Source organism: Zootoca vivipara, chromosome 6 (genome assembly GCF_963506605.1).
Source record: "Zootoca vivipara chromosome 6, rZooViv1.1, whole genome shotgun sequence".
NCBI classification, from domain to species: domain Eukaryota; kingdom Metazoa; phylum Chordata; class Lepidosauria; order Squamata; family Lacertidae; genus Zootoca; species Zootoca vivipara.
In genome coordinates, this window is record NC_083281.1 from 72,697,168 (window position 1) to 72,841,346 (window position 144,179).

Below are 144,179 nucleotides of genomic sequence, written 5' to 3' on the forward strand. Positions count from 1 at the left end.
GATCCCACCTCTCTTCTTATCTAAATCCTCCTTTTCCACAAACTCTTTGCCTTTTAAGCCCAACCAAAACATAACTTCATTTGCACACTCTTCTTCGGCAACTTATCCCTCTGTCAAGAATTTAGATTGTTAGCTTCTGGGAGGGTTAGCTAATGCCACAGAAGAAAGAACAGTGTTGGAAGATGACCTTAATAGATTGGAGAACTGGACCAAAACTAACCCAATGAATTTCAATAGAGACAAATGTAAGGCTCTGCACTAAGACAGGAAGAACCAGCTGCACAAATATAAAATGGAGGATACCTGGCTTACTAGCAGTACATGTGAAAAGGATCTAGGGGTCTTAGTAGACCACAAGCTTAACATGAGTCAACAAGGTGATGGAGCAGCAGCAACAACAAAATTCTAATGTTCTTCTAGGCTGCATCAACAGAAGCATTGTGTCCTGATCAAGGGAAGTAATAGAACCACTCTATTCTGCCTTGGTCAGACCACATCTGTTGTCCATTTCTGGGCACCACATTTTAAGAAGGGTAGAGATCCAAGCTGGAACGTGTGCAGGGGAGGGTGGCCAAGATAATCAAGAACTGGGAAACCAAGGTTTATGAGGAATGGTTGAGAGAGTTGGGTATGTTTAGCCTGGAAAAGAGGAGACTGAGAGGAGATATGATGGCCATCTTCAAATATCTAAAGCGCTGTCACCTGAAAGATGGAGCAAGCTTGCTTTCACCTGCTCAGGAGGGTAGGATCCAAACCAATGGCATCAAATTACAGAAAAAGAAGATTCTGACTAAACATCAGGAAGAACTGTTTGACAGTGGAATGGTCTCCCCCAGAAGGCAGTGGACTCCCCTTCAATGGAAGTTTTAAAGCAGAGGTTGGATGGACATCTGTCATGGATGATTTAGTTGAGATTCCTACATTGCAGGGGGTTGGACTAGATGGCCCTCGGGGTCCCTTCTAGTTCTACAATTCCATGATTCTATGGTCCTGCCTTACCTGAGGTCAGGTGCTGGGTTCTTAGCTAAGGTGAGAATAGAAGGGAAAGGTATCTGCCCTTCAATCAGTCTTACAGCTTGTACCCTGTGCCTGGCAACACAGGATCTAGTGGACCAGATTATTATGAATCTGATTATTTTATGCTTTGCTGATTGTTTCCTTGGATTTAATATCATTTTAATGATATACGCATCCCACCCTGGGACCACTTAGTGAAGGGCGAGTTTCTAAATCTTATTACTGAATAAAAAATTCCAATGGATGTAGCAAATCTTAGTCTCATCACTTTATTAAGCCAAAGAGCAGTCCCCCCTCCCCCCCAAAAGGTATTAAGGACAGAGGCATCCTGTTTAAAAAGGGCTAATGGGACTGGCCTAGAATTCAATTACTATTTCTCCAATTTTGAGCAGCAGGTTTTCACAGAAAAGTCTATGTTATGCTCCAGCTGTTCCTATATATCAGGAATAATCTTTATTTTCTTATTCCTGATACAATCCAACCAGTACTATTATTTGTGTGGGGTGTGTGGTCTGTTTAAACAAATAAACCAAAGTATTGTTTTGATATGAAACAGATTAATGCAGAAATTGTATGAATTGTTAAGGATATAAGTTTAATGTGCATGCATTGTCTTTAAAATGCTATGCAGAGATTTGCATTAGGCAGGAGGTTTAACTGTAACACACGAGGCAAGAAAGAGGGTGGATATTTCCATTTGGGCAGATTATGTCTCATACTGGAAATCCAGGCTGGGATCTCTAACAGGAAGAGATGAAACCTGAGAACTCGGTGTCCTGGTCATTTCTTGGAGTCAGCATTTCAGCTCAGCACTGTTGGTACAAGCAAGTTGCTTGTATAGGATCTCTCTCTAGGACCAGAGAGAGGATAGTTCTTACACTGTATTAAAAGGCTGGACCACATTGCTAGTTTGTTTAAGAGCAATGTGTTATTTTGTATTTTGCAACATTTATTTTGTAACTAGTTTAAGACCGTTTGCAGTAAAGCTTCGAAACTTTTTCTTGTGGTGGAGACTTTATTCATTTCTACTCTGCATAAGGGCCAGATTAGGACCATTTTCACAATGTCTAACATGAATAAACACATGCAAAATTGGAACAAGCCAAAATTTGTCCATCCTCAGTTTTGGGGATGCATTTGAGCTTCCCATTCTCTCTCTCTCTCTCTCTCTCTCTCTCTCTCTCTCTCTCTTCTCTCTCTCTCTCTCTCTCTCTCTCTCTCTCTCTCTCTCTCTCTCTCTCTCTCTCTCTCTCTCTCTTTCTCTCTCCACACACACACACACACACACACACACACACACACACACACACAGTCTTCTGGCACCTTAAAGATTAACTGTGTCATACACTTTTATGGAGTACAATCCACTTCATCAGATATAGGGCTCAAGAGAACGGTGGTATATGGAAACCTATAACATAATAAATTTCTTAGTCTTTAAGGTGCTACAATGTTTTCTTTTGCCATACATTCATCCATGCCATTAACATCCATCTAGGAGGCTGAAACCCATCTGGAGAGACTTTTCCTACAATGCAAGAGCTGTCTGTGATTTTCCCCCTGTGCAGTCTCTTTCATTTATTTATTAAATTTGTGGCCTGCCTTCCAATCAAATGGTGTTCCAGATGATGAACAACAATGCAAATGCAACAAAATGGACTATAACACCAATGTATAATGTAGGAAAACCGCATCCACTTAAGCACAACAAAAGTAGGGCAAACAAATAAAAATAAACCAGAACATTTCCGGTAAGAAGGGTTGCAGGATTTTAGCAGGAAGCAACGAGACATTCACTGATTAGAAACAGAGAATCGTGAAACTTCTGAAGGTGCAAGCTGCCTATAAGAACATAAGAAGAATCCTGCAGCTGAATCCAGGGCTGGCTCAAGACATTTTGACACCTGAAGCAAACCACAATCTGGTGCCCACTCCCAACCAGGGAAGGAGGGGTGAGTGAAGATCTACATCCAGAACAAGGGGAAGAATATCAACCTTACCCAATGGTTGAAGTGGGAATCAAAGGCCTCCGTGTGGAGGAAAGGGGCCTGCTCTGAATCACACTGGGTAGGTCCACACCCTGGGAGAGCAGTTGCCACTGTAGAGGCAACATGGAGGGAGGGTTGGTTGGTGAGGAAGTGGCAAATCCAGCCTCAAAGGTGCCATAGCCATCGCTTCCACTCCAGCAGTGGCAGCAACAGCAGATGATGCATTCATTGGAGGCCAGATCTGTTGTTTCTGGGATTCTGCTACCAGAGGCAGTTGCCTCAACTTGCCTGATGAGTGGGCCGGCCCTGGCCGAATCAGGCCAGTGGCCCATCTAGTCCAGCATCCTGCTCTGGCAGAGGACCAGCCAGGTGCCCCAGTGGGAAACCCGCAAGCAGGATTCAAGTGCAAAAGTGTTCTACCCTACTGTGGTTTTCAGTGACTGGTATTCAGAAGCATTGCTGCCTCTAACTGTGGCTGCAGACCATAGCCATCCTGGTTAGCATCCCTCAGTAGCCCTCTCCTACATGAATTTGTCTATTTCTCTTTCAAAGCCATTCAAGTTGGTGGCCACCACTGCCTCCTATGGGAGCGAGTCCCATAGTTTATATGATTTGTAAAAGAGTATTTCCTTTTACCTGTCTTGAATTTTCCAACATTCTACTTCATTTGATGTCCGTGAAGTTCTAGTGCTGTCAGAGAAGGAGACAAACTTTCCTCTATCCCCTTTCTCCATGCCTTGCACGGTTTTATAAACTTCTATATATGTCCCCTCTTATTTGTCTGTTTTCTAAACTAAAAAGTTCCAAAAGCTGGAAACTTTCCTCGTATGAGAGTCTCTCCATCACCTTGAACATTTGGGTCTGAAAGAATCACTGGCTGTGCCTGCTAGACAACAGATCACCTTGGCCTTATCCTGTCCAAGCTGGTTTAGCTTCACCTGGCTATCTGCAAAATGGGTATGGCGTCTGGCTATCTTGCAGGGTAAAGACTCCGAGACTAGGCTTGTGAAAGGTTTCAAATAGATACAGCCCAGATCTTATGACTTAGGTGAGTTAAGGTGACCTGGGGATGGCTTGCTATATGGCTCCCTCCACTCTGCTTCCAGTTTTTGCTGTATTTTCAACACCCTTCCCCCCAAAAAGGGGAAAAGAGAGAGATGCTTAGTATTATTTAAGTACATTTCCTTAACGCTTGTGTCAGAACTCGTGAATGTAACACCTTCGTCCTGACTCAAGTACCAGCCTGCCAAAACCTCTGTGGCATGGCCCCCTGGGTTTTGTTTTTTTAAAGGGGGGCATACTGTGCCCCTCTGAAACATGACCCATCCTGAATGCTTTCCTCCTGCTCTATTTTGCCCCTGTCCCTTGCTGCCTCCTCTTCTCTGGGGATCTGAGTGAGAACATTCCTCCCAGTTGCCATGGAAACTCCACTGTTCGGCCCGATCCCAATTTCTCTCTCTCTCTCTCCCACCCCCTTGTGCTCTTAGATGACTGAGCAGAGGACGGCTCTTAACATGCAATGGAAGAGAGGTACATGGCTGGTGGATTTCCTTTCCTAGATACCCTCCATTCTCCCACAGTCCAGTCCGTAGCTTGCCTTCCTAGGGTGTCTCAGCACTCGCCTGCCCCTCCAACATCCTCCACCTGTTTTCCTACAACACATAAGCATCACTCGAGCATAATGGCCTGTCAGCAGGTGGCATGTCTGGGCAGCTGCTGAGAGGCCACTGCTACTGTCTGAAGCTGCTGCCCCAGGTGGCTGTTAGAAGTCTGAATTAAGTGAAGCCTCCTTGTTCAAGAGCAGGATATCTGAGAGGTCTGGCTATTGCAGACAAACAACAGGTGGTGGCTATTTCCCATCATGTGTGGCTTGCAGCTTACCCAGGCACACCTGGCTGGTTGACATAGGCGATGGCTCCTTGGTGCCCTGGGTGCCCAAACATCCACAAAATTCGGCACCCACAAACTTCGGCGCTGGGGGCATGCATGTTGCATGGCACCCATGGCCCCGGGCACCCATGATCATGGGGCTGCCGGCAAACCTGCTGGTTGAGACTAGGGCCAAAGTGCTAGACAAAATGAAACTCTTAGTGTTCCCAGCAAAGCAATGCCTAAACTTTGATAATAATGTTATCTAGATGTGACAAGTTCTATCTCAGCTGGGATATAGGGACATAGGAAGCTGCCGTATCCTGAGTCGGGTCATTGGTCCACCTTGCTCAGTGTTGTCTACTCTGACTGGCAGCTGCTGGAACTCCAGGGTTTCAGGCAGGAATCTCTCCCAGCCCTACTTGGAGATGCCTTTGGGGATTGAAGCTGGGACCTTTTACATGCAAGGCAGATGCTGTGCTAAGGAACTACAGTCCTTCCTTATTTCGACACAGTTGTGAGTGGCTAGTTGATACTAACTCCACAGGAAGTGATGAACTTTGACACTCTGCACATGTTCAATGGCATGCAATTCCATGACACTTTTCAGTGTTGCAGGGCTGAAACCTGGCTTAGCACATCTCACACTGAGCTCTACACTCAGTTGTCCAAGCTCACACTCATTTTTTTTCTTTTTAAAATGACCTCAATGCACATTCAGGCTCATCCTTTGTTGCACAACCCAACGCTTTCCCAGGCAATCAATCGCTCAAGAAGATAGGCGACTGGGTGACAGGCAGATGAGCCAGACGACTTTAACCAAAGGTATTTGCCCACAACTGTAGGCAGTGATACAAAAGTGAGTCATGAGATCTATATTACACAACAAAGTAATTAAATGTTTAGTGCAGTTGATATGAGACATGAGATATCAAATTCATAATACTGCAGGCTTTTGATACATGAGAATCAACTATTTTGCGCATATATATATATATATATATATATATATATATTCAGGATTAGACATTATTGGAAGAAAATGTCCCAGATTTCTCATATGATTACTGCCCTCAGTTCGAGCCACTCTGAAGGCCACCTGTCTCTGCTCCAAGTTTATCCGTATTCACTTCAAGGTTATCAGTCTTCGTGCCAAGGTTATCTGTCTTATTTCCAAGTTTATTTGTCTTCACTCCAAGTTTATCTGTCTTCACTTAAAAGTTATCTGTCTTCTCTCCAAGGTTATCTGTCTTCAAGCTTATCTGTCTTTGCTCCAAGGTTATCTGTCTTCAGAAAGCTGGTTCCACTGGCAGGTCTCAACATGCACCTTCTCAGCAATACTGTCAAAAATGCAGTGGCCTGTGAGCTACCCATGTGCCCAGTGTTAGGCCACTGTTCCACACAGTGATATTCTATTGCAGCCTCCTGGCCAACCTTTGAAAAATATCCATCCAGGCACTGCTGCTCTGCCCTGGCCTGCCCTCTGCAAGCACCACCCAGTGAAGTTAAAGTCCCTCCAGCCCATTGGAGGTGGCCATTGTCACCCCCACCCTCACTTGGTTTCTTTAACACAGGAGTGGGGAACCTATGCCCTGCCACTTGTTGGTCAACTATGGCTCCTATCATCCCTGGCCATTGACCAAGCTTGCTGGGACTGGTGGAAGTTGCAGTTCCCCAACATCTGGAGGGCTGCAGTTTTCAAATCCTGTCTTAACAGGGCATGGATGGGAAGAAACTTGAGAATTCAGAAATGACAAGCATGAGGTCTACCTACCAGCCACCTTCTCTCCATACAGCCTACTTTACAGGGGTGTTGTGAGGATGAAAACCATCTTGAAGGAAGGGTGGGCTAAAAGTATGGTTAGTTTTGGTGTGTTTTTAAAATGCTGTTAAAGTTCTTCTTCTTTTTAACCAAACATAGTGGAGTTGGGGGGCGTGATGGGATGAGATAATGTCAGAAGGATGATAAATGTCAGAAGGAAAGGTCAAAGGAGATTCCTATGTACATGTGCATGTGTGAAGATTTATGAGCCCCGAAGTCCTGTTCTTGAATATAATGAAGCTTAAGGGCTCAGGATCTCCACACTGAGAGTCAACGGGATTTACTTCTGAGTAAATATGCATAGGGTTGTGCTATAAAATGGCACCTCTCCACACAGAAAAGCAGATGATTTTAGAGCAGTCTTGCTCCACTTTTCATGCTTTGTAACAAACTTTGCCGGATTTTTGTCACACAAACTCTCCTTCATTTGCGGTTTTCAAACAGAGGCTGCATGTCAGCAATTCTTTAGCTGTTATTCCTGCATAGCTGGGGTTTGGAGTAGATGACCCTTGGGATCCCTTCTAACTTGACAGTTCTATGATTCTATAGGAGAACCTTTGGTTCTCCAGATGTTGCTCAGCTCCCATCAGTTGACTTCTTTCAACTCAGGGATGAGCAGCCTGATGACCTCCAGAGGTTGCAGGACGACCACAACTCCCAGCTCCCCTGACCATTGGCCATCCTAGTCAGGGCTGATGGGACTTGGGAGTCTCGCAACTTCTGCAGGGCACCAAGTTGCAGAAGGCTGATTAAGCCTTTAATTAACCTCCGTGGCAACACGAAGTGATGCATTATTAGCAACTTTTTCTACACGCAGCCCCAAAAGGGTGATAAACAATCGCACAATGCACGTACCTGTTTTTATATGGGGGGGGGGAGTGTAAGTGAGGTAATAAATTAATTCTGCAATCTCATTTTTGCAATGGCACCAGCCCTGATATGGATGTACATATGGAACAGTGCGCACACCCAAGCAGCTCATCTTCTTATCAACATTTCCCTCCAGAGACAACCATATGGTTGAAATGTGTTTGACAACTTATAGCTTCGTATTAGTCACATCAGGTTGCTTAGCGATACGTTCTGCTTTCAGTCCACACCGTATTTTATTTCTTATTGTGTTGGTTCATTCCAATTTTAAACAATTGGCGTGCAACAATATATTGAATAAAATTTTGCCGTATCTTAGAAATGCAGAGTTGGAAGAAACCCTAAAGGCTCACCTAGTCCACTTGCAATGCAAGAATCGCAGCTAATTTGCAAGACTTTTTGACATACTGTCTCAGTACAGAGTGATTAGGAACTATTCCTTCCGTCTCTCTCAAACACAGAGACACTAAACAAAAATTCGGGGAGCTGTGGTCCAATAACATCTGAGGTGCCGCCAGTTACTCATCCCTGGCCTAAAGAGTGAAACCAATGCCCTGTGAACACAGGTGTATGGACAGGTATAAGAGGACAACAGACCTTGCAGGTTCAGGTGTATTTCAGCTCTGAAAACCAAGACTGGAGACAATAAATAAGAGTGGATTGTTGCCTTTGTGGCCTGCCTCTCGGCTTCCTGCGGGCATCTTTGTGAAGTACAGTAGCAAAGAACTCCTTCTTCATGCAGCACCCAATTAAACTATGGAACTCTCTCCCACAGGGGGCAGTGATGGTCACCAACTTGGATGGCTTTAAAAGTGAATTGGGCCAATTCATGGAGGAGAGGGCTGTCGGGTTATTTTATTTCATCGATTAACAACAGTCAAGAGCAAACCTAACGATAAAGGGGGAGGGGATGTAAAAGTTTAACAATAAAAGTGTATCAGCCTGGAGAGACAAAAGTACAAAGATACAGTGCAGCTGCAAAGGAATGATGAAGCATACAAATTTTCCCATTACTGTACAAATAATAAAGGTAATGGGGACTACCAGCTATGCCTCTTCTGCAGCGGCAGACTTTGGTATTTCCAATTCCAGCAACATCCTGTGCTATGCCAAAATTTGGGACACCACCCCCCATCTTGCCTTCTGTTCTAAGTTGTTGTTGCGGCGCCCCCTGCAGTGCCCTCTCAGCTCAACACCCAGTGTAGAAGAAACAGTTGCGCTCCCCTAAATCTGCCTCTGCTCTTCTGGGGAGCCCACAAGCAGGACCTGAGCACTCTCCCCCTTCTGTGGTTTCTAGCAATTGGCATTCAGGAGCATTCATTGCTTCCAAAAGTGGAGGCAAAGCATAGCTATTCTGGCTTGTAGGCAATGATAGCTTTACCCTCCGTGATTTTGTCTAACCCTCCAAGTTGGTGGCTCTTGCTGCCTCCTGTGGCAGGGAGTTCCACAGTTTAATGACGCGCTGCATGAAGAAGGGCTTCCTTTTATCTGTCCTGAATATTCCAACGTTCAGCTTCATTAGATGTCCACGAGTTTTAGAGTTATGAGGGAGGGAGGAAAACTTTTCTATATGCATGCCATGCATAATTTTAATATGTTTCTGCGATTTCACCTCTTACCCTTTCTCAAAAGAAAAAAGTCCCAAACACTGCAACTTTCCCTCTCAGTGGAGTCGCTCCATAACCTTGGTCATATTGGTGGTTCCTTTTTGGACCTTCTCCATCTCTACAATCTCCTTTTTAAGGTGAGGCGACCAGAACTGTACACAGCATTACTCCAAATGCGCCCGCACGAGAGATTTCACCAACGACCTTATGCTACTGGCAGTTTTATTTTCAACTCCTTTCCTAACGATCCCTAGCGCGGGATTTGCATTTTTCCACAACTTGCCTCCCACTGCATCGACATCGATGTGTCGACATCTTCATCGAGTTATAGCCACTGATCGTATACTGGACTCGGTTTTCCAATAGCCCACCTTGATGTACTCCAAAGAAGCACGCCAAAATTATCAGGTTTGTTTGCAGTGGAGATCAAGCCGGCCAGCTGCCAGCTGCCGTCGGTCCTCCTCGCTCAGAAGCAGTCTACCAGACTTCGTGGAACGCGACCATCCTCCGCCCTGCTGCGCGAAGGCGCCTCCTCTCACGGCTCCCTGAACGATCCCCCACCACCTCACCGGCATCGCTGCTGGAGCAAGGGGGGTTGCGTACTGATAACGGGGTTCAGCCCCCCTATTAGCTCCTGGGGGTGACGTCAGGCGGGGCTGGACCACGCGACGGCGGCGGCGGCGGAGCGAGCGAGAGATATCGGAGAAGGCAACGCGCTGCAGCAGCGGCGGCGGCGGCGGCGGCAGGAGCAGCAGCAGCAGTAGCAGCAGCTGAGCCGAGCTGGCGGACGGGCGGACGGACTCCGGGAGCCCCGCCAGCGCTGCCCGGATGCCGTTGAGCCCGCTGGGGCTGAGCTTGCCCCGCTGAGGACCACGCTGCAGCGATCCGGCCGTCCCCACTGAACCCAGACGACCCCCTCCCCACCTCGACAAGGCTGACCACTTCCTCCCCCCCCTCCCCATCCACCCAAGAAGGACATCGGCGTCCCCCCCATCTTTCCATGGGTCTGGGGGGCTCCCTCGAGGCTCTCTCCCCCCAGCTGGGGGAGGAGTTGGACGGACTGCCCCCCTTGTAGAACCCCCCAAACGACCCTCCCCCTTCAACCTCATCTCTTCCCTCCCCGGAGAAAAAAACAAACCCAAACTAACTTGGGTGCACACTTTTGAGGGGGGAAGGCGCCATGCGGGGTCTGAACTAAGCAACCGGACCCCCCCGTTTAATCCTTAGGGGTTGAAATAGGGGGAACCGCCGACACTCCCCCCCCCGGGAAAAATCACCCCCCTCTCTTTTGGAAACTCTTCCTTTCTCTCTATTGATCACCTCCCTCCTCCTTGATCCAAACCTGAAAACCCTTCCCCTCCCGTCTTATCCAGTAAGCCCCCCCCCAACCAAGCACAGATGGCTGGGGCTGCGAAAATTTGATCCCCCCTTTTTTCTGGGTTCCCAGACGTGACAATGTGGATACATCGGTTTTTAGCTACCAGGTAAGAGATTTCAACGGGGGTGGGGGGTGCTTGGAGAAGGGAAGGTGATATACGGATGTTTGTGACACAAATGCTTTCATCTGGTAAAATCTGGGGCAGGGTGTGTGTGTATGGGGGGGGTGAACTTGGAAATATGGATATAGGTTGTTGGAAGGGCTTCAATATATATCTGCATGTTAAAAAGAGTTATTTGGGTTGGTGGAAGGATGTGGTGGTGACCTTCTGCTTAACTTCTACCCAGCCAAAGGGACGACGAAGCTGGACAGTTAGTCAAAGACTCTTTCCCCCCAGTTATGCCCAGACTTTTCTGCGGGTGTCTTGTGTGTGATTTGGGAGATTGGGATTTGCTTCCCTGGTTCTGGAAGCAGAGGCGCTCCTTGATGGAGAGGGGACCTTTGCCAGCAGCTCATGCCCAGGGACCTTCAGAGCTGGGGAGGTGGGCTAGCTTCCCTGACACAGTTAGAGAGCCCCCAGATCTAGCCAGCTCCGCGGAATCCTACGAGTGAGAAATTTAAGCTGTCTATCTTCCTCCTCCTCCTCTCCTCCACCTTCACTGTGTATATTGGGGTCAAGCACATTGCGCAGTTGGGCAAACATGTGTATTTATGTGGGCTGAGACAGTTCCAAGGCAAGAGTATCCCCCCCCCCCACATCTCAGCTGGGGGAGGCTCCAAGCAGGATCTGAAGCTTTTCGATTGCCTGGTCCATGGGACTGGCTCCCAAGTAAGTGGGCACAGGGTTACAGTTCTCAGGGTCACCTGCTTAGAACAAGCAAAGGAGAAAGAGAGAGAGAGAGAGAGAGATGGGGGGGGGAAGAGACGGGGGGGGGAGGGAGAGAGAGAGAGAACAAACACAAATTTCAGCCAGTTACAGTGTTCAGCTCCCAGAAGACTGCTGAGGAATGGAATATGTGCAGTGAAGTGATGTGGCAATGTGTGTATGTGTCCCTTTGTCCCTGTTCCTCTTGTAGGAACTTGTTATCCATTGGCTAATGGATGTACATGCAGAGACATGCGTGAATTGGAGCCATAAATTGCATGGGTGTTTATGCAACAGCCGCCACGCACACACCGGAACATGTGCCCAAGCACCTCCAATTGACACGGGCATCTTTGTTAGTCTTGGCAAGACTCAGGCGAGAGTTCCTCGGCAAAGAAGTTGCATTTTTCTAACTGGCTGTAGCATCAGCTTGAGATCAGTCGTGTATTATTATTATAGCCTTCAGTTCTCCTGCAATAGATTAAATGACTGTCTTTTGCAAGGACGGGTGTGCAAATTCCACCAAGGAACTGCAATCACACACTCTCAAGTTTGATGGCACAATGTGAAGGTGAAAGTGCTTGCCAATCCTGGGAGCTTCGATGTCTCTGTAGAGTGAAGGGTGTGTGTGGCGAGGAGTTTTTGAAAGCAAAATTGTTCTTCGTGTGTCTGTCCACTGGGATGCAGCAGACTCCTGGATTGGGGAGAAAGAGGGCAAAGGAAGAAGCTTGGTTTTGCACACAGACGTCTACCTGAGAGGGGCTTTTGGGGGGGGATGCTACTCCCATTTATGTGTCGAAGGAGATGGGCACCTCACAATAGGTTTGCGTATTCTTTGAAGCAATTGCTTGGTGTGCTTAGTTCTGCAATCTTGGTGAAAATGTTATTTCTTCGGGCAAAGGGATGCAAAGATTATACTTTCCCCTCTTCAGTAATTTTTAACTCTTTACATTGAACAGTACAAAAGGTATTGTTTGGGTGCTGTTGAATAAGAGTGAGTTTTCATGCTCTGTACCCTGACCAGGGTTGTATAGCTTTCTCATGGTCCTTGATGAGATCAAAAGATGAGCCAGCTACTGATTTGATGGTGAATCAGTACCTATTGTCATTTCCTAGAGAATTACAGAATTGTTCTTGAATCAGGTGGACCGAGACCCTGGCTCATTAGATCTGACACACAGAGCCAATTATATGCTATAACCTTCCTCCACCAGCGAGACTCCTATATTTCTGCTGACTTCTACCATGAGATGGGTCAATTGGTTCAAATTTGCGCCACCTAACATCTCATGTCTTCTCCCTATCTACAATAAACTGGAGAGACTGTTTCATGCCAAGTCAGTTCCTTGGTCCATCTCACTTGGTCCATCACTTTACACTGAGGTCAGCAACTGTCCAAGGCTTTCATCCCCTTAGGAGAAATTGCCAGCGATCAAACCTTGGACCTTCCTGCACCCAACAAGACACGGTCATCCTGGATGTGATGCTTTCTGTTAAGGTTCCTCTGTGGTGCCGTTGTTGAATGGATTTGGTGTAGGCACCCTTGCTTTCTGTTCATGGCACATTTAAATCCGACTGGGTGAAATGGGTTGCCTGGTGAGCAAGGGGTTGATGTGCAGTCTGGGGGTGTCCTCTAATGTAAGAAAGCACCTGTGTGTTATGGAAGGGTGAAAGCAGTGGACTACAGTAGATGACCCTTCACTCTCATCCAGTTCAGCCAGCCACACTGACCTGTGATCATTTTGCCCACATCTGTTGCGCATTCATCCGCAGAGTCTCCAGATAGCGTGGTGAGGGTGGGATCTGTTGCCTATTGCCGTCTTAATTTGCTCCAATAGTCCTTTATCCTGTGGACAACATTTCACAATCTGCTCATGGATTTGTGCAGTGGGCAGGCAAATAAACTCCTACGGACGCAGGAGTTAATTGGGCCCTCAGTTCAAGAGCACTGGTGTGGAAATGTTATATAACACATATTTTGTTGCTGTTGCAAGAAAGGTATAAACTGATATTTGTGTCTATTCCCCCCCTTGCATTCAAAGGGAATGCAAATTGGGGAATGAGCTTTCCCCAAATCTTTTACATTAGGAAAGGTCTGTTTCATCTTCCTGCTTCATGTCTCATTTTTTGAGACATGGACAGCATCAGTGGGCATGTTTAGGACAGCAATCCTTTCTAACAATTATTTGCAAGTGGAGGAAGAAACCACAATTCTTCTTTTCCAAAATAAAGACACCGTCAAACTGTTAAGGCCAGCAAAGTATTTCTACAGCTTCAGGGTGATGAACCCCACACCAGTGCAATGGAAAGCATATGAAAAGCAGTAAATTTTCATGGTCATACAGTGAGGGTAGTGTTACGGGAAAATATGCCCCTATTTTAAAATTTATTCTTGTTTTTGTTGGTCCTAGTGCATTTTAAATCCTCCTGCTCTTCTGCAAATCAGTCAGTTTAAAGCAAATGCCCTTACTGAACTAGGGACACTGTCTGAAGCAGTGTTGTTGCATGTGTGAGATTTGCTTGATCTTTGGTGGAGACAGAGCAGAGCCACTGTGGCAAGTTGCCATCGATAGCCTTCTCCTCTATGAATTTATCCAATACTCTTTTTAAGCCGTCCGAGTTGGTGGTCCTCATCACCTCCTGTGGCAGCGAGCTCCATCAATGAATGGAGAGCATCTGGAAAACTCTCTCCAGTTGAGTTTTCAATGGGAAAAGTGGATCTGAATCAGGTCACCATGGCTAATTGCTGGCCTTTGGACTTTTACAAGGGGTTTTGTGCCAACCACTGAGAGGATTGTGCTCAGAAGAACCTGCCTATGCATGCAGTTTCCTATCTAGGGGGATATTGTAGAGCTGGAAAGGTGCAGAAAAGCGTAACCCAATTGATCAACAGGCTGTGGAGGAAGTGTCATAGCGAGAGCCAGTGTGGTGTAATGTTTCGAGTGTAGGACTAAAACCTGGGAGACCCATGTTGGAGTCCTCAGCCATGAAGCTGAGTGACCTTGAGTTAGTCATTGCCTCTCAGCCTAGCATACCTCACACGGTTGTTGTTGGGATTACATAAAGAACAGGTAGAACCATGTATGCAATCTTGAGTTCATAGGATGAAAAGGTGAGGTATCATTCCTCAATGGCATCTCCAAGTAGAACGAGTACAGCCCACTCCCTGAAACCCTGCAAAGCTGCCGATAGGGTAGGCAATACTGAATTAGATGGACTACTGATCTGACTTCCGGCTTTCCTAAGACACATTAGTTGGAGAAAGACTTTTCGGAGCCTTCGAAAAAGTGTTGCTAGAAATACTCGACATTGGAGAGGAGAGAGACAGACAGACAGAATATTCCCTTATTCCTTCTGGCGCGGAGGCATTTCAGAATTGAGTTTCCCTGGCTTATTACAAGCAATTCCAAGCCCCCCGCACAGCTGGCGCAGAACAAGCCCCCTGATGAAACTTGTTAGGAACAACAGAACACACACAAAACGAAGTACCCAAAATATTATTCATTATTGTAGAGCTAATGGGATGGTAGCTTGGGGCTAGTTTTCTGATCTTGAATGTTTGTTTGGTGCTGTAAAGAATGCGTTATGGAAACAGCAGGAGAGAGAAAGAAAAGGATTTTTATTTTTATTTTAAAAAAGGAAACAACTCTCTCTCTCTCTTTTTAAAAGCCCCCTGATCACTTCCTTGCTTCGCCTCCTCTTTGAGCTACAACCTCAGCCTCTTGTAAGGCAGGTCCAAGCTGCAAATGTAAGCCAGTTTCAGCACCATGAGTTTCCACCAAGGATTTCAACACAAAGCCACTTGTGTGTTCCTGCAGAAGAGATAGAAAAGGGCAATAAAAAATGACCAAGGGGGAGAATTCTGAGATTTGTAGGTTGTGAAGGGTGCTGAGAGGTGTTACGAGGCCCTCATAGGGCTATGATACCCAGAATTCTGTGAGGAGATGGACTGATAGTTGAACCGCTCTGAGAATTGTAATTCTGGCTGGAAGAGGAATGAGAGTCTCCTAATAACTCTCAGCTCCCTTATAAAGCTACAGTTCTGAGGATTTGCTGGGGGACGAATGGACCCAGAAACTGTTTAAAGTGGTCTCACAATGTTTTAAATGCAGGTTGTGAAGGTGGCCCTTGTAGAATCTCACCGGGTAACTGCGGAGTGGGCGGAATTGAATCTAAGAAAGAGTAAAAGTGCCCATGTGTCTTTTATATCACTTGAGGTTTTTTTCCCTTCTTCTTACAATCAAGCAGTATATAAATGTTAACACCTAAATCAATGAAATAAGAAAAATCCAAGAAGTCCATTTTAGGGCAAAACCACAGTATAGTTGTAGTCAAACTTGGATAATGGTCAGGTTCAAGGAAATGCAGGGTAGAGCCCACCTGTTCAAGCAGACTGGGATTCAATACATTCGGAAGAACATTAGGAATAACTTTCTGATGGTAAGAGCTGTTCAACACTGGGACGGACTCCCTTAGAAGGTGGTGAACTCTGTTTCATTGAGGTTTTCAAGCAGAGGTTGGATGGCCCTCTGTTTTAGCTGTGATTCCTGCATTCTGTGGGGGATGACGGGACTAGATGACATTTGGGCTCCCTTACAACTCTACGATTCTATGAATACGTTTCCCAGGCCATTATTTATAAAATATGTATTCAAATGCGAATGTCCATGGCAAATGGGATGGAGCAGACTGATAGATGAGCCCACGCAGGTTGGGAAAAGGAGACTAGTTTGCCAATTTGGGAACTGAAAACCATTCCGATAAGGCTGGCGGAATTTTGCATGGCATGCACTTCTCTAATTGACACACACATTCTACTTGCCACCCTTTCGAGGATCCAATAACAATGGAATAACTTTTCCCTGCTGGAGATCCTGTCTGTTTGAACAGGGAGCCATTCCTCCCTCCCCCAAGCCTCTGAATAATTGCAGCAATAATGTTTGGAATCAGCACAGTGTTCCTTTGTGTTGTGTGTGCACACGCACACACACGCACACACACACAGAGTGAAGTGAGGAATGAGGAGCTGACTCAGTTGCTTAGCAGACAGCATCCCCCTTGCTGTCTTTTATTCAGAAGCGTCGGGGCCTTGGGCTGGAGGAGAAGGAAAAGCTGAAACAGCGACACACACACAGAGAGAGATTCCCCTTTCTTGATCTCCGGAGAAGCGCTGTTTTGGCAGTTTTCGCTTCTATCCTCCAGCGGTCAAGCGGTTGTGCATTATGCATGCAGGAGGTGTGTGTGTGTGTGTGTGTGTGTGTGTGTGTGTGTGTGTGTGTTTAAAACCCTGCTGTCCATCTGATGTGTGCTCTCTCTCTCCCCCCCCTGCTCCCCCACCAAATTGGCATCCAGACCTTGTAACATGTGCTCTCCGTTATAGCCCAACAATTTGGAAACATCCAGTGACGGCCTTTGGGGAAGAACGCGTTCCTTACTCATGCGTGTCAATAACAATTACACCTCTGATAGTTGTGCGTCTGTACACACGGCGACGCTGGCTCCAGTGCCCGTCTGCCCATCTGCTTGGGGGCTGTGGCGAGTCTTATGTAACCACCATCTGATTAAAATAGGTAATTGCTACAGTTTCTCCCAAGGAGGATGGGAGGGGCGGCTGGCGGGGGAACGGGGACGGGGGACATAATCTGCTGCAGAAAAGATTATGGCTGCATCTTCCCTTAGCCAGGAATGACACTACCTCAGCTTAAGAAATGGAGTGTGGGTGAATGAAGCAGAGGAGCCTCGGTGACATGAGAGAATTCCTGGATGGAGATGTGGAGTGGGACATCTGGCTACCACCTGGAAAAAATATATCTTTGTATCTGTTCCTCTTCTCTTCCCCAGTAAAGCCTAGGTTGTGTGACACGAGGGTTTCTTATGTGACGTACCCTTTCAGTTTCCCCAGAGGCTTAGTAAGGGCAGCAGGCCGGGCAGAGTGATACCAATGCAGCTCCACAATATGGTACATAGGTAGCCAATGTAGTGCCCTCCAGATGTTATTTCATAGAAGCATAGCATTGTAGAGTTGTAAGGGACTGCAAGGTTCAGCTAGTCCAACTCCCTGCAATGCAGGAATCAGAGCTAAAGAATTCCTGACAGATTGCCATCCAACCTCTGCTTGAAAAACCCCCTCCAAGGAGGGTTATTTGTTACATCTGTGTTCCACCTTTCCTCCAAGGAGCTCAAGCTGGCATGCACAGTTTGCCTCCCTCTCTAATTTAATCCCTCACAACAATCCTGTGAGGTAGATTAGGCTGTGAGGACCCCAGGTCACCCAGGGAGTTTCATGCCTGAGTGGAGATTTGAACTTGGGTCTCCCAATCCCTAGTGCAATGCTCTAACAGCTGTACCATACTGGCTCTCATTTATTAAATTTCATCATCTCCAGCTAGCATGGTCAATGGTTAGGGAGAATGAGAGCTGCAGTCCAAGCTATCTGGAATGCACATCATTGACTATCCCTTGTACAATACATTCAGCCCTTCATTATTATTTACTGGGGGGAGTGGTGAAGCAGTGGCATGTGATTCTACCCAATTTCTGCTGTCGAAACAGTAGCTGCCATCTTTGTTTCTGCACAACTCGTTTTTTTCCTGCTGATTCCCTGCAGAATATGAGCAGTGGTGCATGTGTTGCTATCTTCCAAGCGTTGGGATGCAGAAAGATTGGCTGCCCCCATGTGGAAATAACTACCTACATAAGAACGTAAGATAAGCCCGCTGGATCAGGCCAGTGGCCTCTCTAGTCCAGTATCCTGTTCTCACAGTGGCTGCTCAGATGCCTGTGGGAAACCAGCAAGCAGGACCCAAGCACAAGAACAGCGCTTTCTCCTCCTGTGGTTTCCAACAGCTGGTGTTCAGTAGCATGACTACCTCTGACTGTGGAGGCAGAGTATAGCTGCCATGGCTACTAGACATTCATAGCCTTCTCCTCCTCCTCCATCAACTTGTCCAATCCTCTTTTAAACCCATCCATGTTGGTGGCCATCACTGCCTCCTGCAGGAGGGACTTCCATCATTCACCTGCTATACCAGCATATGGTGATATTTAGAGGGAAGTCCGTGAATGTGTTTGTTTACTCATACGTTCATTTCTCTCGCTTTCCATCCCATCAGTGCCCCTCAAAGTAGCTAAGAAATCAAATTGGGGGGGAAAGAACTATAAAGAATCAGAAATTCACAGCAAAATGTGTTAACACAGCAGTTAAACAGTACGACAGCCGGCTCTCAAAGGAGGGAGAACACAAATGCAGTTGTCATTCATAAGGAAGGCTTTATGATGAGTGGGTCCTCCTCCCGCCCCCAGTGTTTCTGATAGGCTGCCATGAGTCATACTAGAGTTCTTCTCTCAACCACTAGGGGCTTGGGGTGTGCATCTTTTAAGTCCTACAGATAAGGACCCAGCTCTAGGGGAGGGGGGCAGAATTATAATGAGCTTTGGATTCACTTTATCGGAGTCCAGAGTATGCCAAATCTTATGGAGGCTCCTGAGAACATAAGGGGTAGCTTAGCAACAATGCTGTCTAACACATAGGCAAAATTTTAGGAAGGCATTCTGAAGCCAATAATGCCTGTCAGCAAAGTGCCATCTGAGGGGTGGAACGGGCAAATGGATACATCGGCATAGAGACTTCCGCATTATGGGTGACACAGCTGAGAAGGCCCCGCCACATACAATCGGTGGCTGCAGGATCCATTAGAGACCTGGAGGTTTTTGAGCAGAGACTGGATGGCCATCTGCCAGGGATTCTTTAGCTGTAATTCCTGCATCGCAGGGGGTTGAACTACATGACCCTTGGGATGCCTTCAGACTCTACAATTCTATAAGTATATAGTATAAATGGGGGGAGGAAAATTTAGGGGAATTACCCGGCTAGGTCATACTCAGAGTAGACCCATTGACTTTCAACCATCGGCATTTTAGTAGATTTGTTTTTACATCATTCTAATTTGATCATAGTCTAATTACTTTCTATTATCTTTTCTTTGTATTGAGCTTCCTGCATTTTATCTGTGTTTCAATTTTTTTAAGGCCATCTTGAGTCCCAATCTGGGGAAAAAAGGTAGAATATAAATATATAAATATCATCCCCATTTAGGGCCTTTCTTCATGTGCCCTCTTCATGACATGAGATCAAGCCTTTTCAGTGTTAGAATGTGGAATTGTGGAATGCTTGTGCCTGGTGCAATCATTTCCAGCCCCCTCTACTTTTAGGCACTAGGTAAATATTTTATCTTTACCTAGGCCTTTGGCTTTTAATTTGCTAGGTGGCATTGTAAATTCTTTTGGTGGAGTGGGACCTGTAAGCTCTGCCTTTTTATCTGTATAGCTGTGTTTTGAGATGATCTATTGGGTGTTTTTAATTCAAATATCTGAAGGGCTGTCACATGGAAGATGGAGCGAACTTGAGTTTCATTTGAAACCCAAACCAATGGATTTCAAATGACAAGGGTGGAGATTCCAATGAAACATCAGGAAGCACATCCTCATGATTCTTCTTTGACGATCACTTCGAATCCGAGTAAGATTGTCTTCCATAAACACGGTCCGTAAGTGACTGTGGAGGCCAATTCTGGATCCACACGTCCTTCCACAGTGGGGGCATTGGTTTCCAGGTGGGAGTTGATCATGGTGTGGATTTGCCAAGCCTGCCTTCCTCTTAGCACATTTCTCCCTTGCGCCCTGTGTTCGAGTGTCTTCAAAGCCCATGACATCTTTGGTAAAGGCTGTTCTCCAACTGGAGCGCTCGCAGGCCAGTGTTTCCCAGTTGTCAGTGTTTATGCTACGTTTTTAAAGATTTGCGTCGAGACAGTCTTTAAACCTCTTTTGTTGACCACCAGCATTACGCTGATGATAAGAGCTGTTCAACAGTGGAACAGACGGACAACCCTCGGGGCATGGTTAAGAACCTCCTTCCTTGGAGGTTCTTAAACAAAGATGGTCATGCATTCCTGCATTGCAGGGTGTTGCACTAGATAACCTTCAGTTCTGTGATTCTACGTGGCACATGGATCTGTCTGAGGAAATGAACTTTGAGAGCCACTGCTGGGCTTTTTAAGTACCACTAAGGGGAGCTGGGCACAGAAACTGCCTCCTCCCAAGGTTGAAGGCGACCTCCGAGAGGAGGTAAAACCAGATGGTGGCTTAATCCTCCTTTCACTGACAAACTGTCCTCATCTCATATCTTAAAATTCAGGAATGCCTCTAAACAAGGCCCACAAAGACACGGCCCTCTGTGCTTTTAAAGTGGACTGTTTATTTTCTGTGTAGATCTGCAAGGCACCATAACCTTACAGAGCTCGAGGGAAGGCAGGAAGCTGTAGTTTGTACTGGCCAACATGCAGAGCTTCTTTTTTTTAAAAAAACAAACCTGAAATTGTATGGAAGGCTCATATCGCATTGCCAACTGCATTGTCTTGAGACGGGAGCTGCTGATCAATTCTGAAGAGCAACTCCACCAGGCATTACTGACACAATGCACTTTGCAGGCAGGCATCCAGGACATTTTTTATTGTTGCTGGAAGTGTGTGTGTGCAGGGGGGGGGCTTGGGGGAGGCAATTTCTTAGCATTCCTTCCAGGAGACCATTTCTTACATTTTTGAAAAGGTTTGCCAGGCTCCAGTAAATCCTAGAATCCCTTTTTTCTCCATTCCCAGAATTAAAGAATTTGGGTCCACTTAATTTACCAGGAATGCCCTCTGGACATGCTCAGGCATGCTGTGGGCTTTACAGTAATGTCACTAGCGGTGGAAAAATCTGTCAATTTCAGTTTTTCTTAGTTTCTCATTTTGCCACCGTTGTTCACCACATTTCCACATCGCTTTGTTATTTATTCATCTTTAAAAGCTGCAGGATAATTCATCAGCATTTCATCCATGCATATTTCTCCCATTAAACATAATTGTTTTTGGTATGCTGTTCTGCTTAATATACAGTGGCACCTCGGGTTACAGACGCTTCAGGTTACAGACACTTCGGGTTACAGACTCCGCTAACCCAGAAATAGTACCTCGGGTTAAAAACTTTGCTTCAGGATGAGAACAGAAATCGTGCTCCGGCAGCACGTTGGCAGCAGGAGGCCCCATTAGCTAAAGTGGTGCTTCAGGTTAAGAACAGTTTCAGGTTAAGAACGGACCTCCAGAACAAATTAAGTTCTTAACCCGAGGTACCACTGTACAGTTTTCGTATGTAATCCCCCATAGTAAAATGCATTTTTGTTAGTTTTTTTCACCAAGAATGCATTTTAAGTCACACTAATTCAGGTTTGGGGCTTGGGGGCTTGGAGAACTGCATCACAACATTTGAAGAGGTGAGAATTTTGTAGGATGCCTACATCCTGGTTCAGATATTGTTTCTGGAAGAATGAATTAGGGAGAGACACTTTAAAATGTGGTCTAATTCCCACCCCTGCCCCCATTCACACAAGACTGCAGAATAAGACCTATGTGTCCACTCACAATAGATGTGGGAGGCAAGCAGGGAGAAAGGGCTTTAGGAGCCAAAAGGGGAGGCATAGAAGCATCCCCAGAACTTCTTAAATGACAGGTAATACTCATTAATTTGTGACCTTGCTCTAGTATCAATCTTCCCACTTTATCCAGCAAGCTGAGGTTAATCTCAACTATGGTTTGTTTAAAACTTTAAACCATCACCTATGAAGCCAACTTCTTTCAAGAAACCATTATTTATCTACGGTATTTTTACTGCACTCTTAGCTGAAAAGGACAGACAGAATGGTTTATAGATAGCTGATGAACTGGGGGACCCATGTCCTCATGCTTACCATGACAAAAGGAAAGAGGAGGGAGGGGAGAAAAAACAAGCTCTGATACTTGTTCCTAAAGTTCTTAGGTGGGATGGAAACAGCTCAGGGATAGGAGATTGTCTCTTAGCAGGACCGATGGAGTGGTCCTGCTTCCCTTCTCTTCTCCCTTGTGCTGTAGCCAGATGGGAAGCCTGCTGCCAGGTGACAGTTGATAGAGGGATAAGTTTGATGAGGCTGACTTCTTCTTTTCTGCGTGGTCCTACTGCCCTCCTAATCTTCTGCTGCAGAATGAGAGAAGAACAAGAGGCTTGTTGTTCAGGGCTCAGCCTCTCCACTCTCAACCTCTGGTCTCTCTCTCTCCCTTCCTGCATCAGTGCTTTTTTTCAGCTCCTAAGGCACAGCAAGCAAGACAGTGCAGCCAGTTGCTGCGTCCTAGAAAATGGACTGTCCTTCACTTTCCCCCCTTATCAATTAGCGCTGATTACAACAGATGCATGTATTGGGTTTTTTGCCTGATAACCCAATGGAAGGTTAGCCAGCTCTCTAGCCAATCTAAGAGGTGGATAAGATTCCCCCAGGGGCCCTGAACATGCCATGACAGCAGAATGTCCAGGGGAAAAAGAGATACTCCAGTCCTTAGTAAATGCAGCCATTATTTCTCACCAGTCACCACAACGACCCAAGGGTTTAAAACGGAACGAGTGTTGCTGAGTCTCTCTCTCTCTCTCTCTCTCTCTGGCGTTCCAGGCAATCCCAGCCAGGCTGTAACTGCTGCAACCATTTCTAAGGGCTTTTTATTATAAGCAAATAAAACAACAACAGAGTTTTATGGAATTTAGCCCCAGTCTCTCAGCAATCAGCTGTTGACATCAGCCAAGTGCTTTTAGCAAACGAATCCATTGCTGCCGTGGAAGTGGGATTTAAGGAAGAGAGCAGCTAGAACTTGCTCTCAGGCAATGCTTTATTTCTCTATAAATGGAAACTGAAGAGCATTGGTGTTAACTGAGAAGTTCCACGCTAGAGCACGTATGTTCCAATTGCCCGAGTTTAACCAGGGCAGCCCCTCTTTTATCCTTTGGGGGGAAATGCTTGTTAACGTTCCCTTAGAGTGGTTTCTAGTACCGATGTCCAATCCCAGCTCCCTCCAGAGAACATATAGGGACATCTGAACATCAGAAGAGGTGTATCAAGTCAATGGCCCAGCTAGGCCAGCATCCTGTTCTCACAGGATGCCCAGATGCTCCAATGGGAAATCCTCAAGCAGGACCCGAGTTCAAGAGCACCTGGCACCCCCATGGTTTCTAACCACTAGTGTTCAGAAGCATTGCGTCCTCCAACCATAGAGGAAGAGCAAAGCTTTCTTGTCTAGTATTACCTACCTTTGTCTGTCCTGAATCTTCCACCATTCAGTTTCATTGGAGTTTTCATGTTACAGGAGGAACAAAACTTTATCCACTTTATCCATGCCAGACATCATTTTATAAACTTCTATTACATCACCTCTTGCTAACGTAAGAAGTCCCAAATACTGCCCGAGGGATTGAAGGTTCAGTGAGCAGATGGTAAGAACAGCAGCAGAGGTAGATATAGTCCAAGCAAGTGCTGAGAATCCCATGAGGGTGAGGATAATAGATGGGGCAGAGTCCCGGATAACAAGGACTATGGGAGACAACATTTTCAGGACCATGGACAGGTCATTGCTTGCACCAGCTGAGGGATGCAGTGGTGGCCACCAGCCTAGACAGCTTTAAAAGAGGCATCTGGTTGGTCACTGTGAAAACAGGATGATGGATTCAATGGGCCATTGACCTAATCCAGCAGTCTCATCTTATGTTCTTATGACTTTCTGTAGGCTTCACAATTCCAAGAGTGGAAAAGGAATGATTTGGTACAGTAAAAGCAAGAGAAGGGGTCTGCAGACCCAACAGGATGTGCAAAAGATTTCTTAAACGAAATAAATGCTTTCATTTCATTCTTTTTTTTCTGGGAACACATTAGCTTTAATTTTAATTTCTTTTTTTCTTAAACTGTTAATGAGATGCAAATAATGCCAGCAATTCTGACTCACAAAGCAATTAGATCCCCCCTAAAGTTGTGTGCCCAACAAACCGGTACAATATTTTTGAGTCTTTTGACAAATAGACCAAAAAAGAAAAGAAAAGAAAAAGCCAAGGAAAGATGAAGGAACAGCCATGGTGACTCATGTTCACCTTTTCTCCCGCTGCTGTAACAGAGATCATCCTTGCTTGAAAAACACAGCCTGGAACGAGACAGCTTAGAGGAGATGAATTTCTGAGCTCACTCCTTTGTGTATGAGAGAACAGTGGGGTTTTTTTTTGCAGTGGTGGGGAGACAGTTAAATCGGAGATCCTTGGTTTAAAAGTAAATGTATTGTGGGTACACAAGACTGTCTCTGTACACAAAATTGCCAGTTTGCCCAGGCAGGCACATGCCTTGAGCCTTTGTGTAGAATTGTTGCAGCCTCACAAATCAGTCCTTCCACTGGTAATGGTTTCGGCTGCATTTGGTGACTAGATAATGGATGATTTATGGACAATGACCAATGGTCATGGAAGACAAAAGTTGTAGTCCAACATCATCTGAGGACACCACTTTGGGTATCCTGGTTCTAGAAGGATGAAAAGGCTGTAGTGTAGCACCACCTTGACATCAGCATAAGTGCCAGGGAGAGATTCCACAATGGTGGAGAGGGGCACTGCAAAGAAGGCCCTTTTCCCTAGTTACCCCCTATCATACCTCTAATTGGAGGAGATACAATCAGAGCAGGGTATCCTTCGGAGAAGCAGCAGGAAGTCTCCTCTGTCCATTGTGCTCACACAATCTTTTTAACTAGGGTTGCGGTTCTCCAAGTGTTGTCAGGGATCCTAGCAGTCCCAATCAACATGGACGATAGATAGGGGTGGTGGGACTTCTTATCACCGAAACAGTTGGAAAGCCACAAGTTAGTCACCCCTGATTTAATCACTGAAATAATTCACTACCAACAGTCTGGAAACCATGCCTTTTGAAGAACGGTAAAAGTAGCTGAGTATAGCTAGCCTGGAGAAGAGAAATTACATGAGAGTCATCTTCAAATATTTGAAGGGCTGTCACATGGAAGATGGAGCAAATTTGTTTCTGATGCTCCAGAGGGCAGGCCCTGAACCAATGGATTCCAATGACAAGAAAAAGAGATTCTGACTAAACACTAGGAAGAATTTTCTGATGGTAAGAACTATTCAACAGTGGACTCACTTGGAAGGTAGTGGACTTTCCTTAATTGGATGTTTTTAAACAAAGTTTGGATCGCCATCCATCAGGGATTCTTGAGCTGTGATTCCTCTTAGGTAAAGGTAAGGTAAGGTAAAGGACCTCTGGGTGGTTAAGTCCAGTCAAAGGTGACTATAAGGTACGGCAGTCATTTTGCTTTTCAGGCCAAGGGAGCCAGCGTTTGTCCACAGACAGCTTTCCAGGTCTTGTGGTCAGCATGACTAAACTGCTTCTGGCATAATGGGACACCGTGCCAAATGCCAGAGTGCATGGAAATGCCATTTACCTTCCTGCCACAGTGGTACCTATTTATCTACTTGCACTTGCACTTTTGAACTGCTAGGTTGGCAGAAGCTGGGACCAGGGACCAGGAGCTCACCCTGTCCCACAGATTTGAACCGGTGACCTTCCGATCTGCAAGCCCAAGAGTCTCATGGTTTAGACCACAGCACCACCCGTGTCCTGCCATACAGGGGCTTGGACTAGATGACCCTTGGTATACCTTCCAACTTCTACAATTCTGTGATTCACAATGGCCCCTAGGGTGCCCTGGCATGAAATGTTGGTGACCATATACAGAAGAAGACAGGGCTCATGACATTAAATAGTTTAAAATAGGAACTGCAAGATCTTGGTGCAAGATTGTATGTTCAAGCAGGTTAACAGCAGTTTACAATCCTCTTACAACTAGCAAAACATGTCTTCTTCCTTCTTGATTTCCTCCCTCCTTCCCTCCCTCCCTCCCTACTCACTCACTCTCTCTCTCTCTCTCTCTCTCACACACACACGCACACGCACACGCACACACACACACACACACACTTCCAAGCCTACCAGTTTTCTGCTTCTGGCTCTGAAATTGATTCACTTGTCATGCCTTGGGGGCAGCCTGTAATCCTAGTGACTCACCCACTTGCTCTAGAAAAAGAGAGAGGATAATGGCACCTGCTCAACTTTCATGCATGGTTCAGAAGATTAATTAGCGGATGTGACCCATAGGCAAAGATTGCCACACAACTGCCTTTGTTGAGTGGACAGTATTCTGCAATGTGTTGGGGTTTCTCTTTCTGGATTTCTTTAGCAGAATTCTCTCTACTTTGAGAAAGTCAAGGACTGGAAAATTGACTCTGGGCTGTGGACCTAAATTAGTACTAGTAGGATTTTGCAAAGTCAATCTAAGGCACCCTTTGCCCTGGGTTCCTTGGTGACAGGATGGCATGGCAATGGCAAGATCTGCCAGAGGAGGAAGAACCAGAGGTTTGGGCAAGTGCTGACTTGGGGAGAGAGTCCTGCCATATTTTTGCCAGATGACACCACAGGTTCCAAGAGCAGTTTTGTTCTACTTTTCATAATTTGTATGATTTTTGTTGCACATACTCTTGATGAGGGAGTCTTGGTCTCATGTCTCATTTTCTACAGCTATCCCATTCTTTCAAAACATTTATAGGCTGCCCTTTGGATTTAGAGCCAATGTCAACCATATTTGTTCAATATATTTCTTTAAATAAGTAGAATCATAGAATTATAGAGTTGAAAAGGACCCCACGACTCATCCAGTCCAACCCCCTGCAAAGTAGGGGAATCAGAACTAGAGAAACCTGGACAGATGGTTGTCCGACCTCTGTTTAAAAACCTCTGTTGAAGGAGAGTCCACTACCTCCTGTGGTCATGCTTTCCAAAATTGCTGGAAACCACAGGAGGCGATAGCGCTCTCATGCCTGGGCCTTGATTGAGAGTTTCCCAGAAGAGGCACCTAGCTGACCACTGTGAGAACAGGATAGTGGACAAGATGAGCCATTGCCTTGATCCAGTAGGCCCGTCTTACATTCTTACGTTGTTAATATTTGCACTATTGCTGCTTTCACCTCATCATTTTTCTTCTAGCCAAAATGTGGGAGAAGGTAAAATATAAGAGAATTGATCTGTCCCTCCTACTGTCGAGTTTCTGTCCTAGGGAAAGCAAGCTGCTGTGAACATAAGAACCTAAGGAGAGCTTGCTGGATCAGGCCAATTGTCCATAATACTCCAGCTTCTTGTTCTTACAGTGACCAACCAAATGCTTCCGTGGAAAATTCACAAACGGGACCTGAGCACAAGAGCTCTCCCTCCTCCCGTGGTTCCCAGCAACTGGTATTGAGAAGCATTGCTGCCTCGTGGGTCAAATTGCTTTTGGTATCCGCCTCCCCCCCCCCGCCACTACAAACCTTAAATGCTGATTTGTTTGCTTTTGGTACAGAGAGATAGAGCTTGATGGCTGGGTAGAAAAATTGGGCTGGCTTCTGAATTGATTAGACAGACAATAAACATGTGAGAGAAGGCCGGGGACTTCTCAGGCAGGGCAGAGCAACCTGTCAGAGAACGCTGGCTCATTTTTCATCGTCTGGCTCCAGGGAAATGGCACGTTCCTCAAGCAAGCCATATCTATCAGCGTCAGCCTTGAGAATGCGAAAGCACTAAATCTCACCACATCCCCCCTCCTCTTTTTTGTTCATCAAGAAGTAAGCGGAGGGGGGAATAAAGACCTGCCTAATTAATACTGCATTATTCTGCATTGGACAAGACATTTCAAAGGAGGACAGGAAAGCATTTTCCAAATTGTAGAAATAAATATTGGAGGGAGGGATGCTGATGCATCTCCCAGGAGAATTAAAGAGGCCATGGTTTACAAACTGTGTATCATTTAGCTCAGGCAGGCCTCAGGCTCATGGGATCTGCTCTCACACACCCCTTTGAGATCATGGACACCCACTAGCCAAAGCTGAGTGCAAAATCATGGCAGGGGCAGCGCCAGTCACAAAATGGTGGCCCACAGAATGAGAGTCCATTACATACCGCATTGGTTGTGATCACCTGCAATGTCAGATTTACATTACAGTTACAGCATTCAAAAGCAATGAAACAGCATGCTGCCCCGGGCACTCTTAACAAGGGATGGGGGAGAAATTTGATCCATCTTGCATTTAAAGGCAAGCCTACCCAATTCTTGCTTTCTGAAACAATATGCCCACCAAAACATAGCCACTCTTTGGAATTCACACTTCTTTGAACTATGCAGAGCAAGTAATGTGTACAAAATGTGTATAATTGGGATATAGTGTCTCTAATATGCATATCTTAGAGAAAATAACATAGAAATGTGCATTATGTTTGGCCAAATTGCTTTGCAAAAATGTGCATATTTTGCAAAATTGCACAATAACGTGCACTCATAGTCACAAAGTCCCATTTTTTTCAGCATGGATTGGGCAAGTAAGTTTGCATTGGAATGTAGTTTTGTTGTTGTTGCTGCTGCTGCTGTTAAAGACTCAGAAGTCTGAGACACTTGCTGATCTATCGCAGTTCGCCTAGAGATCCACCGGTAGCTCCTGGTCTACTTTCCGCTCAGCTCTGCTTTCAGGAACCCATTTCCTTTGCTTGCCAAGTGAATAGATCCCTGCCATGTTTTCCGGGTGCACTCTCAGTGACTCTATCACCCACAATTTATTTGCTTGCTCCCCCTCTACAAAAAATAAAATAAAAAAATCTTAAAGCAGCCAGGAGAATATCGAGACATCAAAAAATCTACCCCTGCAAAAAAACAATTTCATGATAACAGCAATCATATAACAGCAAGCGATAGCAAGTGCAAAATCGATAGAGAAATAAATCTGTACCAGCAATAGCATACAACAAGCAACCCATAAAGCATATCAATAATGTTACGCGCACCACAAATACTGAGTTGTGAGAGTTATGGAATGCCAGTGCATACCTTGGGTTTGAAGGTCAATGGAGACTATGAGCATGAGAACAGTGGACTTAGCATCACCACTCACAGAACCATAGACTTGTAAAGTTGGAAAGAACCCAAAGTGTTGTCTAGTCCAACCCCCTTCAATGCAGGAATCACAACCAAAGAATTCCTGACAGATGGCCATCCAACCTCTGTTTGAAAGCCTCCAATGAAGGAGAGGCCACCAAATTCCAATAGAGTCCATTCCATTGTTGAACAGCTCCTACCATCAGAAAGTTCTTCCTAAAGTTTAGTCGGACTTTCCTTTTTTGCAGTTTGAATCCATTGGTTTGGGTCCTGCCCTCTGGAGCAGCAGAAAACAAGTTCACTCCATCTTCCAGATCACATCTGGGAAGGCTATTGTGGGATAGGAGAAGGAGGTGCTGCATTGCAACATTTGTTTGAGTGGGGACCAGACAGGGTGGTGGGTGAAGCAGCTGTGAGGTGTTGCTGAATGGAGCTTGTGTGCAGTCAGGGAGCTGCCCCAATGCAGTGCTAAGCTAGATTGTTGTCCTTGGATGGGGTGGAGGGAGCTGTCCAGTGGCTGGTGCTGAAGTCAGATTCAACTGCCACACAGAATGGAGGAAAGGTCTCATCTTGGCAAAGGCAGAAAAATGCCTTGGACCATGGCTGGGTTCCAACAGGGCTAGCTAGATACTTCTGGGCAGCTTACATTGGGTCATGGAGGAAGCAGTCCTTCCCCTTTTTTGGTTCCCAGTACCTGGCAATCATATGCATCCTGCTCTTGTACATGGAAGTTCTACTCCTATCACTGTTAGTAAGAACACAAGAAGAGCCCTGCTGGATCTGACAGATGGCTGTCAAGCCTCTGCTTAAAGACCTCCAAAGAAGGAGACTCCACCACACTCCTTGGCAGCAAATTCCACTGTCAAACAGCTCTTACTGTCAGGAAGTTCTTCCTAATGTTTAGGTGGAATCTTCTTTCTTGTAGTTTGAATCCATTGCTCCGTGTCCGCTTCTCTGTAGCAGCAGAAAACAACCTTTCTCCCTCCTGTATATGACATCCTTTTATATATTTGAACATGGCTATCATATCACCCCTTAACCTTCTCTTCTCCAGGCTAAACATACCCAGCTCCCTAAGCTGTTCCTCATAAGGCATTGTTTCCAGGTCTTTGACCATTTTGGTTGCCCTCCTCTGGACACGTTCCAGCTTATCAGTATCCTTCTTGAACTGTGGTGCCCAGAACTGGACACAGTACTCCACGTGAGGTCTGACCAGAGCAGAATACAGTGGTACTATTACTGCCCTTGATCTAGATGCTATACTCCTATTGGATCTGACCAACAGATGAGAAGCCCAGCATCTTGTTGATCACATTGGCCTATCAGAAGCCAATGGGAAGCCCATAAGCAGAGCCTTGAGGGAATAGCCCTCTTCTATACCCAGAACAAGGCTGGTTCTGAGCATGTGATGGGTCTATACAGTATATCTCTCTACTAACCACACACGTTTGGGGAAAGAGGAAATGGCTTTCCGAAGCAAACCTGAGGTTTCCATTCCAGCTTGAAATAATGCACTGTGGCAATGAATTAATTTTGGCATCCAATGTGAAGGCTGGAACTCTGCGGCTGTCAAAGCTGCTGTTGGTCAGTAATCTGTAATTAACACCCCTGTCACTTGGGAAAGAAAATGCCTCGGAGTTAGGTCAGCCAGATCAATATAGCAATGAACTTGAGTGGCGAGGCTGCTTAAGGAACCTGATTCAAGAGCGAGGGAGGGAGAGAGAGAACAAGTCTCAGAGGGCCATTGAGATCATGCTTGAATACCAGCCAATTGAAATGCTCCCTTGATGAGGAGGTTGGCACTCTCCTGTGGTTGGCTCCTACACTGCATTGGTAACAGCTGGAGTCGTGGAGAATGTGGGCAGGAAGATGCCACAAAAGAAGTGTCAGAGCACAGGGCAGAACCCAGCTCCATTCCTCCTGCTCATCAGTAGGCATTATGAACTAGCAAAAGTAGAACAATAGCAATAATAAAGGGCAGCTCTCTTCCCCCAAAGAGCTTACAATCAAAATTTTGGAAGGGGGTATTAAATCACCACCACCACCACCATCATTTTGTTATAATTAGCTTTTGCATCCCATCATCTCCCACAAAGTCACAGGGTGGGTAATGCAAAGGCCACATTCACTCCATACATTTAAAGCACCAAGCTGCAACTTTAAATAGCCATGGCTTGCCTCAAATAATTCTGGGAGCTTCAGTTTTTTAAGGGTGCTGAGAGTTGTTAGGAGGCGCCATCAAAGAACTACAATTCTCAGATTTCCCTGGGAAGGAAGGCTTAACTGTTGAACCACTCTGGGAATTGTAGTTCTGGGAGGGGGACTAGCGGAGCTCCTAGCAACTCTCATTGCACCTTAAAAAAAACAACACAGTTCCCAGGATTCTTTGGGGGAAGTCATGTCCATTTACAATGGAGTGATACTGCTTTAAAAGTGTGGCTCTGATCAGGCCTGTGTCACTCAACTATGATCATTGACCCAGAAGGGAAGGTGGTCATTGGGTTGAAAGAGGTCTCCCTACGCTGCAATGAGCCCATTTGTTGGTTATACATTCATTCCTTGCTTTATTACCCACAGTTCCAAAAGAGCTGGGCCACACACAGAGACTCACTACCCTTCTGCCTGGGTGATCAGCATCTTGATCATAGAACCATGGAATTGTATAGTTGGGAGGGACCCAAAGCTCATCTAGTTCAACCTCCTGCTCAGTAGAACCAACCTTTGCAGCTGGAGTCGGTCAGATCCCTGCCCTCTCAATCGAGATGGGAGTGGGGCCAGAGAAGGCCACATCCAGAGCAGCTCACAGGTAGGTGGTCTCTCTCCTCATCTTGTGAAACTGATCTAAGGGAAGTGACTTCCACCCATGGGCAAGCAAGCTTCTGCTGCCCATCCCCAAGCAAAAGATTGAGCCAATGCCAGTTTGCAAACCCAAGCTTAATTGCAGACTCCTGCCAAGGAAAGTTCATGCTGCCAGCTGAATTGGGGTTTCGTGTAGTCGAGATAAAACAGAAGCTCCTTACAGAGATGGCAGAACAAGACCAGCCACTCCCAAATCCTTGAAATGCAAAAGAGATGTATCAGGATTTTGAGGTAAAGGCCACAATTGGTGAGAACTGTCTACAGGGTTGGTATCAGGAATGAAAGAACCTCTCAATTTGCAGGGATTTGCAGGGATTCGGACAGGGGACTTTCCAAGCCTAAGATTTGAACCTGGGACCTTCAGCATGCAAAACAGATGTTTTACACCTGGACTGCAACACTTCCCTTACACTGCATGGGCCAGATATGGGTGATTCATGCTATTTCTCCCCTGCATCTTTTATTTCTCTCCTAAAATTCAGTGTACTTTGCCCACATTTGGGGCAATTTCAGTTCTAATCTATGTCTTCCTCCCCTCTAAAATAAGCACTGAAATTAGCTCTTGCAGCTGGGCTTTGCAGTCCACGATGTGTGATTACCTGCATGTTCTGAGAGTCCTCCAAGGTCCTACCTTTTTAATGCCTTGTCTCTTGTTTTGTGATGATTAGAAGCCATGTTTGTTTGGTTTTTTTAAAAATTTATAATAAAACCTCTTTAGATTCCATCTCTTCCTCTTTAAAAGCAAAGTGATTATGTAAGACTGGTAAGGCAGCTAAGGGTGAGTGAGAAGCTTTCTGCAGCCTCTTTCGGAAAGTGGCTCTTTTGTCTGGGACTTCCCCCATTGCACTTGAGCCCTCCAAGGCAGATGATCCAAGGGCAGGGAGATCAGAGATGGAGAGCCATCTACTTAAGACTCCTCCAGGAGCCCTTGTGAGGACATAGATGAAAAATTCTGCCTGACTTTTGATGCACTGGGTGTAATGGCCTTGTTAAAATGGCCTTGTTTTAACATGTCCAGTAAAACTAAGCAGGCAAATCTGCATATCTCAGATCACTGAGACAAAGGGATGTATGAGTTCAGAGTTGTACGAACAAGAGTGGGGAGCTTAAGCAATTATCCCCATCTGAAATGTTCCCAGGGTTTGTGTACAAAGGAGAATTTTGATGATAGTTTTTTTGGGGGAGGTTGTTCTTTAGGCTCTAGCTATACATTTCTAAAACATACAGGGTGAGATGCAACTAAGTTCTTGTGTGCGTGGAGCTCATGGTGGTCCCATGTGCTTCTCTACCCCCATTTTATCCTCCTAACAACCCAGTGAGGTAGGTTAGTCTGAGAGGCAGTGACTGGTCACCCAAAGGGCTTTGTGGCCAAGTTGGAGGATTTGAACCCTGGTCTCATAGGTCCTAGTAGTCCAGCACTCTAACCAATACACCACACTGGCTCCAAGCAGAAATACACTGATGTATTAATGTCCTTTGAAGTCCACTAAGTCCTAAACCCATTGAGATTTATGGACACAAGTTAGTTGTACCCACTAATTTCAGTAGGTCTGCTCTAAGTAGGACTAACATTGGATACAACACTTTGTTTATAATTTTTGTTGATTGTTTAAAGGCATTTCATTTACAGTACCATCATAATTAAGAACATTGCTAACAAAAAAATCACATAAGGAGAGCTACAAGTAAATAGCATTATGAAGGTGGTGGACTCTCGTTCATTCCAGGTTTTTAAAGAGAGGTTTGATGCTGATCTGTCAAGGATTCTTTAGATGTGATTCCTGCATTGCAGGGAGGTTGGGCTAGATGGCCCTTGAAGTCCCTATGGGTCTATAAAATAACAGGAATCCTGTAATAACAAGGACTAATCTTATAGGTCAGGGAAAGCCCAGGCAAAAAGAGATGTCTTTGCAAGACCTCTGAAGCAAGTGATGCTTGCAGAAAATGCTCATTTTAGGGTCATTGCCCAGCGATCTTCCATAGAGTGTTGTGCCAAGAGTAAAATCTCACTGCATGATCTGATTTCATGACTTAATCCACCACAGATGCCTGGCTACAGAAATAATAGGGCTATGACTTGATAGAGATGAAATAATTTAGATAGGCCTTTAAAAAAAAATAAAGAGGGGGAAAAATGATAACTACATTTAAAGCAGTATATCTTACAATTTTAAACAGTCAAGAATCATGGAAGCTGCAGTTTGTTAAGGGTGCCAGGGGTTGCTAAGAGAGACCCCCTATTTCTCCTCACAGAGCCACAATTCCCAGAGTTCCCAGGGAAAAGGGATTGATTGCTAAACCACACTGGGAATTGTAGTTCTGTGAGGGGACTAGGTGGTTCTCCTAACAGCCACTGGCATCCTTAACAAAGCACAGGTCTCATGATTCTTTGGAGAAAGCCACGGCTATTTAAAAGAGGCAGTATGCTGTTTTAAATGTATAGTGCGGATGGGACCATAGAGAGTTAACTTTTTGAGGCTATAGAGGCCTCTGCTTCTGGACAAGCCACCCAGGCCACTCAAACCCTTACAAGGTATCCCTAAAAGGCAACTGTTATGGACAGCATGGGGACAGTGATTTGCCATGGGCAGTCCTCAGGAAATAAACATGTCCTCGTAAATCGGGACAGCAAGAGCGCATGCCAGAGGGATTCGGAAATATATTACTGCGCCAAACCGCACAACAAGGGGAGGGTATGCCACTCTCCCTCTTGTGTAACTGCTGCCAGTTTGGCATGTGTTGTGTATACCAGGGATGGAGAGAGAGAGGAGGTGGGGGCCGGGGAGGAGCAGAGCTAATTCAATCCAGGAGGCAGGTGCGGATTTCGGCGGACACAAAACCCCTTTGTTTAAGCCAAAGTCTCAACGATGGGAGAAGGGGGAGGTTGCCATCAGTGTGATGAAAAACCCAATGGCCTGGTCCACACTGCAATAAATGCAAGCAGTGTTTGGGTGGATGTTTCCAGATGCTGGTCTTATTTCTATGCCCAGGTGGTGGGAGAAATTGTGGCAAACCTAGGTGCCCTGTGCTACATCCCAGAGTGTCACACGTGGAAACAGAGACATGCTTGTGACATGCCATACCAAGGAATCAGTGAATGAGTTTTATCCCTTGCTTTGTGCACAATGCATTCTTTTCTACGGCCATACTCTTCCATTTCTGGGTTAAAAACCAGGAAGGTGTTTTCTCCTTTGGATTAATATAAAAAGGTAAAGGGTAAAGGGGCCCCTGATCATCAGGTCCATTCGTGTCCGACTCTGGGGTTGCGGCGCTCATCTTGCTCTTTGGCCAAGGGAGCCGGCGTTTGTCCGCAGACAGCTTCCGGGTCATGTGGCCAGCATGACAAAGCTGCTTCTGGTGAATCAGAGCAGCACATGGAAACGCCGTTTACCTTCCCGCTGTAGCGGTCCCTATTTATCTACTTGCACTTTGATGTGCTTTTGAACTGCTAGGTTGGCAGGAGCAGGGACCGAGCAACGGGAGCTCACCCCATTGCAGGGATTCGAACCGCCGACCTTCTGATCAGCAAGCCTTAGACTCTGTGGTTTAACCCACAGCGCCACCTGGGTCCCTGGATATATATATGGAGAATGTTGTTTAGTAGCACAAATCCCTAAAGGCTCTACTCAGAAGTAATTCCTACTGAATTCAAATTTCTCCCACAGCTTGGGGAAACCATTATTAATGAAGAAAATAATTGCATTTGAAAAATTATGAAAGGAAAGCAGGGTTTGAGCACAAGGGCCCTCTCCGCTCCTGCGGAGTCCAGCAGCTGGCATTCAGAAGCATTGCTGCCCCTGAGTATGGAGGCAGAGCATAGCCATCATGGCATGTAGGCACTGATAGCCTCCTCCTCCTCCATGAATTTGCTGCATCCTCTTATAAAGCCATCCAGGTTGTTTGGCTACCACGGCCTCCTGTGGGAGCGAGTTCCATAGTTTAAGTCCTGTGTGAATGAGTGCTTTCCTTTATCTGTCTTGAATCTTCCAACGTTGCAGAGGCAATTGGATGAACAAAAAATTACGCATTGATTAAAAGGACAGCTGCCCAACCAGTATTAGCACCTCTCACTCAGACTGCACCGAACTAACCTCCCAGGCACCAGCCACGTGGCCAGTATCCTCTGGCTACAGGTTCTCTATGAGTTTGTCTTAAAGCAACAGCCACATCGACAACACATCTTCTGAATATCAGTTCCTGGAAGCCACAAGAGGGCGGGGGCTCTTGTGCTTGAATCCTGCTTGCTTGTTTCCTATGGGCATCTGGGTGGCTGCTGAGAGAAGAGAAAGCTTAGCCAGATGAGCCAACTGGGATGACCCAGCTGGCTATTCTGATGCAGGAATCACAGCTAAATTAAAGGACTCTTGTTAAGAACATTTGGCTGTGATTCCTGCATTCCAGAGGTTAGATTAGATGACCCTTTGGGTCCTTTACAACTCTACCCTTTAAAAAAAATGTATTGAAAAATGAAAAATTACAAAATTACAAGTGCACGGAGTATGATAAGAGACAAGAAAGAAGAAGTAGTACCCATGTAGTAAAACAGAACAACAAAAAGATACATTGCAAAAAAGGGGGGAAACATGTTATTGTAGTTAACCAGCCCCTATGCTAATATGATATTTTTTTAACGAACTCTATCATTTTATGATTTCTGTGTGTCTGTTTTGAGCAGGACTAACATTAGATGCAACCTATAGAAGGGAGGGGGCAGGAAAATGGAAAGGAACATTTTGGGGCCAGAACCACTGCAAACAACTAATAGGATTTGCCGGTTGCCAGTTCTAGATGCTCGTTGTTATTTCTTGAAGGAAGGCATCTCCCTCCCTTCCTCTCCCAGATATCCGTTCAGTGTTCCCAGCTCAGCGGGGGACTGTCGCCAAATTGCTCTCCCCTGCCTCTCTTGCTGCAAGGAAAGAAATAAAAGAGGCGATGAGGCGGCGAAAGCAGAGCTCTAAAGCCGGTCTGTTCCTACTCGGCGATTTCCAGGGGATGCAACTGTCAGGCTATTGATGATTGTGGGGGAGATGGGCCGAACAGCAAGGGTCCTCTGATAGCGTGGTGTAGACAATCCTCTGCCGCAGCGGCAGATCAGAACAGCTGCCAAATAATAGCAGTCGGATCAGCCTGCGGGAGCGGGGAGGCAACAACCCTCCTGGCTTTGTGTATTTCAGGCTGTGGCCTTCTATAAGCTCCCTAGCGTTCCTGCATGGCACATTTTCCTAGTCTGATTGTGAAGGTGGCTTTGGTAAACCTGAGGCCTGCTGGGTTAGGCTAGCAAGTTAATGTCTTCTCCGGTGGGTATGAAGCACTTGCCTTTATTTCCCAGATGTTGCCACCTCCCTCTAATGCTGGCACAGCACGGCTCAAGCCAGGGAGGGAGAGCCTTTTTCTCAGCCTCAGAGCCACATTCCCTTCTGGGTGACCTTCTGGGGGCCGCTTGCAAGTGATGGGCAAACAAAACAATTACAAATAAGAAAAATTTGTGGAGATAATTTAAGACTTTCAAAAAGTTAAAGTGGACTAAAAGCATATGTGCATCAACTTTCTAAATTTCTGGGTAAAAGGTAAAGGGGGTCCTGACCATCAGGTCCAGTCGTGTCCGACTCTGGGGTTGCGGCGCTCATCTCGCTCTATAGGCCGAGGGAGCCAGCGTTTGTCCGTAGACAGCTTCCGGGTCATGTGGCCAGCATGACAAAGCTGCTTCTGGCGAACCAGAGCAGCGCACGGAAACACCGTTTACCTTCCCGCCAGAGCGGTCCCTATTTATCTACTTGCACTTTGATGTGCTTTCGAACTGCTAGGTGGGCAGGAGCTGGGACCGAGCAACGGGAGCTCACCCCATTGCAGGGATTTGAACCGCCGACCTTCTGATCAGCAAGCCCTAGACTCTGTGGTTTAACCCACAGCGCCACTGGGTGTACCTAAACAAACATGTTTTTAGCAGGTGCCAGAAACAGTACAGTGAAGGAGCCTGCTTGATATCAATCAGTTGGGAGTTCCAAAGTGTAGCTGCTGCCACACTAAAAGACTGAGTTCTTACAAATGTGGAATAGAGTGCCTTTTAGAAACCACATCAGAAATGCTTTGTCAGGTCCCAGTAAGCTCACAGTCCTCTTAATATCCCATCCTTAACCTGAGACCAGGTGGCTACTGGCTCTGCACGCTCCCTCTCCTCACCTTGACTCCCCTCACCTGAAAATGAAGTGAAGGCCAGCTCTCTCCCTCTCTCCCCACTTTCAGCGGCACTGGAGATGAAGCTATTTCACCGTCTGTTAACTCCCCACATTCAAACCTATCAACTGCAGGCCAGTGAGCCTTGCAGATTAAATGGAAGGTAGGAGGAGGGAGAAAGGAAAATGATGGGAAAAGAAAATAGAAGAGTTCCTTAATGACTTTTCTTTAATAATTTCCCCCCTGGCAAAATTTATATGAGACGCTTCTGATGCTGTCGTCGTAAACAGGTCGGCAGCCTTGCACATCGATCCACAAAACTTAATTGCCTACACGGGTTTCTGCTAACCCACTGACCCACTTATCCCCGTGGGGAGGCTTTTTGGTGACATATTGGGTACCCCACATTCATTCTGTTGTCTCACAGCCAGGATTTGAGTGGTCTGTTCAGTTGAATTGCATTTGCTTTTTTTTTATGCCACTATGTGGAACAATCTAAGGTGGGCTTATGGCAAAAGGCCTACCCAAGATTCTGTTTTGAGGGAGTTTCATGGTTAAGGAGAGATCTGAACCTATCTCTCCCCAGCTACACACCAAAACGTGACCCACTGAATCATAGTGAGTCTGTCACATTTTTGTGCATCACCTGATCCCCATCCATCACATTTCACCAAGTGTTCAGAAGCTTTGCCTATAGTCAGAAAGTGAGGAGAGCCCTGGTGTGTCAGGCCAAAGGCCTATCTAGACCAGCACCCTGTTCTCACAGTGGCCAACCAGATGCCCCACAAGCAGAACCTGAACGCTCTCCCCTCCTGTGGTTTCCAGCAACTGGTATTCAGAAGCATCGCTGCCCCAAGACAGTGGGGAGAGAACTGACTAGTACCCATGGAAAGCCTGACCTTCCATTCTCAGTAGACTTTGTTCCTGATTATACTTTTATAACAAACCTAATAAACATTCATAACCATGTACATGTCTAGCTGGCTGTCCCCTGACTATCTTCTCCACTGCCTGTGGGTGGTCATTTGGAGACCCTTGCCCTCCACTACTTACAGGTTGTGCAATGGGGGCTAGCCTCTTTGTGAAAACCTGAATTACGGATCAACTCTAAAATTTGGGGAAAGCGCAATGGGACTTGCTCCTTTGTTCTCCTCACCTGATCAGAGGTCAGGGACTGGCCAGAGGAGGGATGGTGGAGACTTCCTCCTCATCCTGACCCCTCCAGGGAGGAGGAAGAGGAAGACAGTATAGATCAGGGGTCAGCAAATTTTCCAGCACCTTGTGTGGGGGGGGCAGACTATATTTTGAAAAAAAATATAAATGAATGAATTCCCAAACCTCACAAATAACACAGAGATGCATTTTAAATAACAGGACACATTCTATTCATGCAAAAATATGCTGATTCCTAGACCGTCCGCGGGCCGGATTTAGAAGGCGATTGGACCGGATGTGGGCCCTGGGCCTTAGTTTGCCTACCCATGGTATAGATTTACAACAGGGGTTTGAGGGAGGTCACAGTTCAGAGACAAATGAAGGGGAAAGTTGGGAACTAATGGGAGAGGAGAAGGCAGGACCAGAATGGCAGCTGACTGATGTCCCCCCTCCCAGAACCTGGTGAGCCTTAAAAGTAGGAGAGCAAAGAGATAAAAGTCAGAGGGCACATAGCAGCACCCATAGAAGTGACGAGTGAGGAAGTGGGAGAGACGAGCCGGGTGGGGATTCACTCAGGACAACACCATTATCCAAGAGGCCAGGTTCTATAGCCTCTCTCTGCCTGGGAAAACAGCTAGGAGCTGCTGGCAAGCATCTTGACATCAGAACACTATGACATTGGTCTCAGTAGTGAAATGTAATAAAATACATGATAATGCCCATGCTTTTAATTTCATTTGAGTGAGGTCCAGAAAGGTGGCATAAACCTTTTTCACTCAGGGATCCCGTCCCCCCCGTCCCCCGGAATTCCTCCCCAACATTTGAAATGGTTTTGGCCATTTCCTTCTGCTTTGTTTTACCTTCAGATGAAGAAGGAATGGGGGGGCGGGGGAGTGCACCACCTCCGGCACCATCGGGGAGGGGGGATGCACACCACGCCCCTGCACGCCACGCCCCTGGGATGCGCGCCAGTCACGCCCCCTCCTGCTCTCTGCCCCCATGCAGCTTCACCACTGGCTACCCCTGCCTCTGTATATACTTGATCCTATGCTCAGATCCAACTTTTGCATTTGCATCTGCATTCCTACGAATGTCTGTGTTCAGATTTAAGGCAGATTGCAGGATCCCCAGTATGACCTGCCCCCCTGCTGTCCTCATTTCCACCCTGCTGCTCACCATATGCACTCTGTCTTCTTGATTACATCATCTTCTCCCTGACCCAGCTGAACAGAATTTTTCAGCTGAGTTTATTGTTCCTGTTTTGTTTTTCTAGTCCAATTAATCCTGCACCCTCCCCAAACCACAGCATCCGAAGATGCATATACAAGTGGGAACCTTCAACACAGTTTTGTAGTTTACAAGGATTCTCTTCAGGGATCCAGCCAGCCATGCCCTATGTCATTCCACATTTAGTCAGCATTCCATCCCCAGTGAGCATGCTCAGTCTTCATTGGGTTGCTTTGTGGAAGGTTAACCTCTTTCAGTTACCCACCTCTAAACATACTGTATTTTTAGTTCCGCAAACCTTCGACATTCAGCATGCTTCTTTGGAGTATATAAGGATAAGCCGTTGGAAACTGAGTTTACTGTTTAATAGAAGCAAAGAGTGATAGAATTGTAGCGTCAGAAGGGACCTCAAGGGTCATCTAGTCCAACCACCTGCAATGTAGGAATCACAGCTCAAAAATCCCTGACAGATGGCCATCTGATCTCTGCTGAAAACATCCAGTGACGGAGAGTCCGCCACCTTCCATGGGAGTGTGCTCCGCTGTTGAACAGTTCTCACCATCAGAAAGGTCTTCCTAAAGTTTAGTTGGAATCCCCCTTCTTGTCATTTGAACCCATTGACTTGACTCCTATCCTCTGGAGCAGCAGAGCGGGCTGTGAACACACATGGTCCCATAGAGATGATTCAGCTAAGGTAGCCCTCATCTTTGCCCCATGCAGAATTTGGAATCAGAAAGGCTGATTGCAGCTTGCACTTCCACGAACCTTTTCTCGGCGGGGGCTGTGTACTTGCAAGGACAACCACATGGTGGAATTTAGCTCCCTGCCTGTGGGTGTGAGCCAGATCCACCTTGATGCCCGTAGATCTGCCTAGACTGACTGACAAACACACTGCTTCCTTGCTGTGTGTTTGGCAGCGAAGCTGGCGCCTGGACTGACTGAAATGAAATGGAACACTTCCCAGTCTTTCTGGGTTCGTGGGCTTTTGCAGTGTTTGAAGTGCGTTGCTGAGTGAATTAAAATCCAGGCATGTCACCAGAATGGCAGCCTTTCTGGAAGGAATTTGGGGGGGGGGGAGAGAAAGCTGTTCTCCCTGGCTCAGCCAAGGCAGTATCCAGCCTCTTTGACCCTCTGCCCTGGGTCAGCAAAGCATAAATCTCAGCAACTAGAGAAACCCTGAGAGCACAAGATTCAGGGGACACTGTGCTGATCTCCCCTGCATTCTTTAAAACCTTGTGGTTTTGGCAGCCTTCCTTCAGGATGTTGAGGTCCATAAGCTCTCAGGGCTGGAGTGCTGGGGTCAGCACCAGGGAACAGCAGACGCTTCAGTCTACTATGCCTGGGTGCCCAGCTACTGCACAGCAAAATTGCACTGTTAGAACTGTGTGCCTGGCTGTTTTAATAAGGACAGTGTCAATCAATGTTTCACACAGACAAAGCCTTTGTTGAGAACATTAAAAAATAATAATGTTCAGCTGAAGCCAGAGAGGGCATCTTTTGCCCCTCCACAGAGGCACACAGTGGAAGACTGTGGAACAGTTTGCAATGGCGGTGTAAGAAATAGTTTGCATGTAGAAGGTCTAGATGCCATAAGGAAGTAAGAGGAGCCTGCTGGATCAGGCCAATGACCCACCTAGTCTAGCATTCTGATCTTACAGTGCAAGCAGAATTTGAGCTCAAGAAGAATCTCTCCCCACTGTGGTCTCCAACTGGCATTGCTGCCTCCATGGAGGGACCACATAGTCATCATGGCTGGTAGCCATTGATAGTCTTATCCTCCATGAATTTTTCCAATCTCTTTCAAAGCCTTCCAAGTTGGAGGCTCCTGTAGCAGTGAGTTCCACTGTCTAACTATGCACTGCAGGAATCTTCCAACATCCAGCTTCATTGGATGTCCCCTTGTTCTACTGTTAGGAGAGAGGGAGGAAAGCTTTTCTCTATCCACTTTCTCTATGCCATCCTATCCTATTGCCTCTTACTTTCCTTTTCTCTAAAGTCCCTAATGCCACAACCTTTCTTCATAGGGCAGTTGCTCCATCTCCTTGATAATTTTGTTGGCCCTTTTTGGAACCTACCTGAAACATCTCCAGGTGGGACTAGGAAGTCCTCCTCTCTGACTCTTAGGGGCATGCTGCCAGGTAGTGTTGGCCAGGAGTAGCTGATGTGTTCCCTTCCAGATGTTACTGGGCCACAACTCCTACTGGCCCCAGCCAGCATGACCAATGGTCAAACACAATGAGAGCTGTAGTTCAACTACATCTGGATGGCAACGCTTTGCCAACGACAAGCAGCCAGGATGTCATCATGCCAAATGAAGCGTGGCCACATCAGCAGCCAAAATCTCACCATTCACCACAGCCAATAGCATGAAGGGCAGAGAAGGACTATCAGGGCAAGGCCAATAAAGACCCAGGAGGAAGGAAAATGAGCCTAAATGTTGGCAAGAAGCAAAATACTGTCCATAAGCTGCTAACTTTTTCTTTTTGAGGGAGGGGGAAAATCTCTATAGGTTTTCTTTGATGTGGACAAATCTGAGCACAAAATGAAATAAATTGTTTTGGTTCAGGCAAACCTTTTGATGACCCTCCAAAGCCACTCTTGAAGAGGAAAAAAATGACTTAATGGCAGGGAGATCCATTACTGACACAACAGCTCCACTCAAAGAAAGGCGAAACAGAGAGAACAGTTGAGTCTTTTAAAAATGGGAGGTGGGGGTGCCTCTCCCTGTTGGCTCTCCTTTGGGGGGCAGGAATCCTCCCTCTTCTAAAAGGAGGGACCATGTTCATTTTCAAACGAGAGAAATACAAAAAACTCTAAGTAAAGCTAACCTCACAATAAGCCTGCCTGAATCCTGCTGATTACAGCAATTGCCAGAAAGCTCTTTTGCCCGAATAAGTTTGCCTGATTGCCCGTCCTAATTTGTTACATGGAAAATACCTATTTTCTTGTTTAGCAGCCAAGGGTGAAAATCTTTTTTCTCTCTCCATCGTACAAGATGCTAAAATGCTTATGCGCAGAAGAGAGGAGGGCTGAGTTCTTTTAGCATGGCTTAACTTTTTTTTAATTCTTTCTTTTTTCTTTCCTTTTAAATAAATATTCCTTTATATTCAGTTAGGCTGTTTGTCTAATTCAGTGTAATGTTACGTAGGGGAAGAATATCAAGTCTGTGGTTAGATGGCAAGCTGGGGTTGGGGGAGAGAAGATGCAAGCAAGACTATGCAGGTTCTCAGGACCTGATCAGGATTGACAAAACGGGCCCTGCACCAAATCAGAGGTTCCTTGGAGACATGTCTCTGTGCAGCAATATTGCAGACAACAATGTGTATGTCAGAAACCCAGATTGAAAAATGTGTGTGCATTTTCCTACAGTCTTCTTATTCTTCTTTTTTTAATTTAAAGTAATATAAACTGAAGTGGAAATGGGGTATGCTGAAAGACTGGGAAGGGGGGAAATGAGTAAAAAATATCATCTGGAATTCAGCATGTAACACAGTTCAGCTTCGATTTTTCCTTTTTAAGTTTCTAGTCCTTATGACTTGGTTGCAGCAATTATTGCCCCCTACTGGGGACTTGGAATGGGTGGGGACTGGATGGGTTATAGCAGGCAGAACTCACTGTGAAGGTAGACTTGCCTCTTTTGGCCTCGCCTTATTTCCTAGGTTTGAGTAAGGATGAAATGAAGCAAGGGAGATAAATGCTCACTTAACAGAAGAAAGCATCAGCAATAAAGAAAGAAAAGCATTTGGCTGAGGAGGATTTTTAAAAATTGCTGTTCCTATTCATTGTTTTATGTGCCTTGTGCCTTTCAAACTGCTGACTGTATATTGCGGGGGATGGACCTGCAACCTCCATATGTTGTTGGACTGCAACTCCCAGCATCCCTAGCTGGAAAACTGAGTCCACTCTTTGTATATATGAGACCCTGGGGGCATAGGGTATAGCTCCCTGGAGATGTGAACCCAGCATGCGGCAGCTGTGAAAAGGGCCAATTCCATGCTAGGGATCATTAGAAAAGAAACTGAAAACAAGTCTGCCAATATCATAATAGCATTAAACTAGTCTATGGTGCAGCCACATTTGGAATACTGTGCGCAGTTCTTGTTGCCTTGCTTCAAAAAAGAAAAGAAAAGAAAAAAGGATGTGGTAGAGTTGGAAAAGGTTCAGAAAAGGTATAACCCAAAATGATCAAGCGGATGGAAGAAATCCCCTATGGGGAAAAGTTGCAGCTTTCAGGACATTTTAGTTTAGAAAAAAAAAAGTCGAGAAAGAGGTGACATGACAGGGGTTTGTAAAATGATGCCTGGGGTGGAGAAAATAGGTAGTGAAAAACTTCTCTCTCTCTCTTATCACACTAGAACTAAGGGTTATACAATGAAGCTGAACGTTTGGAGATTAAGGACAGGTTAAATCAGAGTCTAGGGCTTGCTGATCAGAAGGTCGGCGGTTCGAATCCCTGTGACGGGGTGAGCTCCTGTTGCTCGGTCCCAGCTCCTGCCCACCTAGCAGTTTGAAAGCACATAAAAAAAATGCAAGTAGATAAATAGGGACCGCTCCGGCGGGAAGGTAAACAGCGTTTCCGTGCGCTGCTCTGGTTCGCCAGAAGCAGCTTTGTCATGCTGGCCACATGACCCGGAAACTGTCTGCGGACAAACGCCGGCTCCCTCGGCCTATAGAGCGAGATGAGCGAGATGGGCCCCTTTACCTTTACCTTTTAAAAGAAAGTATAGAATCATAGAACTGTAGTGACGGTCATCTCGTTCAACCTCCTGCAATGCAGGAATCTCCACTAAAGCATCCATGACAGATGGCCATTCAACTTCTGCTTAAAAACATCCCATGAAGGAGAATCCACCCCCAAGGGAGAACATGCCACTGCTAAACAGCTCTTAGCATCAGAAAGTTCCTCCTGATGTTTAGTGTTTCTTGTAATTTGAAACCACTGGTTTGGGCCCTACCATCCATAGCAGGAGAAAACAAGTTTCCTCCCATGTGACAGCCATTCAGGTATTTGAAGATGGCCATCTTGATCACCCTCCTCTGCACACGTTCCAGCTGGTCAACATCCTTCTTAAATTATGGCACCCAGAATTGGACACAAGATACTGGACTAGATGGGCTGTTGACCTGATCCATCATGCTTTTCTTAGGTTCTTCTGGATGGGCCTTGCAAGGGTTTACTTGCAACTCTCACAAATGGTAGATCCTTTCCAGTTTGAGGAGAAGCACGCCCTTCCATCCTTACTCCAGACTATCACCCATGATAATGCATGGCCAGTGGCCAGCTTATTATAGCCTTTCCAGCTTGCCCAAAGCAATTCTACTGACATGAAGTAGAAATGAGTTTCCTCCTTCAAGACACCATATCAAGGTTGCTCACTCATCTCCATTAACATCACAGTTCATGATCCTCCTGTGCAGAATCAGGCAGGGGAGAATGAATCTCAAGGATGTAGCTAGCCAAGCAAATTGCCCAAACCGTTCCTATTTCCTGGTAAGGTGGAATTTGGGTTGGGAAGGATTGAAGACCCCACAGTTATCTGTTGCAGAGGATCTCATGTGACACACAAACCTCTCTCTCTCTCATGAACACACGAGAGAGAGAAAGATGGTGTGTGTTGACAGGATGTCTTCCTGAATAAAATAGCTATGTGTGGGAGTTTTCTGGTTGTCTAGGCAACACACCTCTAAACTATTTGGAGACAGTGATAGGCAATCTTGAGTTCCCAATGAGCTGATTTCTCCAGCCACCTGGAGGAAAGGATGGCCTTTCCCCTTGACTGAGATGGCCACAGATGTCCAACAGACCCTCACGTACAGAGTGTGAACCTTAGTTCATGCACTTATAAGGGAAGAATCAGAACAAGGCAGTAGCTGCCGAAATTTTCCTCACTCATATTTCTCCTTGGAATTTGTTTTTGAAAATGGGTGCATTTGGCACTTTCTGATGCCCTCAAAGAAACATAGAATCGTAGAATTGTAGGCTTGGAAGGAGCCCCAAAGGATCATCTAGTCCAGGCATCCCCAAACTTTGGCCCTCCAGATGTTTTGGACTACAATTCCCATCATCCCTGACCACTGGTCCTGTTAGCTAGGGTTCATGGGAGTTGTAGGCCAAGACATCTGGAGGGCCACAGTTTGGGGATGCCTGATCTAGTCAACCCTCTGCAAGGCAGGAATCACAACTGAGAGTGGCCATCCAAACTCTCAGTGGCCTCTTTCAGCATCAATCGGTGAATGCCCTTGTTTTTAATGTTTGATGTTGTCACTTTTTAAAATTAATATTCTGTTGGGAGCTGCCCAGAGTGGCTGGAGAAACCCAGCCAGATGGGCAGGCTATAAATTATTTATTATTATTATTATTATTATTATTATTATTATTATTATTATTATTAAACAAGCAAACCACAGCAAAAAAATAACAAATCATGTGTTGTTGTTGTTGTTTTATTTAAAAAAGGTCATATTTTGCCTTTGAATTAGGGATGGGGAATAACTTTGATTCAGTTCACCTTTAAAGGTAAACCTACCTAATTTACACTAAACTAACACAGTGCATGAACTGAAATGCAGATATCTTTAAAAAATTCACATTTCTCTGAATTTTTCAATGTAGTTCTCCAGTCAAGTAATGGGTACAGAAATGCACATACAGTACTAGGGTAAAGTTTGCTTAAAAAATGCATCTGTTGGGGGGAAATGACATACCAAAGAGCAGCATAGAAGAAGTTGCTTTGCAAAAAGATTTTGCATACTGTGTTAGGCAAAATGGCCTACAAGATTGTATATAGGAGGGGAAACCTAGACTAAACATAGTTATTATGAATTTCATTTACAAGCATGCATTTTAATGCGAAATGTGCATTTTTATAGGCATTTTGGTCCATTGTTTGAGCTGAAAGCTGTATTTCAAAATTTGGAAGAGTGCAATAAATAGAAGGGATCTCTGCATTCCGATATGTGTATTAGTCCAGGAGGTGTGATTGGGGTTGTTCCATGTAAAACTGTGGACCCAATGAAGTCTTAGAGCCTCCCCAGCTACCCTATAAACCCAGACCAAAATGTAAGTTGCTGCTCAGTTGTAAAAAGAATTGCTTACGTAGTGTGGACAGGATACAGACTGCCCCGTCTGCAGACACAAAGGTTAAAACAACATGAGGGAACAGAATGAAGTTATATACTTGGGGCTGTGGTGATTGTGAGCCTGGAGATGGATGCCCTGTCAGGCAACCCTGTGCCCTGGCTGTCTTCCTCTCCTGCAAGGAGAAATTTCAAATCACATCAACAGTGTTAGCCGGGGCTCAAGTCTGAGTCTGGCGGGCCATTATAAATGACAGCAAGGCTGGACATTTTTATTAAGGAAGAGCCTTGCTTTAATGCTTTCTCTGGAAACTTGCACTCTTGACTTACCCGCAGCAATGCCTGGGAGTTTCCTGGCTGATCTGCAGCAGAAGAGAATGATCCCCTCTTTTGTCTTTCAATTACTGTTTCCCAGACACCAGAAAAGGGGTGGCAAAGGCAGTGGGGAGACTCATTGGTGTGTGGGAGTTCAAAGCACCCCTGACACCCCAATCAATGCCATTTAACCAGATGAACCATCTCCACCTCTAAAAAAAGAAGCATTCTTCCTAGAACACCTAAGGACAGTAGCTGCAATACTGCCTGTTGGCTATCATCAGTGGTGGTGCTGAAGAGCCAATAGCTCCCTCCTCTGAGAGCGTGCCAGAATTTCTGGCTTGAGATTGTTACCACCTTGAAGTGCTCCCCGCAATCACTGAACCAAATAGGGTTCAGTTGCAAATGTTGGGTGGGTGCCCCAGCAAAGTGCTCTTTTTGAGGCAAAATGATAGAAGTTAATAAAACTATGCAAGGCATAGGGAAAGTGGATAGAGGAAAGTTTCTCTTCCCCCCCCCCACAGCCACTATAACTCATTTCCAACAGCTGGTATTCAGAAACATCGCTGCCTGTAACTCTGAATAAAGAACATAACCGCTGTAACTAGAAGCCATTGATAGACTTCTCCTCCATGAATTTCTCCAAGCCTCTTTTAAAGGCAAGCAAGTTGGTGGCCATCACTGCCTCCTGGGGGAGGGAGTTCCCTAGCTTAACTATGTGTCATGTGAAGAAATACTTTCTTTTTATCTGTCCTGTCAGGGACTGGGCGGAGGAGGAATGGTGGAGACCACCTCCCCAGCTTGAACCTTCCTGAGAAGAAGGAGACAGTTCAGAATGACAAGAGGGTTTGAGGGAAGTTACAGCTCAGAGGCAGTCAAGGGGGAAAACTGGGAAATAATCGGAGAGGAGGGAGAGGAGGATGAAGCACCAGAGGAGAGACAGCTGATGGACTCAGTGTCTTTAGAAAGCATCCCAGACCCCCCTCCTCTCCCAGAACACGGTGGGCCTTGAAAGTAGGAGAGCAAAGAGCTCAAAGGCAAAAAGCCCTTTCCAGCACTGGTAGTGATGACTCATGAAGAAATGGGAGAGATGGAGGTGGTGGGGTTTCACCGGGAGCAACACCATTACTCCAAGAAGCTGCATTTCTAAGCCTCTCTCTGTGAATATTGAATAAAAAGCACTGGAAGAACTTTCCTTGTCTTATCCATTCCTAGCAGCCTACTGTGAAGGGTTGGGTCCTCTGACGCCTGCCATGTCTTGAATCTCCCAACATTAAGTTGCACAGAATGTCCATGAGTTCCAATGTTACGACCGAGGGAGAAAATAGGAAAAATATTTCTCTATCCATTTTCTCGATGCCATGCATCATTTTTAAACCTCTTATCATGTCACCTCTTACCCGCCTTTTCTCTAAACTAAAAAGTCCTGAATGCTGCAACTTTTCCGCATAGGAGATTCACTCCACCCCCCTGATGATTTTGGGTTGCTTTTTTCTGAACCTTTCCCAACTCTATAATATCCTCTCTTTTTTTAAGGTAAGGCAACAAGAACTGCACACAAATGTGCACCATAAAATTGTATGATACTGGCAGTTTTAGGTTCAATCCCTTTCCTAAAGACCCTTAGCATGAGAATCACAGCTGGGGGAAGTGCAGTTGTGCTCAAATCCTGCATCTGGGCTTCCCATTGGGGCATCTGGTTGGCCACTGGGAGAATAGGATGCTGAAGTGGATGTGTTGCTTCTTCTCATGTTCATCCTTCTGCAGAGAGACTAGCTGGATCTTGTTGACCTCTCACTGCCCAGCAGATGTGGCCAAGACTGGCCAAGTTTCCACAATAGGATTTTGCAGTCTCACAGAGCTATGTCAGGCCCTTGAGGTCCCAGAGCCATTCCGAATAGTTTGCGTGATCATGCCAGATCGGATTGTGCATCATGCCCAGTCAGCAAGACATAATGCAGCCATTCTCTCCCTTCTCTCTTCCATCTCTATTTCATTTCATTAAAAAAGTAAGTTTTATAGCCTATTGGATGTGCTGGATGGAAGGAAAAATACAAGGGCTTATCTCAGGGCTGCTAAATTGCAATCCCGGGCAGTGAGTCAACCTGGTTATTGCTGAGAGGAACAATGGAAAGGATTGATGGCTATTAGATGCAAATCGAACCTCTGCATTGAAGGGCAGTATATCTCTGAGCAGTAAATGCTGTGGGCCCACAAAGAAAGGCTAGTTGTGGGTAGCGATGGCAAAGTGACTTTCCCTGCCTTCCCTTCCCATAGTCCAGTGTTTTTTCAGAAGAAGAGAAGAGCCCTTGCTGGATCAGGCCAAAGGGGGGCCATCTAGTACAGCATCCTGTTCTCACAGTGGCCAACCAGATGCTTGTGGGAAGTCTGCAAGCAGGGCCTGAGGACAAAGAGCACTATCCCCTCCTGTGGGGTAATGGGAAGCCGGGTTAGATTCACCGATATTCAGATTTTGCCCGAATATCTAATTCTGAATGTGACATTTGAAAAAGTGCAAAATGTTTGTGTATGTCATCCATCAATGCTACTGCATGCCAACTGTCAAATAGCCAATATGGAATTCATTAGGGGCTACCACCCCTTTTCATAGTGCTTACCAACTTCACCTACCTGCCACCAACTCACCAACCCCCTTGCCAACCCCCACCTCTCTCTTTACACCCAAATCTCAAATCCCCTCATAACTCCTTCAGGCACTCCCCCATATCCAATCACAGCTACTCTGTGAACCTCCATCCGTGCTCTAATCAAATTTCTGCTTGTTGTTTAAAACCCAATTTTATATCCTGACTTCTCCATTGCTTCCCCACCATACCTTGGCCATGCAACTCCCAAGACTGTGATGAGGCAGCCTTACATTTATATATAGAGAGAGAGGGGGGGGGGAGAAATGTCATCTGTTCAATATTGTTGGACATCAACTAGATATATTTTGGAAAAATATTTTGGCAAATGTGGGTAGGGAGGTATTTGAGGAGGCGTTTGAGGAGGCGTTCCAGCTCTGGAAACAAAAGTGCTCATTAACCCAAAATGTTGAGCCAATTTGCACATTTGGGATAACAGTATGGTCTAGTCCTGCTTGGACTCCACTTTTGCTGACTCAACCATGCAAAATGCCACATTTAAAGGGCAACCTGTGTTGAAGTCTAACAAATCTTCACCATCCAAAGGTTTGAGTGCCAGGCTAGCCCACTCTTTGATTTGTTAGCCGCTCATGTGAGATAAGGTTTCAGAGACAAGCAGAACTGCCGGATCCATGAGCAACAGTCTGGAGAGTTTTAGTGCGTCATCCTGCCACACTCCCCTTGAATGAACTCTGTTGACTTTACTGTTTGTTTGCTTGCTTCTTTCTAACACAGCTCTGTGTCTATCTGCAGGTCAGGTTATCCTGTACGAAGCCATGCTTGGATTTTAATAGCCATGTTCCGACTTGCCATGGATTTCACCTCTTGCGAATCTTTGGGCCACGGTCATAGGCCCTTGCAAAGACCGGGTCACCGTGACCGACATGGATTCTGGCATAGTCCTTTGTGGAGTCTTAGATCCGGGCAGCAGGCTAGGAGTTATGGGCTTCCGGGGAACCATGCTTTCCCATACTTGGAACGGTATAACGGACAGCTGGCCAGTACGTATCATTCCAAACGTCTACACAAAGCCACAGACCTCCTCTGGGAAAATGAGCACCCCGAGCACTTTGCGCCCCCCAGATCAGACCCTTCCCTGGCAGATGGGAGTACAGCATACCAGACTTACTTGAGGAGGAGGAAACGATACCTCCGGGCGATTGGCAAGCCCACTCCGGAGACCGAGGTGATTGTCTGGGGGTCCACAAGCCCTTTGGAAACCCTGGAGAGCTTCTCGGGAATTTATGGCAGTGCCACTACCATCTCTGTTTTGCGACACAAGACCACCACCATCTCCACCACCACCACCACCACGATCACCACCACAACTGCAGCTTCCACGACGGTTCAGCCAGAAGGACCTGGCCCTGGGATTGGCACACCCAAGAACAACCCCGGTGTGGTTAGCACAATGGGACCACCTGCCACTTCTGATGGGAACAGAAAAGAGGTTGGTGCCCCTCCACCCAAGATACCAGGAGACACGTCAGGTATATTTATAGATTGTTTTTAGACCTGTGTGGATTTGCTTGCCTGTGTGCAAATGTTGCGTTTCATTTCCAGTTGTTGACCCAAGCAGGAAAACAAACAAACAAACACACGGGGTGTCTATTGTGTTTGTATGAAGGGGCATACTGTGTAACAGAAATGCTACGCACACGCACCACTAATTCATAAAACAACATATCAGAGTGGTTCACAACAGTTTTATATAAGACCATGCAATAAAAGCCATATAAAAAAAAGTTAAAATCTGGAATTAGGAAACTACAGTGGTACCTCGCAAGACGAATGCCCTGCAAGATGAATTTTTCGCAAGATGAATGCGTCTTGCGATCTGATGGTGACTCGCAAGACGAATTCGTTTTGCGAAAAATTCGTCTTGCGAATCACGGTTTCCCATAGGAATGCACTGAAGTTTAATTAATGCGTTCCTATGGGCAAAAAAAAGAAATTTCAATGCATTCCTATGGGAAACTGTGATTCGCAAGACAAATTTTCCGCAAAACGAATTGACTCACAGAACGAATTAAATTAGTCTTGCAAGGCATCACTGTATTGTCGAAAGCTGTACAGTGGCACCTCGGGTTAAGAACTTAATTCGTTCTGGAGGTCCATTCTTAACCTGAAACTGTTCTTAACCTGAGGTACCACTTTAGCTAATGGGGCCTCCTGCTGCCGCCGCACGATTTCTGTTCTCATCCTGAATCAAAGTTCTTAACCCAAGCTACTACTTCCGGGTTAGTGGAGTCTGTAACCTGAAGCGTCTGTAACCTGAAGCATCTGTAACCCGAGGTACCACTGTATCAATTACCTATATACAGCCTGATAGAATAGAAAAGTTTTCAGCAAGTATTTTAAAGTTGGCACAGAAGGAGCTTTCTGAATCTTTTGTTCACACAGCATTACACCATACTGGGCCAATGACACTAAAGGCTTGATTTCTTGTTATTAGTATTGAGACCGAAATGGGACAGAATTAACTGCTTAGCCTTAGCCCATCTTGTGTAGCCCAACTGATCCTCATCACCCCTCTGCCATTTTGTAACCCATTATAGAAAACCCACAGTGTGGTTTCCTTAATGCCAAAATAATTTTCTTGAACATAGTTGCATGCTGGTAAATTACTTAGGACTGTCCTATAATTAGGCAGTTGCCTCAGATGGCAGATACGGGGTAGGCAGGGGGCAATGGCGGAGAGATGGTAGAAGAAAGGTGCCTATGTGCCGGTTGACCAACCCCTGCTCCCTCTAAACTTCCTTGTTGACTTCCAGTGTGGTGGAGGATACCATCATGTTGGCAGTGTTGAAGGAAGATTCAGCTCCCAGTCTGGTAAGCTGTTGCACCTGAGGTGAAGTTGGCACTCTCTAGCCTTTTGTTTCAAGCAGCAAAAAGACTTTCCCCTGAGCCCTCTAATGACCCGGACATAAGAACATAATAAGAGCCTGCTGGATCAGGACAATGGCCCATCTAGTACACAGTGGCCACTCAGATACCTATGATGGGAAGCCTGCAAGCAGGATTCAAGCATAAGATCACTCTCCCCATCCTGTGGCTTCCAGAAACTGGTACAGTGGTACCTCGAGTTGTGGACCCGATCCGTTCCGGGGTGCCGTTTGCACCCTGAAAAGTCTGCAACCTGAGTGGCGCTTCCACGCACGCGCAAAAGTGTGATAGAGCACTTCTGCGCATGTGCAAAGCACGCAGAACGCTTCTGCGCATGCGCGCACAGCAGAACCCAGAAGTAAACACTTCCGGGTCCGCCACATTCACAACCTGGAAAAACGCAACCTGCAGTGGATGCAACCCGAGGTATGACTGTATTCAGAAGCATTATTGCCTCTGACGGTGGAGGCAGAGCATAGCCATCAAGGTTAGTAGCCACTGATAGTGCTCTCCTCCATGAATTTGTCTAATCTAATACCAAATTGGTAGCCACTACTGCGTCCTGTGGCAGCAAGTTCCATAGTTTAACTTTGTGTTGTGTGAAGAAAAGTTTATGCAGCTTGGGACCCTCGTACCTACGGGACCGCCTCTCCTGGTATGCCCCGTGGAGGACCTTAAGGTCCACAAACAACAATATTCTGGAGATCCCGAGCCATAAGGTGGCTAGATTGGCCTCAACTAGGGCCAGGGCCTTTTCAGTATTGGCCCCAACTTGGTGCAACACTTTTTCACAGGAGACCAGGGCCCTGCGGAATATGTCATCTTTCCGCAGGGCCTGCAAGACAGAGCTGTTCCGCCTGGCCTTTGGGTTGGATTCAGTCTGACTCCTGTGTTTTCCTCCCTCATGGTTTGGATTTATGGACTACTTAAAATGAGGCTGCATTTTAAATTTTAAATTTTAATATTGTATTTTAATCTGTATTTTAATTAATTATTTTCTTTTCTTTTATGTCTTATTTTAATTTTATTGGTGTTAGCTGCCCTCAGCCCAGCTTTGACTTAGGGGGGATAAATAAATTTATTATTATTATTGTTATTGTTTTATTATTATTATTATTATTATTATTATTATTATTATTATATCTGCCTTGGCTGTTTCAACATTTAGTTTCACTGGATGTCCACGAGTTCTGATGTCTTATGAGAGAAGGGGGGGGAAAGACCCACCCCTTTCTCTTTCCACTTTTCCCATGCCATGCATGCCTGCTTTTATAAACTTCTATCCTGGACCCCTTTTTGGGAGTAGTTTTCTAGTAAAGAAACCGACGAACTAAAGGATTACAGTTGAAAACGGAATGAAATGAGTTTCAAGGAAAATGTTCAGCCACTGAGCAAACTGGAACTCCCTCCTTCCCTCCCTCTGATCCTTCATTTTTATGTGTGGTACTCACTGGGGGTTTAAAGGGGGTTTGTCCGTAAGCTCAGTAAATCCACACGTGGGAGCCCTGTAATCGAATCTAAGCGCCATGCTCATTCCTCATAGTGCAACACACCGATTCCATTCGCTCAGCAGCTGAAAGTGGACTTTCCATTTATTGCAAATTATGTTTGCTATTATGGAAGTTTAGACCGGAAGGCCCTTTGCCACACATGAAGTAAATTAAATCGCAGAGAATGTTGGTTGTGACTCGTAGAGCCCAGAAAGATGCTTCTCTTTAATAAAAGGGAAGGAGAGGAATTGTTGGATTTTACAGTATAATCTATACCCAGATTAATTTCTCTAATGGACCCATCTTCTAGGGAGAAATAGATATTAACTTATTCCTTTCCCTGAATACTGAACAAGGCATTAAAAGGAGTGTTTGGTGGGCTGCTGAAACGAAAAGGAAAAGCAGCAGTCTTGCATCTGCTCTTTAGCCATGCAGCAACCTCCAGATTTAAACTACAATTCCCATCAGGCCTAGCCAGCGTAAATTAAGGGTCAGAGACAATGGGAGCTGTACACCACAATATCAGAAGGTTGCTGTGTTGACTACTTGTAGTGTGGCACTATCAACCTGGAGTGCTATGTCCAGTTCTGGGCACCACAGTCTAAAGGATATTGGGATAGCTCAGTCGGTAGAGCATGAGACTTAATCTCACGGTCGAGGGTTCGAGCCCCACCTTGGGCAAAGAATCCTGCATTGCAAGGCCTAGATGACTCACGTGGTCCCTTCCAGCTCTACAATTCTATGATTCTATGACAAGCTGGAAGGTGTTCAGAGGAGGGCGACCGGGTTGATCAAGAACTGCTATGAAGAACGGCTGAGGGAGTTGGGTATGCTCAGCGTGGAGGAGAGAAGACTGAGAGGTGATGTGATAGCCATCTTCAAATTCTCAAAGGGCTGTCTGTCACAGCCTGTCCCAGATAAGGAAGGCACACGCTTGTTAGTTACCTCTTTATTGGCAAGAGAAACACTGACAGAAGCTTCCTCCATGCTCCGGATAGGCATGCACACATGCACGCATGCTTCTAGGTAGCTGTCCACAAATCTGGGCTCTATGGAGCAATTGCAGCAACAGGGAAACCCTTCCTCTTTGCCAGCTTATATACATTTCCCTGACAGGTTGCCCACCCACAAGCTGCGACTTCTCTATGGAAGGTAGCACTACCCACTTCAAGCCTCTCCTGGTTTTAGGAGACGCAGGGCAGGGGAAGGTGGGGAGTCTACTGACCCGTCTGTAGGCTAAACAGCCTCTTCTTCTGCCACATCTGCCACACCTTCCTCTCTCTTGGTCTGCCCTGACTCTCCCTCCCCTGACTCCTGCCTTGCAGGCAACGTCACATGCCATAAATCACTGCTCCCCACTTCGGGATCACTCTGCTGGTCCTCTGCCTGCACCACACACCTTTCAGAGCCTGCCTCTCCCTGACACCATTACCTGGTAGATGGGGCAAGTTTATTTCCTGCTGCTCTGGAGGGTAAGATCCAAACCAATGAATTCAAATGACAGGGAAAGAGATTCTGACTAAACATGAGGAAGAACTTTCTGATGGTGAGAGCCATTTGACAGTGGAACAGACTCCTTCAGGAAGTGGTCGCTTCTTCCTCACTGGAGGTTTGCAAACACTGGAGGTGTCAGGGCTTCTTTAGCTGTGATTCATGCATTGCTTGGGGTCAGACTAGATGGCCCTTGGGGGTATCTTCCAGTACCACAATTCTGTGATTCCGCCACTTTAATATTCTAAATGCATGATGGCACAACATGGTTAAGGATGCATCTGAAATTTATCCAAATTTATTTCTAGACTCGGGAACTCTACATAAATTACACATACACAAAGTACATAATTTAGCTTGCCGTGTCTCCTGATAGCAGCCTTGTGGCTCCAAGGTGAATAATGTCTTGTTCCAGCTTGAGGCAGGCAGGAGGAGGTAGCAATCAATCTTTGGGATTTTATCCACCGGTTGGTTTTCATTTCTGAATTGCTTCCTATGTGATTTAACAACAAAAACAGCAGAAATAAAAACCTACACGAAAGAACTCCACACATAAAAGCAATTAAAACAATTTCACATGTGGAAAAGCAATTCCATGGATGAAAACAATTTCAAATTTCATACAGATGGGTTATATATATATATATATATATATATATATATATATATATATATATAATCTCCAAATACCTCTCTACTTGAGAGCCTGGTTGAAAAACAAACACTTTCAATCAGCACTGGAAAAACTACAAAGCCTGTCTGGTGGGGGGGGGGGGAAGAGAGAGAGAGAGAGAGAGAGTTTCTGTGGCTAGGTGCTGCTACACATAATGCTTGATTCCAATATTATATGGATGGACTTCTAATGAGATAGTATCTGTGCAGTGTTTGCTTGGGTATTTAAGGAGAGTGGAGAACCAGGGTGTTGCAGATGGAATATAACCTGGGAGACCTGGGTTCAAATCCCAGCTCAGCTGTGAAGATAACCCAGTAACATAGCTGTCAACCCTCCCTTTTTTTTTTTGCGGGAAACTCCCTTATTCCAAGCCACAGCTGTCAGCCTTCCCATTTTTATTTTTTATTTGCTGGAAATTCCTTTATTCCAGCACCGTTTCCCGCTGCTATCCTGGATTGTTAGATTTACCGTAGACTGTCCCCGGGACAGGTGGGGCTGCTGCTGATCCCATATTTTCAAATCCGAAAGTTGACAGCTATGCCCAGTAATCTTGAGCCAGCCAGTCACCACTTCTCAGCCTAAATGTTCCCCACCTATTCATTTAACCTTCACAACAACCCTGCGAGGCAGGTTAGGCCGAGAGGCAGTAACTGGCCCACTGGTGGAGGAAGAGGAGTGCGGGGGGAGTGCCACGCCCCTGGCAGTGCGATCCCAGTGGGATGCCATCGCAACTGCCCCCCCCACCCACGAAGGGCGCCATGCCCCCACAGGAAGCATGCCAGGAAGCATGCCCCCAGGACATGTGCCAGCCTTGCCCCCGCCTGCTCTCCGCCCTCTGGTGCCGGAGCATGAAGCTCCACCACTGGACAGGCCCAAGGTCACTCAGTGAGCTTCATGGCCAAGTGTAAAATTGAACCTGGGTCTCTTGGGTCCTAGTTCAGTACTCTAACCCAGTGTTTCTCAACCTTTTTTGGGCCACGGCACACTTTTCTATGAAAAAAAATCCCGCGGCACACCAACTCTGTGCCGCCCTATATTTAGTTTAGTTTGGAGGGGAGACGTACCGGTAAAGCATGCCGCTGAAGAACTGCTGCGCGGTAGCCAGGCGGACCCACCAGGCGCAGAGCCTGCAGAGCGAGCGGGGACAGACCCCAGGCGGGCAGACACGGGCGCGCAGCTGCCGCCGCCTCCCTCCCAGCCGCCCCAGGCAGCCGCCGCCGCTCTGGCCCGGCGAAGAGAAGCCCTGCGCAGCCTTCCCCGCCTGCCTCCTCCTCCCCAGGAGGGCAATTTGCATTGTCACGTGCCTGGCGGCCGCTAATAAACAACACTGACCCGCCGGAAAGGAAGCCGGCCGGGTCACGACGCGGGCGCTCGCCTCGCGTCGTGACCCGGCCGGCTTCCTTTCCGGCGGGTCAGCGACGTGACAGTGCAAATCGCCCTTCTCGTCGCGGCACACCAGCCAGTGTTTCGCGGCACAGTAGTGTGCCGCGGAACACCGGTTGAGAAACGCTGCTCTAACCACTACATATCTCTCTCTCCCTCTCTCTCTCCCCCCTCTCTCTCATCCTGTCTGAAAACTCACATGCATTTTGCACATGCATTTTGCCTGATGTTTGCATTTTGCCCAATACAATCAATTCCTGCACACTTATATTCTGTAATATACACCATTTCTATGCGCACAACAGATGGTGATCTACACTTTTTGGGGGGAGGAGGACTGTGCAGAAGCGGGAGCTAACTCCTAGCCCTAACTCTGGCCTTTGGCTCCTGAGATGTGTGTTTCGAGGACCCGCCCTGTCTTTGTGAATGTAATATGCTTCAATTGTTTTTAATTCTCAGTTTTAAATTGTTGTATCCCACCCTGCGACTTGCTGGAGACCAGTGGGTAATAATAATTGCAGATATGAAAAGTGTGACTTTTGAAGGGTGCTGTGCATAGTTAAACTGTGGAACTCACTGCTGTAGGAGGTTCATTTGTTGTTGTTGTTCATGTGGTGGGTTAGAAAATGCAAATTAGGTAGCTTTGCATTAAATTATGAACTAATTTCTACCTCATTCACTACCTGGACCTTACAGGACAATCAGCTTACTTAGAGTGGTTTGCTACAAAAAGGCAGGGGGTGGCAGACTGGGAGGCCCCCGCCTCTTATGCTATTCGTAGCTGAAACCTGGAGATTGGGTGAGGAGGGAGGGAGGGAACGGGTGCCCATTCACCCTTCCAACAGACATCTTGCTACCAATTCCGATCACTTACTGATTCAGTCGTTGCTTCTGCCCCGACACCCTCCGGGAGGTTCCTCCATTTCCGAGGATGTGAAGCAGGCTTTCTGGAGCTCCGTTGCTATTGGCAACAGAGTTCAACATGTGTTTGAAGTGGAGCAAGTTCCGCCCCCACACGCTGTGATACTGAGAGAGCATCACTCTGTTGTGGGGAACGAACAGGAAAGGGCATGTATTTCAGGATCTTCCCCTGGAGGGAGAGTGTTGCTAGGCATTATCCCTGACTTTGAGAAAATTGCAAGGTTTTTTCCCTCTCCCTCTTTTCTTTTCTTTTTAAAAACCCAATAACAACTTTCTTTTTATAAAACTTTACGAGAGTTCCTCTTGATCAATAATACATGATGTATATAATCTTGGCTTCAGTACACAATGTTACATCTTGTTAGACATTATATCGTGTTACAGCGCACTTGTGTGCCATAAAAGAAGGTTGCTGCCTCATAGAAGCACACAATTGGGCACTCTTGGAAACCCAAAGCAATAATGTAGAGAGGAAGCTTTCCACTGTGCCCCTGGCTGAATCAGTGTTCTGGGCAAACTTCCTTACACTCAGCCTCTGTTGTGGGCAGTAAATTGTGAGACTAGGGTGTCGGTCTGCAATCTGGGAGACCAGAGTTCAAATCTCCCGACTTGGCAATGAAGCTCACTGAGTGACCTGGATTCACAGTTGCTGCGTCTCAGCATAACCTACCTCACAGGGTTGTTGTGAGGGATTGAATGGAGAGGGAGGAGAACCGTACATGCAACCTTGAACTCACTGGAGAAAAAAGCTGGTCTATAAATGCCATATGTAAATAAAATAATAAAATTGTGTCTTCTTCAACTGGTAGGGTGGGCTCATCCCTTAGATAAGGCTGCCTCTCGTCTCTGCATGAGTTGCTGGTTTAGAAGAGAATGCTGGTCAAGATGGGCCACTGACCTGATCCAGCAGGGTTCTTATGCATCTGTAAAATGTGTGCAATTTAAATGCATCTTCTTTCGTTGCCATTTCATTTTTAACGCACAAAATTTGGAAATAAGCCTACAATAAAATGCAAGTGAGATGGAATGGAAATAAGCTGATCCATACATTTTTAGTGGTGGGGATGGGATGGACAGTGTACAGGATGCTCAAGCCAGAATGAAGTTGCACCCTTTGGTACTTTTTGCTCAGTGCTGAGGGGTGGGTGGAATTCCTCTGAATTGAAAATGCTGGCAAAGCGGTCCCCAGCGACGCTCAAAAACTGACTTTTAAGGGCTTTAAAAACCCTTCCTCAAAGAAGATGAGGTGAGCTCGAAGTCTTCCTCATACCTTCTCTTTTGCAAGTGGAAGAAACAGCTTGGGGAATGCATGTGAATTCATCAGGAATAAGATGGGAGGCATGAGGGTTAGGGCAACCCCTCAGTTTGTTTTGACCCTTAGCCTCTCCATTTGGCCACAGGGGATAATGCTAGTAACTCACCACGGGCCACAATAGCTATGTTCTACCTTAGGCATATGGGACCCAGGTGGCGCTGTGGGTTAAACCGCAGAGCCTAGGGCTTGCTGATCAGAAGGCCGGGGGTTCGAATCCCTGCGACAGGGTGAGCTCCCGTTGCTCAGTCCCAGCTCCTGCCCACCTAGCAGTTTGAAAGCACGTCAAAGTGCAAGTAGATAATAGGTACTGCTCCAAGCGGGAAGGTAAACGGCATTTTCATGTGCTACTCTGGTTTCCAGAGTCGGTCATGACTGGACCTAAGGGTCCCTTTTCCTTTTTACCTTAGGCATAGGCAAACTCGGCCCTCCAGTTGTTTTAGGTCTACAGCTCCCATCATCCCTAACCACTGGTCCTGTTAGCTAGGGATGATGGGAGTTGTAGTCCAAAAACAGCTGGAGGGCCAAGTATCTGAATGCCAGTTTGCTGGGAGAGAGACACAGTTGCACTTGGCTCCTGTCCTGCTTGGACATCCTGTGAGAATAGGATGCTGGGCTAGAAGAACATTTGGACTGAACCAGCTACAGGATCTTCCTATGTTCTTAGGTTCACAGTATAGTCCATTCTACAACCCAATTCTACTCTTTTTGTTGACCAGGCTTTTACGTATTCTTCTTCTTATTATTTATATCCTGCCTTTCCCTCTGACAGGAACCCAAGGTGGCTTACAGATAAACCAGGTGCATGGGGGGGGGGAACCATCCTTAAAAACAATTAAACATTAATAGAATTAAAGATCTAATAGAATTAAACACACATTAAATTTAATAGAATTAAACACACACACATACATTAAAAACATCATAGCCCCAGCACTTTCCTTGAAAACAGTGATTTCTAAAAAACCTATTGGAACAAGAAAATCTTCACCTACCGGCAGGAGAACGAGGAGGGAGCCAGTCTATTTTCTCGTGGAAGGGAGTTCCAAAGTCTGGAGCCAGACACCAAGCAGGCATTCTCTTGCATCTCCACCAAGCATGCCTTTGAAGGTGGGGGGACTGGGAGAAGGGCCTCCTCTCAAGAACCCAGAGCCTGGGCACGTTCTTATGAGGGGAAACGGTCTTTCAGATAGCCTGGGTCTACATTGTACAGATATTTGCTTCTGAGGTCTATGAAAACAGTTGATGCCATAAAGCTACAGCCCTGACGTTAGTCACTCCCTTGGTTGACTATATCAAGTAAAACTGCTTCCATGCAAGTTCCCATGACTCTAAAGGTGGAGCTGCCATAGCACTGCCCCATATTTAGACAGAGTTTAAGTGAGGGCTTAAACTGGGGTGACATATGGTGGGAATGCATGTGAGCCCCACATCCTGCAATCATTTCTATGCATGCTGTTCGGGGGGCCCCGGTTCTGTTGGAGCTGGAGTGGAGGGTGGACATGTGGGGAGTAAATCTCGCATGCTCCCTTCTCCACAGGCAAAGCCCCTCACATATTTACTTCTTTTAAAGGGCTATGCAAATGGAGCCCAAGATGTGATGTGTAACCTACCATGTCACTGCCTGTGGTTGGCAATATTCATTTTTGAGCTATGAACAATGAGTCATGGGGTTCTCTTGTCTGCCTAAGGCCCGGGTGCTTTCTTTGCTTGCAAACTGGTGCAGCCCATGGATTGTGGGGGGTGAATTAAGGTGGCACTTAGGACCCCCCCCAGCCACATGTAAGTTGGGTGTCCAGCCTAATCCTGGTGTGGGACTGCAAATGTTGCACATCCTTAAAAGCTTTCCCTTTTTGCCTCCTGTGAAATATTGGCTGGTATGGACTGTAACTTGGGTCACCCAAAGATTTCTTCTGTTCTCCAGCTGGGAAACACAAGCATCATTCTCCGCCCCCCCCCCGCCCCCATTAGCCCTTTCAAAGGCCTGGAAATGCTGTTTCTCTAAGCTTCCCTGCAAACAAAATGATGCGCTCAGCATCTCCAGATCCCCCCTCCCCCTGCTTCTGCTGGTGTTTTCTAAGCAGATACCTCAGGTTGCTGCTAATTGATGTTTTACCCAAGGGTTAAGGTTGGACAAAGGAAAATCCTGCCGTTCCATACCGACATCTGACAGGTCTGAGTCACTGGGGGCGGGGGCACGGCAATGCTCGAACCATCATCGACTGACCGCCGCTAATTGCAGTGGCATGCAGATTGGCCCTGAGCAGACTCCTTTCCCGCTTGATGACATCAGAAGGAGATGATCAGAGCTAATTTGCCAGATTGCAGATAGGGAAGAGTAATGCTGAATTGCTCAGATTCTCGTTCCTCTCCTGCACTGTGTAAGTCATCCCTGGCTCTATTGTTATGAGAGAGGGAGAAAACAAACTTTTCCCTATCCATGCATCATTTTATAAACTTCAATTGTGTTGCCTCTTACTCACCTTTTCTCTAAACTAATAAGTCCCAAAGAACTGCAACCTTTCCTTACCCAGGAGTCTCTCCATCCCCTTGATCATTTTGGTTGCTCTTTCCTGAACCTTTTCCAACTCTACAATAGCCTTTTCGAGGCCAGAGCTCTACCTGGTATTCCAGGTGAGATTGCATCATGGATCATTTTAATGGCATGGTGATATCAGCAGTCTTATTCCTTTCCTAGTGCTCCCTTGCATGGAATTTGCTGTTTTCACAGTTGCTGCACACTTAGTTGACATCTTCATCAGGTGATCTGCTGCAACCGCAAGGTCTCATTCCAGCTCATTCATTGCCAGCTCAGACCTCATAAGCAAATATCTGAAACTAAGTAAATTCCTTCAGTAGCACCTTAAAGACCAACTAAGTTTATATTTTGGTATGAGCTTTCGTGTGCATGCACACTTCTTCAGAAGTGTGCATGCACACGAAAGCTCATACCAAAATATAAACTTAGTTGGTCTTTAAGGAGCTACTGAAGGAATTTTCTTATTTTGCTTCGACTCAGACCAACACGGCTACCTACCTGTATCTGAAACTAAGGTTTTTCATGGCATTATATTCGCCACAAGGGGCAGATGTTCACAGATTCCCAGCAGTTATTGATTTTCAGCATGTGGGCACTAGGCCAGTATCAGTTGGCCAGTATTGATCAGTGTCATTGTTTATGGTCAGGGGGAAATAACAATACATGAATGCGCTTAAGATCTCAAGAAAGTATACATCCCCTTTCTTCAGAGGAGTGGGCTACGTAGGGTTTAATGCATACTTTCCCCACAACAGTCCTGTGAAGTAGGTAGGGGTGGGTGAAAATAACCTGTCCGAAATCAGCCAGTTAGTTTCATGGCTGAGCTGAGAGATGGTCATCTCCAGGTACAGAACTGTTCTATTTTCAAGCAGTGTTGGTGATCCTATTGTATGGACAACTAAGAGTGTTCTTGTTTTCAAATGGACAGGAGGTAGCGAAGACCACCAGCTTGGGTGTACAAAAGAGGATTGGACAAATTCATGGAGGAATGGGCTATTGATGGCTGCTAGTCAAGGCAGCTGTGCTCTGTCTCCACAGTTGAAGGCAGCAATACCTCTGAATATCAGTTACTGGAAGCTACAGGAGGGGATAGTTGCTCTTGCAGTTTTTCCAGAAGAGTCAGCTGGTTGGCCACTGGGAGAACAGGATGCTGTACTAGATGGGTCTTTTCTCATGTTCTTATGCATGCCTTTTGATCTTCACAGTAATCCATAGTTTTCTCCCTACATGCCATTGGATAAAACCTACAATAGCAGAACTGGATGAAGGCTGGTTTTGTGCATTGTCACTTTGCCTAGACACTGCTCCCAAGGACGCCTCTCCTGCCTCTTTCGTCCTTGTCAAGACTGAACCTTTGGTGCATTCAGCTGCTGACATTCACAAAATTCCAACCGAGAGCTGGCTGATGACATTGGTGCCACTACGGCACCAGAGATGGAGTGGGGAGTGTGGCACATCTAATTAAAATCAAAGTCAAAGGAAACCTGTTAAAGGGAAAATTTCAGGTGCCAGGGAAGGACAAAGACCTTTCCTTTTGATCCTTTATCTGAAACACTTCCTTTAAACTCTATAAAGCACATTTGGATTCTGAAACTAATCGGCAGTCAGTGGCAGGGGTGCCAATTTGAATAAAATATTGGGGTAGCCCAGGTAAGCCCCACCCTGCATAATCAATCACATGATGCAGTGCACACACACACCATGTTAATGGCAATGCCCATCAACTTTGGGGCAGCCTGGCCCCCTCAAATATTATTTTGGGGGGAAGTCCCCTTGGCCCCTAAGGGTTGGCTCCTGTGGTCAGTGCAGTTGGGCCAGGATCAGTGTTCTTTGCTCGAACCATCTTGCCTTGGTGAGCAACCTAGCAGCTGAATTCAGCACCAGCTGAAGTTTCCAAACTGTCTTCAGAGACAGCCACACATAGAACACATTGCAGTAATTAACCTAGAGAAGGCATCCCCAGACTTCGGCCTTCCAGATGTTTTGGACTACAATTCCCATCTTCCCCAACCACTGGTCCTGTTAGCTAAGGATCATGGGAGTTGTAGGCCAATACATCCGGAGGGCTGCAGTTTGGGGATGCCTGACCTAGAGGTTACCAGAGCCTTGACAGCAGATGTTAGGCCACCCCTGTCCAGATAGGGGGGCAGCTGGGCTGCCAGCCAAATGGAAAGAACTCCACACCCTTGAGGCCAGCTGAGCCTCAGGTGACAGTCATGGATCCCCAAGTTGTCTACCAACTCCTTCAGAGGGAATATAACCCCATCAAGATCAGCCCACCTCCCATCCATCTGGCCTAAGGAACCACCCACTAATAGTCCCTCTGTCATATTTGGGTTGAGCTTCAGTTGATTGGCTCTCATCCAGTCCATTGAAATGGTCCAGTGCCACACCTGCCACACCTGCAGATGTAAAGAAGAAGCAGAGCTGTGTGTCATCAGCATATTTCTGACAATATACCCCACAACTCAGCAGTTTCATGTATATGCTAAGCAGCATGGGGGATAAAATTGAACCATGAGGAACCCCGCATTGAAGGCTCCATGGGGTGGAATGATGCTCCCCAAACATCACCTTCTGAAAACAACCATCCAAGTAGGACCGGAGCCACAGCAAGGCAGTGTTACCCACCTGCAACTCCAGGTTGCAGCCACTCCAGAAAGATGCCATGGTCAACTGGGATCAAAAGCCACTGAGCATCACACAAAAGTGCTGATTAACTTTCATGAGGACTTGTTTTTTTAATAATAATAATAATAATAATAATAATAATAATAATAATAGATAAAATTGCAAACTGATATGGAAATGTGAAGAGCTGATGATTGGAAAAAAAATATGAATCTGAAATGGACAGATCCTCCCTTCCCTAGTTGTTCCTGATGCAGCCCCCCCCCCCAAAAAAAAGTGAGTAATTTTGACTCTGGTCTAAGAACAGACAATGGCAAGGGAGGTTGAGTCTGAAGGTTACCTACCCAGTTAAACAGACCATCTTTATGGTCCCAGTATTTCCATGGATAATCCCATCTAGAGATGTGAGCAAAATCTGAATTGTTTTGGGTACCTGCAAAATGTTACATATTTTGCCATTTCAGGTCCTCAACAAAGCGAATGCACTTAGAGCAAAATTCCATGAGCATTTGCAGGATTATGATGCCCTGGACCATATTATGTAATGTTATTTTTAACCCCCCTTTTAGGCAATAATAAATCTTTCTATGTTAGCTTCACTTTTCACAAGTAATCTCCATTCTGCATACACATATATCACTTGTGTACAATAAGTCCGGAACTTAGGTGCATTTAACTTATGCGCATTCAGCTTTATAAGCATGACTTAAAAAAAAAAGGAGTGGGAAAGGGGTGGGGTTTCAAGAAAAATGGCTGGCATTTCCATCCACCACTGAACCCAATGAGTTTTGACTTTACATGATTTTGGCTTTAGGTGCAATCCACGGAATGCAATCCACAGTGGTGGCACCCGCCCCGTGGAATGCCCTCCCAACAGATGTCAAAGAGGAAAACAACTACCAGACTTTTAGAAGACATCTGAAGGCAGCCCTGTTCAGGGAGGCTTTTAATGTTTAATAGATTATTGTGTTTTATTTTTCTGTTGGAAGCCGCCCAGAGTGGCTGGGGAAACCCAGCCAGATGGGCGGGGTATAAATAAATTATTATTATTATTATTATTATTATTATTATTATTATTATTATTATTATTATGCAACCCCCATATCAGTTGTGGACCTACTGTACAGTGGTACCTCGGTTTATGAACACAATTGGTTCCGGAAGTCTGTTCATAAACTGAAGCATTCATAAACTGAAGCGAACTTTCCCATTGAAAGTAATGGAAAGTGGATTAATCTGTTCCAGACGGGTCCGTGGAGTACTTAAACTGAAGCGTTCATAAACTGAAGCATGGGTGTAATTGGTTCTGGAAGTCTGTTCATAAACTGAAGCGTTCATAAACTGAAGCGAACTTTCCCATTGAAAGTAATGGAAAATGAATTAATCCGATCCAGATGGGTCCGCGGCGTTCATAAACCGAAAATTCATAAACCGAGGTGTTCATAAACCGAGGTTCCACTGTATATTAAAATGATGTAAAATTACATAAATCAAAAGATGTCATCGGTTATGTGGCCCGAATTCATGGTGCAAGATGTAGATGAAAGTTTCTGCGAACACTTACGAAATCCTACAAAAAAAGCATCAAATCACAAAAGACAAGGTGCTGCAAAGCAGAGTGTGCTCAATAATTTGCAAAACAAACAAACAAACAAACAAAAACAACAAAGAGAGATGACACCCATTATACCACTGGTCCTGCAATTTCTGAAGGCCGTTTAGCCGGCTTCACATTAAGTTGATCTGAAGTTGCTGGGCAAATCTCAGACTGCTGATCTCGAGGCTCTAAGTGTGAGGTGACAGCTGTGCGCATCCCGCAAGATGCTCTCATTTGGTGCAGGAGGCTTTGCGATCCACGTGGAGACACCAGATGCTCGGAAATGGAGACTTGTCAGTCCCTCTTAATCTGGTCGGCTGAATAGTACGATTTGTTGTGTCCGCCTTGTTTAATTTAAAGAGAACTGTGCTTATTTAGGACATGTCTTTTTGCTGTTTTGAAATGGGTGGAGGGGAAAATGCATCCCAAAGAGCCAAATGCAACCCTCCAACCTGCTCTCCTTGGCCTCTGGGATTCTCTCTAAGGCTACACCTTTTGCCCCAGGCCATACCCATCATGCCTTGCATTGCCCCCCCCCCCCGCAAGTGCTTTTTCCTGGCTGGAAAGTGTCCCTTGAAAATAGAAGGGTGCGTGGGTGGGTGGGTGGGTGTGTAAATCTCTGGCCTCCAGTAGCTGAAATCTGGCTTGCTGTGTAACAGCAAAAGTTGCATCAATTGCTCTGCCTACTTTGGACTCTGGGTCCTCTCTCTTTGTTGCCTATGGCCCCACCTACTATTGGCCTTTGGCCCCTAGAAGCTTGCTTGTGAAGCTGAAGAAAGCTGCTTCACCTCTCTATTAGGATATTGCTCTTTTAACATGTGCAATGATGGAATGATTCTTTATTTTTTTTCTTATTTTAACGTCTCAAAGATAAAAGGGTTTTCTGAGCAGTATGGCGTAGTAGAACATTACAGGATGGGAGACACCTGGCTTGAGAGCAATACATGTGAAAAGGATCTAGGAGTCTTGGTAGATCACAAACTTGACATGAGTCAACAGTGTGATGCAGCAGCTAAAAAAGCCAATGCAATTCTGGGCTGCATCAATAGGAGTATAGCATCTAGATCAAGGGAAGTAATAGTACCACTGTATTCTGCCCTGGTCAGACTTCACCTGGAGTACTGTGTCCAGTTCTGGGCACCACAGTTCAAGGAGGATACTGACAAGCTGGAATATGTCCAGAAGAGGGCAACCAAAATGGTCAAAGGCCTGGAAACAATGCCTTATGAGGAACGGCTTAGGGAGCTGGGTATGTTTAGCCTGGAGAAGAGAAGGTTAAAGGGTGATATGATAGCCATGTTCAAATATATAAAAGGATGTCATATAGAGGAGGGAGAAAGATTGTTTTCTGCTGCTCCAGAGAAGCGGACACGGAGCAATGGATTCAAACTACAAGAAAGAAGATTCCACCTAAACATTAGGAAGAACTTCCTGACAGTAAGAGCTGTTCGACAGTGGAATTTGCTGCCAAGGAGTGTGGTGGAGTCTCCTTCTTTGGAGGTCTTTAAGCAGAGGCTTGTCAGCCAACTCTCATTCTTTGATTGAGTACGTTTCTTTGGGGAAATGGTGGGTGGATTTAGCTTTGGGCTGTTATAGGTGTGCTGGTAACTGGGAAGAGTAGGGCAGCTTCCCCCAACCTCGTACTCCCCAGAGCTTCCATCAGGCTCAGACAACATGGCCAAGGGATATGGATTGTGGGAGTTGAAGTCCAACAACATACAGATAGCACCAGGTTAGGAAATTCTGCAGCAGGGTGTCTGAGAAAGGCACCGATACCAGAGGAGGGGTAGTCAAGAAATTGAGCATCCTTATTCAATTTCTGCAAGGTTAACTGGGGCAAGAGGCAAAGCTCACATGGAATGGAGGAACATCTCCATTTCTGTTTGCACAATCTGCCAGCCTGGACCTGCCAGGAGTCAACACTTTGCCTCAGGGAGAGGGTAGGAATTTGATGCCTTTTGTACTCAAAGCCAAGTCACACTTCCTGAAACAAAATGAGAACTGAAACACCGCCATCCTTCAAAATCTGCACATATCTGAATTTTCCAATGCAGTTATTCAACCGAAGAAGGCTTTTAAAGATGCAGCTGTATTAGGGGGATATGTGCATAAAAAATCAATCTATTAGTGAAAACAACATACAAAAATGTGTTATATAATGATGACATTTACTGCAGAAATGTATAGATCAGTCAAACTCCACAGAAAAAAGGTTTATTAGGAGCAATTTGACACTGAATAATTTTAACAAGGGTTGTTTAAAAAGAAATTTGTAACTTGTTGAAGAAATGCAGATGGATTTCATGGTTAAGCATGAGATGAGATGTTGATCCAGCAAGCTCCACCCCGCCTGCCTCTTAATTTGATGAGTGGGGCAGGCACAAGGCTTAGTGTGGCCATTGAGAGGTATCTCTGTTCTGGGCAAGCAAACAGGCACTTCCACCAATGAGGGCATGTGTGAGGTTTGCTCTTGTTGGCACTGTTTGTCTCTGTGTCCTTGTCAATGGAAGTGCCAGCTCAGCATCAAACTTACTTTCAAGCCACTCTCACAAGTTTCCTGCTGTGGCATCAGACTGGCCACAAGATGCTGGACTAGATGCCCCCCCCCCACTTTGGCCTGACCCAGCAGGCTCTTTTATATTCTTTTTTTAAAAATACTTTTTATTCATTTTTTCCACAAATCTTTATATACACAACAACAACAATGCAAATGACTAAAATACAATTAAAACAAACAATAAAATCACAAGACAAAAACGAAGAAAAAATTATTTTATCCTTACTAATTTTTTTATTTTCCATCTTAGGGGGGCTTCCCTTGGTCCCTCCTTTTGAGCTTCCTTTTCTATTACCTCTTTAGCAGGCTCACCTTGTAAATATGTCACAACCTAATTTTAAATTCAATTTTCAACATGAAGTAACTCTAGAACAAACCGAAAACTTCCTTCTACTTCTCTCGGCTATCTTCTATATTATAATGTTTTATTCAGATCACTTTTAAATTTCTGCCCATCTTTTTCCATCTTTTCCTCCTCTTGATCATGGAGTCTCCCAGTCATCTTGGCGAGTTCCATATATTCCATTGTCTTCATCGCTCTTTTATATTCTTCTGCTCTTGTGCTCAGGTCCTGCTTTTGAACTTGGGGAATCTGGTTGGCCACCGTGAGAACAGAATGCTGGTCTAGGTGGGCACCCTTTGGCCTCACCCAGCTGCAGGACCAATCTTAGGGGAATACAGGCAGACTTTGGCAGTGGAAGCTAGAGGTGAACACATGTTTCTATCACCTTCCCTTTCCTGGACTAATGGTGCTGATGGACAGCAGTCCATGGCGACTAATTGGAGAGGGTTGGCAGGTGCCGGTTTGTACATTTCATTTCTCAAAAAAACCAAAACAAACCCCCAAGATCAGGTGCACAGCTTGCCTCCCCTGTCATGTTGTGACCACCTGGTGTGCTAATGGCATCATCCGCAAGATCATTCAGGTATATAACTTTATTCAGTTGTGTGTGTTTGTGTGTGTGCACAGTGTGTGAGGGAACTAATGAACATTCCCCTGTGTTGTCAGAGAAGAAGGATGTTCTGTGGTTTTTGGAACCTATTTGTGGATTTTTTTTTGCAAAACCTGGGCTGCATCCAGCAAATGATCTGCTCAAGATCTGCGGCCTTGGAATGGTGGAGAGAGGGGAGGGCAGAATCAGGTCAGGAGTGATCTCTTGGTGTCCTGGTATGATTATTGCTATTAATAAGAGCAGCAGGGAGTCATCTGTTTCTCGCACACACCCGTTGGGCAAAGGGGAAAATAATGGTCAGGCCTGTGAAGACCGTCTGCCTGGGCTGATTAGACTTGGTAGAAGCCAGCACAGGTGTTGCTGCTAATTGACATAATCAGTCCTGAAATGTGCTGAAATCAGGTGCTGGCTAGAGGAGAGAGGAACAGAAGTGAAGGTGGGATCACATAAAGTACCGTCCCTTGAGAGGAAACCTTAGCCAAGGAAAGGAGAACAGATTTTGTCAGGCTCCAAGTCCCATCAGGCAGCATGGCCAGTAGTTAGCAATGGTTGTTGTTGTTGTTGTTGTATATTAAATTTATGGTGAGTGTTGTGGTTCAGGAATATCTGGATGGTTGAAGAGTTTCCCACCCCAGCTCTAGATAATGGACTCCCGAGTAGGGTTGCCAGACTCAATAGAGGACAGGATTTCTGTGCCTTTAATTGCCCTGCTCTCTTTTGAGTCTGGAAACCTTGAAGAGAAACCAGCAGACCCTTAGCTTGGAAATTAAACAAAGGGTCTTTTGAGTCTGGCAACCCTACTCCCAAGTCCCATCGGTCCCAGCCAGCATAGCCATGGCTCAGTGACGATTGGGAGTTGGAATCAAATATCTGGATGCAACAAAACAAAACAAAAACAAAAACAGATTACCAGGTAGAATAATGCTATGTGAAATGCCCTGAGACCTCTGGGTATAGGGTGGTATATAAATAATAATAATAATAATAATAATAATAATAATAATAATAATAATAATAATAATAATAGAAATGTAGAGTTGGAATCCCTGACAGATAGCCATACAACCTCTGTTTAAAAACCACCAGTGAAGGAGAGAACACCAAGGGGGTCCATTCCACTGTCAAACAGTGAGTTTTCTGAGTTTCCCATCAGAAAACTCTTCCTAATATTTAGCCGGAATTTCCTTTGCACAGTCAGGCGGAGTCCCCCAAAGCCCCCAGGCAGCCCCCTAGTGGAATGATGACACATGACCATGTTCTTATGGGATTAAAATTGGCCACAACTTTATTAAGAATTCGGATGTAGGGAGACCTTGGCTCAGGCATTGGGCGTATAGCCTTCCCAGCCCCCAGCCAGGGATCTGGGTAATTTCAGGGTTATCCAGCATGTGTGGGGGTTGGGCAGACAAGTCTCTCTGGAGAGGGAGGGCAATGACAGCCTATTGCGTATGGTCGATGCCTCGCCCTTAGCCTCATTGACAGGAACCCTGTTATCGCTGCTGCAATGGGGGTGGGGGGTCACTGACCCATGCCCCCCTATTTATGTAGATGGATTCTGCCCAAGGCCTGCATCTGCCAAAGTTGTGACGAATTGCTACGGGAAAGGCGAAACCTGCCAATGCAGGGGAAATTCTTTTCCGGCCCTTCAACAGCAGCCTTGTCGTAGCAGCGCCTGCGTGCGTGTATGCCTGTGGAAGAAAATAACCTGTAATGCAATCATTATTATTTGGGGGGGGGGAGTGGAGGGTGGGAAAGCTTCTGGAGCCGTTGACTGCTTCCCAGGAATGACTCTGCTTCAGCCGTGTTCAAGGTAAGGTTACCTCCTCCTACCTGGCCAATCCCCCCGGCAACGCTGGGTTGGACAGGTAACTGCATGGGCGGAGACCACCAGTATCCAGCCCGGGAAGGCAGTGACAGCCTCAGAACTTCCAGTGCTGCCCCAGGGATCCCAGGGGGCTGCTCACGACTGCGCAAAATGTGCCTCCCCTTTTATGCGGGGAACGGTCATTCTTGTAATTTGAATCCATTGGTTCAAGGCTTCTCCTCTGGAGGAGCAGAATGCAAGCTGGTCAGTTTCATTGCTTAAAGCTGACTGCTGAAGACACCCAGGACTGTTGAGCAGGAGTCCCCAGACGAACTTTTGGGTTGGAGAACTGTATAAACAATTCAGAGAAACGTGAATTTTGAAGGAGAGCTGTGCTTTGGTTCATTTAGTTTTTGAAGTGTGCCTTAGATACGTTTTCAGTAAATTGCAACCTGTACAAATTTATCCTCCACCTCTAGGCTGAGTGTGTTGGAGTTTGGTGTGTGTGTGGTAGCGGAGTGCTTTTTGAAAAAATGTAGAAACACAAGGTTTACTGCTCCTCACAGGCAGAGCGCCATTTTGAGTACAATCGTATGTTTAGCCACCACAGAGTCTTGAAGTTAAGAAAAAAGGGTCTGAAGAACAGGCAAGAAATAGTAAAGCCTGAGGTGGTGATGGGGGCAGCTGTAAGCATTGCAGGTTTACTCCAAATGGAATCTGCCTCCCCAAGGCTTAAATCTATGGGGGGTGTTGACACATGGCTTTTGGAAGTCACCTCTGTGGCACTCCCTTAAACTGTTGCATGTATCAAAAGTGACAAGCGGAAGCTTGTTCGTTTGCTCTCGCCCATCAATACTCAAGCAGCAGAAAAGAAGAAGAAGAAGAAAGAGGAGAGGAAGACAAACTCCTTTTTCCATGCCAGTTAGAAAAGCCTATTGATTCTTCTCGTTTTAAGAGGCTGCATTCTGCACTGATTGAAACCTCCATCAGAGGCTTAAGATAGCTCTTTTCATGCTTGAGTTAGCTGTAAAAGAGCGGGTCTTTTATTGACTGGTCAACTGACTCATTTTCCCCTTGATTTACCTCCAGGTAGGGACTTTTTCTCCCGAGGATCTATATGTCGAGGTCTTTGCCGCATGACAGGGCGCCCAGTGGGGCTTGACCATGTCAGTTGAGAGGAGGGGGCATTGCATTGCTTCATGACCCCCCCCCATCCTCAAGTTGTGGGAAATTGGGCAGAGGGAGCCTTGACAGGGTCACCTTGCTATGGGGAAAGGAAAGCGCTGGAAAGGCACCTGCTTATTTGCAAACTAGCAAATTTCACCGGCATGCTCGCACCTCTGAAGAGAAAAGTCAATTCCTCTTTTGCAAGAGCAGCTTCACCCACTCTTGAGCTGAAATGCTGATTTATGTTAATAGACCCCATGAGTGTGCATGTGAAATTAAGAGTTTTTGCTCCAACCTGCATCACTTTACAAGTGATTTAATCTAACCATTTATTTCTGCATTGCAGTGTGGTAGGTTAGATGGTCTTTTGGGTCCCATCCAATGCTTACAATTCTTTGATCTGCTACCTGTTAACAACTCAATATGGATAAAAGAAGTTCTTCGTGCAACAATATAGTTAAAATATGGGACTCGCGGCCACAGGAAGCAGGGGTGGCCACCAGTTTGGATGGCTCAGACAAATTCATGGGGGGAGAGGGCTACTGATGGCTGCTTTCATGATGGCTGTGCTCTGGCTCCACAGTTGGACGCAGTGATGCCTCTCTATGCCAGCTGATGGAATCCACTGGAGGGGAGAGGGCTCTTGTGCTCAGGTCCTGCTTGCTGGTTTCTCACAGGCATTGTGAGAACAGGATGCTGGACTAGATGAATCAAGAGTCCAACTCTTCATCCTTTCATTTGAACCACAAGCACTGGAATATTTTTCATTACTTTTTTAATATATAAAAAAGACTTCATTAAGTAGTCAAAATAATTCACAACAAAACAAAAAACAGAGCCAGGCGGTGACTTGCTGTTATAGAGCAATAATACATGGTTGGCTATGGCATCAGAATATGAAGAGGTCTAATCTAAAGTGGCCCAGGTGGCACTGTGGTTAAACCACTGAGCCTATGGCTTGCTGATCAGAAGGTCGGCGGTTCGAATCCCTGTGACGGGGTGAGCTCCCATTGCTTGGTCCCAGCTCCTGCCAACCTAGCAGTTCGAAAGCACGTCAAAGTGCAAGTAGATAAATAGGAACCGCTACAGCGGGAAGGTAAACGGCATTTCCATGTGCTGCTCTGGTTTGCCAGAAGCGGCTTTGTCATGCTGGCCACATGACCTGGAAGCTATACGCCGGCTCCCTCGGCCAATAATGTGAGATGAGCGTGCAACCCCAGAGTCGGTCACGACCTGACCTAATGGTCAGGGGTCCCCTTACCCCTTACCCCTTACCCCTTAATCTAAAGTCAGACAAGAAAGTAGAATTATTGTTTGCACAGGAACAGTGAGGGCTATTAATAGTGGATATCAGTGCCAAATAAAGTCGAATATTAATATACACCCATCACAACGCCCACTGTGTGATGGTGTAGTCCATTGGCTTGGCTGTGAGTCATGAAACATGCATCAAATGAATCAACTTTTCTGAAATTGCAATATGCAGGACTTTCTGAAACCAAATGAGAATGGAAAAGTCTGACATATTTCTCCATCCTGGGGCGATGCTCAACCTAGCCATATCCAACAAATATACAACGAGGACTGGACTCTTAATTTATTTTTAGATGAAAGATGGGGCACATTCTTTGCATGCAGAAGACATCTGGTATCTCCAGGTAGGACTGGGGAATGACCTCTCTAGCTGAAAAGCTGGAGAGCTCCTGGCTGTCTGGGTAGAGAATACTAACAGTCTGACTCTGTGTAAGGCAGCTTCCTCATGCTCCTATGTAACATGCAAGTTCAGCATTGAAGGGAATGGTTGTCCAGCACCACCTTATGTGACCAAGGAACTTCTAACGGAGGTTCTCTATAAGATAGCTTGAAAATGACTTGTCTAAAGCAAGTAAAATGTAGGAAAAGAGCCTGGGTGAAGAAGGAAGAGAGGCCTGGAGAGACCCTGTCGAACACACAATAAATTTGTTCAAACATTGCAAAGCTCCGAGGTCCCTGAAGCACCTGCTCTTTCAATTGCAACCTTTCTGATTATTTTGACATCTTCTGTTAGAGTCAATTACACTCTTCTGGAGGCAGTTGGAGACCTGGACTCTGCTCTGGCGGAGATGAACTTTTACTCTCTCATTCGGAGCTTGGTTAATATGTTTTGGGCATCCAATAAGGGGAAAGGAGAATAGGAAGGAGGGAGTTTGGGCAGGAAGACGGGAAGCGTCCATAAAGATGCACCATTAATCTCCCCAGGTGCATAGTTTGCAAGGGCTGATAGCTGCCTCTGGAACCCAAATAATCTTAGGTTTATTCAACCTCACATTGAATAGCGAGATTTGTTAAGCTCCCTTCCCATCTCCTGCTAAAGGAATTTGATTTCGCACTTCTGCAGAAATGTGAGGATGGATGTCTTTCAGTTTACGCCTTGTTTCAGACAGTACAAATTAGGAACGTTTGCTTTTAAATGCAAAATGAATCAAATCTCTTCTGCATCCCTAACTGGTGAGCAGTGGAACTTTTTAAGAGAGGTTCTGCTCCATGTAAAACTTCAGGATGAAAGGTTTGGAGCGTGCATCATTTTATTGTGGGGAAAAGACCAAAATACAGTTTTCCTAACCCAACACTTTTGCAAGAGAGGCCCTTGAGGGAACAGAAGTTTTCTTTGTTTTTAATTAGGAAATTCTGCTTCCTGCAGTTGCAACATCAGATTTTATGGCCACAGCTCAGCGAAAAACTCAGTCCCAAATCAATTTTCATCAGAAATTAATCATGCCAGTGGTGATCATGCCCCTCTCCCCTCCGATATCCATGCAGGCTTCAAAGTCAATGCAGCTGAGATGCCCTGAAGGGTAGGAAACGGAGCTATGCTTAAAGATTCTCAGGGTTTTGATTTTCAGGTGGAAATTAACTATTTCACTGATCTGGATATCTTTCCTGGAAAAAACAACAGCACTAGATGGTGTGAATATTTGCTTTTATTTCAACCTATTCGATTATCCCTGACCCACACCCAACCATTCCAGATTCAGACCAGCCTTTTGGGGGTGTTATCGAAAACTGGCAATTCCACATGGGATGCAGATTTCAAAGGGGTTTAAAGAAATCCATGGAGGATCAGCATACCAATGGCTGCTAACTATAACTCTGGATACTTGCTGCTGAGGATCGTAAGTGGTGAGTCTGCTGTTGCCCTCATGCTCTGCTTGGGGGCTTCCCAGAGGCATCCGGTCGGTCACTGTGAGTTAGTAAAGGTTCAAAAAAAGAGCAGCCAATATGCTCAAGAGGATGGAGTGATTTCCTTGTGAGGAACAGTTGCAGCATTTTAGTTTAGAGAAAAGACAAGCAATAGCTGATGTGATAGAAGTTGACAAAATGAGGCATGGCATGGAGAAAGTGGATAAAGAAAAGCTTTTCTCCCTCTACTCTTGGACATCCAACGAAGCTGAATGTTGTGTGATTCAGAACACATAAAAGAAAGTCCTTCTTCACACAGCACATTGTTAAACTACTCCATCCCACGAGAGGCAGTGATGGCCACCAATGTTGATGGCTTTGAAAGAGGATCACACAGATTCATGGATGATAACAGTGGCTACTGGCCATGATGGCTATGCTCTGTCTCCATGGTTAGAGGCAGTAATGCTTCTCAATACCAGTCGCTGGAAACCACAGGAGAAGTGAGTTGCTCTTTTGCTTGCTGGTTTTCTACAAACATTTGGTTGGCCACTGTGAGAACCAGATTGTGGACTAGATGGGCCATCATTGCTCTGATCCAGCAGGGCTCTCCTTATGTTCCTATTAGCATATACAAATCTTTATCAACAAGTGTGGATTATATTGGTTTTCGTAAAAATGTGGTCCAAATATGGACCAAATCCCCCTCTTTCTCTCTGTTTCCTGCATGTTGATCGGTAAGGAAGATGGAGCAAGCTTGTTTTCTGCAGCCCCAGAGGGTAGGATCTAAACCAGGGTTTCTCAAACTCAGGTCTCCAGCTGTTTTTGGACTACAGTTCCCATTGTCCATGACCACTGGTCCTGCTAACTAGGGATGATGGGAGTTGTAGTCCAAAAAAATAGCTGGAGACCCAAGTTTGGGAAACCCTGATAGAAATCAATGTATTCAGTTGACAAGAAAGATGTTCTGGCTAAACCAGGCATCCCCAAACTTCGGCCCTCCAGATGTTTTGGACTACAATTCCCATCTTCCCCGACCACTGGTCCTGTTAGCTGGGGATCATGGGAATTGTAGGCCAAAACATCTGGAGGGCCGCAGTTTGGGGATGCCTGGGCTAAACATTAAGAAGAACTTTCGGATAGAAAGAAAAGTTCAGCACTGGAACAGACTCACTCAGAAGGTGCTGGATTCTCTTTGATTGGAGGTTTTTCAACAGAGTTTGGATGGCTCTCACTTCTGGATTTTGTAGCTGTGATTCCTGCATTGCAGGGGATTGGACGAAATGGTCCGTGGGGCCCCTTCCAACTCTACAATTCTATGATTCTATAATAATGCATCTCCCATCCCATTCCCTTCATAAATAACTCTCACTTTCTTTCTTATAAACTGGTGCTGTAAATATGTCATGATATAGCATAAACCACTGGAGACTGTTTCCAGTTTCTTTCTTTTTTTTAAGTACAATTGCTCACTGTTGCATGGGAAGTCTTTAACCCTTGAATGAATCTTTTAGCCCCCACATCCTGCCATCACCCTAGAAAATTGCATGAGCTCCATCAGGTTTGACAGGTAGATGGAGAGTGTTTCTCTTCTCCCTCTGTGATTATCAGGGCAATGTTGACAGCACTTCCTCTAATCCAAGTCTGTGTGAACCTCAGTTTAGCAGTTTCATCCTTGTGGTGTACCGGTGATGATACAGTTTGGTCTGTGTAATTTCCTGAGGCAATTGGCTGCCTGGGTAATTAACATGCAATTAAGCACTCTCTCCCATTACTAAGCCCCTCAGAATTAGTTACTTAATTATCCCTCTTTCCACCAGCTCACACCATTAACCTCAATTGTCCAAACCAGTAATGGGTGACTTCTGTATTCTTGGAGGATGTTCCATTCTCCATTCCATCATCTGTGGGCCTTTGGGATATTGCCAGGGTGGGATTATGGGGCATGGGCCAGGAATAATTTTCTAAGTGTTTCTGGGAAAGGGTTTGGGGAAAGTTGAATTGGGAGGGTTATCTGGGTTACTGAACAGGGTACTAATTTGGAAGCTTAAATTAATTTAAAACAGCTTTATCTGGGGATGATTTGGGAGTAATGGGATTAAATTAATTTGGACCAGGTTCTGTTGGGGAAATTAATTGGAGCTAAATGGTTTGAATAGGATTGATTTAGGGTGATCCTGGATGGGGAGCAAATAACGACAAGTTTATCTGGCATAATTTGTATGGGGAATTATCTGGCATTCATTCTATAACATTTATTTTTGCAAGTTCTACACATAGTGGACCTACATTAGTCATGCCTGTGAATTTCAATGGGTCTATTCTGAGTAGGAGCAGAATTACCAATTCAAGTCTTAACTGGACAGGCCCATGGCCTAAATCTTTTAAATACCTAGCAACACCACTAGCTGTGAGCCAAGTGATCTGTTTTGTTGTGTAGTTACAAGGGCCTGCCCTGTTCTGCTCCCATGGTGGATGTTAGTTGGTTCAGTACCAAAGAGAGCTCCAAGTCAGTAACTTGCTCCCAACAAGGGTTGGAGGTGATTTGGAGAGTTTCTGCAGAAATGCCAACATCATGTCATAAACCTGTTGTTTGAAGCCAATGAAGTTTTACTCACAGAAGTCCAACTGAAATGAAATTCTTTTTAGTTAGTCATGTTGATTGATTTCAGTGAACCTACTCTAAGTAAGAGTAGTGTTGGATACAACTCCAGATGACTCCATCCAGGTTCCCACTGCCTTATGGATGTTGCAACATTCCTTAATGCTGATAAGAAGTCAATTAACTTCCTCTTCCTCCTCCCCTGTCAAGGGGATGAAGTGGCTCCCCTATGAAGAAAGGTTGCATCATTTGGGATTTTTAATTTAGAGAGATGACATTTAAGAGATGACATGAAAGAAGGTAGAGCCCACAGCACAGCTGTCGGTGGAGCATGAGACTCTTAATCTTAAGTTCATGGGTTTGAATCCCACATTAGGCAAAAAAAGAGCCCTGCATTTTAGGGGGTTGGACTAAATGACCCTCATGGTCTCTTCTGATTCTACGATAGTTCTGAGTTTATAAAATAATGCATGGCATGGAGAAAGTGGATAGAATAAAGTGTTTTCCCCCTTTCTCATAACTCATTGACATGCAATAAAACTGAATTCAGGACACACAAAATGAATTACTTCTTGACTCAGTACATAAAAGGAAGTACTTCTAAACACATAGTTTAATCATGGTACTCACTCCCACAGGAAGCAGTGATGGCCACCAACCCAGATATTTTTTCAAAGCAGATTGGACAAATTCATGGAGGACTCAACTATTGATGACTACTAGCCATGACGGCTGTGCTCTGCCTCGATTGTCAAAGGCAATAATGCTTCTGAATCCCAGTCACTGGAAACCACAGGAGGGGAGATGATGGTTCTTGGCTTCAGTTCCTATTTGTGGGTTTCCCATTGAGGCATCTGTTTAGCTACTGTGATAATAGAATGCTGGAGTAGATGGGCTGTTGGCCTGATTCAGCAGACTCTTCTTAAAATAAAAATTTATAAATTCCAGGATTTGTTGCTTCTGCTAGCAACTCAGAGTGGAAGCTAAAACTCTTTGGCTGAGTAAATATGGTTTAATCCTATCTGAAGGCCCATGCAGTATATGTCTCTGATTGCCTCTGCAATAATGCTTGCTGATGTATCAAACTTTAGCTTGTAGATGTCTCAACTCAAGAGGGCGACATATGGAAGAATGTAATGCCATTTCCAACTCAGTGCTTGAAGCTTTGCCTTGTTGAATCTCATTCTGACAGATTTTGATTCAGGAAAAAAAAGATTAAAGAAACAGAGCTGAGCTTTTAAGGACAGAAACTCCCTTGTGGCATGAAGTTATGAAGGTGTATTCTAAAGCAGCTTTTCTCAATCTGGTGCCATCCAAATGCTTTGGACGACTGCTTCCAGCAGTACCAGCAGATATTGCCAATGGTCAGGGATAATGGGATTTGTCATTCATAAAATCCAGAGGGCACAGAGTTGGGGGAGGCTGCAGGAAAGATACATTCCATTAGATAAGATAATAGTGGGTGCATTTCCAAGTGGACATCTTTTACAGGCAGTGGTGGGAATTCCAATTGTGGTTATGGTGGAGATACAATAAAGTCCACAGCTGCTACACCATCACTACACTCTAAAAAAAATGTAGACTCCCCCCCCCCCGAACTCTAGAAGAGAAAGCAATTTATTACCAAGTCAATTCTGAGTGAGCGGTGTCCAGTAGTTGGTAATAAAAAGAATGTATAAATTTGTCTTTGTTTTTAAAATGCATTTGTACACCAGGGGTTGGGGGTGAGATTTTTTTTGGAGGAATTTAGTCCTTGTGACTTCTGATACAAACTAATCCAATCTACACTTCCTGGAACAATTACCAAGCCCATTCTGAGTGAGGGATGTTCCGTCACTCCTCATAAAAATTCTGCATACCGTTTTCTTTCTTTTTCATTTTCGTTAAAAAATATATATTTGTACATAGAGCTTTGTGAGGAATTCAACCATTGTTCATTCTGCTGCAGGCTGATCTGATCTACACTTGTTGGGAAAGCCAGTTCTTACCCCCCCAACCCCCCCAGTTTTCATGTGTCCCAAATATTTTGATAAGGGGAGGGAGGGAGGGAAATTAGAATGTGTTTTAAAATGTGTATTTAAATTCAGGTCAGCTTGCAACTGAACTTTGCAATTTAAATCCACATTTGTTTTTTTTTTTTTTAAAGTGCCGATGAATGGAAAAATGAGATGAAATGGTCATAAGATGCATGCTCGCAAAAGATACATTAAGTAGAAAGAATATGATTTGTCTATCCCTGTTTCATACCGGTGGAGAGAGTAATTCATTTAGTTTATAGGGAAGACAGAGGTGACCATCTTCAGACTGGACTACATGACCCTTGGGATCCCTTCCAACTCTACAATTCTATGATTCCATTAATGCAGACCTACCAATTTGCACTTTCTGGACAGAGTAAAACACAGCTGTCTTTCCAAGTGTGTCCTCCTCCAAAATGCATATGTTACAGGAAAGTGTCATGTGTACACAGGCCTAGAGAGGGTGTCGGGCATCCCTTCTAAAACCAGTGCCCGCTCTATCACCCTAGTTATTGCCCATGCTGATGAGAGCTGTAGTCCAAAATGCCCATGATGGCTGCAAATGATGGGAGTCATAGTCCAAAACATCTGAAAGGCACTAGCTTTGGGGCTATTCAGATGGTCATTAGCTGAAGGGAGGAAAAAACACACACCTTGTAGTAAGGTTTTTTTCCCCTCCCTTCAGCTAATGACCGTCTGAATAGCCCCAACTCAAGAAGGCTATTTTTCATCTGGACTTCACATCATGATTTTTAGTAGGGATGTTTTTTTTCTGGAACTCCAAAAGTGTCAGAGGACTTGAAATTACCATTTGTTCCTAGAGGCAGGGAGCCTCCTCATTCTTAGTGGATTCGCCAGGGGGAAAAAAACAAAATCCCTGCCTTGGCTGAGATACTAAATTGTGAGTTTGATGGTCCTTTTTAAGAGGGGAAAGAAATGCCTTGTAAAAGTTGCTCCGAAGTCTCCATTACTTTTATCACCCTTGTCAATTTGATGCAGGAATCCTTTTTTTTGGGGGGGGGGGGAGGCTGAAGCAGGACAGAGTTTATAACTTTTGTAGCAGTAGGAAAAAATAAAAGATGTACGATTCACTCAATGTAGAGTCATAGAATTGCAGAGTTAGATGTGACCCCCAAGGATCTTCAAGTCCAACCCATGATTACTTGTGAAACTCCCTGTATCTATTGAATGTGTGGGTGTGGGTGTTTTGTTTTGTTTTGCCTCCGGCAAGTGGTAGGTCAGGGAATAAAGTGGAAGGTGGTGGTTGTAAGAAGGGTGATTCCAACTCAGCGTTAGGAAGATCTTTCTGATGGTAAGAGCTGCTCAACAGTGGAATGGACTCCCTCTAAAGGTGGTGGATGCTAATTTGTTGGAGGTTTTTCAGCAGAGGTTGGGTGGCCATCTGCCAGGGATTCTGTAGCTCTGATTCCTGCATTGCAGGGAATTGGACTAGATGACGCCTGGGGGTACTTCCAAGTCCACATTTCTATGATTCAATGATGATGTTTAAAACATCAGGATGGTGGGGGGGAGAACCCTGCTCTTGAACTCAGGTCCTGCTGAGTGTTTCCCAGAAGTATCTGTTTGGACACTGTGAAAAGAGGATGTTGGACTAGATAGGCCATTGGCCTGACCCAGCAGGCTCTTATTATGGCCTTACGGTCTTCTGTTAGCCTTTTTTCTTCTTCTTCTTCTTCAAAATGCAAAATGGGAAAATTAGACATTTCCCTATAGACTTCAGGTTATTCACACCATTTTATATGTTGTTGTGCAACCCTAACCCTGCCATTTTTCTGTTCATTTGTATACCTGCAGGTCCTGCTATCTGCCCACTCACTATGCTATGTGAAAATTCCCTTATCCAAACATAAATAATTTTACCCAAACTATACGCACCACAGATTCAGTTATTTGAACAGCCAATGTTTGTCCTCTTCTTTACTTCCTTACTTATGTGTGCTTTGCTGGTTGGTGGCAGCCATTCATGGGAGGGAGTGGGGAGAGAGATTGGAGAAATCCAAGAAGAGGAGAGATGGGACAAATCAGTTTTACTTTTGTCTCACTTTTTCTGGTTGGCTGCAGTCATTTCAGGTAGAAACCACTGTTGGGGGAAAGAAAGATTTTTTTTAAAAAAAATAATGGATTAGAAATGTTGCCATAGAAATCAATGGAAATCATTGACTCTTCCTGTGAATGCTTGCCTAATGAACCATTTCCAGGGAACACATTTTGTTTGGTAAGTAAGCCCTGCATGTATTCAATGAAGGGAAACCAAATGCCCACAAATGGGTCTATTTTTTTTTTACATTGTCCATGATCACCTGTCACTTGTGGGAGATGATCTCCAGCAAGGCTATATGTCAAATTTTAACCTACTGATGATTCAGATATGTAGATGTGAAATTCTTCCAAAATCTTGCTGTTGCCAACTGGGCCACAATAAGAAGATGGATAAGTTCCTTGTTCTTTGAAATCTCATTTGGACCATCAAACAGATTCAATAGTACCAAGCATGAGGAACAAAAGGATGAACTTTCTGACAGTTAGAGGTTATTTGACAGTGGAACAGACGCCCTTGGGTTCTCCTTTGTTGGAGGTTTTTAAGTAGAGGATCGATTGCCATATATCAGGGACTATTTAGCTGTGATTCCCGCACTGCAGGACTATGTGGCCATTGGGGTTCCTTCTAACTTTGCAATTCTATGATTCTTATAAGCTAGCGGTTACACAATTTAAGAGATTCCTATGAATACTCTCTCCCAAAAGCGCTGGACCCCTAGAAAATCCCACCCCATGTGTTGATATGTGCCCAGCTGATGGCACCCCCTCAAACACATGGGAGAATTGCCACGCTTTGAGGGCACACTCCAGTCAGATCAAAGCATTTGAGGAGGGCACAGAGGAAGGGCATAGTCTTGGGAGGCAGGGTGTGCCTGTAGAGGTTTCCGAGGGCCAAATGAAAATGCCTGGAGGGCCACACTACGCCCCTGGGTCTGACCCCTGTGCTACAGTGATCAGGCTGTTAAGTAGTGAAGCTCAGGGGACATTGGCAGGATGTGTTATTATGGTGCCAGGGTCATAACTGAGAGTGACAGTAAATCATTAGAGTTTGACTAATACTGCTCCACAGTGGACATGGAGACCATTTAATGCTGCTGGCTTAGACCATAATAGATTGATGCCTGGCTCTGCCTCCATCGCTCTGAAGACCTCTGGACAGCGAATCCCATAACTGCTTGGGATATTGGGGTGTGCGTGTGGATTTCCAATGGAAGCATCACCCAGAAAATAGATAAGTGTAAGAAGAGATAAGGGGATTTGTGGTGCCCTGGTGAGAGAACCAAGCTAAATGCCCAGTAAAGCTATCTCTTCACCCGGGACGATTTCCGGTTTGAATGTTCTCCCAGTAAAAGAGAAATTTGATAGCGACTGCTGAAGAGGGAGAGAGGAATAGGAGAGGAATAGGAGCCTCACGTGAAGCACCAGTTTTGAGGGGCAGGCAGAGGGCAAGGCCACCCTGGGTGGAAAGAAAGGGGGAGTGGAGCCGAGCATACAAAAAACTCTTGATTTTTTAAAATAAAAAATGCTTTGTGCATCTGCATCTAATCCTGCCCCTTTATAAAAGTTATGTATAGGTGTGTATTTTTCTTTTGGTAAATCTACAATACAATACAATAAGAATTAAGGGTTTTTTCCAGGATGGTGGAGGGTGTGTGTGCTGTGTCCCGTTGGTGTAGTGGTGATGGCACTCACTCCGTGGGGCAGAGAGGAATGCCAAAAACAGAAGGTCAAGGAGGGTCAGTGGAGGGGAGAGTGACAAATGTTCCTATTTTCCCTCTTAGGAATATTGGAGGCTATGCAATTGCTGCTCTTGGAGGGGAATGGGCATATCCCAGGCATAGGCAAACTCAGCCCTCCAGATGTTTTGGGACTACAACTCCCATCATCCCTGACCAATGCTCCTGTTAGCTAGGGATAATGGGAGTTGTAGTCCCAAAACATCTGGAGGGCCGAGTTTGCCTATGCCTGGGATACCCTAAGAGTTCTCAGCACCCTTAACTAACTACAGCTCCCAAAATTCTTTGGGGGAAGCCATGTAGTTTAAAGTGGTATCGTAGCACTTTAAAATGCATGGTGTGAAAATAGCCTAAGAAAAGGAGTAGATTAGAACTTTCCTCCCTGAATTCTTCATGATAATGATGAGTCTGATCTCAGTGGAACCCAGAGTAGTCCCCAACATACCGTAATACAATGAAACTCAACATTTTTAAAACAAAAACAAAACACACACACGCCTGGTTGAAGATAGATGTTCTTAACTGCTGTCTAAAGACCATCAAGGTGGCTGGTTCAGTCACACTTCCCAAGGGAGGGAGTTTCCCAGCTGAACATCCACTGAGACATTCCTATCTCGGGCATTAGAAGAGAAGATGATGAACTATCGCTGGTGGGGAAATCACAAGCAAGGCTTCCCACACTGATCATTAAGGTTAGTAGGTATTCTTCACTTTTACTGCCTCTCTCTCTGATTCAGAACTGTGATGTCTCACCTGGAGTTGGAAGCCATCCATCCATCACCCAATAGGCTGAATTGCTACAACAACTTGTGTGGTGTTGTTTCATTTTATTGGAAATTCACAATAACCTATTTCTGGGTTCAGAACACTGACCTAAGAGTATGAAGAAGCAATATTTTTCACTCCCATAAATGAAGATCATGGGGGTACCTTCAGCCTCTACTCTTTTAGAGCTTGGAGCAACAACAGGAAGGGCTGTTACTGAGTGATAGAGCCCATGCTTTGCATGCAGACGGTATCATGTTCTACTCCTAACATCTCCAAGCAGGGGCCAGGAAAAGGCAGCTAGTTGGAATACTGGAGAGCTGCTGCCTGTCAGTGTAGACATCACTGAGCTAGATGACTTGGTGCAAAGTAGCCTCCTGTGTCTTGTTAGGAGCACCCATAGCTCAGTAGTGGAGTATCTGCCTTGCATACAGAAGATCCCAGGTTCCGTTACTCAGCCTGGACAGCTCAGTTGGTTAGAGTGTGATGCTGATAATGCCATGGCCACAGGTTTGATCCTTGTATGGGGTTGGACTAGATAATGGGTAGGCAAACTAAGGCTCAGGGGCTGGATCCGGCCCAATCGCTTTCTAATTCCGGCCTGCGGACGGTCCAGGAATCAGTGTGTTTTTACATGAGTAGAAAGCGTCCTTTTATTTAAAATGCATCTCTGGGTTATTTGTGGGGCATAGGAATTCATTCCCCCCCCCAAATATAGTCTGAGGGACAGTGGACCGCCTAACTGCTGAAAAAGGTGCTGATCTCTGGACTAGATGATCCTCAGGATCCCTCCAAACTCTACAATTATATGATTCTATGTCTCCAGGTAGGGCTGAGAAGGTCTCTTGTCCAAAAGCCAGAAGAGCCACTGCAAGTCAGTGTGGATGATATAGTGCAGAAAAAAGAGCTAAAAGCACCAATGATTTGACTAAGGGCTTATCTACAGGTAGGTAGCCGTGTTGGTCTGGGTCGAAGTAAAATAAAAAAAAATCCTTCAGTAGCACCTTAAAGACCAACTACCCTTTGCCCCACTCTTCCCAGACACAAATCTGTGCTTAAAAGCTCAGTGTCCATGGATTGCTGTTTGCTCCAGTTGAGCTTTAAAGAGTGTCTTTTTTGCAGGGAAAGCTCTGGAGCAAAAAATAAATAAAAAGGTGTGCGGGGGTGTGTGTGCTCAAGACATGGAGCTTTAAAGCACGGACCATGCCTAGCAAGAGCAGAGGGAAGGTAAGTGTGGATAAGTCCTCAGTGTAATGCAAATCACAAACTCATTACACCAACCAATAGTGTTAATAGGATGGAACTTCCTAAGAGGCGGAAACAGCAGACTAATAAGCTGCCTGCACTGGGTGGCAGTAGCTCTCCTAGGCTCTACAGATGAGTCTTTCCCAGCCCTACCTGGAGATGCCAGGGGTAAATACATTCTTAAGTAGTCCCTGTCTAACCCAGTGTGGACAGCACCTAACTGAACAAGGCATCAACATCCTGTAAATGTAGCAGTTCTTCAAAAGCTAAACTAGAGGCTTAGTGTGGGCAGCAGGTCATTCAATTGCAGCACCTCATTGACCTAATACAGCGCAGTCACTGGATAGTGCTGGTGGGAGAGGTAGAAGTCAGGGGTGTGTGATGGAAACACAAGCAGGGGTGTTTGTTTTCCATAACTGCTTCTGATTACCGGTAGGAGGAGTCAGATTGAGAGTTCAGCAGAAAGTTTGGCCCAGTGCTTGGGGGGTCATGGTGTAGAATTGGGTGGGTACAAATTGAATGCCTTCAAAAGAGGATTGGACAAATTCATGGAGGAGAATTCTATTGATGGCTACTGGCCATGATGGCTATACTCTGCCTCCGTGGTAGGATACAGGAATGCTTCTGAATTTCAGTTGCTGGAAACCACAGGAGGGGAGAGTGCCCTTGTACACAGCGTCCTGTTTGTGGGTTTCCTACAACTAGGCTTGCCATACAGCCTGGTTTTGACATGTCCTGGTTTTCGGTTGTAAAAACGGCGTCAGGGGGGAATTTGCCAAATCCGCAAAATGTCAGGGAAAACCCGGATGTATGGAGATACAATGGAAAAAGCAGAGAAAACAGCTCCAAAAGTTTGACATCACTATTGGGGGTGGGGATAGGTTTTGCGGGGAGCTCCACCTTCTTGGTATCTTTCTAAAAAAACAGCTCAACACCTTTGCGGGTGTCAGGAATTTTACTTTTGCTTTTTGAAATATGGCAACCCTACCTACAGTGATCTGGTTGGCTGCTGTGAGAACAGGATACTGGACTAAATGGGCCACTGACCTGATCCAGCAGACCTCTTCTTATGTTCTTAATAGAGGTGGTGGTGGTGGGAGGTCCCTGGAACTCCAAGGCAGGCAAATTGATGCTGCAGTTACGCTCGCAGCTCTCAAAGTGACGAGTAATGTCTCAAGGTAAATCTTGTTAACACTCAGAGCTTCTGAAACACCTTTTTTGCTTTTTATGCAGCCCTTCGCGGTACATACCAGCCTCAAAGCTGTGTCAAATCTCCTGGTTTAATTTACTCCCAGGAGTGCAAGAGCGGAAGAGCCTCATCTGTAAACAGAGAAACACCTCCAAGCTAAGTTAGGGTCCAGCTGCTAGCCGACTGGGGTTTTAATGCAGCCTGGCAGCGGGAGGAGAGTGGTTATCTCAGTGGTTCATTAAAGTCTCCAAGGACTGAGGAAAGTTTGAGGAAATTGCTAGGTTGCTTTGAGAGCTGGAAGGAAAATGGACACCCGTTTGGAAGCTGAAAGGCAATATCTTCCCCACTGTGACTCTTTCAAGTTCCTGGGCAGCAGTTCCCAGGGGGAAGGTCTTTTGGTGGAACAGCCGTATCTCATTAAAGGGAGAGCATTGAAACAACCATTATCCCAGCAGCCGAAGTCATGGCCATGAAAGAACATAAGGAGAGCCTGCTGGATCAGGCCAATGACCCATTTAGTTCAGCATCCAGTTCTCACAGTGGCCAACCAGATGCCTCTGTGGGTTAACCTAGAAGCAGGATTCGAGCATAAGAGCCCTCTCCCCCTCCTGCTCTTTCCAGCAACTGGTATTCAGAAGCGTTACTGCCTCCAAGCACAGAGGCCCAGCAAAGCCATTCAGGACACCCAAGCCAACCCTCATGGCAAAATGGCCATTTCCATGTCTCCCAGAACTGCACGCCTTCTCTGAAAAGACACCCATTTGCATTCTCTAGAGCTGCCTTATGGTTTCTTCTAGGAAATGGTTTGCAAACACATCACCTCCCCTTCCCCCCGCCACCCCTGTTCTTTCTCTTACTTGTTTTAAGGCCATATTATGAGGGCAAACCACAAACCCAACTCCCAATTTAGTATCTGATACAGAGGGGCCAAGGCATTTTAGTTGGGCTGCAGTTTGACTCCTTCAGTAGTTCTGGAAGGGAGAAGAGGGTAATGCCAGGCTACTATCCCTTTTAAATGGGACCCAGGTGGCGCTGTGGGTTAAACCACTGAGCCTAGGGCTTGCTGATCAGAAGGTCGGCGGTTCGAATCCCTTTGACGGGGTGAGCTCCCGTTGCTCGGTCCCAGCTCCTGCCAACCTAGCAGTTCGAAAGCACGTCAAAGTGCAAGTATATAAATAGGAACCGCTACAGCGGGAAGGTAAACAGCATTTCTGTGTGCTGCTCCGGTTCACCAGAAGCGGCTTTGTCATGCTGGCCACATGACCTGGAAGCTATACGCCGGCTCCCTTAGCCAATAATGCGAGATGAGCGCGCAACCCCAGAGTCGGTCACGACTGGACCTAATGGTCAGGGGTCCCTTTACCTTTACCTTATCCCTTTTAAAGGCATTCAGGGGAGAATGAGTGACACCAGCCAGAATTCCACTGCTGTGAATATGTCACTGAGGCCATCAACGCAACTGGTGGCTTAGGAGGAGAAGGCAGTAATGCTTCTGAATCCCAATTACTGGAGGCGAGCATAGCTGCCAAGTTTTCCCTTTTCTCGCGAGGAAGCCTATTCAGCATAAGGGAAAATCCCTTAAAAAAAGGGATAACTTGGCAGCTATGGAGGCGAGAGTGCTCTTGTATTCGGGTCTTGCTTGTGGGCTTCCCAGAAGAGGCATCTGGTTGGCCACAGGACGCTAGACTAAATAATCATTCAGCCTGACTCAGCAGGGCTTTTCCTTAGTGTGAGCAGCCCCTCACTGCCATTATAAGCCCTTTCTCCAAAACTGAACCCTTAGGAATACTAGAAGAGCTTTGCTGGATCTGGCCAAAGGCTTATCTAGCATAGCTGCCAAGTTATCCCTTTTTTTAAGGGATTTTCCCTTATGCTGAATAGGCTTCCTCGCGAGAAAAGGGAAAACTTGGCAGCTATGTTATCTAGCCCAGCATCCTGTTCTCACAGTGGCCAACCAGATGCCTATTGCAGGAGAGTAAATACTACTGGTAAGGTGTTCATGCTTGTTGTCCTTACATTTGGACAGGAGTGGGAGCCCTGTGGTCCTCCACATGTTGGACTACCAGATGTTTTTGGACTACATTTCCCATCATTCCCTGACCAGTCACCATGCTGGCAAGAGCTGATGGGAGTTGGGAGTCCCTGTGCCCTGCAGTAGCGCAAAACCACATCTTTGATTTCTGCTTTGTGCTTTTAAAACCACGTGAGAAAACTGAGCAAGGAGGGTGCAATTTGCAGTGGAGAGACCCTTCTCCTGTCTGCCATCACCCCTTCTGCAAATACCACCCCGCCGACCTTCTGGAAAAAAAAAGTTTTCCACCCAGAAGGGATTTGCAATGGAAATATAAGTCTGGAGGGAGTTGCGGAGGATAGAGTTAAACACTCTCCTTTTGCTCAAAACTCCAATCTTGCAAATCGTTCCCTCCTGGCTGGGGCTGGCATAGGCAGCCGCCAGACTTTAAAGGCATGAGGCTGAGATGGAACGTGTCATTCGTCCCTCAGCTTTGGAAACAAATAGGGGATTTTATGGACAGTTGCTGATCTGGCTGGCTGAGCCTGGCATTATGTTCAATTAAAGTGATAAAAAGGCAAAGTGTGCTGCTGTAAAAAAAATTAATGTATGTATGTATGTATGTGCTTCCAGAAGGGAGAGGAAGAGAGGAGAGGCTATCAAAATGTTCATGAGAGACCAACAATTATATTTGATAGTGGGACTCCAGTCAATTTGGCACATCTTGTCATTCAGTCCTAGCAACCTGCTCCCAACAGTGGGCAGCAGATGTGTCGAAGAAGCTCACAAGTAGAATATGAAGACGGAAGTCATCACCTTTGCTTGCCCACAGCATCTGGTATACTGCTCCTGTTTATGGAAGCGCTGTTGTTGTTGTTGTTGTTGTTGTTGTTGAGTTCTATCCAACCAAGTTCAAATCGGAGCAGAAGAATTGAAATTAATGGGCATGTTCATAGAATCATAGAATGACAGAACGTTAGTGAATGTTACTGCGCATGTTAGTGAAATCCATTCATTTAAATGATTCTGCTCTGAGTAGAATTTTGTATTAGTGCTAGTTAGATAGTTGCTTTATATAGGGCAACCTCTAGGCCATGGATGCCCAACAGCGATTGCTGTGAAAGGAAAGAAAAGCAGTGAACGGCTCTGTCCCCTTATGCTCTCTCCGTATTTCAGTGTTGCGTCAAATGGGCGTATTCCCCCCCCCCAATTTGTGGTGGTGAGTTCTGTTACTGCAGTTGTTTACGGTAGCTCCCCCCATACCTGCCAAGTTCCGGCCTGAGAAATACGGGACTGGACCGGAAGTAGCAGACCGGAAGTAGCGCTGCCACTATTTTGGAACTGGGTGGAGCATGCTCAGAAGCGACTTTTGATGGTGCTCTGCCCTGTTCCAAAATGGCCACCGCACCAGAAGTCACGCTGCAGCCATTTTGGAACTGGGCAAAGCAGCATCGAAAGTCGCTTCTGAGCATGCTCCGCCCAGTTCCAAAATGGCCACAGCGCCAGAATAAACTGGGGGGGGGGGAATCCATTTTTTCAGCTGGGAACAGCTGGGAAAACGGGGGTTTCCCGGGGAATACAGGAGACTTGGCAGCTATGAGCTCCCCCTATATATAGGCTTTCTCCTCCCCTAAAAAAAGCTCAGCAACAGTGTTTTTTATACTGTGAGTAGAGAGCAGTCTCTTGGGAGTTGGATGTGCCTGCTGTAGGTGATTTACAACTAATTTTTTAAAGAACTTTAAAAAAGGAACTATCAATAAATCATCATAACAATATAAAAATTGTGGTAACTGGGTGGGCTCAGGGAGCGGTGTCATGACTAAGAGCATAACCCATAAGAGCATAAGAAGAACCTTCTGGATTAAGCCAGTAGCCCATCTAGTCTAGCATCCTGTTCTCACAGTGGCCACTCTATTTTGGCTTCCAGATATTGGTATTCAGAAGCATTACTGTTTCTGCTTTTGAGCTATCCAGTTTGCATCGAAAGCCAATTTTATCAACTTTGCGCTTTCCAAAACAGCATGAGAACTGAGAATACAGCCATCCTCCCAAACCTGCATGTATCTTAATTTTGCCATGCCGTGTTCCAACCAAATAATGTGTGGAACAATGTCTGGAACAGTGCATACCGGTGTATTAGGGGAAAGCATGCATACCAAAGGAGATAACTGTGAAAAACAACTTTTAAAATGCACTATATCACTTGCAAATATCTGCCTGTTCGTCAAAACAAAATCCAGATAAAAAAATAAATAACTCTGTTCATTAGGAGAAATTTGCACTGAAAAGCCAATGAATGTTCAGGAGGAATTTTTTTTAAAAAAAGAAATTTCACAAATGGCTGCAGAAATATGAAGAAGTAAATTTAAGGTTGTAGAAGTGGAAAACTGAGAGAACTGAAATGTTCCCTAATATGGATCGGAGGTCCAAATCCAGAACTTTTTGCTGAAAATACTGAGTTTTGTGCTGAAAAGACCCAGCAACCCCCTTGAAAATCCTTCTTCTTTTTTTCCCTTCAAATTGTTATTATTCCCCCCCCCCCCCGATAGCTAGGGAGCTCTGATGGCCTTGGCAAATTCTCTGGTGGTCAGTGGTTCCGCTCTCATAGCCCCTGTCTGTAATTACCTTCTCTGGATCCCCATTCCTAGCCATGTTATGTTTTGTACGTGTCTGAGTCGCCTGTTATTCCTCCAGACTACCCAACCTAACAAAACAACTTGAAGGAGAGCAAGAAAATAAAGAGTCCGTTGCAGCTATCATTACCCAAACAGCTTGGCAGCAGTCATCCCAGTGACTCACGCTAACAAAGGTGACCTTGGCTTTTATTATATGAGATTGCCAGCATCCACATCTCTGAGCCTTTGATTGATACTTGCGATGTGTCTTGGCAGAAGGGACTATGGTGCTTCCTAAGAGGCATCTCTGCTTGCTGGCATTTGCAGGGTTCTCAGCTACTACTACCAACATCACCCACTTGCCTAGGTGGTGTAGCTATTAGTCATTGCCAGGGCTGCTGGGAACTTATTATTAGGTATCAGAATAATAGTTGGAAGGGACCACAAGGGGTATCTAGTCCACCCCCTGCAATGCAAGAATCTTTTGCCCAGCGTGGGGCTCGAACTCACAACTCTGAGATTATGTGTCTTGTGCTCAACTGACTGAGCTATCTGGGCAACTCTATGGTTCTCCCTCTTCCTCTTGTTACAATTTATCATGCACCCTTCACCCTAAGATCCCAGGGCAGGTCACAGCCCGTTTAGAAAATGGTTATTAGAGAAAGTCATTAGACCAATTCAAGGGCGTAAAGGCTATCAGTGGCTACTAGTCATGGTGATGATACTTTGGCTGGAGGCTGTATACTTCTGATAATCAGTTGCTGGAAACCACAGGAAGGGAGAGTGCTCTTGCGCTCGGGTCCTGATTCTGGGCTTCTCGCAATTAATCACTGCTGCTGACCCTTCCTTTCTTCTGCACCTGTGTAACAGGACAGGGAGCTTTCAGTTACAACCGAAAGGAAATTTTCGGCAGTTGCAAACAACACTTCCTTTCTTCACTGACTTTTTCCCAGCACACATTGCAAGGGAAAAGAAAGGTGGTATACTGAGACTGACATCACTCACCAGGTGCACAGCCTGGGAGCCATTCTGGACTGGTCCATAGAGGCGCAGGTCAATTCTGTGTCCAGGGCAGCTGTTTATCAGCTCCATCTGGTACGCAGGCTGAGACCCTACCTGCCTGCAGACTGTCTCGCCAGAGTGGTGCATGCTCTAGTTATCTCTCGCTTGGACTACTGCAATGCGCTCTATGTGGGGCTACCTTTGAAGGTGACCCGGAAACTACAACTAATCCAGAATGTGGCAGCTAGACTGGTGACTGGGAGCAGCCGCCGAGACCACATAACACCGGTCTTGAAAGATCTACATTGGCTCCCAGTACGTTTCCGAGCACAATTCAAAGTGTTGGTGTTGACCTTTAAAGCCCTAAATGGCCTCGGTCCAGTATACCTGAAGGAGTGTCTCCACCCCCATCGTTCTGCCAGGACACTGAGGTCCAGCGCTGAGGGCCTTTTGGCGGTTCCCTTGTTGCGAGAAGCCAAGTTGCAGGGAACCAGGCAGAGGGCCTTCTCGGTGGTGGCGCCCGCCCTATGGAACGCCCTCCCATCAGATGTCAAAGAGAAAAACAGCTACCAGATTTTTAGAAGACATCTGAAGGCAGCCCTGTTTAGAGAGGCTTTTAATGTTTAATAGATTGTTTTATTTCATTTTTCTGTTGGAAGCCTATCTGGGTATAATAAAAATTATTATTATTATTATTATTATTATTATTATTATTATTATTATTATGTCATAATGCGGCAAATCCAGCTGACTATACAGTGTTGTGATGGCCAAGTGGGTTGAATTATCAATGTGACTAATAGAAGAAGCAGCCATAAAAGCTGTGCACAACAGGCAGTGCATCATTCTCATAATCTGAAGGTCCCGAGTTTGAGCTTAAGAGAAGGCAGCTTGCAGCTGTCTTATTTTTGAGTGTTGTAGTGGATTGGGCTCACTGGTTGACCTTGGGAGCCACTCACTGTCTCTCAGCCTAACCTACCTTTACAGTGTTGTTGTGGGAATTAAATGAGGGATGAGGAGAACCATGGACGTCACCTTGAGCTCCTTGGAGAAATGGGTTGGCATATAAATGCAGTAAATAAATAAAATAAGTATCCTCTGAAAAAATAATGGCAGTGAAGAGGAACAGATTTTTGAGGGGTGGGTAACAATTTGATCCAAATGAAATGGCTAGCTTCTACCTGAAAGCCTAAGCAGTAGAAGATTGGGCAATGCTCTAGTGCTCTCTGGGACTGAGATTGCTCCAATTGTCTGTGTTAAGCTGATCATATAGTATTGCTGATGGCCCAGAGAGGAGTTAATCAACATGAATGACTGTTGCCGATGGTGGCCCACTGCGGCAAGGCAAAGAAAGACACAAGTGGCAAAATAGCTGCTGTTATGACACTTCTCTGCATGAATGGCACAGGAAATATCCTCGGATGTTAAGGCATGTCACAACAGCCATCAGCTGCAGAGGGTGACTGGTTTGCAGCTGCGAAGTGTGATGATACCTTCTTCCTCTGAGCTCACCGTCTCTTGGATTTCTCCGTCTTATGAAATGTGGGGGAATCAAGTCTGGGACGCACTGCCAAAGGGTTCCCCCTTCCTTCCTTCCTTCCTTCCTTCCTTCCTTCCTTCCTTCCTTCCTTCCTTCCTTCCTTCCTTCCTTCCTTCCTTCCTTCCTTCCCCCCCCCCTCTCTCTCCCCCCCCCCTCTTTCTTTCTTTCTTTCTTTCTTTCTTTCTTTCTTTCTTTCTGGTCTTTTCTTCTTTTTGACTTTCTTCTTTTTTCAACTAAGCTGCTGTTTTATCTTAGAATATTATAAAAAATACTTTGTAATGGGTTTGTATTTTTCTATAGCTATGAATTAATATCAATAAATAGGTTTTTTTAAAAATGTATGAGTTAGACCAAACTGCAAGAGGCAGTGGAAGATAGGAGTGCCTGGCGTGCTCTGGTCCATGGGATCACGAAGAGTCGGACACGACTAAATGACAACAACATGGGACTCTCTGTCTATACTCATCTATGAAGAATCCCTCTTGGAACAATTTGTAGAGGACAAGGTCTAGGCCCCCATAGAGAGCACACCTACAACTCCCAGGTCCCAGCAAGGCTGGATGCATGGTTTGAATTCACAGGGTCCATTACAAACAGAAGCACAGATGCTGTATTTATGCCACAAAGCAGCACTTGGGGGCTCAGGATCAAACTAAAACTAGAATTAAGTCTTCTTTGCTTTTCCTTCGACTGGCAGGCTAAGACTCTCCTTTTCAGACATGCCTTTGGAAACCAAGGTGCAGATGATGCTGATCGCTGGGTTGCTATCATTGCAAACTGGATTTTAAACAGCTGTTTCTAATACTTAAACTATGTGTGTGTGTGTGTGTGTGTGTGTGTGTGTGTGTGTGTGTGTGTGTGTGTATAATTTTGCATTTTATAATGATGTTTTGAAATAGAATCATAGACCTGCAGAGTTCAAATGGACCCCCAAGTGCCATCCAGTCCAACCCACAGCATTGCAGGAATCACAGCTCAAGACAGATGGCCATCAAACCCCTGTTTAAATACCTCTCATGAAGGAGAGCCCAGCACCCTCCAAGGTCATCTGCTCCATTGTCGAACAGCTCTTAATGCCAGAAAATTATTTTTAATGCTTAGCTGTGATTTCATTTCTTTTGATTCCATTGGTTCAGACCCTGCACTCTGCAGCAGCAGCAGAAAAGAAGCTTTCTCCATCTTCCATGACACGGCCTTTTAGATATCTGAAGATATCACCTACCAGTCTTCATTTCTCCAAGCTAAACATACCCAGCTCCCTTGGCCATTCCTCATTAGCAGAAGGAAATAAATGGTGGAAGCCCATCTTCGGAGAAAGGCAGGACAAGAATGTTAGATAAATAAATAAAATTATACTTCAATGATGTAGATTGAATTGTTTTAACCCATCCTGGCACGTTAGGATGAAGGGTAGAGAACAAATTAGAATAATAATTTTAAAAAATATATCATTATAAAATAAAACAAAAGACAAAAACCAACTCTCTCACCTCTAAAATGCCCTATTTTCATGAGGACAGGCAGGCTGATGTCACCACAATGGACCAGCTTCCACTGTTGATGGCCCAAGAAGAAGCTTGGACATCCCATCCCACTCGGGTCTAGGTGCTTGTAGAGGGGAGGGCTGGGTCACTCACTGCATATCCAAGATTTCTTTTGCTTCCAGTATACATCTCCATTCTTCCTTTATTTTTATTTCCCCTACAGGTCTGGCCGTCCATCAGATTATCACCATCACCGTCTCCCTCATCATGGTCATTGCTGCTCTGATAACGACGCTCGTCTTAAAAAATTGGTAAGGACCTTCCACCACATGAGTTTGGCCTGTATGTGGGTTGAAAGGAGGGAACTGTGTAGCAGCTGAGGATACTGGGCTACTAAGGCTATTGGCGAGTCAGTCGCAACCTGGACCTTAGCCAGTGGTGTGGAAAGCAAGCCCAGTGAATAAAATTCGATGAGACTTGGACTGTTTAATTTGAAGAAGACTAAGAAGGCTTTCAAAGAGGTTTGGACAAATTCATGTAGGACAAAGCTATCAAAGGCTGCTAGCTATGATGGTCCTGTCCTACTTCTACTGTCACAGGCAGGAATGCTTCTGTATTGCAGTTGCAGAAAAATGCAGGAGGGGAGAGTGTTTTGTGCCTTTGTCATGATGGTGCACTTCCTATAGGCCTCTGGTTGGCCACTGTGAGAACAGGAAGCTGGACTAGATGGGCCACTGACCTGATCCAGCAGTCCCATCTTATTTGCTTAAGAGACAATGCAAAAATCTGGACCAGGTCATTGTTTCTTCATTATTTCTCTGCTAAGTCATTGATTTTCTTCCTAGTCTCCTAGTCTTTGACCACCTTTCGGCATCAACCTGCATGGAATTGTGGGGTGGACTCCTCCTCTGTTTGGGTGGTCAGAACATGTTCTTCCCTTTGATTTGATTTCCTGAAGACCCATGTGGGAAATCGGAGGGATGTAGACCTCGTGCAGCCCTTGACTGACTTCAGGGTGGCCTCCACGACCCATTCTACACCCCCCCACTGCCCAGATGATTGGCTGAAGTGCTCAGATGGGAATGCTCCTCAGCTGCCCCCAGTGCAAATTAACTGGGAAGAGCTGCTGATGAGGAGATTGTTACATAGGACACTGAGAACCCACTGCATGCCTCCTTCTTGACCACTGTTCCCAGAGCTGATATGCTGGCTAGTGTGGTGGGAAGGATGGACTCTCCCTACTGCCATGCAGGAGTGGGGAGGAAGGGTGGCTGTTTGTATGTGTGTTAGCAAGAACTTTCTGATGGTAAGAGCTGTTTAGCAGTGGAAAGGTGGTGAACTCTCCTTCACTGGAGGTTTTTAAGCAGAGTTTGGATGGACATCTGTCAGGAATTCCTTAGCTGCGATTCCTGCCTTGCAGGGTGTTGGGCTGGCTAAGCCCTTCCACCACCCCAAACAAACCCTTGCGCTGGGACCTCTTCCAACTCTACAGCTCTATGATTCTATGAGGTCTATTATTTTGAGCAAAGCAGACATAGTAACACAGCTGGCCTTGTCTTGGAGCGCTGGAAAAAGCCCTGCTGCACCAGGAGGCTTGCACATCATTACAAAAATATGAGGGAGGGTGGCAAATGGCAGGAATGCAGACGGGCAAAGGGACCCATGGAGGAGCTACAGCAGCCACTTCAACTAGAGATTTAAAGGGCAGCGCCCTGTGTCAAGAAAAAGGTGTGTGTCAATCTTACTTCCCTGAGAGCAATCTTTTTTTTTTATGGCACCTCCTCACTGGGGTTGAGCAAAATATCCACATGTGCCTGGTTCAAGGCTGGAGGCAGAATGACTCATTTCCTGACTGTTTGGGAAGAAGCAAGAGCAGAGCCGTGACTCATGCAGAGACACAGTGGGCAGCATCCTCCAAGGACAGATTATCCTCCCTCCCTTGCTGCTTTGCCCTATATTTCTGTTACAATTGCCCTGTCTTTCTTTTGCAAGGTTCCATCTCCTCTGAGCTTCCAATGAGTTCAGGGGAAATGTATCCAGTTTTTAAAAAATTAATTTACTTATGCATTTTCCCAGTCAATTAATGGAAATGACCGCACTCAAGCAGAGAGCCCCCTTCTCTCTCCCCCCCCCAACTAAATGCCTTGCAAGGACTAGACTGTTTTACATGCCTCACATCTCCAAGCTTTTTTGTTTTCACCCAGCCTCATTTGGAGGCCTTTCTTCTCTGACATCCACTATGCATATAGTAAAATGGGTTACGTCTTAGCTCCAGGCACTGCTGCCGTTACCTATTTTCCTAGTCAATCTGACCTACTTTGAGGTCAGCCTTACTCACTCTAATAATGCGACGCACCTCTGGGAGAAACAAAGGAGTTAGAAGGTTGTGTAGCTTCCCTTCTCTCGAAGGCTGCTCCCAGGCCTCTTCCCTGCTTGAAAAATATGTTCCCTAATAGCTTCAAACCTGTGGCATTCCGTGGCGCAAATGGCCCCGGTTGTTCTGACACTCACCTCAGGTGATGGGGGCTGAATCAGATGAAGAGACTGCAAGTAAATTGGAAAAGTCATCCAGGCAGATCACTCTCCATCGCCCCATCTGCCCCCATTGGGCTTGTCAAAAGGGATTAAGGAGAATTCCCAGGGTGAAATATGCCAGCGTTTTTTCCAAAAAACCCCTCTTCCAAATCAAAGGCATCTGTGAGCTCAAATCCTATTTGAATGTTATAAGGAAAGCAGCAGGAGGAAGAAAACAACCAACCAACTGAATTAAAACGTAGCTTTGTGTTCTTAGAACATTACCACATATAAGTTCCTTGAGGCCTGAATTCTGGGCCCCACAGTTTAAGAAGAATATGAACAAGCTGGAAGGTGTGCAGAGGAGGGAAAACAAGATGAACAAGCGCCTGGAAACCGAGCCTTATGAGGAGATGGGGATGTTTAGCCTGGAGAAGAGAAGACTGGGAGGTGATATGAGAGCCATCTACACATATCTGAAGGGCTGCCATATACAGGATGGAGCAAGCTTGTTCGCTGCTGCTCCTCCTGAGGGTAGAACCCGAACTACTGGATTCAAATTACATCAAAGACGATCCCGACAAAACAGTAGGAAGAACTTTCTGGCGGTGAGAGCTGTTCACCAGTGGGATGTTTTCTCTTGAAAGGTAGATGACTCTCATTCATTGGAAGTTTTTAAAGAGAGGTTGGGTGGCCATCTGTCAGGGATTCCTTAGCTGTGATTCCTGCATCACAGAGGGTTGGGGCTCGATGACCTTTGGAGTTCAGCCCAACTCTACAATTTTACAATTCTACAGTTCAAATCCTTCTCAGCCATGAAGCTAACCTGGGTCAGTCACCATGACTTATATCCAATGCTGTCATTCTGCTCATGCCACAGACCCCTGCTTGCAAAGTGTAACTCCCCACTCCTCTCCTATGCCCTTCAGCATTTCTCTTGTGAAAATAGGGACGTCCCATTCCATAACGATAATTTCACTATTTATGCCCCACACATCTTACTGGGTTGCCCCAGCCACTCTAGGCAGCTTCCAACCTTTATAAAAACACAATAAAACAATTCAGAAACCGGGACGGCTTCACTAAATCAGGGATGTCCCTGGAAAATAGGGAAACTTGGAGGGTCTGCTCTCCTTTCCCATGCAGCTTCCTACCTACAATCTAATTTTCTGCACCAGAGGTTTGGATATCTCTTTGGAGAAGATTCTGGATGGGGGACGAAACAGGAAGGGTAAGGTGCACTGCGTGAGTGGAAGGCTACTCATGCAGGATTAAAGGTAAAGGTAAAGGGACCCCTGACCATTAGGTCCAGTCATGACCGACTCTGGGGTTGTGGTGCTCATCTCACATTCTTGACCAAGGGAGCCGGCGTACAGCTTCCAGGTCATGTGGCTAGCATGACAAAGCTGCTTCTGGGCTGGCGAACCAGAGCAGCACCCGGAAACGCCGTTTACCTTCCCACTGTAGTGGTACCTATTTATCTACTTGCACTTCGTCTTGCTTTCAAACTGCTAGGTTGGCAGGAGCTGGGACCGAGCAATGGGAGCTCACCCTGTCGCAGGGATTCGAACCGCCGACCTTCTGATCGGCAAGCCCTAGGTTCTGTGGTTTAACCCACAGCGCCACCTGCGTCCCATACTCATGCAGGACTGGCTGCCACCAAATAGCTCATAATAATCTACCTTGCAGGATTGTTAGGAGGGTAAAATGTGGAGAGGGAAAACCATTTCCACACACCCTGCCCAAGCATCATGGAGGGAGAGTGGAATATAATTTTTTAAGAATCAGTGCTTGGAATGTAGTAGGTTAGCTAAATGCAGTTAGAAGCTTCAATTTGACGGGGAACTGGTTTTATGTAGTATCTGATTATGTAATGTATCCAATTTTATGGAACATTACATGCAACAATATATGCAACTATATCTATATTTATATCTATATATTAAGCAATTAAGTCCCATACGTCACTTTAATTCTGCAACATGATTTTACAGCTATGGGATACATAGAGGTATTTGTGCAAAGTAATTAGCATTGTTAGCTTTGTGAATCTGTTTACGCATTGTTTATCTTAGAAAATCTGGCGAGTGGGTGTGTATATAAAAATTATGCCAGAATATTAGGAATGATATAATGCATGTAATAGTGTGGATAACGTGCAAGAATTGGTTGCATTTTTAGCAAAGCTAGTAACAACACCTCTCTTCTTGGCCAAATCAAGGAGTGAGACAGGAAATGGGGGATGGGATCCATGTTTTATTGGGGATCTAATTTTGTTTGTTTATTTGCTTGCTTACTTGCTCATTTCTTTTAGTAATTGGTTTTATACTTGTAAACCACTTTTGGCAATAAAGCAGTACAGTCGAGTCACATCCAACGCACATTGAACTTACGCAATTTCAGCTATGCAAACTCTGTTGCAACTCCATTCCAGGAGCCATTCCAGCCTTTTTCTTTGGCCCTTTTGGGACATGTCTGCTTCCCTCTCTCCTCCTCCTCCTCCCTTCCACCAGTCGCTCACAGATGGAGGAGTGAGGGGAGGCAGCAGAGACACTGGAAAAGGTCTCCTCATGGGGCTTCCCCACACCTGCCAGCCAGAAAAGGGTAATTTGGGCTGCATGCAATTTTTGCATATGTGCACTATCCTTGGAATGTAACCCCAGCATACAGTGTGACTCAAATGTATGCAAAAATATTATTATTTAGGCTTCCGGTCCATCGCGCTGGTGAAGTTGGACGCAGGGACTTCGTGCTCCGAGGTCCCTGGCTTCGTGGAGGGGGGGGGAAGTCCGCAGAGCGAGCGGACTCCCCGAAAAAACACCGGGTAGAGAGTCCCGGTGACATAGTGCCCAGCTGTTTGCTCCGGACGCGAATCCTCTGCTGCCCGAGAGCTCAGTAGAGCAATCGAGAGCCAGCGGAGTGGAGTCGCGGGAGCCATTTTTGGGTTTCATCTTACCTCCTTGAAGTGAAGCTCCGAGTCCTCAGCCTGCAAGCGGCGGATTCTTCCAAGGAAATAAAAGACTTCTTCAAAGTAAGTCAAATCTCCATTCGGATCTTAAAAATTTTAAATTTGAAGATAGGAAGAGATTCTAAAGTAACGGAAGCCGATCTCTTCCAAATGGACAATCGGGAGGCGCATTAAACATTCCCAAGCCGAAAAGGGAAAACTTCTTTCAAGATTGCGGACCCGAGAGAAAGAAAGACTTTTCCAAACCTCCCCAGCCCCTGGTGTCGTTGCCCCTTGAGGTTCAGCAGCAACAAGGGGGAGGATGCTTTGACAGCTGTCAAAAGCTGTCAAATTGCTAAAGGACTAAGAAAGACGATTTTATTCCTGTGAATTGGAAAAATTGATTCAAAAGGTTTTAAAAGGATTTAAGTGGATTGTAAATTTGAAATCTGATGAGGTTAAAGACAAAGGATAAGAACAGCCAAGATGGAGCCGACAACGTGGTAGAGAGGAATTTTCCAGTACCCTTCGGCCCTTATCTCTAGTCTGCCTGTGGTTAAGTGAGTTATGAAAACAAAGTTCTCTCGAGCTTTCCAGGAGGCTGTGCGGAGCTACCTACAAATATGGGAAGATATCTACAAGGAAAGGCAATGTTTGAATCCAACAGAAAAGGAGAATGAGATGCAAGAGCAAGATTTAGAGGACAATTTTGAATACGAGACTGTGTGTGAGAAGCAACAACTTGAGGACAATTTAGAGACTGATTTAGACCAAAAAAAATATGTGTTGGATGATGAAAAACAAAGATCTGAACAAGGAGACGAGGCCGACAAGGAGAAGCAAAGTGAAGAGAAGATTGATGGAAAGTGAAATTCCTGGAGAGACTGAAATGTTGAACGGTGTTAGTGAAGGGAGGGAAAGGCAGAAAGAGGGGGGAGCAAAGGCCTGGAAGTGGAAGAGGGATAGAATTGGTGTGGGGTAAAAATTTTAGTTTAAGGTATACTTTTGGCTTATGAATAACGTTGTCGGAGTCTTGGCCTGTTAAAGGATATGCTGATCCAATTGGGAGGGGGGACATTGGGGGGGGGGAAGGAGAGATTTTTTTAAAAAAAGTTTAGGGTTAAGAGTTTTCTGGAGGGAGTAGAAGAATGGCTGAGGAAACATGCTTAGAGTTTGTTTTTTTTAGTAATTTTGGTGATCAGAAGTTGTTTGGGTGAAGAACTGCTTGTCTCCCTCTCCTTACTCTTGGTACCCAGTGGCAGGGGGTGCTTTGGGGAGAGAGGGAGGGGTGGAGGGAAACCCAGACACAAAAATGGAACCTTTTGACTGCTGGGCCCCTCGGGCTGCCCCGGTGGCAGGGGGGGGGGACTTAGGGGAGGACAGCATGAAGAAGGAGGAGGATTGTGTTAATATTGTAAGAATAAGATTTTGTATTGGAGTAGAAAACCCGCCATAACTATGTAATGAAGTTGGGAAATCCAGGAGGAGGAGAGTCGTGGAAGCCACTAATATTTTATTTTATTTTCCCCTCTTTTTTCTCCCTTTTTATATTTTTTCTTTTTTCTTTTTTATTTTTTTCCCCTTTTTTCTAATATAGCGAAGAAATAGCTGGGGGACAAGCCAAACCCCAGAGATCCTCCGTCTTTATCCTCTCAGTGGCAGGGGGGGGATGAGGGGGGAGGAAGGAGGGGGGAAGTCAAACCCAGCTTGGAATGGACCCCTTTGTTTCCCAATGCCCATGGGTCTCACTGGTGGCAGAAGGGGGCCTGTGGGTGGAGGGAAAATGAAGGGACAGAGTTTATGTTGTATGCTTTGTATGTGTCCTTTTTATAAAATTAATAAAAATTATTATTAAAAAAAATATTATTATTTAATTCACATTGAATTTTTCAGGAAATCCCATCCCTGTATATATGCACGAACACAATGACTGCTTTTTGACACTATTAAAGGGATGCTTCACTAGCATGGTGCAAGGTGCAGGGAGCATACCTGCCAAGTCTCACACTGAAAAATGTGGGGTCAGCAGCAGCGCGGCACCGGAAATTGTGTAGAAGCAACTTCCGAGGCCGCTCTGCCCATGTGTGGGCACTGGAAATCGGGCAGAGCAGCACCGGAAGTCGCTTCTACGCATGCCCGGCGGCCATCTTGGTGGTAGCCGTATGGCGGTGGCCATCTTGGTGACGGCTGCCATGCAGCCACCTTGGTGACGGCTGCCGCCATGCAGCCACCACCAAGATGGCCACCGGGCATGTGTAGAAGCGACTTCTGGTGCCGCTCTGCCCAATTTCCGGTGCCCACACATGGGCAGAGCGACCCCCAAAATGGAGGCTCCCTGGCAGGTAGGAAATCTGGGGGATTTCCGGGATTTTTCTCCATTCAGGAGAACAGCAGGATACGGATTAATATCCGGGTGTTTCCCGCGAAAAACGGGATACTTGGCAGCTAAGGCAGGGAGATAAGAGGAAGAAACTGAAGTTTGATGTATGCTGTGGAAGTAATTTTAGATTTTTTCCAAATTTTTAGATATTTTCCCACTTAAACCAGAAAACAGGAAGAGTGAAATGCATAATGAATAATAACAAAGGGGAGTTAATTGCCTCCCAAGTTTTTAGAAAGGGGCAGACTTTGAGTTCATCATGAGTGGGAAAGATGTATCCTGCATGCTGAAAGATCCTGGCGAATACCAAATCCACGGTGCTTTCTTCCCTGCGCACTTCAGGCCTGTGATTTTTCCCTTCCTTATTAAGGCCTCCATTTAAAATTCAAATCTGATTATGCTAGATAAATACATACACGCACAAAATAGTCCTGAAACCTGATCACTTGGTAGAGGCCAACGTTACTCAGATACTGGAGGATAATAATTAAATTTGAAATTGCAGGTATAATTAGCAGGAGATAATAGAGTTTTCTCTCCCAGGAATCCGAGTTGCTGTTCTTTCATAACTGATATCTTTCTTCCTTATTTATTTAGATTTTGGTTTTTAACCCACCTTTTCCTCCAACAAACTTACAGTACCGCATTATGACTGACCCAAGGTCACTTATTAAACATTGTGGCTGCCTGGAGATTTGATTCCTGCATTGCAGTGCATTGGAGTGGGTGGCCTCTAGAGTCCCTTCCACCTCTAAAATGTGATGGTTCTTACTGGAGGAGCCAGTTGAGGGACTAGGTCCTGAACTCCCTTGAGAACTTTAAAGGGAGTTTGCCTTTCAGTCAAATGGTCTGGTGTTCTAAGGAAAGCATTCTGGATCAGGCCAATGGTTGCCTAGTACAGTGGTACCTCTACTTACGAATTTAATGCGTTCCGAACACACATTTGTAAGTCGAAAAAAAATTGTAAGTCGAATCCCATAGGAATGCATTGGGAGAAAAAATTCGTAAGTAGAAGCAACCCTATTTAAAAATTTCTAAGTAGAAAAAATCCTATCTAAACCGCATCCAAGATGGCAGACAGAGCTCCATTCGTAAGTAGAAACATTCGTAAGTAGAGTTATTCATAAGTAGAGGTACCACTGTAATAGAATCACAGGACTGTAAAGTTGGGAGACACTCCAAGGGTCATCTAATCCAACCCCCTACAAGGCATGAATCTCAGGTAAAGAATCCCTGTCAGATGGCCAACCAACCTCTACTTTAAGAATATCCAATGTAGGAGAGTTCACCACCTTCTGTGAGAAAAGGTTCCACTGTTGAACCGTTCTAACCACCAGAAAGGGAGTCCATTCCACTCTCAAACATATCTTACAATCAATAAGTTTCTCTTAATGTTTAGTTGGAACTTATTTTGTTGTAATTTGAATCCATTGGTTCGGGTCCTACCCTGCAGAGCATCTTTTTCTCGCAGTGACCTTCCGGATGCTTGTGGGAAACCTGCAAGTTGGACCAAAGCCTGAGAAAAACTCTCCCTCCCTCTGGTTCCCAGAAACTGATATTCATTGGCATTAGTGCCCTTGACCTTGGAGGCAGAGCATAGCCACCATGGCTGGTTGCCATCGGTAGCCTTCTCTTCCATGAATTTTCTCCAATCCTCTTTTAAAGCCATCCAAGGTGGTGCCCATCTCAATACATAGTCCCATGGGCAATATATATGCGTGATAAAGAATTATTCTGCTTTTTGCAAAGTCTCATTGAGAGTCACATTGCGATTGGTCCTTTTTCTGCCTACCCAGACAAGGGGCACTGCTTACTCTCTTGAATACAATACCTTAGTTGTTAAAGGTAAAGGGACCCCTGACCGTTAGGTCCAGTCGCATATGACTCTGGGTTTGTGGCGCTCATCTCGCTTTACCGGCCGAGGGAGCCGGTGTACAGCTTCCAGGTCATGTGGCCAGCATGACTAAGCCGCTTCCGGCGAACCAGAGCAGCACACGGAAACGCCATTTACCTTCCCGCTGGAGCGGTACCTATTTATCTACTTGCACTTTGACGTGCTTTCGAACTGCTAGGTTGGCAGGAGCAGGGACCGAGCAACGGGAGCTCACCCCGTTGCGGGGATTTGAACCACCGACCTTCTGATCGGCAAGCCCTAGGCTCTGTGGTTTAACTCACAGAGCCACCCGCATCCCTTGAACCTTAGTTGTTACGATGTGCTAAAATGTGTCTGAGCCGCATTCCCGGCGGACCACCCCATTCCTTTTGTTCAAAATCTCTTCCCTTCCACCTGCAGTTGTGCCCAGAGTGGGAACACGAGGAGGAACAGCCACCAGCGTAAAATCAACCAGCAGGAAGAGAGTTGTCAGAATCTGACGGACTTCACCCCAGCCAGAGTCCCTAGCAACCTGGATATATTCACGGCCTACAATGAGACGCTACAGTGTTCCCATGAATGTGTGAGGACGCCGGTGTCAGTCTATGCGGAGGAGACAATACTTCCCCCAGGGGATTATAAAACATCTTTCAATGGAAATAGGTAAGGAACCAGAAGCTCGGTCGGACACATCCATTTGCATTTAGTGGATATTGGATTTGGTGGTTGACATCATGAGCAAAATAGAGTCTTTCTTTCCTTCCTTCCTTCCTTCCTTCCTTCCTTCCTTCCTTCCTTCCTTCCTTCCGTTTCTCCCACACAAGCACAAGTAAGGTAAAACCGTTAAGTGTCTCCTTCCACACCATCCCATTCCCCTCTGGAGGGAAACTTAGAAAAGCTGGCAAAAGCAGGGGTCCATATAGAATTGCATGGTTCCCCTATATGTTTATACTCATACCTTGACTGAAAAGGGCCACACACATCTCTGTGTACACCAGTGGTAGCCAACGTGGAGCCCTTCATTTTTTGCTGGACTTCAACCAGTAGAGGTTGACCCATAAAGGAGAATGGGGCACTGCCCCACCAACCCCATCTTACCCTCAGTCATTCACCATCTGCCTTCTTAACTGCATCCATTCCATGGGGGCAGCACCAGCTGCCAATTCCCTCCTTCTAAGTCTGAGTGTTGCCTTTGCAGAACTCAGAAGGGAGGAGGAGGCATGATAGCTATTATTTAACAATTGCATTTGTGCCCCACCTTTCTTCCAAGACCTCAAGGTGGTGCGTGTAGTCCTTTTCCTTTTATCCTCACAACAACCCCATGAATTAGGTCAGGCTGAGAGGCAGGGAATGGCCCAGGTCACCCAGTGAGCATCATGGCTGAGTGTGGGGATTTGATCCCTGGTTTCAAAGTCCTAGCCTGACACTGTAACCACTGCAGCTCGGTGGCTGTCTACTTATCATTAGTTCTGGCTCTGCCTGCCATTAGCTCTGGTTCCTCCCAGTGTTGGCCTCCTCGCCTTCCACTCTCCCAGTCCCAGCAGTTTCCAGTCTCCACTGACTAAAATTCCCAACACTTCCAGCCAGCATGGCTATAATGGTCAAGGGGGGGTGATGGGAGGTGGTTTCCAGCAACTTCTGGAGGGCACCACACTGGCTAATCCTGTATGTACACCCTGAACAGCAGTTTTACCCTATATGCTCTGAGCCAGGCACGTGATAAAATTCTCAACACTAGAGCAAAGATTTCAATGTGTGTCTGTATTAGATGTGACAACAGGCAAATGCCCCCCAGTGTAAAACAGAGAGGCAACAGTCTGCCAGGAAGTGTTGCCCTACGTTAGTCTGTCCCAGGACTGATCCAGAAACCTGATCATAGATCTCTCTTCCCAACTTCATGATCCATTCAGTGTAACTCAGGGTGAATCCAAACAACTGACAACCCTTTGGTGACTAGTTTTCTGAGTGAGTGTCAAGCGATGGTAGTCACTGTTCCCCCCCCCCCTTATCTATTAAACCAATTCTCTACATTCCAACCCCTATGATGGGATGAAAGGGGGAACAAGAAACCTGGAGAAAAACTGTAATAAGATAATTTTTCAGTTTGAAGTTTGAGGGGTGGAGGAATCACCTTGTGGTGTGTTCCTCCAACTTGACATCAAGATTGGTTGTATGAAATAGTCCTGTTTGCAGGACGTACTGCACTTGGGACTCTGCAACTATCTTTTTCTCAATTTGAAAAGGATCTCTGGGACAACCCAACACACACACAAATGTACCCCCACACATACACACACACACACACACACACACACACACACAGCCCTTCCTCTGTCTCCCATGCACAATATTTGGTCTACTGGTTCTAATTAATGTGAAGTGAAGTTTTGCAAGCACTGTGGTTAATGTGAGATTGTGGGACGGGGATTCTTTTGTCCAGCTTGAGATTTCATCACACTGAATATGGGAGGGCAAGATAGACACCGAGTGTAGTATTCAACACCAATCCTGCTCAGAGTAGACTCACTGAAGTTAATGGACATGGCTAATTCAGGTTCACTGAATCTGTGTAGGACTTGGTTGAATACTGCCCCATAAGTGTGAAATGTTAAGCATTTTCTCAGAAGCCTATAATCTGTAGAGTGCATCTGATTGAATGACCAGCAAAGCAGCCATGAGGAAATATACACTCAGTTGCTTAAGGGCCAATTGCATGCAACTATGAGGGGTTTTTTGTGTGTGTGTGTGTGTGTGTGTGTGTGTGTTTGACACTGGAATCACGACTATCCATTGTGAATCCCCTCCCTCCCTCCCACAGGAGACGTGGATGATTGCTAGGAGAGGCATAAACTCAGCCTTCCCCATCCTGGCGTTTACAGAAGTGGTTGGACTCTGGCTCCCACCAGTCCCAGCTAGCACAGCCAATGGTCTGGGATGATGGGAATTGTAGTCCAAAACATCTGAAGGGTCCTAGGCTGGGGAAGGCAGTTCCATGCCATCGTTGTTGATGCTACTACAAAAAAGCAAGTTTGGGGGGCAGGAATTCAACTCCTGTTCAATTCCTATATATTGTACACTTATGAGCACTTTCTAAGAATTGTAAATATCTAGACCACAAGGGTCTAACCTGTACACACACCCCAATATGTTGGTGGGCTATAATCCCCACAATCTCTGAACATTGGCCATGTTCTTGGGACTGAAGGGGACCTACGTCCTACAACATCTGGAGTACCACGGGTTCCCCACCCCTGATACATAGGTATAAACCACCCTTCCCAACCCAATTCCATCCAAATGTTGTTAGACTTAAGCTCAGGGATGATCAACATGTGGAGGACTCTAGGCAGATGAGTGATGCCCTTGCTCCTCCTCCATCCCACTAAGGTCACAGCCAGCCAACAGGATCCTGTGTTGTTTAGCCACTCCTTGATATTTTTTGCCCAATTTTCATGTTACTTGTTGCCATGTTTTGTTTCTATGGTCGACTCCCATTTCACATAGGATAGGTTTCTCAATCATTTTACTTCCCAGGGAAAAAATGCCCACTGCATCCAGAATTTGATGTTATGGATGTAACCTGATCATTGGGAACTGGTGGCTATGTCACAAAGGCAATTTTAAGTTCAACTTTGCCTGCCTGTCCACAGATGTAGGAAGTGTAGTATCCCACAAGTCCCAAAGCAATTTGTGTACATCCAACGATGCCACAATCATTTTATTTGGCTTAAGAGTGAGAGGGAACTTGGCACAAAAAAAGTCTGGCTTTAGAAGATGATCAGTGCAAAGATTTCCAACCAAACATTTGCTGCATACTTGAAGCATGCTTGAACTTCATCTACTAAACCCAATTAAGATTCGGAGAAATCTCCACACCACTACTTTATCCCTGTCGGTCCAAATTTGGAACTGAACTTGAAGAACGAAAGGGGGCACCACTCCAATTCTGCAGGGTCCCCAGGAATGGGGGAGGGGAGTAGTTGTAATCTATGGGGGGGGAATAAGCTTGTGGAAATATGTGAGGGTGCTGTGGACACTGGCTGAAGTGCCAAGATGTGGGCTTCCTGGTGGGCAGAAGATTGGCAAATATTTTTCAACCATTTCATTGTGTGCCTGTAATAGTGATGTTGGAATATGAGCCCCAGCCAACCAATGCGGGGTGGTGGTGGTGGTGGTGGGGAGAGCCATAGAGTAGCAGTTTTGGGGAAGTGGGGGGGGGTGGAGGGCTTACCTATGTGTCTGTGTGTTTTCCTGTTGTACCCATGAACTGTGGAGAACCGTTTCATACAGGTGCCTTTCCATTTTATGCTCCTCTTTCTGTATTCTTCCCCGGCAGGTGTGCATTGGCTGGAAAGGGTTCATTGTGATTTATTTCTACAGTATCTTTTTAAAAAAGCGGGGGGTGGAGAATATGATTTTTGTCTAAAGGTGGTGCTTTGTTGGGAATTATTGGTCTCTGCTCAATTCTTTCAGATTTGGCAAAATTGCCGGTCTTGCAATTTCTTTACAGAGGAAATCAGAGGGTAAAACTTTTCATTTTTTTGCATGGCCAAAAGCCATTGGCCTGGTATCAAGCAGGCATCTTAAATACGGTAGCCTATGACTGTGTCTGCAAAGCTCATTGGAAAACCACAAAACCACAACATAAGATACAAATATGACTCTTTCCCCTGCATCTGAGGCAGACTCTTTTCCCCTGCATCTGTAGGGATTGAGGCTTCAGTTACCATTAATAGCCCTATATGGTTATTAATATGGCTATTAGAGCCTCTTTATCCTTCAACATGGGTGATATAGCATCCACTCATGTTGGGATACCAATACTGACTGGGGATTTTGTTTGTTTTAATCTGGGGTGGGGTTTCCCCCACACCTTCAAAAAACAGCAACAAAAAAAACCCCTCCACTTTCCTTTTGGAACACCCGCAGAAGCCAATACCTCCATCCAAAGCATCGTTTTGAAATTATTGTCCCCACTCAAATATGAAAAGAAAAAGCTGGTTTTGGGCTGCAGACGTAGCTAGACTTACTTGCTGTGTGTCACACATTGCCACGTGCCAGTCGATTTTTCTGCTTACTGCAGACCCTCCTCCTCTGATCGGCATCTAATCCCTGTGGCCTTTGTGTCTGAGAAATGGTTTGAAATCTCCTGTTGACCAGCCGAAGTCTGTTTTATTTCCTGGGGGCAGGGCAGACGCCATGTGCCAATTTCCTGGTACGTACCTTCTCTTCCGCCATTTTTATTCCCAAATCCCCAATCTGTCTGACCAGTGAAATCCCTCCCACACTTTCCAATTGCACCCCTTCTGTGATCCGAGGGAGCTCCCCGATGCTTTTAATTAAAATGTCTTGCTAGTTTACGCAGAAAAAGAAAGAGAGAGAAAGCGAGCACGGCTTTTGCTCTGCAAACACCAAACATTTGCTGCTACATTAATCTATCGAACCTTTGTTTTTAATCTGTTTTAGATTATCGCAGTTACGCAAGGCGCTTATCACAGCAGGGCTGAAATTGGTTGCATGCAGAGGTGGCATTGGAACAACTAACATTAAGCATGTTTCAGATGAATTTAAATTATTGTAATGAGTTGCTTTCATTTTCTTACCTGATGTTATTGCTTCAGATTGTTTTGTAATAATTGATTACAAGTCAGGATTCCTGAACATTTTAGTTATAAAAAAATGTCTGGTGAAGAAACAAGGAGGGGGGTCTGGTGTTTTGCCACTTCTGTAATAGAACACACACATGCCTTTTTATTTGGGGCCGAGGATGGGTAACAATATTGTACAGGTATCTCAAAAGCACATGGTCTAAATTCAAACAGGGATGGTGGGAGGATGTTGAGGAACTCCTACTTCCGTTGGATAACCAACATGGTCCATGTTGAGGGATGATGAGAGCTGTAGTGCAGCAAAATCTGGAGGACTACAGGTCATTGGTCCTTGAATTAGATGGATGGAGAGGAAGAGGGGGGTGAGTCAGAGAAGGGGGGGGAAAGCATTGGTTTTTGTTTTGTTTTGCAAAATCACCTTCCAAAATCCCCCCTTCCTTCCACAAATAATTCAGCTTCTTTTAGCGATTAGCCAAAGTATTAATTAATTAATTAATTAATACTTTGGCTAATCACTAAAAGCAGCTTAATTAATTGATTGATTAATTAGTATCACCCCTTCATCCATAGATCTCAGGGCGGTTCACAGCATCATCCAGCAGGACATTTGGAGCAAAACTGGAGTTTAGGGGGTACAAAGTTTACAAAACAAACAAACAAACCCACCCTTAAACTTTCTCTTCAAATTCTTTTTTAAAATAGTTTTTGATTAATTTTAATATAAACAAAGACAAAAGACACACATATAAAACAAATAAATTTTTCAAATCTTATTTCTTAACATTGTATTTGTGACTTCCTCAAATCTCTTCTTCCTGGTATTCTTAATATCTTAATATAATCTTTCTCTTCAAATTCATTTCTCCATCCATAATGACAGTTGTTCAGGTGTCTTGTGGTGAACCAGAGGCAGAAAATTGAGGCAAGGTTTCTTAGGCAAGGTGAGAAAGCTATTCTGTTTTTAAGTAAAGCGCAGCATAGTAGGGGAAGGCGCATAAACTTGGCTAAGCCCCAGAAGCATCGACAGAAGTGGGAGAACTTCTCTGGTCTTCCAGTGGTTCCATTATCCAGGGATACATATACCCTTCTCACCCACCCACAGTCCGCTTTTGCTGCCTCCCATTCCTTATGTGCCTTCAAGAGCATCATTTCAGAGGGAAGAAATGGCAGGATGTGTACAAATGACATTTTATTCTAGAATCCATGGAAACCGAGTCCTTTCCTGCTCCCAAACACAATCTCAACCTACTGTGTATTTTTTATTTTCTTTGCTCATGAAAAGCACTTCTGGAGAAACTGGTTTCATTCTAAAAATAAAAGCTCATAGCAATTTATTCTGCCTCACCCCACAGTATATCCATTTGAAGACAAATGGAACTTGTATGTAGAAGATGCTAGTGAAGTGGGTTGCAGGCCCGTGCAGGGATTGAGAGGGGGCAGTTGGGTACACCTGCCCTAGGCCTCGGAGGGCTAAGCCAGGTGAAGGCCCTCACCAGGGACTGGCTGCTTTTTTGTTTGAGTTTATAGCTTTAGTCTAACAAGACTCCCACCTTGGACCTCAGACAAGCGCTGCATGGATCTGGTGGGGTGTATCCACACATATCCAGTGACATTTTGGGTGGGCATATAGGACGGCTGTCCACCTGACTCAATCAACAAATCAGGTCTATGTAGAGAGACTTGGGTGTTGGATGAGTCGGGCTCAGACAGCCATGAATTTCCAAGGGTTGGAATGAATGGTCCATGACTGTCAAGGAGCAGGGCATCAGGAAGGCAGGAGGCCCAGGCAGGGAAGTCCCACAAAAAAAATCCAGGCTCTACCTCTGCATCACCAGCTGCATCTTCCAGGAGAAGGTAAACCCAACTCAGGTGGGTCTTCTCACAGCAAGGCTGTGAGTGTTCTCTGCAGGCATCCTACCCAGGGGGCCGTGTGGCTGCTGTGCTGTGTGCCCTCACCCTTCTGATAACCACCTTCATATATCTGAAGGACTTTCACATGGAAGGTGGAACGAGCTTGTTTTTGGCTGCTCCGTAGGGCGGCTTCCAACAAATACAAAAAATACATTAAAATATCACAGATTAAAAGCTTCCCTAAACAGGGCTGCCTTTAGGTGTTTTCTAAATGTCAGGTAGTTGTTCATCTCCCTGACCTCCGATGGAAGGGCGTTCCACAGGCTGGGCGCCACTACCGAGAAGATGCTGAAACTGGACGGACCATTGGCCTGATCCAGCAGGGCTTTTCTTCTGTTCTTGATTTTTTTTTAAAAAAAGTTCTTATGGTTCCAAATTCCCACTGAGGTCTGATTATACTAGAAATGTTACAGCCATTCCCCCCTCCCTGTCCTTTAAGATCTGCGGTGCCTTTCATGTTGTTCCTTTGAAGGTGGCCTTGTAGACTGCAGCAGGAGGGGAAAAGCTATTAGACATAACCCGGCATTTCACTGTAGGGTAGCCAGGCCAGTTTTGAGCCAAGCAGTCAGGCAAATTAATTGGTCAGTCTTGAATCTGCCCCCTCCCCGCACCATCATAATGAATCACGGATCTCCCCTAAATGAAATTTTCCAGCCTTCGCTAACTGTGACTTGCTCGGAATTGCCCGTTTAACATCGTGCCCAGCCACTAAGCATTACAAAAAGGTAATTAGATTAGAACAGAAAAGAGAATAAAAAGTTAACGGCCTTCGCTGAAGCTGCTCCACACAGCTATTTCGGGGGCTGCTGAGATGAAATATGAGATTGTCAGAGGCTCAGGATTAGGATGGGGCCTAGAAAGCCGCCTTGTACCAAGTCAGACCATCAATACATCTATCTACGTACACCTGTTTGGCATGCAGAAGGCATCTTCAGCTACGGTGTTTGCAGAATTTTTTTCCAGAGATTTTCTCTCTCTTTTTTCCCCCAGTGGGAGGCAATATTTTTGGGTGGAGGGCCAAAGTAAAACACTGAAATGGTTGAGCAGGCCAGTTTCTCACACAAAATGCTGTCTGTACATTTGGGCTCACATCGCCGGTTCTAAAAATGCTAGAAATCTCCTCTTTTTAAAAAAGAAAAAAGAATGAAAGCTGGGAATCTGGGGAGTATGGTTCATCCTGGGGGCACCAAGGAAGGCCTTTGAGGGCATCATGGTGCCTGCCGGATATACCAGGTTGGGAACACATGAAGATGGACCAATGAGCTTGACTTGGTGTAAGGCTCCAAGACAGAGCAGGGAAAGGGGGTGGGGTGGGGAGAGAGACCTTACTTTTGCTGAACCAGCTGCCATTCGCCTACTACCAGCAGGGACAACACAATATGTTTTGTTGATGAGCTGGAACAGCGAATGTTGCCCCACCAGAAAGGAAGGCGCAGTCCCAAAGGCCCCTTTCCTTGTGCTAAAAACCATTAAATAACTGAACATTGTTCTGCTTTTTGCAGGGCATTAAAAACAAACAAACAGGTGTGTAGCAGGCATCTGGTTCAGAAGTCCCTTCTGTACCCTAAGAACCACCTCCACAAATTCTGTAAATTATTATAGATTATTATAACCAGCCTATCAACACCGCATCCTGAAGAACAATTCTGCCAAGCTAATCTTCCTGGAACTTTTAACCCTGTGGGAACCCTGTAGTCCATCTGTTGTTAATTATTAACATTCTCTCCAATATCCTACCTGAGAAGAAACCCCTGGTTAAATCGGCAAGATCTGACAGCAAAAAGCCAAATTCAGTTCTGGAACTATAAAATCTTACTCCGTGTAGTTCTGGGGGGGGGGGGGAGAGAAAAGAAAACAACCCCAGAGTATTGTTGACATCCTTCAAAAGTCGATGGACATGCTCTGTGATGTCTGCAACATTTCTATACAAGGGAAATTAGCTCTTTAATAATATTTATAGTATAGTGATATGGAAGTGTGTATTATTCCACCCCCTGGGACAGAGTGGGTGAGCTTGCAAGTGAAGGTAGTGTAAATGGCAAGTGAGGGCACTGTTTTGCAAAATTGCCAAGAAATGATAAAATGGGTAAGTGGTCGCTTTTCATTCCCACCAAAAATACCTCCTCTAAATAGTCAGTTCAACTAAGCACTAACTCTATTCTTATTAAAACTTTACACCTGAACCCTGAATTAGAGCCATGTAGAAAGGGCCTCTTGGAATTCTCTAGAGAAATTGGAAAGACTCCTTAAATTTATTCAGGTTCTCTGGGTGGAGCTCACCAGGAGAAATAATAGTTGCAGTATCTATTTCCTTTCGCATAAGCTTCCTCTTCCTCCTCCTCCTCCTCCTCCTCCTCTTCTTCTTCTTCTTCTTCTTCTTCTTCTTCTTCTGCTGCTGCTGCTGCTGCTGACATTTTGCATTCTCACTGATGCACCGGACCAAGCATAATTCCAAGAAAACATATTCAGGTTTCAGTGTGAGCTGAAAGGCAACCATTAGCTTTTCATTAGAAATGCTAGCAACCCTACCCAAAAAATGCAACCATTTCAACTATCAGCAGGAAGCAGGAAGCACGTCAAAGGAAAGGGAAGATGTTTCCAGCCTTTGATTCCCTCCCACCAATTCTCTTTCCCCAGCCGATGACATCACCATCCCTGCTCTGAAATAAGTCCCAGAGCAATGCTCCCCACCCCCACTTTACCACCCGTTTTCTCTGCCTTGGGTGTTTTAATTTTCAACCGGAAAGATGGGCTGTAAGTGCCCCCCAGAAATAAGAGACAGGCAAAGAAGCATGCAACAAGACCTCATTTCACTTTCAAAGGAAACACAGAGAGATACTTATGGGAAGAGGTGCTCCCTGAGAACCGTAATTTGGATGAGAAGAGGTGATAAAAAAAAAATCCTCAAGAAGCATGAAAGAGCCCACATAAGTCCTTTGGGCCTCCAGTTGTGAATATCTGCTTGGCTGCTATCCCAGGGACTCTTGCTCCTCTTCCTTTGACTAAGAAGGCACCAAATTGAGGTCACAGAAGATTCCACATCAAGGAGTGACCTAGTTTGCAAATTGAGGCCATGGAGAAAAGCTGTTAAGAGCGTAATAAATATATAGGTTGCTACTGACACGTCTCTGTAGCTTCACTCTGCAGCGCTTATTAGTGTCTGCACAGTGCTGAGAAACCAGATCTGGTGGTTCAGCTAAGATCAGGGGTCCCCAGACTTACCGCGCAGTGGGCCAGTGCCCGCCGCGCCGACCGCGTGGCGGGCCGGAGGGCAGGGGAGTGCGCGCACAGCGGGCCGGAGGGCGGGGGAGTGCGCGCCCGTGCGCATGCGCACACGCACACAGGCGGGGGGGAAATCGCCGAAAATCGCTTGTGCGCATGCGTATGGGCCTCCCCCGACCCGGAAGTGCATCGGAAATGACCTCTTCTGGGTCGGGAGAGGCCCATACGCATGCGCAAAATGGATTTTCGGCGATTTTTTGCCGATTTTTCTGATCGTCGCCGTGCCGCGCGCCGTAAGAGCGGGAGTTTGGATGGCCATCCATCAGAAATTCTTTAGTTGTGATTCCTGCATTTCAGGGGGTTGGACTGGAGGATCCTTGGAGAGCCTTTCCAACGCTACAATTCTATGGTTCTATAATTCCTTCGGACACCACCCTCCCCGATTTTGAGCTTTTCAGTTTTCAATGTTGGGGAGCATTTCCCCCCCTCAACTTGCTGGTAGCAGTGTCCATCTCAGTGGTTTGTGGTTGCCATTTGTACTTAGAATTTTCATCTTGATGATGTAGCTTTATTCTGAAGGGGATGAGGATAGGATGGAACCCATCAGCTCCTGAGAGATGAACTGGCATGGAGGTGGGAATAAGAGGTGAACCTGGAGACAATCTGTGGGACCTTTCACCCATCCAACCCTTCTCCATGATTTCAAGCTACAAGTCGACTATAGTGCCTTTTTGGGTCATAAATGAAATATGCTTCAATCGGCTAGCCTTTGCTCCCCACCCCCAAGGTTCCAGACTACAACTCCTGTCAGCCCCGGGGTTGTAGCAGAGAAGATCTGGAGGCCACCAGACTAGCAAAGGCTGATATGGAGAAATGCAAAATTTTGCTTCCCCCACTTCTATCTGAATCATTTTAGCTCCAGGCAGGGCCGGCCCTACGGCCAGGCTGGGTGGCGCAAGGCACCACGGCGCCAGCCCGCCAGGGGGGCGCCACGAGCTGCGCCCGCCCGCTGGCCAGCCGGTCCGCTGCGCAGCTGCACCCACGGCAACCGCGCTGTGCCTACCCGCTCGCCGTGCAGCAGCGCCTGTGGCAGCCGCGCTGCGCCCGCCCGCCCACCACGCTGGGAAACGGGGCGGGGGCGCCGGAGGGATCCGGCACACCACGGCGCCAGGGGCGCTTAAGACAGCCCTGGCTCCAGGGTCTGGCTTCCTGTTGTATGTTTGCTTTATGGTTGGTAGCCTGGCAAGGTCTTCACTCCCTGGTTTATTTATTTATTTTTTGCATTTCTATCCCACCTCCCCACCCCCTAAGGAGCTCAATGCGATGAATACATGGTCCTCCCCCTCCTCATTTATTTCCCACAACAACCCTATGAGGTAGGTTAGGCTGAGAGGTTTTGGACCTTGATCTCCTGGGTCCAACACCCTAACCACTACACCCCATTGGCTCTCAATAAAGGGCACAAAGTGGGTCGTGAGAAAAGGACCTCCAGCAGAACCATAAACAGAGCTCTTTCTAAACCTCCCCCGAAAAAAAAGAGATATGAATGGCAGTGTTGAGAGAGGGGTGTGCCCCTTTTGAGTCTAGCCTGCTAGCCATTGCACAAACAGCAATTAACTTTAAATGTAATTAAAGTTTAGCTGCAATACAGGGTACTTATCTCCTGCATGTCGGCTAATCCTCAATAGATGTAGCTCTAATGATGATTTACGGTTTTGCTAACGCGTCCTTTAATCTAAATTAAATGTGTAGTGATATTAAAGACCTCTCCTCTCTCTCACCCGCACCCAGATTGCACACTTGTGGGCTAAGAGATCAGGAGGAGGAGGAGAGGTGAACACCTCAGAACAGGATCGGGGCCATGTGCTGCTGCTTCCCTTCCTCTGGTGAGGAGGTCACATTAATGAGGGCTGGTTCATGCTTTGGACATTTTGAGTCAAAGGATGCTTACTGGCACATTACAATAGGCCACTGCAGACAGGGATGCCCACGACATTTTGCTTCTAGAAGCAAAAGAGAAAATGCTGCCCTTGCTTCTGCCACCACCACTACTGTACATGCCCTCTGCTGCCATGCATCCCCTGCCACCTGGTGGTGCATGGATGTGCAGTGGAGGTGGCCGTGGAGCACAGGAGGCAGCGAGTGGTGCTCTCCTTGAAGGTTGGATCTCCTGTCCCTCCCAGCTGTCCGGAGCTGGTTGCCCTGAGGCCACTGCCTCAACTTGCCTCATGGGTGGGCCAGCCCTGACCGCAAAAACAACACTACAAGCTGAGCTTTCAGAGCAGCTCCATCCTTGTTGTTTTCAGCTGAGTCAAATAATAACGTAATGTCAATAAGTTGCACCAGTAAGAACATAAGCAGTTGCATGCCGAGGTTCCAATACATCCCCCCCCCCAATAACTCACACTTCACACAATATTTTAAGTTCAAGGTTTTTGGCATTAATTTGGCCACAACTTTATTTAAATACAACTGAATGTGAGTGGTTGCTTAGGTGTTGGTTCTTGCCATCTGTCCCCCGCCTGGGAGAGATCTCACTCCCACTAGCCTAGTAGGGGATCCAGTAGGTAAGCACCCTCTGGGAGAGATCGGGGCAGGAGCCCACACCCTTGACCTCATCCCTCAGATGCTCCCTGACTCCTACCGGGGACAAACGGACAAACATGTAGAGCCCCAGGATTCCTTTAAAGGAATACCCCTAAAGGCAGCAGCAACCATGAGGGGCAGGCCCAACCAAAATCCATACCCCTCCACCATCCAATTTGAACCAATGCCTAACCGCCAACCTTACAAGTTGTGACTTATTGCAGCGTAGTAGGCACAAACCACCTGGCACCAGCCAATCAGCCAAGTGGCAAAATTCCTACCAGGCCCCTGATCCAGAACAGGCAACCCCATGACAGGCGCAGCAAGGTCAATGCAAAAACACCTAAAATTAGAGGAGGGCGGGCGGGAGATTCATTGCGAGCAGCAAAAGTGGAACTGAAAGCTGCTCACTATATACAGAGTAAGGCTGTCAATCAATCAGGCCCGTCCTAGCCATAGAGGCTACTGGCGCGGAGAACCACAGCGCCGGGTGCTGGAGGGCGCTGGAAGGGCGCCAAGTGAGCGCAGGGTTCCGGCGATCTGTCCAGGACTGCGCTCCTTCTCCAAGGACTCTGCGCTGCGCCTCCTTCTCGTTTCCCCAGCGCTGGGTTCCGCTCAGTCGAGCTTCGCCACCAGCGTGCGCACAGCACCCAAGCAGCTCTTGCTGGTCCCGCGGTGCGCATGCTGGTGGCAAAGCTTGACTGAGCAATACCCAGCGCTGGGGAAATGAGGAGGAGGTGCAGAGCGGAGTCCTTGGAGGTGGCCTCCCGCTGCTGCCGCGATCCGCTTGGCACTTGGAGAGGCTCTGGAGGGGGGCGCTGGAAGGATCTAGTGCCAGGGCGCTGGATGGGCTTAAGACGGCCCTGCAATCAATCATTTGCTACATGCACATTTCCCCAGCAATAGCACACCCTCCAATCACACATGTGACCATCCAAACTGACCCGCCTCTCCAACCCTGGGATGTCTTGTTAACTCTTCTGCAACCCATGTTCTCCTCTATGGGGAGAACCTGCTTTAGCCTTTCTGGATCAGGCCAAAGGCCCATCTGTTGGAAGATTCAGGACACATCAAATAAAGTCCTCAAAGGAAAACAGGGCCCAAGCTGGTGATAACAGAGCAATAGCGGAATGGATGACCTTGAAAGGTGATATGGACTCTCCTTCACTGGAGGTTTTTAAGCTGAGGTTGGATGGCCATGTGTCAGGGATTCTTTAGATGTGGTTCCTGTATTGCAGAGGGTTGGACTAGTTCCTTGAGACCCCTTACGATTCTGCAGTCCTATGGTTCTGTGATTCTTCATGCAGCACATAGCTAAACTATGGCGCTTGCTCCCATGGGAGGCGGTGATGGCTTTAGAAGAGGATTTGACAGATCCATGGAGGGCAAGGCTATTGGTGGCTCCTAGCAAAGGTGGCTATGCTTCCCCCCCCCACGTCCTCTGAATGTGAGTTGCAGGAAACCACTGGAGGGGAGAAGGCTTATGCTCAGATCCTTCTTTCAGACTTCCCATTGGTGCATCTGGCTGGCCACTGTGAGAGCAGGATGCTGGACTAGATGGGCCATTAGCCTGATCCAGCAGGCTCTTCTTACTTTATTATTTAGTTCAGCCTCCTGTTCTCACAGCAACGGGCCTGATGCCTCGATGGGAAAGTCTATCTTAATTCTGCATCACTGCAATGTGACAGCATTTGTTATCCCCCCTCCTGCCCCTGCTTCCCTATTTATAAAATGTTCACAGTGCTTCCCCTTCTCTCTCTCTCCTTTTCCCATCCAAGCCACAGTGCAAATGAGCAGGGATGTCATCTTTTAAATGTTGCCTGACTTCCAATATGTTGCTAAGCCCCATCTTGTTCTTGGGGCACTCTAGATCTGTTTGAAGAATATAAAAGGGAATGGGGTTTTGAGCTTACCTTACCTTTCCAAGGTGGCTGAAGGTGGTATGTGGGGGTTCCCCTCCATCCCGCAGTCAACATTTCTCCAGCACTCTGCAGCTTCCCCGAATGCCCCTACTTCCTGTTCTGAAAAAAAAAAAGCCCAGCCGGAGGAGTGACCTCATGATGTCTTCCCCTAGGCTGAGCATGGGAAACCAGGGAGGGTGCAAACTGCAGAGCGCTGATGAGATGGTTTGTGGAACAAATGGAAGGACCTTCACAATACACCCCTCGACCACCTCAAAAATAAGGTAAGTGACAAAAAAAATGCCAGCACCTCATTCACGAGAATGTCATTGAAAAGCTCTACCTGCTTTGATAATTATAGAATGCAATTCTATTCATTAAAATAAGGCAGGCACTTTCAGCGTACTTTTTTCAGCACCTACTCAAAAGATTTTTTAGGCAAGCCCACCCAGATACGTAGAATGTTGACATGTTCTTTCAATCTATTTTAGTTAATTATAATTAGTATTTTGGAATGTTTTAAATAGTAGTGGTCTTTAACAGTTTTTATTGATAATTCCATAGCTTTATTCTGTTTGCAAACAGCTTTGAGGTTTTATTTTGTTTTTCCTATACAAGTGCTGTATATATACAGTGGTACCTCGACTTCAGAATGCCTCAACTTCTGAAGGTTTCGACTTACGAAGTCGGCAAACCCGGAAGTATTTTTGCCGTGTGCGCGTTCTGCGCCTGTGGAAAACGGGAAATCGCGCTTCGCGCATGCGCAAAATGGATGCTTCGACATCCAAAAGTTTCGACTTACAAAGAGCGCCGCGGAACGGATCACCTTTGTAAGTCGAGGTACCACTGTATATGTATTTAAAAAGTTGTTTTCTCATTAATTGATGACCAATAGTCAAAAATGTAGGAGAAGTTTCAATGCGGCACTAAAATTAGATAGCTTAGACAGATAAATCTTTATTACGGTCACTGACCAGCACAGTAATTTACATTATATCATTAATGTTTAAAATATTTTAAAAAAAACTTTTTAAAATAAACTAAAGTAACTTATCTAAAAGGGATCAATCAACCGTTGATCCTTATTTTTATATTGATTATATTGATGACCAATAGTCAAAAATGCAGGAGACGTTTCAATGTGGTACTAAAATTAGATAGCTTATATAATATCACTTGTTGGTAGCCTGAGATGAAAATGAACTTTCCCAGGTGACCAGATAACAATAAATGATATATTCCTTGATTGCCTAACCCCAACATCAGTCGACCCAGCCCCCTCGCCTCGCCTCTGATACCATCAGATATCCACACAAGCCCATCAAGTCTGAACTAGATATTAGGGCATAAAATCCAGTGGGCAGAGATTCTAATCACAATGTTGGTTTCTTGATTTTGTCTAGGAAATTGACTAGGCAAGCTGGCTTGTAAGTCTGTAGGGTTGAATGCATGCATGCCCCAAATGAACATTATTCCTCATTCACACTTGGATGTCTAGCTGTGTTGGAGGTGGGGTACTAGCACAGGGTTGGTGGGGAGGGAAAATCTGATCTCTTCTTCCACGGCTTATAGGAGAGCGATTGAGGAATATGTAGCCTCATCTTGTCTAGGGAAGCTCTTTTGTGTGTCAGAGGAGAATTGGTTTTGGGATTGTCTTTGTATGTAGTTGTTATTTGGTTTTTGATAGGCCATAACTGGTTAACTTAAGTGAATATGGGCTGGTGACATTGCTCCCTAATACCTGCCAAGAGCATCTCCACCCCCATCGTTCAACCCAGACACTGAGGTCCAGTGCCGAGGGCCTCCTGGCGGTTCCCTCACTGGGAGAAGCAAAGTTACAAGGAAGCAGGCAGAGGGCCTTCTCGGTAGTGGCGCCCACCCTATGGAACACCCTCCCATCAGATGTCAAAGAAATAAACAACTATCTGATGTTTAGAAGACATCTGAAGGCAGTCCTATTTAGGGAAGTTTTTAATGACTGATGTTTTAATGTATTTTTAATCTGTTGTTGGAAACAGCCCAGAGCGGCTGGGGAAACCCAGCCAGATAGGCAGGGAATGAATAATAAATTAAAGGTAAAGGGACCCCTGACCATTAGGTCCAGTCGTGACCGACTCTGGGGTTGCGGCGATCATCTCGCTCTATTGGCCGAGGGAGCCGGCGTACAGCTTCCAGGTCATGTGGCCAGCATGACTAAGCCGATTCTGGCGAACCAGAGTAGCACACGGAAATGCCGTTTAGCTTCCCACCGGAGCGGTACCTATTTATCTACTTGCACTTTGACGTGCTTTCGAACTGCTAGGTTGGCAGGAGCTGGGACCGAGCAACGGGAGCTCACCCGTTGTGGGGATTTGAACCGCCAAGCTTCTGATCGGCAAGCCCTAGGCTCTGTGGTTTAACCCACAGTGCCACCTGTGTCCCTTTAAATAATAAATTATTATAATATATTATTATGCCAAGCTGTGCCTGAGATCTGCTGGGGTGACCCTGCTTGGAGTTCTATTGATGGGTATCACTATGATGTTCTGGTGTTCATGTAAACAATATTGTGTTTGTATCTTCCTATATACATAAAATGCAAGGCTGTCATCACACAGCCCCCACTGGAAGATTAGTAGTGCCACACCACAGTCCTAAATTTGCTTGTGGAAATGGGGTTAGGAAGGTGAAAAGGAAGCTTAGTAGTTCCATGGGGTGGCAAATGGAAGCTTCTAGGGCAGGCATGTCAAACCTGCGGCCCTCCAGATGTTTTGGACTACAATTCCCATCTTCCCCAACCACTGGTCCTGCTAGCTAGGGATCATGGAAGTTGTAGGCCAAAACATCTGGAGGGCCGCAGGTTTGACATGCCTGTTCTAGGGGTTAATGTAGGAGAAATGAGGGGAGAGGTTGGTGAACATAGCGAGTAGGAGAACAGCTCCTAGTGTAATTAAAGTAAATGTTTAGGTAAGTATAATCTGTGAGTATGTAAAGTATGTGTTAGGTTGCAAGGGGGGAAGAGCGTGCATGGAATATTGGAAGTGAATGGTGACTGAATGAGAGTTTGAAAGAGAGTTTGAATGCTGGTGGGAGACAGTTTAGAGAGTCAGTTGAGTTTGGGAGTGAGTTGTAGCTGGAGTGGGAGTTAGAGCTGGAGATGGAGAGAGAGCTTGGATGGCAACAGGGTTGTTTTCAATAGAATCGGGTCTGCATTTATATTAGCCACACGAGACAAAGTAACAAATAGGATAACTCAAAACTTAAAGCATATGCTTCTGTCCACTATATGATCATAAATACCTATATTTATTATTTCTGCCCTAATAGATCATTGCCTTACCCCACATGCCTCTTGAATGGCTACATTAGATGTTGGAAATATTCAGGTGTATATGATCTGTGGGGGGGGGGACAGGAACGTAGGGAATGTTAGATGTACCCCACAGAAACCCAGCTCACGGTGGTCACCTTAGAAAGAAAGAAGGTGAAACAGGGGAGTTGGGTGGGTGGGTGGGGGCACGGCAGTCACTATGGTGACAGGTATTGTGGAGCGACTTCTCTGTGAAGAAAGACTGCAACTGAGGCTTCTTAATTCAGAGAAAATGGAAGATTATAAAATTATGCAAGGCCTGGAGAAAGTGGGGCGCGGTGAAAATTTGTCCCTCTCATATAGCATTAGAACTCATGGCATCCAAAGAAGTTGAATGTGGGAAGATGGAGGACTGAGAAAAGAAAGTCCTTTGTCACACAGCACATAGTTAAACTGGGGAACTAACCTCCTGCAGGGTCAGCAACTCAGATGGCTCTAAACAAGGATTAGATAAACTCATGAAGAGGAGAAGGCTATGAAAGGCAACTAGCCAGGGGTGCCAACTTGAATAAAATATTGCGGAAGGGGCAGGTAAGCCCCACCCCGCATAATCGATCACAAGATGCAGCCCATCAACTTTGAGGAGGCCTGGCCCTCTCAAATATTTTATTTGAGGGTGAAAGGGAACTCGGCCCCCAGGAATTGGCTCTTGTGCTACTATCTACGATGGCTGTGATCTGCCTCCATGGTCCAAAAGAGCAATGCTTCCAAATACCCATTTCTGGGAGCCACGGGAAGGGAGAGAGAGTGCTCTTGTGCTCAGCTCTTGCCTGGGGGTTCCCCAGAAGAGGCATCTTGTTGGCCACTGTGAAAACATGAAGCTGGAGTAGATGGGATAGTGGCCCGGTCCAGGAGGCTCTCATGTTTTCAATGGGGGCCTTTAAATGAGTTCTTATTTTAAATGGGGGTCTTCTGGGTGGCAGTGCACCAGTTGTGGAACTCCCTCCCACAGGAACAGTTTTTCATCGTCAATCAAAGATGTGTTTGTTTGTCCAGGCTTTCGAGATCTACGTGAAGGGTCCCAAACAGTTCAATATTTCGATCTGCTGCTATAGAGTTTTTTTTGCATGCTGTGAGGCTCCCTGGGCTCCTGTGGCAGGAAGGGGTAATATGGAATCACACAACCACAACCATAATTTGAAAAGTATTTGTTCAAGCTTCTGTACATATTGTTACCTACCTTAACCAGGCTAGAAAAAGTATTATTTTCATTGGGTGTGATTTAATGTTAAGTCATGCTCAGATTTAAAACCCATGGGATCAATTAATTTATGTAACTTTGGTTCCAACGGATCTAAAAGGGATCAATCAACCGTTGATCCTTATTTTTCTCTCTCATGTTCTGTTTTTATTTAAAGAGGAAATGAAATTACATTTTACATTGGATGATTGTATATTTGGTCTGCGGAGGGTCCTTGTGCGCATGGCTACTGTTTTATTTGAGTTTTTGTTGATTTTCTCTAAATTTGGTCAATTTAATTAAAGGCGAAAATGAGCTATAAGGAAGGTGATAGCCACTGAAAATGAATGCATGGCTAATACTATTAAAAAACAAACAAACTGTAGATTATTGTGGGATGCTGCTAATTTTAATATTTTCTTTTTGTCCTTAACAGGATTCCATTGGTGAACCTGTAAAAAATAAAAAAAGGAATGGGTTACCTATTACCTACCATTTGTGTTTACTGATGGAAGACTCAAAGAACAGCCAAATATATTTTTATATAATAAAAAAGGGATTTGCCCCCACGAGTGATTGAATTTTCGAGGAGTGCATTATTTTTCATGGGAGAAGATGGTCGCGGGTGGGGTCTGGGGCGGGGAGAGAATAAACTTGCAAGCAAAGATGGAAGAAAGAAGATGGAAGCCAGCCAAACAGAGCCATGGCTTCAGTCTGGGACATGTGTGGACTGTGACTCTATTTTTGAACCTGTGCCAATAATACCATAATGTGCCATGATTCGCCTGGGGGAAACGTCTTCAGAAGGTGACGCAGAGCAGAATACATGTCAAAAAGAAAAAATATATATAGTGAAAGCAAGGGTGGGGAATATCTCTTCTAATAAAGTCAGTATTTCTGGTTACTATACATATAATATATATATATATATATAAACACAAACACTTTTTGTACTGTAGCAAATTTTTGGAAAAAAAAAATCTTAAATGTTCTGGGTTGTTGTTTTTTTTCTAAAAAAAAAAAGTAATACCATCAAAGAAATGGGTGTTGTGGGTTATAAATATGATTCCGTTTGACACGCTTAGTATATATGAACTTAAATAAATGGATGTTTTCTACTTCAGAAATTTAGTTTTCACAAACATACATGCTGACACCTGCATTTCAAAGCCCATTTCTACAAAAGAACTAATTTAACAACAACAACAACAATCCCAGGGTTGGGAAAAGGCAATTGAGCGTTCTCTGAATAATCCATGTTGATTACAGCTCTTAGAATTTTACAAAAGAAGCTCAGTGGATCCGGTGTGAACACAGAGAGTTTCAGTGTGCAGAAGGAACCAATTCAGGCTATGACATTTCTCCATGCCTATGGGTTTCAGGATGCAACACTAAAAATTCTTAACAGGGAGTAAGTCACATTGATTTCACTGAGATGTACTTCTGAGTAGACATGGTTAGAGTTGTCAGACTGTGTTCCCTGGGGTTCCTTTAAATCTGATTGAGGATCCCTTGATGAGAAGGTCAGCAATGGTGGCGCCACATTCTTGAAAGACAGAAATCTTCCCCTGCAATGCACATCCACAGGAGAGCATGGGGGCCATGTTCAGGAACAGCCCCTCAAGTTCACTCAAGGCAATGATAATGGCCAATAGATCTGATGTGTGACGTTCTGGTGGTCATCTTTGCACTTGCTTCAGAACCTTCTGTCAACACACAAGAGATCCATGGCAGGCAAGCCAGTGTGGGAAAAGATACTTGAAAACTACATGACTATCAGCACATTCAGAACTTCATGGAGAAAGGCTAGTGTATGCCAGGTGACCAAAAGCAAAGGAAAATAAGCCAATGTGTTGTATGGGGGAGGAGGGGCTTTTGAAAGGTGTTTGGGAACATCAACTGGACCAGAAAATGATGGGTGCTTACCTCACCAGTTTGCTGGCTTTTGTTTCTGAGGACAATTCAAAATCCTTGTGTTGACTTCCAAAGCCTCTACTTGTTTTTGATGGGCTGGGATAGGTGAAGGTCTTCTCCTTCCACTTGAACCTGCCTATCAGCTCAGATAATCAAATAAGGATCTCCTTGTCCTTCAGAGGTTAAGTAGCTCACTTACCCGAGAGAGGGTCTTCTCATGTGGTGGCTCTGTGATTGTGGAATACCCTTCCTAGGCAAGTTATCACTTGGAGCCATCATCACTCTCTCTTAGGCACCAGATAAGGTCCACCTTGTGTCCTCCCCTGTGTTTTTAACACTGTGTTATTTCTTTTCTCCTTTTTTTTTTTAAAAAAGAAACTTCTGCTGAAACTGTTTTATTGGGCTGCTGTTACTGGGTTTCTTTCTTTTTTATTAAAAAAATGTTTCTAAGATAGTTTATTATTGATTGTATTGTTGATTTTAATTTTTGTAAGCTGCCTTGAGCAGCTTTGGAGAAAGGTGGGAACCACTTTTCCATAAGTAATAAACAATAAATACAAAATTAAGAAGAAGACTCCTGTAAGAGTTATGTAGGAGGGAAACAATTTCCGTGGGCACCACTCGATCTTCAGAATGAGACTACGATGAAAAGTCTACACAACCATAAAACGGGAAACTCATGGAGGAAGAATGGCTCTGAGTCAGAACACAGACTGATCTGACCAAATCGTACACTACTACCAAGAGCAGCACATGAAAGCCAAGGAAAAATGCTGAGGTTCTCTACTTTCATTCTTAAACTCATGAACATGATTAGGAAGTGGCCCAAGCCTTTTGCACTGGGCCACAGATATCCTGACCCTTTTAAAAAGCTGCTTTTAGTTTTTTAAAAAATCCTTCGATGTGAGTAGTTTTTGACAGGAAGTATGCTGAGTTGCAAAGAGCATGCTTGTAAGCACTCAGCCATCCATCACCTTAATTTGCTCAGAAACCTGCATTTGCATCTTTACATATAAATAAGCATATGCAAATTTTATGTGCATTTGTGTTCCGATGAGCCAGTGCCCTGAAACCTTTAAATATCTAGCAATACCTTTGCCTAAACTTAATTTTGTTTTTCATTTCTTTGAATTCCATTCATTTCATTCCCCTCCCATTTATGTTTGTTTTAAGACTTCTGATGTTTACAGCATTGGCATTTACCATCCAAAAGGCAACAAATTCCCAGGTCTTCTGTTACCCTTTCAAAGGATCAGATGTGCCAAATGCCAGATAGATGGACCAGAAGAGCCTTTGATATGTAGACCTCATTTTATATCTGTCTTTCTCATCCCCTATGACTTCACTATGGCCTGTCCAGGCTGTTCCAGATTGTTTTGATTTGTGTACCAATAGAAATGAACAGTGGGTGGGCACCTAAAAATGAAATGATTGAACAATTTTCATTTTTTATTGTTCAGAAATCAATGAGGTTCATTCTGCCCTTTTCTTTCTTTCTTTCTTTCTTTCTTTCTTTCTTTCTTTCTTTCTTTCTTTCTTTCTTTCTTTCTTTCTTTCTAAAACTGCCTCTGATTGTCAGTGGATCTCCAGGGCCTTGGGTGAAAGTTTTTCCCGTACTCTAAAATACAGGAAATACCAGGGATTAGACCTGGGACCTTCTGCATGCAAAATATGTACTCCTGCCTTCCTGGGGCTGATGGGAGTTGTAGTCCAAAACATCGGGAAGGTAAAAGGCTGGTGAAGTTTGGAGGACATTGCCACTAAACAATGGTCCTTGCTGGCCTCCATGATTTTTGGTCTTTTGCAAACACCCAGAAGAGCCTTTCTCTATACATTAATACATATTGTTGTCGGCATCCAGAGGGTTGAAAGGCCAGCTGGCTAGCTCCCAGCTGGATCGTGTCCTTCCAGCCGTCCTGCTGCAAAGACCCATCGGCCTCTGCTCCGACGTAAATCAGTGACCCAGGCCTCCCAGACACTGGACACACTTTATCAGCAGAGCAAACTGCAAACAGAATAGGTGTGAGGCTTGTAGAAGCAACACTACAGATTTATTTAGCATAAATCAGAACAAAAGAAACATGTCTCTCTCTTTGTCTTCTCAGCGGGAGAGTCTCAAAAGCAAAAGCTATACACAATGGAAGTTCCCAGCAGACTGTGCTGGAATGTAAAAAGACATGTGACACGTAACAGTTCCATGTCTGCAACTAAAGGTGGAATGGAATTTCCCAACAACTATCACATATTTGACAGTGTAAAATGGCTTCATTCCCTTTCATATCAAGGCATAGGCATGTGTACAGGGGGTGCAAGGGGGGTCCACAGACACAACACTGTTGTAGTTTCCAACCGTCTGTCTCAGGAGACAACGGAAGAATGTGCCTTCTGGGGTGAAGTCAAACTGTTGCAGAGTTACAGCACCTGTTGTGGCTGTAGAGACCAATATGGGAGAGTCATGTTTTACTGCAGGTGGGGCAGATGAAGGCATCCAGTTTTGCTGCTACCGGTGCACCTTAGCATTTCTTCTCTCTCTGCTCCTCCCAGCAATCACTTCTGCTCTGGTCACCGCTGTGGATATGAAGCAGGAGGAAATCTGCTATTCACACTAGTACCATTAACTACTCATGAGTCAGGTTAAAGGAAGAGTCCAAAGTTTATTTTACTGCTCTGCAGTAAAAGTGTTTCAGTGGGATTGCTCCGCAAAGACTGACAGTAAGAGCTGTTTGACAGTGGAATTTGCTGCCAAGGAGTATGGTGGAGTCTCCTTCTTTGGAGGTCTTTAAGCGGAGGCTTGACAGTGTTATAAAATTGTTATAAAATCATATTAAGGGGGGTTTGCAGGACACCATTATTAATGAACAGAGAGGGGTGACAGCTGCAATACCCAGAATCCTGTTCAATGCCATCTTCCCTGTCTCCCCACCCCTCCAGCTAGGACGAGACCCTGCCTGAAGGAAGGCTTAAGGATCTGCATATGCACAACAGTTAGCATAAACTCACACATTTCCCCTCTCCACCTCCCCTCCGCCCAGAACAAAACAATGTTTCCAGAAGAAGGGGGGGGGGGAAACCGCCCAAATCCAAAGTTAAACTTTTCTACTCAAGTTAATAATACAGCCTATTATATGTTCTCTTACCATGAAATCTCTATCCGCTGCCTCTGTATTAGAATTGCTGTTTTATATCTTAGAACTGTATATGTCAGGACTGCTACCTTTTAATTAGAAATCCCTGCATTAGGTATGTTTTCCAGGTATATTTTCTGTATGAACCCTGTATGATCCCAACCCACCTGAACCTTGCCCTACTACCACCCTATACCCATTCAAGGACACACGGACAATAGAGGGATTAGCTGGAACAACTTTATTCAAATAAATTGCCATCCTCAACGTAGCCCACCCTTCCATGGCCTGGAGGAAAACACCTGCCGGGCGGACTTCCACCCCATGGAAATCGCCAGGAACTGCCCCACCTCTGCACCCATCTCGACTGATTGCCCTTCCTGCCAAACAACAGGGAGCACCATCAACGACAGGAGAAGAGAGATTGACATCTCTCCATCTGAAAGGAGAAGTCATCTCCGCACCCAGCTAATCCGATCTCCCACCCGTCGCCCTTGTCTCCCCCTCCCTCCTAGTCCAGAGATTTCCATGCATGAACAGGAGGGTATATAGGGGGACTTCACCATTTCCCGGGGTTCCTTCCTTCTTTCCAGAGGCAGGGACCCTACAGCTGTAGCTTTGCATTCTGCAATAAAGGGATCAGTTTGTTTTTCCTGACAGCATCGTGTGGTCTCTGTCATTTTCCCGGCGGAGCTGAACTTAGTGCAAATTTTGGAGCTTCCGACCCGCGTCTGTCCTTCTTAAAAGGCAACGCATTTTGGGGTACATTTTTCATAACAATAGCCATCTGTCAGGAATGCTTTGATGGTGTTTCCTGCTTGGCAGGGGGTTGGACTGGATGGCCCTAGTGGTCTCTTCCAACTCTATGATTCTATGATTCTATGACTGAACCCCAGGTGTTGTCCATGGGAAACTTTTTATAGGGTTTACAGACAAAGGATTCACATAAAATCCAATCAATAGCTCCAGGCATTTGCAGAGGGTAGCTGGCAAAACGCTCATTGGATACAACTTTCTACAAAGTCCAGTTTGCACCTTGACATGGCATCCCTTGCTTCTTCCTCGTCTACATAGCTACAAGCCTACATACTAAAAGGTTGAATTGTAGTCTGAGATTTATGTTTACATAGATAACAAGCCTACATAAGGGCAAGTTGTCCTTGTGGTAAGCGGAGATGGCCAGACTCCCATAAATTTACTCTTCAGAAGTACACTCCCAATTACCATTCTCATCTTCTCTGAACCCAGGTGTCTCTGCAAAAGGGCCTCTTCTGTGAGCAAAGGAAAGGGTTTGAGCTATCTGTGTCTCTTATGTCTCAAAAGGGAGCTTTTGTGAGCCAAGAGATTTTTAACAGAACCCCTGGTCTCCTTCAAAGGGGGCTCTTTCAGACCCCCCCTGACTGCCTCCAGGCATGACATTCATCTGCAAAGGATTCCCATTCCGCGGGGTTAACGTTGCAGACATCTTTGTAGCGCATAACATTGGCAAACCTGGAGGCCGTGGTGAGAAGGGAGAACATGCAGAGCGACAACTCAGATCCCTCAGCTGCCACGATCCATGGGGAAGTGGCAGTGGGGAGGAGACAAAGGCAGAACAGAGGAAGAAGGAAGCAAACAGAGAGGGGTGCAGACAGAAGTTAAAGGTTGGGCTGGATCTGCCTTCATCGGTCTCTGGAAGTGGCAGCAGTGGCAATACTTCTCCTCCCTTACTGCTGCCACTGCTGCAGTTAACCCCTTCACCACCACCACCACTGCCACTTCCTGAGACCGATGCAGGCAGAAACGGCAGGTTCATTTTGCAAAGCAAGACAAGACGAGACAAACATATTTCAAACTCTGTAGTTATATGTGGTTACATTAAAGAGCATGAAAGAAATCAGAGGGAAAAATGAAAACAAACAAGCAAACACAAGGGTACAAGAAATTCCTAAAATAACCAGACAGTTTTGTGTTGGGCCTGAACTGTTCGTTTGTGTTCTTTTGAGTTAACGTATTAAATAAGTGAGCACCAAATTGTCGCATATGGTTCTCTTTTTCTCTGTTCAGTTTGTACCCTTAACTTATGGTTGGGTTTTTTCAAATAAAGTCAAACCTTTCAGAACCAGTGATCTAAGTCTGAAAAATTAGAATCATTCCAAAACTTTGCTGTAGTTGTTTGAGCTGCTAATAAGAGAAGGGAAAGCAATGTCTGCCCCCCCCCCCGAACATTGAATAAATTCAGTAAAGTGAGCCATGTGGATGCTGAAACATTTGGTTTTGTTATTTTCGAAATTGTTCCAAACACGTCCCTGTCAGGGCAGTCCCACTTGAATCTGGTCTTCTGTTGTGACCTATGAAAAACCAGCTTCCAGCTAACTGATGCAATTAGAAGAGGGATTCATTTGGTCTCCTTCTTACAGAAGACTGACCCAATTTGACACCCCCTTTCTGCGCATCTTGGACCCAGGTGGCTCTGTGGGTTAAACCACTGAGCCTAGGGCTTGCTGATCAGAAGGTCAGCGGTTCAAATCCCTGTGACGGGTGAGCTCCCGTTGCTTGGTCCCAGCTCCTGCCAACCTAGCAGTTTGAAAGCACGTCAAAATGCAAGTAGATAAATAGGAACCGCTACAGCGGGAAGGTAAACAGCGTTTCCGTGTGCCGCTCTGGTTCGCCAGAAGTGGCTTTGTCATGCTGGCCACATGACCTGGAAGCTGTACGCTGGCTCCCTCGGCCAATAATGCGAGATGAGCGCGCAACCCCAGAGTCGGTCACAACTGGACCTAATGGTCAGGGGTCCCTTTACCTTTACCTTCTGTGCATCTTATAATGCAACCAGCAGTCAGATTATGCGGTTCTCCCAATTTGGCAAAGGTGAATGCAAAATGTGTATGCAGAAATACTGCTTTACACAATTATGCATACAACTAGGCAGTGACTGTTTTCTTTAAAAAAATTTTTTAGGGGTATTCTCATTTTGACTCAAGAAAATTACCATTTTATAGTTCACATTGGGAAAAATCAATACAGTAAATGGACAAAAGTACAAAGATTCACAAAATGTTTAGGGGTATGCGTACGCCTGCGTCCCCCCAGAAAAAAAGCACTGCAGCTAGGGGCTGCACCCCTTCTTGCTACACTCACCAACCAACCAGGCAACCAACCAACCAACCACTATTTCCACATTAACACCCTAGGATTTCCCCTTCCAACCCCATGTAACTACTAAGCTCATTTTTCACCTTCCCAACCCCACTTCTTCATGCATATCCATCGTGACACAGCCCTGCAAAACCTTCAAAGGAGGCTGCGTGACGACAGCATTACATTTTTATGTGTATAGGAAGAAAGGCATATTTTACAGATGAAAGTATTCAAAAGCATTGCAAAGTGCACATTTTCCATTTTAGAAGTGCCCATTTTACATTGAGCGTGTGTAAAAAATGCATCCAATGCAAATGAGCTCTTTAAAACCAACCAATTCCCCCCCCCCAAAAAACCCCGCACCTTTCAGAATGGAACAGACCTATGATTGAGTCCCAGCAAGACTAAAATGAGATCGGATTGGTTGCTCAGCTCCTCTGTACTTTCAGACAAAGCCCTTAGTTGCCAATTTCTGTAACTCGCTTTGGGAACCTGTGTTGCAAACTATCCAACTTGATGTCTTGATTTGGGTCCAGCTGCTCTTGCCACAAATACCTGGCTTGGCGCAGAGTCTTGCCAAAAGGAAAAGCTACCCGACAGGCATTTTCTAATTTTACACACACAAAAAGGAACTCCTAAATTTAGATTGCACCCGAAGGGAAGCATTGCCAGTATTTGCACAATCAGAGCCATTCAAAAAAAAAGAAAAAAAGAAAAAAGCTTTCTGATTTCCAACCAGCTGCACTGATGTAAAAAGGGAGAGTAGTGAAGCAATTCTAGAGCCTCAGTTGGTCCATGTCCAAAGACTCAGTGGTTCAAATGAGCCATGAGGAGGGGGGGGGAAGTAATCGTGCAGGCATTCAGGGGGCTGAGGGAGAGAGGGGATGGGTCTGGAGGTGATTCCTTTCTGTTCCAAAAATCCCCTACATTTTTGTAATCGTTCTCCATGAATTAATGCAAAAAGGAATTCCATTTGAAAATTAGAGAGATAAAACTTTGGTGAAATTCTCAAGGTTCAGAGGCAGGGATTTGTTTTTCTCTGTTGTGCATGCATTACTTTTGAGGTTTCTGAGGCCACATTCACAACATACATTGAAAGTGCTACCATACACAATCATGGCTTTCCACCCCAAATCCAGGAGTTGTGCTTTTTTAAGGGTGCTTACAGTGTTAGTAGGAAACACCCCTCCCCCCAAAAAAATTCATCTCAGAAATATACCACTCCCAGGGGTACCTGTTGAATTGTCCAGGGCAGTGGTTCCCAACAGGTGGTCCGGGGACCCCCAGGGGTCCGCGAGCTATGCCAGAGGGGTCCTCAAGATGCTATTAGAATAAAAAAAATATTAAATATATTTCGTATGATAACATATTTTTTGTTTTGGCCGCTTCCTGCATGAGCAGAGTCTAGCGCAAAACTAGAATTAGATAGAGGCAGTAGTTCTGCTATATGCCGTTAGGTGGCGCCTTACAAACACTACTGTTTTGCAAAGAGGCAGCGTGCGCATTCTACTAACGCTCACCTCCCCAAGGTGCTTTGCGCGTGTCGGCTTCATTTGTGCGCTACTGCGCAGGTACCCTGTCTTCTCCATTCCCCTCCCTCCTCCCTGGCACGCGTTGCCTCTTTGCAAAACAGTAGTGTTTGTAAACAAAGCGTTGTTTTTCGCGGAAGCTACAGTTCGCGTAGTTAAAAATGAACTGTTGGTGAAAAAGTAGTTCATCTCATTAAGAACTGAAAATTAAAACTAACTGTATACTGATGGAGTACTCTGTTGTAACTGTAAAAAACGTATAAATATAAAATATAAAAAGACTCTTAATTTGGCTCTCACTTTTTAATTTTAGGATTAGGAATTAATGGGGGTCCTTGTCACAATAGCGGCTCAATGAGGGGCCCTCGAGAAAATTTTGTTGGGAACCCCTGGTCCAGGGAACTGTAGCTCTTTAAGGGGAGTGTTTTAGTGCCTGAGGTTTTGGCTAATGTACTCATTTTGCAAGACGTTTCTCCTAATATTTTTTTTTCTCTTCCTGCATGCAATGCATTATATTCTATGCAGTTTTCACTAATATAGTCCCCTTTTTTGAACACTTTCCCGATCTACATTCATTCTTGTAAACACTAGCTGGAGAGTTGCATTGCAAAATTCAGGTCAGTGCAAATTTTGTGTGTTTCTGTTGTGTTGTTTCAGAATGTGCGAGTTTGATAGATTTGCCTTTAACTGACTCCAATTCACCAGATGAATTAAATTTCTCCCCTATCCCTATTTCCAGCTGGGCTAAGAGAATCATACGATAACAGAGGTGCAAGCATAGCTGCCAAGTTCTCCCCTTTTTAAAGGGAAATTCCCTTATGCTGAATAGGCTTCCTCGCAAGAAAAGGGAAAACTTGGCAGCTATGGGTGCAAGGGGCCTCAGATATAATCTAGCCTGACTCCATATTGTTGCCAGATACCCGCTGCTATGGCATCAGTCATAGTTGACTGTGACAACCTCCCTCAGTACCAATGGGAATGAAGAGATGGATGGGATTTGGGTGCTTTCACAACATAAAAATATTGAATGAGAACACAAAATACATAATAAAGCAAACCAACTACTCCCCGCTCACAAACACATTTCAAATCCTCCACGTCGGTCTGGAAACCAATTGGATCCATCAACTGGGAGGGAGTTGGGTATGTTTAACCTGGTGAAAGGCTGTCACATGGAAGATGGGGCAAGCTTGTTTTCTGCTGCTCCATAGGGTAGGGCCTGATTTAAATGCCAAGAAAGGAGATTCTGAGTAAACGTTAGGAAGCTCTTTCTGATGGTAAGAGCTTTGGACAGTGAATTGGACTCTCTTCCATTTGAGGTGGGTGACACCTGGCTTGAGAGCAGTACATGTGAAAAGGATCTAGGAGTCTTGCTGGACCACAAACTGGACATGAGTCAACAGTGTGATGCAGCAGTTAAAAAAGCCAATGCAATTCTGGGCTGCATCAACACCGTAGGAGTATAGCATCTAGATCAAGGGAAATAATAGTACCACTCACCTGGAAAACTGTGTCCAGTTCTGGGCACCACAGTTCAAGAAGGATACTGACAAGCTGGAACGTGTCCAGAGGAGGGCAACCAAAATGGTCAAAGGCCTGGAAACAATGCCTTATGAGGAACGGCTTAGGGAGCCAGGCATGTTTAGCCTGGAGAAGAGAAGGTTAAGGGGTGATATGATAGCCATGTTCAAATATATAATAGGATGTTATATAGAAGAGGGAGAAAGGTTGTTTTCTGCTGCTCCAGAGAAGCGGACACGGAGCAATGGATCCAAACTACAAGAAAGAAGATTCCACCTAAACATTAGGAAGAACTTCCTGACAGTAAGAGCTGTTCGACAGTGGAATTTGCTGCCAAAGAGTGTAGTGGAGTCTCCTTCTTTGGAGGTCTTTAAGCAGAAGCTTGACAGTCATCTGTCAGGAATGCTTTGATGGTGTTTCCTGCTTGGCAGGGGGTTGGACTGGATGGCCCTTGTGGTCTCTTCCAACTCTATGATTCTATGAGGTTTTAAGACAGAGGTTGGGCACTGACAGAGGAATGGGGGTGCGGTGGGAGCGGAATGCCCCCTGCACCACTATTCCAGTAGGGTGCCATCGCAGCGCCTCCCCGGACATGTGACATGCACCCCCCCACACGTGCTGGGCGCCACACCCCCACAGGCGGCTCACCATGCCCCCAGAATGTGCACCACGCCCGTGCGGGCGGCGCGCCATGCCCTTGCAGGCAACGTACCATGCCCCCGCCTGCTTTCCGCCCCTGGTAGCAGAGCATGCAGCTTCGGCACTGAGGTTGGGGGCCCATCTGTAAGAGATTCTTTAGTTGTGATTAGTGCATTGCAAGGGTGTCATGGGATTTGGGCTAGATGACCTTTGGCATTCCATCCAGCTGTACAATTCCATGATTCTTTTCTTTACTTTCTCCTTAGGGAGAAAAAAATCTGTGTCGCCCTGTCCAGCTAACCCCTAATTCAGCCCCAACCAAGCTCTAAACTGATCCCTATCCAACAATGTAATGGTCAAGTTCCAAATGTTGACTTTCTAGTCTCCATTCTGTCTCCTGATTGGATGATACTCCAAGGAACTCTGATTGGTTTCTAAGACTGGCTCAAGGACTATCCATCACAGTGATCATCCAGAGTCCAGACTCTGCTCATGCTGTTAGGAAGTTTGCCAGAATGTTTGACTAAATCTCTCTCTCCCCACCAAAAGAATAGAAGTAATTGCCTCATACCCTACCATCTGGAGCAACACATTTATTCTATCATTGATTTGATAGCCCTTTAGATATTTGAAAAGGACACTCATCGTATCATCTCTGAATGTAGTTTCTGGTGCAGTTTTCCACCACTTTCGTTACCACAGAAGGCAGTTGAGAACACAGAGTTCTGACGGGCACAAAAAGGAAATATTCCAATAAATGGTTTGTTTACCTAATTTCTACCTGTCACTTTGCACAAAAGAAAATAAAAATAAAGTATGTTCCCAGCGTGGCTAATGAAGTGGTAAGATCTGAGAGAGGAACCAAATAATATTGTCACAAAACACAGTAAAATAAGACAGCAGTGGTACATTCAAATAGACAGTAGCGTTGTTTATTTTTTATTTTAAATATGCATACACGCTTGATGTTTAAAAGGGCTAAAATTGGCAGTTCTGAAAATCCCAAGAAACCAGGAACGTTTTTTACCTGTCAGCTGAGTGAAAGTGACAAGGTGAGTATCCCTAGGGAAAGTGTTGCCAGGGCTCTAGGAACAGCTGAATTGAATACAACTTTTGTTGTCGAGATGGGGCCAGTGCTTAATAATAGCTATTTTGTCTCAAACAAAAGAAAGGTTCTCAAATTATGCCCTAGGGGAAGACACAGCGGTTGCTGCCAGAGAAAGCACACATTGAACAACTGTCCTGATTTGTTGTCATAAAATTTGCACAGAGGTTACGCAACATTGTAATTTCCCACTCCCCACTTTTATCCCCCCGCCCACAAAAAAAGTCAGAAGTTTGGATCCAATGAATTTTTTTCTGTTCAGACAAGGCCTTCTGCTTATGCAACATAACTTCCCCTTCCTCTCATGAGAATGTAAGAAGAAGCTTGCTTCATCAGAACAGTGACATATCTTAGACCCTCCAAGTATCCCTATTTTCCAGGGACAGCCCCAGATTTACAGAAGCCATCCCGGTTTCTGATTTGTTCTTGGAATGTCCTGCTTTTCCTTAGGATATCCTTATTTTCATCAAAGAAATGTTGGAGGACATGGAGAACAGCCGCATCTGTTCCAACTCTACAGACAGAGACTCTCACCTAAGAGATCCACAGCAAACCTTTTTAGAACTAAAATATCCACCCGATGAAGTTAAACAACAAATCAACAGAGCCAGACTGATACCCAGAGAGAACTTGCTGCAAGACAGACCCAAAAAAGAAAATAACAGAACACCACTAGTAATCACATACAGCTCCCAAGCTAAAACAGTACAGCGCATCATCAGAGATCTACAACCTCTCCTAGACAATGACAGTTCTATTTCTCAAGCTCTGGGAGGAAGACCTTTCATTGCCTATAGACAGCCACCCAATCTTAAACAACTCCTCACCCACAATAATACCACCACCAGACTTAACATGGACACTGGTACCAGAGCCTGCAATAAACCGAGATGCCAACTTTGCTGCCACATACACCCGGACAACACCATCACTGGCCCCAACAACATCAAACATACCATCTCAGGACTATTTAATTGCTCATCTTCTAACATTGTGTATGCCATCAAATGCCAACAGTGCCCTTCAGCTCTCTATATTGGACAAACAGGCCAAACCCTACGCCAAAGGATAAATGGACATAAATCTGACATCAGGAATCACAAGACAGAGAAACCAGTAGGAGAACACTTCAATCTCCCAGGACATTCTATACAAGATCTCAAAGTAGCTGTTTTATTACAGAAAATTTTCAAAACAGACTGGAAAGAGAAGTTGTTGAATTGCAACTCACTACCAAGCTTTAAACCATGGAGAGACCTGATTGGAATAAGGACATTGGATTCTTATCTCATCATACATGATAAAGCTTTCTTTAGCCATCTCACCCCTTGCTTTTTCCTGCAAGACCAATTGCAGTCGTTAACAGTCTTTTACAGTCGTCAACAGGTTTACCACTCCTATCAGCCAATCACCCATTCCCACCACCCTTCTGAGTAATACCCCTCCCCACCCTCTGACTATACATAAGGGTCTGGTGACTTCTGTTTCAGTGTATCTGAAGAAGTGTGCATGCACACAAAAGCTCATACCAATAACATACTTAGTTGGTCTCTAAGGTGCTACTGGAAGGATTTTTTTTTTTTTTTTGGAGGACATGGAGTTATGCGACCCCTGAGCCAAGCAGATAAATAACTATACAACCTTTAAAAGACATCTGAAGGTAGCCCTGTATACGGAATATTTTTTAAAAAACGTTTAATGTTTTATTATGTTTATACATCTTTTGGAAGCTGCCCCGAGTGGTTGGGGCAACCCAGTCAGATGGGTGGGGTATAAATAATAAAATTGTTGCTGTTGCTGTTGCTGTTGTTATGGAATAGGGCATCCCTATTTTCCCATCTAGTTCAGCATCCAATTCTCACAGTGGTTGCCTAGATACCTGGGGAAAACCCACAACAGCACTCTCCCGTCCTTCAGTTTCTTATTTTTTTGTTATATTTATATACCATCTTTTCTTACAAGGCACTTGAGGTGCTGTGCATGGTTGGCCTCCTCCCCATTTAATCCCCACAACAACCCTATGAGACTAGACTAGAGAGATGATGACTAGCCCAAGATCAACCAACGAGCTTCATGGTTGAGTGGAAACTCAAATCCTGGTCTCAAAGATCATACACTAACCATTACGCCACACTGTCTGTCACTAGCAACTTCCAGTATCTGGTATTCAGAAGCATTACTGCCTCTGACCATGGAAGCAGAACATAGCCATTGTGACTAGGAGCAATCAAGAACCCTCTCCTCTATGAGTATGCAGAATAGTCTTTTCAAGCCATCAAAAGCATCCCTTCCTCCTACGAGAGTGAGTTTCATAGTTTAACTATGTGCAACATGAAGAAGGACTTGCCCTGCAGCTGCCAACGTTTCCTGAATGTCTTCTTCCCGAGCCCGAGCCCGAGCCCTCACATATTTGTTACTGGGTTCCCCCAACCCTCTGGAACAGAGGTGGGATGCACACCCGGGGAGAGAAGGACAGAAAGTTCTCCTGAGCAAATGGAAATCCTTCCATGAACAGGACAGTCTAGTCGAGTTCAGCTCTGAAGTGCTCACAGGGGTGGGGGAGAGAAAGGTTGTATCCAACTCAACACAGTTGCAATGCCTTCAAAGTTTCCGGTGCTTTTGCATCTTTTTGTCAGGAACGTCCCTTCCCAGAGTGACAGCGAGGACTCCGAAGAGGAAGGGTGGCAGGCTGTGGGAAAACAGAGGCTTGCTTCCTTCCCATACTGAGGCCCTCCCGTCCTGCAAATTCCCAAGATAGCGTAGGTCAGACAGAGGCAGGTTCAGAGGAACTGCAGCCTTTAGAGACGGCTCCAGAGGGGGGTAGGTAAACTGCCCCCGATTCCCCATGGACACGACAAAGAAGTAGGGTCCAGGCTTGGTGTTAGTCCAAGAGTAGGAGGGGTGGCCAATGGAGGATGTCCTGTTGGCAGAGGACCCGCCCTTTAGTGAGCTCAACATTATCTTCAGCAGACAACTGAGCTGTGAGCTCGGACTGAAACTACTGTGTAAATCAGGCATTCCCCAACCACGGCCCTCCAGATGTTTTGGCCTACAAATCCCATGATCCCTAGCTAACAGGACCAGTGGTCGGGGAAGATGGGAATTGTAGCCCAAAACATCTGGAGAGCCAAAGTTTGGGGATGCCTGGTATAAATACTAATTAATCCAAGCGCAATTAAACCACCAGCTTGCTGCATTCTTGGTGTAAGAAGGACATCTGAAATCCTGACACTTTTCCAGAAGCTGGCATCTGAAACCTGGAAGGATGTGGCAAACCCTCCCCAAAAGCAGCCTAATGAGGGCTAGCCCTGCTCAGAAGCCACAGCAAGGGGAATGTCTGATAAGCAAAGAAAATTGAAAACTAGGCCAGGGTCATGGGCAGATTTTGGTAGCATGGTGCCCTGAGTTAGGGCAAAATTTGCCCCCTTCCCTGCTGTTATACTGTGCCAGGCTTCAGGAAGGAGGTGCGAGGGCTCTGTCAGGGTCCTAGAGGCCTCCCACCTCCTTCCGATAGATGGGCAAGTGCTAACTAGGTTTTGGGAAGGGGAAAGGAAGGCTCTAGGGCAGACATAGGCATCCTTGGCTCTCCAGATGTTTTGGAACTACAACTCCCATGATCCCTAGCTAACAGGGTCAGTGGTCAGGGATCATGAGAGTTGTAGATCCCATACCTGACAAGTTGCTGTCCAAGAAATAAGGGACCGGGCCGGAAGTAGCAGGCCGGAAGTAGCGCTGCCGCCATTTTGGAACTGGGCGGAGCATGCTCAGAAGTGACTTTTGATGCTGCTTTGCCCAGTTCCAAAACGGCAACCGCGCCAGAAGTCGCACTGCAGCCATTTTGGAACTGGGCAGAGCAGCATCAAAAGTTGCTTCTGAGCATGCTCCACCCAGTTCCAAAATGGCCGCCGCGCCAGAATAAACCGGGGAAAAACAAAAAATTGCGTTTTTTCAGCTAAGAACAGCTGGAAAAATGGGTATTTCCTGGAGAATACGGGAGACTTGGCAGCTATGAGTTCCAAAACATCTGGAGAGCCAAGGTTGCCTATGCCTGGTCTAGGAAGACCCCTGTCAGAGCCGTCATGCTTCCTTACCAGGTGCCCTATCTGCTCAATGCCCAGTATGGATAACTGATCACTCTGCCTTAAAATCGCCTCTGTTGGGGTTGGAAATCTCTGCTTGAGCTCCTTGTATTGCCCTGGGAGAATCATGGAGAGGAGATGTCCT

At 45.6% G+C, this 144,179-nt stretch overlaps 1 protein-coding gene and 1 pseudogene across 1 annotated transcript; one reads left to right on the forward strand and one right to left on the reverse strand.

Annotated features, from left to right (window-relative positions):
- The window catches only part of LOC118086809 (secretory carrier-associated membrane protein 3-like), a 20,360-nt pseudogene extending 15,335 nt beyond the window's left edge, over positions 1 to 5,025 (reverse strand).
- Positions 5,026 to 51,480: 46,455 nt separating this feature from the next.
- Positions 51,481 to 112,400, forward strand: AJAP1 (adherens junctions associated protein 1). The gene is made up of 4 exons (XM_035120960.2): positions 51,481 to 52,189; positions 97,754 to 97,841; positions 107,665 to 107,907; positions 112,328 to 112,400. The coding sequence occupies exons 1-4, from the start codon at positions 51,496 to 51,498 to the stop codon at positions 112,398 to 112,400; spliced, it is 1,098 nt and encodes a 365-aa protein (XP_034976851.2). The 5' UTR covers positions 51,481 to 51,495.
- The last annotated feature ends 31,779 nt before the right edge of the window (positions 112,401 to 144,179 follow it).

Coding starts and splice junctions, on each gene's coding strand:
- AJAP1 (XM_035120960.2), top strand. CDS start 51,496: ATGTTCCGACTTGCCATGGATTTCACCTCTTGCGAATCTTTGGGCCAC. Junction 52,190..97,753: donor GATACCAGGAGACACGTCAG/GTATATTTATAG, acceptor TTTCCCCTACAG/GTCTGGCCGTCCATCAGATT. Junction 107,908..112,327: donor ACATCTTTCAATGGAAATAG/GTAAGGAACCAG, acceptor TGCTTACTGCAG/ACCCTCCTCCTCTGATCGGC.